General features: G+C 45.3%; 1 protein-coding gene across 4 annotated transcripts; it reads right to left on the minus strand.

Moving 5' to 3' along the window:
* Positions 1 to 473: 473 nt before the first annotated feature.
* On the minus strand, positions 474 to 86,575 carry PSEN2 (presenilin 2). 4 transcript variants are annotated; one of them, XM_077283237.1, is made up of 11 exons: positions 86,394 to 86,575; positions 68,534 to 68,695; positions 50,046 to 50,278; positions 48,254 to 48,395; positions 47,846 to 47,913; positions 43,244 to 43,464; positions 41,749 to 41,847; positions 21,991 to 22,062; positions 20,232 to 20,339; positions 957 to 1,075; positions 474 to 842 (listed from the first exon to the last, which is right to left on the minus strand). In XM_077283237.1, the coding sequence occupies exons 2-11, from the start codon at positions 68,672 to 68,674 to the stop codon at positions 687 to 689; spliced, it is 1,359 nt and encodes a 452-aa protein (XP_077139352.1). In that variant the 5' UTR covers positions 68,675 to 68,695; positions 86,394 to 86,575; the 3' UTR covers positions 474 to 686. The 4 variants fall into 4 exon arrangements, with proteins under 4 accessions (XP_077139352.1, XP_077139354.1, XP_077139353.1 ...); XM_077283239.1 differs by having other exon boundaries at positions 50,046 to 50,275; positions 86,394 to 86,513; XM_077283238.1 differs by having other exon boundaries at positions 50,046 to 50,275; positions 86,390 to 86,512.
* Between the last annotated feature and the right edge of the window lie 41,262 nt (positions 86,576 to 127,837).

A 127,837-nucleotide genomic window follows, 5' to 3' on the forward strand; every position in this document is an offset into this window, starting at 1 on the left:
GGGGTGGAATACTACTTTTAGGCACTGTATATTAGTGGAAAGTGTTAGATACTTAGCTTTCGGAGTGAAATAAATAATATTAGAACCACTGAATATTTATCCAGGAATACTACCACTTGCCAGGAGTGGGTCAGAAAGAATGTACCCTCATTCTCTAAAGAGCTGCTTTATAATGAAGGGTCGGTTTCTTTTTTCATAGCTGGATTAGCTGGCAGGTTTAGTGTTTGGCTACATCTCCCACCAGTCCACACGGGATGTCAATTCAGAATGGAAAACAAAAGTCAATTTGCTGCAAAAGTCCAAACAAATCTGTGGGAAAATCCACATTGTTACTGCAGATTTGCCAGTTTTTAAACTCTCCATTTTAAAATATGCGGCACAAGAAGAGATCCAGTATCACACCAGTGTGATGTGTTCAGAAACATTAAAAAATACACGATTTGTTACTTTGGATTAAATTCATAAACCAAAACTAAAAAAAATAAAAAATAAAAAAAGCACATATATTTCATCATATTTCCTAATTTACTATTTTCATAGTTTGCTGCTTATCACATAAAAATACTTCATTTTCTTCTAAAACTTAATTTAAATTGTTATCAAATGGCGAGTACAACCCTGCCTTAAAATCTACAGCAGGAGGTTAAAGGTTTGCCTAATCCTCAGAAATCCATGGTAGTGCCCCATCAAATGTACATCTGGTGTGAGGCTAGAGTATCCATGAAAGGTCGTAAAATATTATCTGTAGAAAAGTAGAACACCAGGCCAAATGTGATGGAGATAGGGAGAGCTGGTAGGGCTTTTTTGAAAACTGCAAGGAGCAATAGAGTAAGGCATAATCCCTGTAAAAAAAAAAAAAAAAAATATAAGAAGGTCAATTCAAATAAACAGTTTACCGGAAGAAATTTTTGTTTATTGGTTACTTTGAGACTACAGTTTTATGGGGGGTTACTTACAATTAAAATGGCAACAAAACAGGCTAATGTGGTGTTCCAGTCCCCACTCGCTGTTGCTGCTGCTTTTCCTACAAGCACGCTGTAAAATATGAAGTCTCCAAGACCCAGTTTTACTCCTCCTGTGAGCAGAAAGAATGGAAATAATGTAATCAGTAACCATTTTCTAAAAAAACACTTTTAGGCTGTGTGCACACGTAGCAGATTTTTCGCGTTTTTTTCCCCTATAAAACCGTGAAAAAAACGCTCACATTAAGCATCCTATTTAATAGAATGCAATCCGCATTTTTTGTGCACATGCTGCATTTTTTTCCTGAGCTGAATCGCATTCCAGAAAAAAACGCAGCATATTCATTAATTTGCGGAATCGCGGGGATTCCGCACACCTAGGAATGCATTGATCTGCTTACTTCCCACAGGGGGCTATGCCCACCATGCGAGAAGTAAGCAGATCATGTGCGGTTGGTACCCAGGGTGGAGGAGACTCTCCTCCACGGACTGGGCACCATATAATTGGTAAAAAAAAAAAATAATTAAAATAAAAAATCGTGATATACTCGCCTTCGATGGCCCCCGGAGTCCTCCCGCTTCTCAGCGGTGCACGTGGCCGCTTTCGTATATCGGCTGTTTGCGGAAGGTGAGTATAACCATTTTTTTTTATTATTTTTAACATTTTATCTTTTACTATTGATGCGGCATAGGCAGCATCAATAGTAAAAAGTTGGTCACACTTGTCAAACACTATGTTTGACAAGTGTGACCAACCTGTCAATCAGTTTTCCAAGCGATTCTACAGATCGCTTGGAAAACGCTAGCATTCTGCAAGCTAATTATTCTTGCAAAACGCTAGTTTTCTGCAGGAATATGCATGCCAATTTCGCATGCGATATACCCGCGGCAGGAGTTGCAGAATTGCCGCGGAAATTTCCGCGGCAATTCTGCAACGTGTGCACTTAGCCTAAAGCTCCAGGTCTAATTGTTTTACGTTCCATACACTTCTGGCACCGCTTATCTCTTGATGGGAGGTGGTTATTCTTCCCTGTTGATCTAAGTTAAAAAGGAGCTCATCACCGGATTTAGCAGTAGGACAGTAGCGGTGCTAGGCCTTCTCTCCGACTATGGTCCCCAGCCGGATCTTTAAAGTCTATTTTCTCTGAAAACACCAGTGCATTCAAGAAAAGGGTAATTGTGCAGCCAGGCTAGGATTCATGCTGCCCATGGTTTGGGTAGCATGAATATGTTGACATTTTCCCCATCACAAGCATAATATAAAGATTTATTATTTAGGCCATAATTCTGTGTCGATTTTCTTCATAGTAGAGATGTTTAAAAAAGGATGTTTGGTATCAGGGGTCACAGCAAGGAGATCACACAGCTGCCACCAGTTTATGAAGGAGAACACCAATATTTCAGAGAACACCAATCAGCTGCCTCTGATCATCAGCACAAATACGTTGACACCAATTGTTTATTTGCCAAATATACTAGTGTATAAGCCGAGTTTTTGAGCACTTTTTTGTGTACTGAAAATGTCCCCCTTGGCTTAAACACAAGTCAAGTAAGTCATTGTCCCAGTTTATTACAGTGGAGGGGGAGCAGCAGAGCAGCGGGACACAGGAAGCAGGAGCCGGCGCCTGCAGCTAAAGCCTATGCCCAATGCCAAAGAGAAATGAATACTCATTTCTCTTATAGCAGCGTGTGAAGAGTTACATCCACAGCCGCCGGCTCTAACTGGTGCCCGCTCATTAAGGTAATGAATATTCACCACTTCCATAGGCGTGGAAAGAGGTGAATATTCATTACCTTAATGAGCGGGGACAGCTGGAGCTGCTGGAACCCGGAATGAGATGCTGCGAGGGCGCGCAGGGAAGGTAAGTAGAATGTTTTTTTTTCTGCTTTTCTCATGGGGGCCATGCATGCAAGGATGGGAATAAGGAGCCATGCATACAAGGATGGGAATAAGGAGACATGCATACAAGGCTGGTATAGCCGACCTATCAAAAAAGGTACTCAAAATTCGCAACCATTGTAAATGTTTTAAACATATTTAAAGAAAACAGGAAAGAGAAACTCCACACAAACTACAAGCAAAAAGGAGGGAATTGGAATGGTGTCATTACTGGTTCAATAAAAACATTAACCAGTAAGTTTTCCTATCTCCCATAACAGCATCAATGTGAGATTAATAGAGGAACACACCCATAAGGAGGGACCACGGTTCATGATCAGTTCTTTCTTTTTAAAAAATTAGGACCATTCCACAATGTTTATGAGACAGGGGGAAGACTAGAACAGCAAACTAAAAAAAAAAAATAAAATAAAAAGTTCTTTCTTAAAATAAAGTCCCATTGGAAGGTAATATTCAAATTATGTGGAAGAACCTTATCTACGAAATATAAACAGCGCAAAAATGCATCTACATCTATCTAACAATAAAAATACAAATTCTCAACTTGATGAGAGAATTATACATATACAATGTGGCATGTAAAAGTTTGGGCACTCCTGGTCAAAATTACTGTTATTGTGAACAGGTAAGCAAGTTGAAAGTGAAACTATCTCTAAAAAGGCCTAAAGTTAAAGATGAAACATTTACTTTGTATTTTTAGGCCAAAAAATATTTTCATCTTTTACATTTTAAAAAATTACTAAAAGGAAAATGGGACGATGCAAAAATTTGGGCATCCGGCATTGTTAGTAGCTTTTCAAAGTATGATAGCTTGTAAATGCTTTTTGGAGCCAGACAAGAGTCTTTCAATTCTTGTTTCAGGGACTTTCATCCATTCTTCCTTTGAAATTGTTTCTAGTTCTGTGAGATTCCTGGGTCATCTTGCATGCACTGCTATTTTGAGGTCTACCACAGATTTTCAAAGATGTTAAGATCAGGGAACTGTGAGAGCCATTGTAAAATCTTCAGCTTGCTCCTTTTCGGGTCATCTATTGTGGATTTTGATGTGTGTTTAGAACAATTATCCATTTGTAGAAGCCATCCTCTTTTCAACCTCAGCTTTTTTACAGATGGTGTTATGTTTGCATCAAGAATTTGGTGTAAATTTCATTGAATCCATTCTTCCCTCTACCCGTGAAATGTTTCCCATGCCATTGGCTACAATATATAATCTTAAAGCATGATTGATCCACACCCATGCGAAACGGTTGTCAAGATGTTCTTTTCCTGGAATTCTATGCCCTTTTTTTCTCCACATATACCTATGATCATTGTGGCCAAAGAATTCTATTTTAACCTCATAGGTCCACAGGACTTGTTTACAAAACACATCATGTTTGTTTAGATGATATTTTGCATACTTCTGATGCTGAATTTTATGGTGAGGATGCAGGAGAGGTTTTCTTCTGATCACTCTTCCATGAAGGCCTATTTGTGCAGGTGTCTCTGAACAGTAGAACAATGTACCACAACTCCAGAGTCTGCTAAATCTTTCTAAATGTCTTTTGCAGTCAAGCGGGGGTTCCGATTTGCATCTCTAGCAATCCTACAAGCAGCTCTGAAATTTTGTATGGCCTTCCAGACCTTATTTTGACCTCCACTGTTCCTATTAACTGCCATTTCGAACTGACGAAAGAGCAACTAGAAAATGCTTTGCTATTGTCTTACAGCCTTCTCCTGCTTTGTGGACCTTCACCCATTTTCCTTTTCAGGTGAAAGGCAGTTGCTTAGAAGAACCCATGGCTGCTTTTTTTGGCACAAGGTTAGAGGAGGCTGGGTTTTTCATAAAGCTGAGAAATTTGCTTCACCTGGCCTTTCCCAACTATGATGTTGAACAAGCCATAACCCTAACAAGTTAAGTCCGAAACCCTGCTCAAAATTATCGGAGTGCATAAATCTCCAAGGATGCTCAAACTGTTGCAGCCTTTTTGAAATTTTTAACATGTGAAAAAGAGATGACAAATATACACTATTTATATATATACACACACACACATACACACGCACAGTATTTTTTGGATTGTAAGATGCACTACTGCATTCCTCGAGGGCCGCCAACAGGTCATGTTTTCAGGATTTCCTTGTATTGCACAGGTGATAATTTAATCACCTGCACAGAATGATTCCAGCACCTTGTGGAATGCTAAGGAAATCCTGAAAACATGACCTGTTGGCGGCCCTCGAGGAATGCAGTTTGACACCTCTGCTGTAGAGGAGGGGGGGGGGCGGCTCTGTAGTGGTGTCAAGTGGCTGGGGTGTGCTGGCTGCGGGCTGCAGAGACAGCAGGAGGTCCTGTGCTACCGCTCCTTAGCCTCATGTAAAATTCACTTAATGAACGGTGCAGAGCACTATATGGCACAGCTATGGGGCAATAATGAACGGTGCAGAGCACTATATGGCACAGCTTTCTATGGTACAGCTATGGGGCAATAATGAACGGTGCAGAGCACTATATGGCACAGCTATGGGGCAATAATGAACGGTGCAGAGCACTATATGGCACAGCTTTCTATGGTACAGCTATGGGGCAATAATGAACGGTGCAGAGCACTATATGGCACAGCTATGGGGCCATAATGAACGGTATGGATCATCTATTTTTATTTTTGAAATTCACCGGTAGCTGCTGCATTTTCCACCCTAGGCTTATACTCGAGTCAATAAGTTTTCCCAGTTTTTTGTGGCAAAATTAGGGGGGTCGGCTTATACTCGAGTATATACGGTAAGTTAAACTGTTCACAATAACTAATTTTGACCAGGGGTGCCCACACTTTTACATACCACTGTGCATTTACTCTTAATTAGCCATCAGGTAATTAGAGAAAACAACATTTGTTTCTAGCATCGAAAAAAGCAGAAACAAAATCACTAGAACCCAAACCCTTTGGAGTTGCCTTAAGCAATAAAAAAAAAAAAAAAATCCAACCAAACCTGGCTATTGAAAAAAAAAAAAAAAAAACAACGACAAGCAATTTACTACTCTGCCTAAGATACCAGATATAAAGGGAATCTGTCATTAGGATCAACCTTGCTAAGCCGTTTTTATGGGCATGCAGGACAGAGCAAGTTGAATAAAAGATTGATACCTTGGATATCTGCAATTCACATTTTTTTTTATATGTAAATAAGCTGTTAAGATTTTTGAGAAAGCGATCGATCTCCCTCAGAATCTACCACCAGAGCTTATTTTAAATAAAAGGTGACATTACCAGTGTGTATCAAACAATAACTGACACTTCGCTCTGATAAACACACAGAGCTCTGCATTGAGATCAGCGCCAACACAAAACATTAGAACTGAAGTTTGTGTAATTACATTTACTTATGTAGCCGCAATTGTCCACTGCACTACAGCTTCCATCTCACAGGCTGCTAGTGTGGGGGAAGGGCAATACTGCAGAGCTGGAAGCGCTGTGTGAAGACCATTACAAATGTGCTTATTGTGTTTGTAATGAGACAAGGTTTAACACTGTTGTACTGTGTTGGTTGTAATCAGGCAAAGCCCTGCAGCAGAACTGCCAGCACTATGAGTACAGGTGCTGCTGCCAATGCTTGTAATGAGAAAGTTCACTACTGCTGTACTATGCTAGCTTTGCTGTTCTGTGTGAGCTCTGATCTCACGGCAGAGCTGTGTGGGATTAGGAATGTAAAGAGTCAGTTACTTGGTGCACACTGGTAACACCACCTTTCATTTAAAATAAAGTTCTGGAGGCGGATTCTCATGCAGATCTGTCTCCAGCCCAAAGATCTTAACCGGTTATTTATAAGAAGAAAATAAAAAAGTTGATTTCTCTGGAGTAAACTATCAGATTGCAGATATTAAGGTATCATTTATTTAACTTTCTAGAACCTGCTGGTTTCACCATCATACAACTCCAATGAGCTGTTTTACTGAGATTTTATTAGTTTTAAAATCATGCAAATCCTACTAGGAATATTAAATTATGAGCATTAAATGAGATTACTGCTCTGGCCAACATACAACTCCAATTAGTAAATTGAGACTGGACTGGTTTTTACGATTGTACAATTCCAACTAAAAACGTTAAAAGGGACACACAGTCATGTCCCCAAATGCTATTAACCTGCAGATATAGGGTAAAATAGCAGGTTACCAGTGTTCTAAAACTGCCGGAATTCCACGCTGAAAGCATGGTTACCAAGAGGAAATAAACTGCATTCCTCTTGGTAGCCTCCGGCTTTCAGTGAGAAGCTTGCCAGCACAGCTTACGTCACAGCTGAATACATAGCGGGGGGACTCAGTCAGTACATAGTGCAGCTTACAGTCACGGCTCACCGTGTAGTGAGTGGTGACTGAAGCCGCAATGGCCTGCTCTGTGAAAGATGGAGGTTGCTGGGAGAAATAAAATTAATTTCCGCTTAGTAGTCATGCCTTCAGTGCAGTGGGTGGGCATCTTTAGAACACTAATAACCTGCAAAGTAACCCTACATCTACAGGTTAATAGAATTATGGGAATATGACTGGGTCCATTTAACTGAGATCTCACTGGTTTGATGAGACTTTTTATCATTCTAGAACTGTAATCTGTAGAATTAACTGAGATATTACAGGGTTAGCTTTAATACAACACAACCACCAGGAGTACGGTCTATGATTCTTAGTTAAGTAAACGGAGAAAACATGGAGGGTAGCACACAAACTACAAGCAGACCGATGCATAAAAGCCCCGATTAAAGATTCAAGGAGGGACCATGGATGACAGAATCAATAATCCAAAGAAGATCAACATACTAAAATCAACAGAATTTGGTCATTTTAGAGAACTGAAAAAAAAACCAATTCCCACAAACAGCAGTACTAGTACGGCGCACCAATCACACGGCCTCACACTGAGCGACGTGGTGATCAGGTGCGGGTGTCAGCTGTATGCACCAATCGCGGGCATTTAAACCCTCTGATGCCGCTGTCAGTAGTGACAGCAACAGAGGGACATCGCGCAGGGAGGGGGCTCCCTGCACGCTTCTATCAGGACAACGCAATGCGATCTTGTTGTCCTGATGGTCTCCATGGAGACCCCTAGCCCCAAGATGGCCGTGTGGTCCTTCTGAGTCCTGCAAGGCGGGTGGCTTCTCAGTGGCTGCAGAGAGCAGGAATTGAGATGCCTCCTTACCTGCCTGTCAGATGCTGCTTCAATGTTCTGCATTGCTAGAAATGTTCATAGTAGCGGGCACCACAAAATGTTATACACAAAATAAGAATAAATACCTCGTTTAGGGATCAACCTAATTCATACTAGAAGTAAGTCAAAGGCCAAGGAGAAAAAGAGGTATGCATACAAATAGGGATCACCTTAACAAAACAAGTTTTATTGATATATAAATACACAAAGAGACTTAAGTATACCACCATAAACTATAAAAAAATGCAAAAAAAAAAATGGCTGACAAAACCTGACCAAATAAGGTCCTCCCCAAGACATGAACAGGGTTACACCATCAATGACAATGAATATCCAAATGTTACCATGTGAATACAAGCATAGAAGAAACTGGTAATAATTGCAAATAGGTATTTAGAGATCAGAATCACATTGAAAAACACAAAGGGATAGATGGTGTTCTACCAGCCCTACCTAGTAAGCTAAAAAAGTTCCAGCAAGAAAAATATACCAGAAAGCACCATGCAAATAAGCACAGTCAACAGCCAGAGAAAAAAATGCACTGTTTAGAATAACAAAGCCATTACCAAATGGGGTCACAGCCGGCATATGGTCCAAGGCAATTGGAAAAGTGCTGTGTGCAGTTGGGGGAGCAGGTACCCCATGCTTGTTAACACTAGTGTCTTTCTCAGGGCAGATGTTGAACCAATCATGTTGTCCTGATGGGTTCTATGGAGACCCCTGGCCCCAAGATGGCCGCATGGTCCTTCTGGGTCCTGCAGGGAAGGTAGCTTCCCAGTGGCTGCAGAGAGCAGGACCTGAGACGCCTCCTTCCCTGCCTGTCAGATGCTGCTCTGATGTTCTGATCAGCAATCTGGTGTAATACAGTAATGTCTCAAACTGGGACAATGTAAAAAGTAAAAATATAAAATATATTACGGTATATTATATACACACACACGCTACCGTTCAAAGTTTAGGGTCACTTAGAAATGTCCTTATTTTTGAAAGAAAAACTTTTTTTTTCGATTGAAGCCAACATTAAATGATTCAGAAATACACTGTGTTCCAAATTATTATGCAAATAATATTTCCTCATATTTTCTCTAAATTACCTATCTGAATTGCAGTCAATGTTATGTTCCAGTCATCTACTATTCTAGTATAATTGCAATGTTTTGGAACAAACTGCCTATGAAAACAGTATCTTTTTTAAAAAAAATAAACACTCAAAATGCATGTTCCAAATTATTATGCACAGCAGAGTTTTCAACCTTTTTTTTTTTATTTTGAACAAAACAATGGTCAATTGTGAAGTTATAAGCATTATCAGCTTATTACAAAATGAAATCAAACAGTGTTCAAGTGAAAACTTTATTCTAGGTGATGTTACATTTGCACATAGGACCCCTTGTTCGAAAGAAGCTTCTGAACTCTCTCGTCCATTGAATTTGTCAGTTTTTGGATGGTTTCTGCTTCAATTGTTTTGCATGTGGACAGAATACCCTCCCAGAGCTGTTGCTTAGATGTGAACTGCCTCCCGCCATCATAGACACTCCTTTTGATGATGCTCCAGAGGTTCTTAATGGGGTTGAGGTCAGGGGAAGATGGTGGCCACACCATAAGTTTGTCCTCTTTTATGCCCATAGCAGCCAGAGATGCAGATGTGTTTCTTGCATGAGACGGTGCATTATCATGCATGAAAATGATCTTGTTGCGGAAAGCACGGTTCTTCCTCTTGAACCATGGCAGTAAGTGTTGTTTTAGAAACTCCACATAGATTATGGAGTTCATCTTTACCCCTTCAGGGATCATAAAGGGGCCGACAATCTCTCTCCCCATGATTTCAGCCCAAAACATTACTCCACCTCCTCCTTGTTGGTGCCTTAGCCATGTTTTCATGGGGTGTCCATCAACCAGCCATCCTCCACTCCATCCATCTGGACCATCGAGCGTTGCACGGCACTCATCGGTGAACAAAACAGTTTGGAAGTCAGTCTTCATGTATCGTTTGGCCCACTGGAGCGGTTTCTGCTTGTGTGCAGTGGATAGAGGTGGTCGACAGGATGGCTTACGCACCTCTGAAGTACCCTGCATCTTGTTGTTCTGGGGACGTTGGAGGCACCAGCAGCTTCAAAAACTTGTCTGCTGCTATGACAAGGCATTTTTGCAGCTGCTTTTTTAACCTTATGCAATTGCCTGTTGGAAAGAGTCCTCAATTTTTCCTTATCAGCACGCACACGTGTGTGCTGGGAATCAGCTGCATACTTCTTGATTGTGCGATGATCACGATGAAGTGTCTTGGCAATGTTGATTGTAGTCATGCCTTGACCTAAATACTCCACAATTTGTTGCTTCTCAGCAGCCGACACATCCTTTTTCTTTCCCATTTTGGCAAAAAATGTAGGCTGCTTAATAATGTGGAACAGCCTTCTTAAGTAGTCTTGCCTTTATTTGGACACACCTGCCAAACTAATTTGGACAGGTATTTGCAATTGCTTTCAGTGATATAAAGAGCCCTGACACACATCACCATCAATGAGTTTAAATGACAAACAAAAAAATTCTAACCTTATCACTCCTAAACTCTTTGTGCATAATAATTTGGAACATAGTGTACACTCTATACATTGTTAAATGTGGTAAATGACTATTCTAGCTGCAAACATCTGGTTTGTAATGCAATATCTTCATAGGTGTATAGAGGCCCATTTCCAACAGCCATCACTCCAGTGTTCTTGTGGTACTTTGTGTTTGCTAACTGTGTAAGAAGGCTAATGGATGGTTAGAATACCCTTGAAAACTCTTGTGCAAGTATGTTAGCACAGCTGAAAACAGTTTGGCTGATTAGAGAAGTTATAAACCTGACCTTCCTTTGAGCTAGTTGAGAATCTGGAGCATTACATTTGTTGGTTCCATTAAACTCTCAAAATGGCCAGAAAAAAAAGAACTTTCATGTGAAATTCAACAATTCTATTCTTGTTCTTAGAAATGAAGGCTATTCCATGCGAGAAATTGCCAAGAGCTGGGCAGTGGAGCTGCAGAGGTGAGGAGATGCGTTGAGCACGGTGGCTCAGTGGTTAGCACTGCAGCCTTGCAGCGCTGGAGTCCTGGGTTCAAATCCCGCCAAGGACAACATCTGCAAGGAGTTTGTATGTTCTCCCCGTGTTTGCGTGGGTTTCCTCCGGGTACTCCGTTTTCCTCCCACATTCTAAAGACATACTGATAAGGAATTTAGACTGCGAGCCCCATCGGGGACAGCGTTGATAATGCGTGCAAAAACTGTAAAGCACAGCAGAATATGTTGGCGCAATATAGATTATTATTATAATGAGGAGAGGCGAGTATTGTATTTATTTTTGTAAATCAGTGAATATGTGGTGGCTAGAATACTGGAAGACTATGAGGCTGCATTATACTATATGGAGGACTATGGGGTTGTGCACTATAGTGTATGGATGACTATGGGGGGGTGTATTATACTATATGGAGGACTATGGGGGTGTACATTATACTATATGGAGGACTATGGGGGTATGCATTGTACTATATGAAGGACTATGGGGCTGTGCATTGTACTAAATGAGCATAATGCTGCCTATTCATCGAGTGATTGGATTATTTATGCTGGAACAGAAATCATAGTTCTCAGAAACACATCGCCCAGTGGACACTGCAGATATACTGCTGATAACATCATCCTGTATGGGGACAGATTGATCTACTAGTAATCGTTCTGTCCTCACCACTGTTCCTTAGCCGGTGTAAAGAGGCCATGAAAAAAGCGCAGAACGACTTCAATTGTGTTGATCACGCTCGTTTAACGGTCTAAACTCAGTGCATGTAAATACTGCCAAATTGTTTGTGTGATGATGCAATATGTTAGCATTTGGGGCCCCACTTTGTCTAAAACCTGCCGTGTTGCCAAGGTAAGACCCTTTGATGCTTTCAGACACAGGGAACAATAGAAGCCACTGGTACAGATGGTATATACACACTAAAACTGGGTATATGCAAAACCTCCCACAGGCAACAGGAAATTGAGATATTCATACATACTGAGGTAATTAAGAGATATTTCAAGGTTTAATAGCTCTAATAATGATGCTTTAACACAAATGATTGACAGACAAACCCCATTTCATAGAAAAGGGTGGCAATAATCCATTGTGGAATTACATGCACATGGGTTGCCTTATAATACATCTTCGTGAATGTAATAAGCGGAGATCCCTCCTATATAAACACTTACTTATAAAGCGGTAAGATTAAAATTTTGCCAAACCCAGAGTATCAGACAGGAAAAAAATCTCATGGACTTATTATGATGTTCTTGTATAACAATCAGAAGAGTCTTACTGCTGTCTTTGCAAACACTGTTCATCTAACCATGGATGACCTTCAAGTTCCTGGAAGGAAAATTGTATCCATAGAGGGGCCGCTTCAGGTGCCAGTGGCAACGTCATCAAGGCGTGCACCTCTTTAGGCATCTTTACGTATGTCATCAGTTGAACCCCAGCCAGCTTCCACTGAAGCACTTGAACCAGGTAAATTCAACATGTCCCTGCAGTGGGAATTCCTGACCCACAAAGGCTGTAGCATCCAACACTTAACCCTCCCCGAGACAGTGAGCAGCAGAGTGTTCGACCAATAATGATTACCGTATTTTCTGGGGTATAAGACGACTGGGCGTATAAGACGACCCCCAACTTTTCCATATAAAATATGGAATTTGGGATATGCCTGCTGTATAAGACTGGGCGTCATCTTATACGCCCAGTCATCTTATACGGTGTGTGGTTCCCAGGGTCTGAAGGAGCGGAGACTCTCCTTCAGGCCCTGGGATCCATATTCATGTAAAAAATAAAGAATAAAAATAAAAAATATGGATATACTCACCCCTCCGAGAAGCCTGGCTGTCACCGCTGCAAGCGTCTGCCTCCGTTCCTAAGAATTGCAGAGAATAAAGGACCTTCGATGACGTCACGGTCTTGTGATTGGTCCATGACCGCTCATGTGATCGGTCACCTGACCGTGACGTCATCGAAGGTCTTTCACGCTCTGCAATTCTTAGGAAAGGAGGCAGACGCTTGCAGCGGTGACAGCCAGGCTTCTCGGAGGGGTGAGTATATCCATATTTTTTTTTTTTATTCTTTATTTTTTACATGAATATGGATCCTAGGGCCTGAAGGAGAGTTTCCTCTCCTTCAGACCCTGGGAACATCCAGGATCGCTCCCTGCACACGCCGTACCCAGCGTATAAGACGACCCCCGACTTTTGGGACAATTTTTAGGGGTTAAAAAGTCGTCTTATACGCCGGAAAATACGGTACTCGGAAAGTCAGAGCTTCGGTAAATTAGAATGAGTATACCAAAAAAGTTCATTTTTTTCTCATTAATGTACACTCTGCACCCCATCTTGACTGAAAAAAACAGAACTGTTGAAATTTTTGCAAATTAAAGAAAAACCGAAATATCACATCGTCATAAGTATTCAGACTCTTTGCTCAGACACTCATATTTAAGTCACATGCTGTCCACTTCCTTGTGATCCTCCTTGAGATGGTTCTACTTCTTCATTGGAGTCCAGCTGTGTTTAATTAAACTGATCTCGAACTTGATTTGGAAAGGCACACCCCTGTCTATATAAGACCTCACAGCTCACAGTGCATGTCAGACCAAATGAGAATCATGAGGTCAAAGTAACTCGCCAAGGAGCTCAGAGACAGAACTGTGGCAAGTACAGATCTGGCCAAGGTTAGAAAAGAATTTCTGCAGTACTCATGGTTCCCAAAAGCACAGTGGCCTCCATAATCCTTAAAAGGAATTAGTTTGGGACCACCAGAAGCCTTCCTAGACCTGGCCGTCCAGCAAAATTGTGCAATCGTGGGAGAAGAGCCTTGGTGAGAGAGGTAAAGAAGAACCCCAAGATCACTGTGGCGGAGCTCCAGAGATGTAGTAGGAAGATGGGAGAAAGTTCCACAAAGTCAACTATCACTGAAGCCCTCCATCAGTCGGGCCTTTAAGGCAGAGTGGCCTGACAGAAGCCTCTCCTGCATGACATATGAAAACCAGCATTGCCACTGAAGGAAACATGGATGCGGCCAAGAACAGAGATATCCTGGATGAAAACCTCTTCCAGAGTGCTCTGGGCCTCAGACTTGGCAGAAGGTTCACCTTCCAACAAGACAATGACCCCAAGCACACAGCTAAAATAACAAAGGAGTGTCTTCAGAACAACTCTGTGACCATTCTTGACTGGCCAAGCTAGAGACACGACCTAAACCCAACTGTGCATCTCAGGAGAGACATGAAAATGGCTGTCAACCAACGTTCACCACCCAACCCAACAGAACTGGAGAAGATCTGCAAGAAAGAATGGCAGAGGATCCCCAAATCCAGGTGTGAAAAACTTGCTGCATCATTCCCAAGAAGACTCATGGCTGTACTAGCTCAAAAGGGTACTTCTACTCAATACTGAGCAAATGGTTTGAATATTTATGACCATGTGATATTTCAGTTTTTCTTTTTTAATAAATTTGGAAAAAACTCTACATTTGTTTTTTCCAGTCAAGTTGGGGTGCAGAGTGTACATTAATGAGAAAAAAATGAACTTTTTTGAATTTCCCAAATGGCTGCAATGAAACAAAGAGTGAAAAATTTAAAGGGGTCTGAATACTTTCCGTACCCACTGTAACTGAAGGTTAGAGACAGAAAGTATATAGTCTCCTACATATATCGCTGAAAATATGAGGTGGAGTACTCCCATGACATGGAACTGACAAAAAAAAGAGTAAAGAAATTGGAGTAACCTGAAACCATCAAACAAGAATGTATAATAAAAAAACTATTAACACGTCTACAAAAAACATTTTTTGTAATCATCGCAGGTGACTTCTGAATCATTTTGTCCGGATTTCAAAAATGTACCGTATATAGTTTTTCTGCAGCACGTATAGTTTCCATGGAGCAGCATCATTATTATGAAGGTATAGGAAATATACTGACATTAAGAAAACAGTAATCTACATATCAGAAAAAAATGCTTCACCTTACAAACAGTTTTTATTGAACCAAAATAATTTCACAAGCAAAATAGAAACAAAAATATGAGCAGAAATTAAAAGTGCTTGATATTAGACTATGCAAATTGCCTCTTCAGAGAAAAAGGGGACTTAAAGTCTATAGCGCCACCTGTTGGAAGTAGCGATCCTACAAGTCACAATCAACCCTTTAACGAGTCGTGCAATGTGACTTAGGATAAAAGTCAAATCATTATCTCAATTTGCAGACACGGTTTTTCGGGCTGTTGGCCCTCGTCAGTGCGAAGCATGAGAACTGATTTGGCTAGGTGAGAGGCTCTGGACTGGGGTCTAAGGGGCAACGTTTCTCCTTCTGGAGAGTGACATACCAGCTCTGGCTTGTCAAGGTAAGGAGGCTTATTCGCCATACAATGTTCCTCTGGGAAATATAATATGCAAATTGTCTCTTCAGAGAAAAAAAGGACTTAATTAGACTCATTAGACTGTCATTGATACGATTTTTCAGGGTTGTCCCTACATAACATCCAACAGTAATCTGCCATCATCGAGTCATTCCAAACCCCCTGGTAGCGGTGTTCCATTACTTTAATGTCTTGGTGAAACCATTCGCCTTCCTCATCGCTTACATCCCCAAGATTTTGAGGGGAGAAATCTAAATGTGAATGCAAAAAGTGCATTTTCAGAGACATGCGACATCCAAGACACTGGTATGCATTTAGCAGTTCCTCAACACCTTCAACATATTCTGGAGATTTTGTTTTCCTAAGACATTTTCACAGATCCACTTGAAGCTTTTCCAAGATCTCAATTCCTTATCATTTAGAGTTCCTTCAAACACATCTCTCATAAGCTCTCTGATCTGAGGACCAACAAATACCCCTTCCTTCAGTTTTGCTGTGAAATGCTGGAAAATTTCTGTGAAATGTACTGGAACCCTTGTGAATTAGTCTTTGTCATCGCTTTCACAAAGTTTTTAATCAATCCCAACTTAATATGTAGTGGAGGAAGAAAGATTTTTGTAGGAGCAACTAAAAGATTATGATGAACATTGTCTCTACCTGGAGCATAAAGGTTTCTCTGTCCCCAATCACGACGGACATAATGCTCTACTGTATTTCTACTGTCCCATAAACACAAGAAGCAACAATATTTTGTGAAACCTCCTTGTATTCCCATTAGCAGACAAATCACTTTCAAATCTCCACAGATATTCCATTGATGATGCTTATATTGTGTAGCATCCAAAACAACTGACAGATTTTCATAACTTTCCTTTAGATGACATGAGTGAGCAATAGGGATTGATGGTTTCATATTTCCATTGTGAAGCAACACTGTTTTTAAACTTCTCTGGCATGAGTCAATAAACAATTGCCGATCTGCAACAAAATACACTTGATTCAGTTCTTCAAAGAGGCCATTCACATTGTTACAGTACCCTGATGTGCCTAGGCAGTAGAGACCCCACAAGTGACCCCATTTTGGGAACTAGACCCCACCAAGAAGCTTATCTAGATGTGTGGTGAGCACTTTGAACACCCAAGTGCATCAGTGTTTTGTTTGCTGGCTCCACTTCATCTCCTCTTCCTATAACTGTTGGGGTACCTCAGGGATCAGTCCTTAGCCCTCTTCTTTTCTCTCTCTACATGGTCCCAATTGGACAGACCATCAGCAGATTTGGCTTTCAGTTCCATCTTTACGCTGATGACACACAACTATACAAGTCATCCCCTGACCTTACCCCCCGCTGTACTACAGAAATCCAGTGACTGTCCGCAGTCTCCAACATCATGTCCGCTCCCTATCTGAAACTCAACCTCTCCAAAACTGAACTTCTGCTCCCACTATCTACTAACCTCCATAAGTCTGACATTTCCCTCTCCGTGGGTGGCATCAAAATAACACCCCGGCAGCAGGCGCGCTGTCTGGGTGTTATGTTTGACTCCGATCTCTCTTTCACATCCCATATACAATCTCTTGCCCAGTTCTTGCCGCTTACACCTAAAGAACATCTCTAGAATCCACCCTTTTCTCACCATGGAAACAACAAAACCCCTCACTGTCGCCTTGATCCACTCCTACTACTGCAATGCTCTATTAATTGGCCTATATGTTACTCGACTTTCTACTCTCCAGTCCATCCTTAATGCAGCAGCCAGGGTTGTCCATCTAGCTAATCGGTATTCAGACGTGTCCGCTCTTCGCCAGTCGTTACACTGGCTGCCCATTCATTATAGAATCCAATTCAAAGTACTTGTTCTCACCCATAAAGCTCCCCACAGTGTGGCACCCCCTTACATCTCCTCCCTCATTTCTGTCTATCGGGCTAACCGACCACTGCGCTCTGCAAACTACTTTCAACTAACCTCTGTGCTAATCCATACCTCCCACTCCCGACTCCAAGACTTCTCCCGTGCTGCGCCAATCCTCTGGAATGCTCTACCCCAAGATATTAGGATCATTCACAATTTGCATTGTTATAGGCGCTCCCTCAAAACACATTTGTTCAGAGCGGCCTATCAAGTTCCCTAATCAAAGTCATTTTATGTGAAGGTGTGTGTGTAGCCCATTCACTACTTCCATCTATCCCCCACCCCCTCAAGATGGCTTGGCCATCATTGTAAATACACACCTGTACCTTATATCTCCCCCATCTCATTGTAGATTGTAAGCTCTCACGAGCAGGGTTGTCTTATTTTGCTTTAATTATTGTATTGTTAACATTGTTACTTATGACTGTTATGTTTGAAATTGTTCAACTGTAAAGCGCTGCGGAATATGTTGGCGCTATATAAATAAAGATTATTATTACAGTATTATACATTACACCATTGGTTCATCAACTGTGAAAAATTGTGTTAAAGTGTTACTTCTGTTTCGGTAATAACACACTTTGACATCATCATGAAGACGACTTCTGTTTCAACCTAGATGCAAGAAGTTCAGCTTCATCTTTTGACAGTGAAAGGTCTCTGATGAGATCATTTAATTCATGCTGAGTAAATCGTTCTGGCTGCTCGATCAGTTACATTCTCATCTTGACATGAGGTCTCCATGTCTTCACCAGTAGCTTCAGCTCCAGTCTTCCTATTCAACTTCATTTTCATTCAATCCAGACAACGGTGGTACAGGAACTGGCAAGGTACTATCATGTGGAACTGGCCTAATCACAGATTCAAGTTCAGGGTAACTAATCTTATGTTTGTTCTTTGTAGAAAAACCCTTCAGTTTGACAAAACAAAAGTAGCAGTCATCACTATGATTTTTAGGTTCTCTCCAAATCATGAGAACAGCAAATGGCATAGCCACTTTCCTCATATTCAACCAGTCACGAAAACAATTTGAACAAATTGAGCATATCACATGAGGGGCCCAGCTTTTGTGTTGATCACCAAGTGGACGCTTACAGTACATCTGGTAAATCTTTTTAATATCATGAGTGATTGAACGTACTTGGCCTTTTGGTGTAAAAGAATCACACACAGCAGAATCTGTTCGAATGATTGGGGCATTTTTCTCCTTTAAATCAGATCAAATAGTAGAGTAAGTTCAATTCAATGGTGGTGACAAACTAAAAAAAAAAAAAAAACGCGAATAGCTGACTATATGAGTTATTTCCCCAGAGATGACAGAGGCAGCTTGCATTTAGAACTGATTTTACTGGAGGTAATCTGGTAGATAACTATATACAGTTGTGAGGTAAACGGGTGAGCCTATTCCTTACAGATGAATATTTGCAGTCAGGCAGTTTCTCAGTGTGATATTGGCTGCTTTCAGGTTCTCTCTCTGTTGAGACCCTCACTCGGTTACACCTCAGTGGCTGAGCGGTTTTCTTCCCTCTGAGGCAACTTGCCCTCCGACAAAAACAGTGAAAATCCTCTAAAAATGGCGGCTGTCCCCTGCATTGCCTTCTATCTCCTTGTGGCAGGTCTCGGATCCCTGTAGAGGCCTGTCTCCTTTCAGAGTCTCACATACCAGTCCTTGCTGCCATCACCATCCTTTTCTGACTACTCAAATCTTACCGCCTCATAACAGATAACTCCACCCAATAACATGTGACTTTCCGAGAAGCAGTCATTGGTTGACTGCACTGTCAATACTCCTTCCCATAAAACTCACTAAAACCTTTACTGATTTTGTCCCTGTAACTAAATTCACAATTCAGTAAGACAAGCAAAGAAATGGGAATAACATAGGAAAAACCACATACATTGAAAAAGCAGAAATAACGTAAAAACAAAAATAATTCTATCTCAGAAACTTTATGTGATAGAGCAAAACTAAGCATATTTTTGGAATCAGCACATCAAACTCCATAAAACAGACAGATTACCTTTGCTGATGATTTTTTTGTGTTGACCAGTGTAATAGGCTACAAAATTCATCACTAATAAAGATAGATATGCAGGTAAAAGGAGGAGAAAAAAATTGACTGCATTGTAATCCAGAGCAGAGACATGTACGAAACAACATTGGATAGGAACACACTGTGTAAGGCAAGTCCAGTCTATATAGTAATAGATGATGGAATGGCATAGCTCATAAAGTGACTAGTGCTATTAAGTAACTAAAGTCCTGCTTACCCATAGGTGAGGAAGGATTAGATGAGCCCACCACAACTGCCCAACGCACGTTTCGCATACTGCTTTCTCAAGGGAAAGTGCACTGACTGACTCAAACGCTGCAGCATTTCAGAGAAAAACAGTTTTAAAGCCGCTGGGGACTGAGCCGCATTGGAGACCAGTCATATAGGAGGGGCCATGGCGGCTTCTTCCTGCACGCTGGCCTGGATTGACAGGTCTCTGTCTATACAAAGACAGAGACATGTCAATCCAGGGATGCGGGTAGGGAGAAGCCGATGGGGACTCGCCTTTTCGAGAAGTCACCAGCTTGCCATGCTGCCTGTAGATCAGGAAGCATGTATCAGTGTCCGGTTCACTTGAACCATTTTTCCTTATGCCACCTCTTAGTTGGTTTACTCTGACCACTGCCCCATTAGTTCACCAGTAAAACACAGGGAATAAAAATACATCACCTTGCTCATAAATTATGGATTTCTTCACTTTTATAGCCGAGCTTCATAACATTAACAGTCAATGTGTTATATATTTTGTCTTTTTCAAATTAACTTCCGGAATTCTGTAGACTAAACACATTTCACACTTACTTTCCTCGTCTCCATCATCTGATACTACAGTCCTATTAGGTGTCTGAATTTGAGACTCTGGAGTTTCTGAGTCCACTTGTGATATGTGGTTAACATTTTCTGATGCTTCTACATTAAAAAAAAAAACATTTGTAGTCAATGTAATCTCTAGATTCTAGATCCATACAAATGATTAGCAAAAGAGTGCAGATGATTTAGAAACACCCCGAGCAAGACTAACAAATATCGCAGTCATGTTTGAAACCATTCCTATGGTTCTTTAACATTTATATGCATGCAAATTAAAAGTCAATTATCACCTTTTAATGGTAAACAGTCATCAGCAGATGATCTGTTGTTTAACTTATTGTTTTTTTGTTTTTGTTTTTTTTTTTCAGAAAATGATCTTTAAATAAAATTTTGCAACCGTTGGCGTTTTCAGGTCAGTTTTGGCCAGCTCCACCAAAGTGGATGGAGCAGGGACGAGACAAGGCATGGCAAAGTTCACCCTCAAATAGTGAGTACGTATAACACTATAGTGACTGATCGTGGACTGGAATCCTCTTTATAGAAGCATTCCCCAAAATCTTATTTCTTAGTCCCGTTGTATTAGGTACATTACACACTGTGCATGTGTTAAAGGAAATTTCTGGTCTAAACAAACTGCTGAATTATACGAGTGTGACATGTGCACACAGTCACAATTCCCTGTAATTCCTCCTGCAAGTGGTTTACAGTGGGGCACATAAGAGCGACAGCAGGTTCAACGAATGCATATAGGTTTTTTTATACTTTACAACATTGCCAGTTTTTTTTTTTTTAAATGACTACTCGTGAGCGTTGAAGCCAATTACCGACCTAAAAGTGAGACCTTTAAGTGAACCTGACAACTGATACATGATGTGCGATCCACGGGCCGCATGTATCAGGCAGTGGCTGCATGAGCTCAGCCAGGTGAGCTTGACTCTGAAATGCTGCGGCGTTTGGGTGAAAAGCATACTTTAAATGTCACTGGGGACCGTGCCACACAGGAGACTAGTCAGACAAGCGGGTCCCCGGCGGCTTCTCCCTGCTTGCTATACTGGATTGACAGATCTCTACCTGCGTGCATGCATAGAGAGAGGCCTGTCATTCCAATGGAGCAGGTGAAAAGAAGCTGCTGGGGACCCACCTGTCTGACTAGTCTCCAGTGCTGCTCAGTCCCCAGCGATTTTTAACAAATGTTTTCCTCCGAAACACTGCAGCATTTCAGAGTCAGACATACCTGGCTGGGATCATACAGTTATAGCATGATACATGTTGCCTGTGGTATTGAGGCGGCTGTCAGTCAGTGCCTGGGTATGGTTACAGCGGTGACTAAAAGCTGAAGGGAGGAATAAAGTTAATTTCCTGCCAGTAGCATGCTTTCAGTGTGACGCCACACAGCTTTAGAACACTATTAGCTTACAGATTAACCCCATATCTGTAAATTAAGAGCATTTTTTATAATGTCAGGTTCCCTTTAAGGCATATTACAAATCCTACTGATTTAGGAAAAAAAAAAGCAGTTCTTTAGAGCATGCTGAGGGTTTAAAACAAAAAAACAAAACACTCCACTGGCAACAAAACTACAACAAACAAAAACACAACCCACGTGTATAGAGGCAGTTGTGCGTTTCTCTACACCGCAGACATCTGACGGCAGCAATTTACACTTGACGAACACCTTTAAAAAATTTGGCCAAATACACATCTAAGCGATGTGCACGAAACCTAACGGTGACACTTACATGACACTTACCTTCTGGATTTTGATTTGCTCTTCGGTTTGTATTTTCAGAATCTGCCATCCCCACCATCCATACCATGGCAGCTTTAACAAATGAAAACAAGAAGTCAAATACAATTTCTCTTTAAAAGACTGTCCAGGATATAATGCATTAATATTAGAGGGTTACATCCCCCTCCCCCCAAATTTATTTTTTATCTTCTGTCAATATGAAAGTACAGTATAAGCTTTCTCTGACAACCCCATTACACAAATGAATTGAAGGGTACGCCGAACGTGCACACCTTCACCTCCTTAAAGATCCCTGGTGGTCCTAGCAGTCGCATCAGTTGCAATCAGTAGGTCATACCCTACCAAGAAGACAGGGGTGGGGGACTTGTTTTTCTTGGGAATAACTCTTGAACGTGTTAAATTACTAAGATGTTTCTGATCCAAATTCATCTACCAAGTAAAATGATTTAGTACAGTTACATTATGCATAATTTAAGACGGTGGCTGGCTTAGCTTTGGGAATGAGCCAGTCATGTGACGAAACCCAGGCAATGCCGATATCTTGAAAATGGGTCATTTTTGTTAATTTAAGCATATTGGTAAGTTGTATACAGGTGTGTGAACATTTGTTTGCCCCCTTCCTAAATTCTTTTTTGCATGTTTGTCACACTTAAATGTTTGAAATCACCAAACAAATGTAAATATTAGACAAAGATAGCACAAAATGCAGTTTTTAAATGAAGGGATTTATTATTAACTCCTTCATGATGGAGCCCTTTTTCGTTTTTGTGTTTTCATTTTTCGCTCCCCTCCTTCCCAGAGCCATAATTTTTTTATTTTTCTGTCAATATGGCTTGTTTTTTGGGGGACGAGTTCTCCTTTTGAACGACACCATTGGTTTTACCATGTCTTTTACTAGAAAATGATAAAAAAAAAAAATTCCAAGTGTGGTGAGATTGCAAAAAAAGTGCAATCCCACACTTTTTTGTTTGGCTTTTTTGCTAGGTTCACTAAATGCTAAAACTGACCTGTCAATATGATTCTCCAGGTCATTACGAGTTCATAGACACCTAACATGTCTAGGTTATTTTTTAAGTGGTGAAAAAAAATTCCAAACTTTGGTAAAGAAATAAAAAAATTGAGCAATTTTCCAATACCAGTAGCATTTCCATTTTTCGTGATCTTGGGTCGGGTGAGGGCTTATTTTTTGCGTGCCGAGCTGATGTTTTTAATGATATCATTTTGGTGCAGATACGTTCTTTTGATCGCCCGTTCTTACATTTTAATGCAATGTCACACAGACCAAAAAAAGTAATTCTGGCGTTTTGAATTTTTTTCTTGTTACGCCGTTTAACAATCAGGTTAATCCTTTTTTTATTGATAGATTGGGCGATTCTGAACGTGGCAATATGTGTATGTTTGATTTTTTTTTATTGTTTTATTTTGAATGGGGTGAAAGGGGGTGACAAACTTTTATACTTTTTCTATTTTTTTTTTTCATATTTTTTTAAAACTTTTTTTTTTTTTTTTTTTAACTTTTGCCATGCTTCAAATAGCCTCCATGGGAGGCTTGAAGCTGGCACAACTCGATCGGCTCAGCTACATAGGAGCAATCATCAGATCGCTCCTATGCAGCTGAATTACAGGCTTGCTATGAGCGCCGACCACAGGGTGGCGGTCACTGCAATTCGGCATCAACAACTACAGAGATCTCAAGGAGACCTCTGGTTGTCATGCCGACACATCGCTGACCCCCGATCACATGACGGGGGTCAGCGATGCACGCATTTCCGGCCCGATGGCCGGAAGCGCTAGTTAAATGCCACTGTCAGCGTTTGACAGCGGTATTTAACTAGTTAATAGCGGCGGGTGGATCGCTATTGCGGGCACACGTCAGCTGTACAAAACAGCTGACTTGTCGCGACTGATGTGGGCTCAGCACCGGAGCCCACATCAAAGGGGGAGACACGACATGCGCTGTACTAGTACGGCATATGTCGTGAAGGGGTTAAAGGGAATAAAATCCAAACCTATGGGGCCATGGGTGGAACTGTGGTTGCCCACCCCCCTTGAAACATAGATGTTTGTGTTATATTTGTGTAATATTACATTTGTTTGGTGATCTGAAACATTTACGTGTGAGAAACAACTGTATATTTCTATTTAAAAAAAGATCTAAAGACGTTTTGTTGAGCTGGACAGTGCTTTAAAGGGACAATTTTACAGATAAAAGAGTAAAACCTGCTTGCTGGCACAGACTTCATGAAATAAATTATTCTAACTATCTATGAGAGAGGATAAGAGCTGTATTAACTAATGTCTGTGAGCAAAGATTGCCTAACAACTTCCACACATCAAACAAACTGCAAATTTCTATTGAATAAAGCCAAGAATGAATCGAATTTTTCTGAAGTACTGGTTAAAGGCAATCTCACCTTTTATTTAACAAGCTCCGGAAGTAGATTCCTACACGGATCAGTGTCCGGCCCATAGCCTGGAACAGCTCATTTACGTATTAAGAAAATGTGGATTTCTTTGAAATAAGACATGGGATCGCAGCCATCAAGGGATCATGTTATGCAGCTACCCATGACCTGTGTACCCATAGAGACGGCTTAAGGTACCTTCACACGAAACGACATTATAACGATATCGCTAGCAATCCGTGACGTTGCAGCGTCCTCGCTAGCGATATCGTTTCGTTTGACACGCAGCAGCGATCAGGATCCTGCTGTGATGTCGCTGGTCGCTGAATAAAGTCCAGAACTTTATTTGGTCGTCCGATCGCTGTGTATCGTTGTGTTTGAAAGCAAAAGCAACGATACCAGCGATATTTTACACTGGTAACCAGGGTAAACATCGGGTTACTAAGCGCAGGGCCGCGCTTAGTTACCCGATGTTTACCCTGGTTACTAGCGTAAAATGTAAAAAAAACAAACAGCACATACTCACATTGCGTCCCCTGCAGTCTGCTTCCTCCTCTGACTCAGCGCCGCAAAGTGAAAGTGAAAGCAGCACAGCGGTGACGTCACCGCTCTGCTCTCACTGTACGGCGCTCAGTCAGTCAGGAAGTGGACGCAGGGGGACGTGAATGTAAGTATGTGCTGTTTGTTTTTTTTAGATTTTACGCTGGTAACCAGGGTAAACATCGGGTTACTAAGCGCGGCCCTGCGCTTAGTTACCCGATGTTTACCCTGGTTACCAGGGGACCTCGGCATAGTTGATCGCTGGAGAGCGGTCTGTGTGACAGCTCTCCAGCGACCAAACAGCGACGCTGCAGCGATCGACATCGTTGTCGCTATCGCTGCAGCGTCGCTTCGTGTGAAGGTACCTTTAGGAAGGTTTTTATTTTAATGGGAATCTGTCAACAGGCTCAAAGAGGAAAAAGCTGCCTACACTGTTAGGGTACCGTCACATTAAAGGTACCGTCACATTAAGCGACGCTGCAGCGATAGCGACAACGATGCCGATCGCTGCAGCGTCGCTGTTTGATCGCTGGAGAGCTGTCATACAGACCGCTCTCCAGCGACCAACGGTGCCGAGGTCCCTGGGTAACCAGGGTAAACATCGGGTTGCTAAGCGCAGGGCCGCACTTAGTAACCCGATGTTTACCCTGGTTACCAGCGTAAAAGTAAAAAAAACAAACAGTACATACTCACCCAGCGTCCCCCAGCTTCTGCTTCCTGACACTGACTGAGCTCCGGCCCTAACAGCACAGCGGCTTTCACTTTCACTTTCGGGCCGGCGCTCAGTCAGTGTCAGGAAGCAGACGCTGGGGGAGGTATGACGCTGGGTGAGTATGTACTGTTTGTTTTTTTTACTTTTACGCTGGTAACCAGGGTAAACATCGGGTTACTAAGCGCGGCCCTGCGCTTGGTAACCCGATGTTTACCCTGGTTACCAGTGTAAAACATCGCTGGTATCGTTGCTTTTGGTGTCAAACACAACGATACACGGCGATCGGACGACCAAATAAAGTTCTGGACTTTATTCAGCGACCAGCGACATCACAGCAGGATCCTGATCGCTGCTGCGTGTCAAACTAAACGATATCGCTAGCCAGGACGCTGCAACGTCACGGATCGCTAGCGATATCGTTTAGTGTGACGGTACCTTAAGCGACGCTGCAGCGATAGCGACAACGATGTCGATCGCTGCAGCGTCGCTGTTTGATCGCTGGAGAGCTGTCACACAGACCGCTCTCCAGCGACCAACGATGCCGAGGTCCCCAGGTAACCAGGGTAAACATCGGGTTGCTAAGCGCAGGGCCGCGCTTAGTAACCCGATGTTTACCCTGGTTACCAGCGTAAAAGTAAAAAAAACAAACAGTACATACTCACCTGCGCGTCTCCCAGCGTCTGCTTCCTGACACTGACTGAGCTCCGGCCCTAACAGCACAGCGGTGACGTCACCGCTGTGCTTTCACTTTCACTTTAGGGCCGGATCTCAGTCAGAGCAGGAAGCAGAGGCTGGGGGACGCGCAGGTGAGCATGTACTGTTTGTTTTTTTTTACTTTTACGCTGGTAACCAGGGTAAACATCGGGTTACTAAGCGCGGCCCTGCGCTTAGTAACCCGATGTTTACCCTGGTTACCAGTGTAAAACATCGCTGGTATCGTTGCTTTTGGTGTCAAACACAACGATACACGGCGATCGGACGACCAAATAAAGTTCTGGACTTTATTCAGCGACCAGCGACATCACAGCAGGATCCTGATCGCTGCTGCGTGTCAAACTAAACGATATCGCTAGCGAGGACGCTGCAACGTCACGGATCGCTAGCGATATCGTTTAGTGTGACGGTACCTTTAGACTTCTGTAACAATGCATCTACAAATAATATTGCAGCTTTCCATAAGAGTACAATGCTGCACATAAAAGTGTACAATGCTATGGTGGGGATCTTCAGAAGCCACTACCCACAGTTTGAAAGCCTGTTTTGTCAATGGAACTAAACACGGAGTGAAACTGCCCTCTCAAAGGGGTTGTTTGTTCCAAAACGACAAGTCTGCACTCTGGGAACAGCTGAAGAAAGCAGCTTGCAAATATAAGACTAGGGCCAGTGAACTTAATAGCACCACTCCAGCGCTGAAATATTAAAAAAAAAAAAAGCTGGAGTGGTGATTGAATATTTCTTTTTTTTTTGTCGATATAGTGGGAAAATAAGTGTCTGTTTTTCCGTATTTCTTTTTATTATTTTTATACTGTATATCCAAGATGTTTTTCTTCAACTGGGCTAGTAACATCAATTTGGATTGGCAGTGACTTTTTACATACTTTTCAATTTACGGTAGTTATTTCTATTTAATTATATACTTTTAAATTTATTTCACATGCTGTGCCCCTATACCCATAAGGTCATAAAGGGCCTTTGTCGACATTTCAACACTTAGATTTTTTACTTTATCTGATTTTTCCTGTATCTGATACACCTAAATAAAATGGGAATGGTTGGTGATATTAACTTCCTGTTTGTGGCACATTAGTATATAGTTACATAGTTACATAGTTATTAAGGTTGAAGGAAGACTTTAAGTCCATCTAGTTCAACCCATAGCCTAACCTAACATGTTGATCCAGGGGAAGGCAAAAAAACCCCATGTGGTAAGAGTAAGCTCCATCATGGGGAAAAAAATTCCTTCCCGACCCCACATACGGCAATCAGACTAGTTCCCTGGATCAACGCCTTATCAAGGAATCTAGTGTATATCCCCTGTAACATTATACTTTTCCAGAAAGGCATCCAGTCCCCTCTTAAATTGAAGCAATGAATCACTCATTACAACATCATACGGCAGAGAGTTCCATAGTCTCACTGCTCTTACAGTAAAGAATCCGCGTCTGTTATTATGCTTAAACCTTTTTTCCTCCAGACGTAGAGGATGCCCCCTTGTCCCTGTCACCGGTCTATGATTAAAAAGATCATCAGAAAGGTCTTTGTACTGTCCCCTCATATATTTATACATTAAAATAAGATCACCCCTTAGTCTTCGTTTTTCCAAACTAAATAGCCCCAAGTGTAATAACCTATCTTGGTATGGCAGACCCGCCAGTCCTCTAATAACCTTGGTTGCTCTTCTCTGCACCCGCTCCAGTTCAGCTATGTCTTTCTTATACACCGGAGACCAGAACTGTGCACAGTATTCTAAGTGTGGTCGCACTAGTGACTTGTATAGAGGTAAAATTATGTTCTCCTCATGAGCATCTATGCCTCTTTTAATGCATCCCATTATTTTATTTGCCTTTGTAGCAGCTGCCTGACACTGGCCACTGAATATGAGTTTGTCATCCACCCATACACCCAGGTCTTTTTCATTGACGGTTTTGCCCAGAGTTTTAGAATTAAGCACATAGTTATACATCTTATTACTTCTACCAAAGTGCATGACCTTACATTTATCCCCATTAAAGCTCATTTGCCATTTATCAGCCCAAGCTTCTAGTTTACATAAATCAGCCTGTAATATAAAATTGTCCTCCCCTGTATTGATTACCCTGCAGAGTTTAGTGTCATCTGCAAATATTGAAATTCTACTCTGAATGCCCCCTACAAGGTCATTAATAAATATGTTAAAAAGAAGAGGGCCCAATACTGACCCCTGTGGTACCCCACTACTAACCGTGACCCAGTCCGAGTGTGCTCCATTAATAACCACCCTTTGTTTCCTATCCCTGAGCCAACTCTCAACCCACTTGCACATATTTTCCCCTATCCCCATTATTCTCATTTTATGTATCAACCTTTTGTGTGGCACCGTATCAAAAGCTTTTGAAAAGTCCATATACACTGCATCTACTGGGTTCCCTTGGTCCAGACCGGAACTTACCTCTTCATAGAAGCTGATCAAATTAGTCTGACATGATCGGTCCCTAGTAAACCCGTGCTGATATTGGGTCATGAGGTTATTCCTCTTCAGATACTCCAGTATAGTATCCCTTAGAATGCCCTCCAGGATTTTACCCACAGTAGAGGTTAAGCTTACTGGCCTATAATTTCCGAGTTCAGTTTTTGTCCCCTTTTTGAATATTGGCACCACATTTGCTATACGCCAGTCCTGTGGTACAGACCCTGTTATTATGGACTCTTTAAAGATTAAAAATAATGGTCTATCAATGACTGTACTTAGTTCCTGCAGTACTCGGGGGTGTATCCCATCCGGGCCCGGAGATTTGTCAATTTTAGTGATTTTTAGACGCCGCCGTACTTCCTGCTGGGTTAAGCAGGTAACATTAAATTGGGAATTATTATCACTAGTCATATTGGCTGCCATGGGATTTTCTTTTGTAAATACTGATGAAAAAAAGTCATTTAGTATATTGGCTTTTTCCTCATCCTCATCCACCATTTCACCCAGACTATTTTTAAGGGGGCCAACACAATCATTTTTTAGTTTCTTACTATTTATGTAGTTAAAGAATATTTTGGGGTTATTTTTGCTCTCTCTAGCAATGAGTCTCTCTGTCTCAATCTTTGCTGCCTTGATTTGCTTTTTACATAATTTATTTTATTTTCTGTATTTATTTAATGCCTCCTCACTACCTACTTCCTTTAATTCTCTAAATGCTTTCTTTTTGTCCCTTATTGCGCCCCTTACAGCTCTATTTAGCCATATTGGTTTCCTCCTATTTCTAGTATGTTTATTCCCATACGGTATATACTGTGCACAGGTCCTATCCAGGATGCTAATAAATGTCTCCCATTTTCTTTGTGTACTTTTATGTCTCAGGATATTGTCCCAGTTAATTGCACCAAGATCCTCTCTCATCCGTATGGGAGGAGGGAAACTTTTCAAGATGGGTGGTGACAATGGCGGCCATATTGAAGTCAGTCATTTTGGATCCAACTATTTTTTCAATGGGAAGAGGGTCATGTGACATATTAAACTTACTGAGAATTTCACAAGAAAAACAATGGTGTGCTTGGTTTTAACGTAACTTTATTCTTTCATGAGTTATTTACAAGTTTTTGACCAATTATAAAATGTGTTCAAAGTGCTGCCTATTGTGTTGGATTGTCAATGCAACCCTCTTCTCCCACTCTTCACACACTGATAGCAACACCGCACAAGAAATGCTAGCACAGGCTTCCAGTATCTGTTGTTTCACATGATGCACATCTCGTATCTTCACAGCATAGACAATTGCCTTCAGATGACCCCAAAGACAATAGTCTAAGGGGGTCAGTTGGGGAGACCTTGGTGAAAATTCAACTGGCCCACGACAACCAATCCACTTTACTTTCCAAGAAACTGTTCATGTAGAAATGCTCCGACCTGACATCCATAATTTGGTGGTGCACTATCTTGGGTGTCCTGTCATGATCTCAATGGCAAGAGATCATAGCATCAGCATATATAGGAACTAGCTCTTGGAAGATGGGAACTGAGCTGACCATGAACTAAACCTAACGCACAACTAGCAGTGGCCGGGTAGCATACCTACGTTGATTCTAGATGCCCAGCACCAGCCGGAGGACTAAATAAAGCTAGCAGAGGAAAATATTAGTCCTAGCTCACCTCTAGAGAAATACCCCGAAAGGAGACAGAGGCCCCCCACATGTATTGGCGGTGAATCAAGATGAAATAACAAACGTAGTATGAAAATAGGTTTAGCAAATTTGAGGTCCACTTACTACATAGCAGAAGACAGAAAGGACACTTTCATGGTCAGCTGAAAACCCTATCAAAACACCATCCAGAAATTACTTTAAAACTCTGGCATTAACTCATAACACCAGAGTGGCAATTCCTGTTCACAAGAGCTTTCCAGACACAGTAACGAAACTACAGCTGTGAACTGGAACAAAAATGCAAAAACAAACATGGACAAGAGTCCAACTTATCTAGTAGTTGTCTAGGAGCAGGAACAAGCACAGAGAGGCTTCTGATAACATTGTTGACCGGCAAGCAACTAACAGAGCAGCAAGGTTATATAGCGACTCCCACATCTTGATGGGAACAGGTGAACAGAGAAGATGAAGACACCAGTTCAATTCCACCAGTAGCCACCGGGGGAGCCCAGAATCCAAATTCACAACAGTACCCCCCCCTCAAGGAGGGGGCACCGAACCCTCACCAGAACCACCAGGGCGATCAGGATGGGCCCTATAAAAGGCACGAACCAGATCAGAGGCATGAACATCAGATGCATTCACCCAAGAATTATCCTCCTGGCCGTATCCCTTCCACTTGACCAGATACTGGAGTCTCCGTCTGGAAACACGAGAGTCTAAGATTTTCTCCACAACGTACTCCAACTCACCCTCAACCAACACCGGAGCAGGAGGCTCAACGGAAGGCACAACCGGTACCTCATACCTGCGCAATAATGACCGATGAAAAACGTTATGAATAGAAAAGGATGCAGGGAGGTCCAAACGGAAGGAAACAGGGTTAAGAATCTCCAATATCTTATATGGGCCGATGAACCGAGGCTTAAACTTAGGAGAAGAGACCCTCATAGGGACAAAACGAGAAGACAACCACACCAAATCCCCAACACAAAGCCGAGGACCAACACGACGGTGGCGGTTGGCAAAAAGCTGAGTCTTCTCCTGGGACAACCTCAAATTGTCCACCACCTGCCCCCAGATCTGATGCAATCTCTCCACCACAGCATCCACTCCAGGACAATCCGAAGATTCCACCTGACCAGAGGAAAATCGAGGATGAAACCCCGAATTACAGAAAAACGGGGACACCAAAGTGGCAGAGCTGGCCCGATTATTGAGAGCAAACTCCGCCAATGGCAAAAAAGCAACCCAATCATCCTGGTCAGCAGACACAAAACACCTCAGATATGTCTCCAGGGTCTGATTAATCCGCTCGGTCTGGCCATTCGTCTGAGGATGGAAAGCGGACGAAAAAGATAAATCTATGCCCATCCTAGCACAGAATGCCCGCCAAAATCTATTTTGATACAGGAAAGAAATATATCTTGGTACCGTGTTAGCCAGTAGATAGAAAAATATTTAGAATTGAGAGTCCTCAGTGGTTGATACCTTTTAATGGCTAACTGAAAAGATGGTAACAAATTGCAAGCTTTCGAGACTACATACGTCTCTTCATCAGGCAAAGACTAAAACAAATTCTGAAGAATCACATATTTATGCACAACATAGTATAGAGAAAAAAAAAAAAAAAAAAGGGAAAAAAAAACATGGATAAGCTAGGTGACATGAAGCAGAATTACCATGGGTGATAAACAGTTACGTCCATAAATATTGGGCCAATTCTTAGATAAGGATTGTTTTATTGTCCTGTGATTAGGGTCTCGTTCTGTTGTGATGACCCCACATGGTCTGAGGGGCAAGTTCATTAGTTGATGTAAAAAGACATAAATCCGTGTGACACATTCATTCCTGCATTTAGAGTGTCAAAGGTCGTCATCAGTTTATACTCCCAGACTCTTCTGTCTCTCTGAGTTTTGAAGTTACTTTTCAATACAAGTAATTTCATGTCCATAATGCTATGATTTGGGAGACAGAAATGTATTGCCACAGGTAGATCCATTTTTTTTTTTTTTTTTTTTTTCTCTCTATACTATGTTGTGCATAAATATGTGATTCTTCAGAATTTGTTTTAGTCTTTGCCTGATGAAGAGACGTATGTAGTCTCGAAAGCTTGCAATTTGTTACCATCTTTTCAGTTAGCCATTAAAAGGTATCAACCACTGAGGACTCTCAATTCTAAATATTTTTCGCCAAAATCTAGACACGAATTGGGTCCCTCTGTCAGAAACGATATTCTCAGGAATACCATGCAAACGAACAACATTTTGAAAAAACAGAGGAACCAACTCGGAAGAAGAAGGCAACTTGGGCAGAGGAACCAAATGGACCATCTTAGAGAAACGGTCACACACCACCCAGATGACAGACATCTTCTGAGAAACAGGCAGATCTGAAATAAAATCCATCGAGATGTGCGTCCAAGGCCTCTTAGGAATAGGCAAGGGCAACAACAATCCACTAGCCCGAGAACAACAAGGCTTGGCCCGAGCACAAACGTCACAAGACTGCACAAAGCCTCGCACATCTCGTGACAGGGAAGGCCACCAGAAGGACCTTGCCACCAAATCCCTGGTACCAAAAATGCCAGGATGACCTGCCAACGCAGAAGAATGAACCTCAGAGATGACTCTACTGGTCCAATCATCAGGAACAAACAGTTTATCAGGTGGGCAACGATCAGGTCTATCCGCCTGAAACTCCTGCAAGGCCCGCCGCAGGTCTGGAGAAACGGCTGACAATACCACTCCATCCTTAAGGATACCTGTGGGCTCAGAGTTACCAGGCGAGTCAGGCTCAAAACTCCTAGAAAGGGCATCCGCCTTAACATTCTTAGAACCCGGTAGGTATGACACCACAAAATTAAACCGAGAGAAAAATAATGACCAGCGCGCCTGTCTAGGATTCAGGCGCCTGGCGGTCTCAAGATAAATCAAATTTTTGTGGTCAGTCAATACCACCACCTGATGTCTGGCCCCCTCAAGCCAATGGCGCCACTCCTCAAAAGCCCACTTCATGGCCAAAAGCTCCCGATTCCCAACATCATAATTCCGCTCAGCGGGCGAAAATTTACGGGAAAAGAAGGCACAAGGCCTCATCACGGAGCAGTCAGAACTTTTCTGCGACAACACTGCCCCAGCTCCGATCTCAGAAGCGTCGACCTCAACCTGAAAAGGTAGAGCAACATCAGGCTGCCGCAACACAGGGGCAGAGGAAAAACGGCGCTTAAGCTCCCGAAAGGCCTCCACAGCATCAGGGGACCAATCAGCAACATCAGCACCCTTCTTAGTCAAATCGGTCAATGGCTTAGCAATATCCGAAAAACCAGCAATAAATCGACGATAAAAGTTAGCAAAGCCCAAAAATTTCTGAAGACTCTTAAGAGAAGAGGGCTGCGTCCAATCACAAATAGCTTGAACCTTGACAGGATCCATTTCAATGGAAGAGGGGGAAAAAATATATCCCAAAAAGGAAATCCTCTGTACCCCAAAAACACACTTAGAACCCTTCACACACAAAGAATTAGACCGCAAAACCTGAAAAACCCTCCTGACTTGCTGGACATGAGAGTCCCAGTCATCCGAAAAAATCAGAATATCATCCAGATACACAATCATAAATTTATCCAAATAATCGCGAAAAATATCATGCATAAAGGACTGGAAAACTGACGGAGCATTTGAAAGACCAAAAGGCATCACTAAATACTCAAAGTGGCCCTCGGGCGTATTAAATGCGGTTTTCCACTCATCCCCCTGCCTGATTCGCACCAAATTATACGCCCCACGAAGGTCAATCTTAGAGAACCACTTGGCCCCCTTTATGCGAGCAAACAAATCAGTCAGCAACGGCAATGGGTATTGATATTTAACAGTGATTTTATTCAAAAGCCGATAATCAATACATGGTCTCAAAGAGCCGTCTTTTTTTGACACAAAGAAAAAACCGGCTCCTAAGGGAGATGACGATGGACGAATATGTCCCTTTTCCAAGGACTCCTTTATATATTCACGCATAGCAGCATGTTCAGGCACAGACAGATTAAATAAACGACCCTTTGGGTATTTACTACCCGGGATTAAATCTATGGCACAATCGCACTCTCGGTGCGGAGGTAACGAACCAAGCTTGGATTCTTCAAAGACGTCACGATAGTCAGACAGGAACTCAGGAATTTCAGAGGGAATAGATGATGAAATGGAAACCACAGGTACATCCCCATGAGCCCCCTTACATCCCCAGCTCAACACAGACATAGCTTTCCAGTCGAGGACTGGGTTGTGAGATTGCAGCCAAGGCAATCCTAGCACCAAATCATCATGTAGATTATACAGCACCAGAAAGCGAATAATCTCCTGGTGATCCGGATTAATACGCATAGTTACTTGTGTCCAGTATTGTGGTTTATTATTAGCCAATGGGGTGGAGTCAATCCCCTTCAGAGGAATGGGAGTCTCCAAAGGCTCTAAATCATACCCACAGCGTTTGGCAAAGGACCAATCCATAAGACTCAAAGCGGCGCCAGAGTCGACATAGGCGTCCGTGGTAATAGATGACAAAGAGCAAATCAGGGTCACAGATAGAATAAACTTAGACGGTAAGGTGCAAATGGAAACAGATTTACCAAGCTTTTTAGTGCGCTTAGAGCATGCTGATATAACATGAGTAGAATCACCACAATAGAAACACAACCCATTTTTCCGTCTAAAATTCTGCCGCTCGCTTCGGGACAGAATTCTATCACACTGCATACTCTCTGGCGATTTCTCAGTGGACACCGCCAGATGGTGCACTGGTTTGCGCTCCCGCAAACGCCTATCGATCTGAATAGCCATTGTCATGGACTCATTCAGACCCGCAGGCACAGGGAACCCCACCATAACGTCCTTAATGGCATCAGAGAGACCCTCTCTGAAAGTCGCCGCCAGGGCGCACTCATTCCACTGAGTAAGCACAGACCATTTACGGAATCTTTGGCAGTAAATTTCCGCTTCATCTTGCCCCTGAGATAGGGACATCAAAGTTTTTTCTGCCTGAAGCTCCAAATGAGGTTCGTCATAAAGCAACCCCAAGGCCAGAAAAAACGCATCCACATTGAGCAACGCAGGATCCCCTGGTGTCAATGAAAAAGCCCAGTCTTGAGGGTCGCCCCGGAGCAAGGAAATCACAATCCTGACCTGCTGTGCAGGATCTCCGGCAGAGCGAGATTTCAGGGACAAAAATAATTTGCAATTATTTCGAAAATTCTGAAACCCAGATCTATTCCCCGAGAAAAATTCCGGCAAAGGAATTCTCGGCTCAGATACAGGTGCATGACAAACAAAATCTTGCAAATTTTGTACCTTCGTGGCGAGATTATTCAAACCTGCAGTTACACTCTGAAGATCCATTGCAACCAGGTGGACACAGAGCCATTCAAAGGAGAGAAAAAAAAAAAAAAAAAATTTCAGCAGACTACTTATTACTCTCCTTTCTCAGCCAAGGATTTTAACCCTTTAGTGGGCCGGTCAAACTGTCATGATCTCAATGGCAAGAGATCATAGCATCAGCATATATAGGAACTAGCTCTTGGAAGATGGGAACTGAGCTGACCATGAACTAAACCTAACGCACAACTAGCAGTGGCCGGGTAGCATGCCTACGTTGATTCTAGATGCCCAGCACCAGCCGGAGGACTAAATAAAGCTAGCAGAGGAAAATATTAGTCCTAGCTCACCTCTAGAGAAATACCCCGAAAGGAGACAGAGGCCCCCCACATGTATTGGCGGTGAATCAAGATGAAATAACAAACGTAGTATGAAAATAGGTTTAGCAAATTTGAGGTCCACTTACTACATAGCAGAAGACAGAAAGGACACTTTCATGGTCAGCTGAAAACCCTATCAAAACACCATCCAGAAATTACTTTAAAACTCTGGCATTAACTCATAACACCAGAGTGGCAATTCCTGTTCACAAGAGCTTTCCAGACACAGTAACGAAACTACAGCTGTGAACTGGAACAAAAATGCAAAAACAAACATGGACAAGAGTCCAACTTATCTAGTAGTTGTCTAGGAGCAGGAACAAGCACAGAGAGGCTTCTGATAACATTGTTGACCGGCAAGCAACTAACAGAGCAGCAAGGTTATATAGCGACTCCCACATCTTGATGGGAACAGGTGAACAGAGAAGATGAAGACACCAGTTCAATTCCACCAGTAGCCACCGGGGGAGCCCAGAATCCAAATTCACAACAGTGTCCGGTCCGAGCACTCCTACATAGGGTTTCCTGGAAAGTGGATTAGTCGTCATGGGCCAGTTGAATGGCCACCAAAGTCTCCCGATCTGACCCAGTTAGACTTATCTTTGGGGTCATCTGAAGGCAATGGTCTATGTTGTGAAGATACAAGATGTGCAGCATCTGAAACAACAGATCCTGGAAGCCTGTGCTAACATTCCTTCTGTGGTGTTGCTATCAGTGTGTCAAGAGTGGGAGAAAGGGGTTGCATTAACAATCCAAAACAATGGGCAGCACTTAGAACACATTTTATAAGTGGTCATAAACTTGTAAATAACTCATGAAAGAATAGTTACGTTAAAACCAAGCACACCATTGTTTTTCTTGTGAAATTCTCAATAAGTTTGATGTGTCACATGACCCTCTTCCCATTGAAAAAAATAAAGTTAGATCCAAAATGGCCGATTGCAAAATGGCCACCATGGTCACCCCCCATCTTGAAAAGTTTTCCCCCTCCCATATACTAATGTGCCACAAACAGTAAGTTGACATCACCAACCATTCCCATTTTATTTAGGTGTATCCATATAAATGGCCCACCCTGTATTATCCCCAGCTACAGTGGAAATGCAGCTTCCTGGTCACAGAGCCAACAGTCTCCTAGCACCTAAAGGTTCCTGCTCCCTCCGTAGACCCAGCAACATAACCGCTGGGTCAGGAGTAGGAAGCACTGTTAGCGATTGTTCAGCACTGTGTATACAGTGACCACGACAATAGGAGCAGTAATAAACTGTCCCTGCCTGTGCTATGGGGAGTCCGGCTGTGTCTCCCACAGCTGCACGATTGTATACAGTGACTATTTAGATTATTACTACAGAGTAGAACACAGACCACCAGGAGGTTTCAAGTCTATGGGCAGTCTGCAAATGGTTTAGGAAAATAAATTATAAAATATTATTAGAAAAAGGAAAAAAAGTGATAGTCTTATATTTGATGAGTGAAAATTAATGTACAGCAAAAGCCTTACATTGGTAACATTCTATTCGATGTCAAAAGGTTCTTAAGTCCACTTGTCCTATCCCCCTATAGTGTTGAGCAATGATTATCTGACACATCGCTTGACAAAATCTTGTAGGGAAAACAATACAATACAGGAACTCAGGAGAAAACCTTCTAGACATTTGTGCTCTGTTAATAGTAAAAGAAGAACTCCCATTAGGTCGGCATGGCAGAGACAGCTGCCAACTCATGTCTATGCATTAGTAAAACTAAACTGGGCTCTGGTAGTGATCTTGTCGAACTAAAACTTCTGTAGGATGATGCACAGTAAATCCATGGACTTAATGCTTTGAGTCCAGAAGGCCTCAATGAAAAACAGTCACTTATTCAGCATTCATATTCTTTTTTCTTTTTTTTTTACAGGAAATTTCCTATATGATTTTTTTTCTGTCAGAGTAATTGTTTCCTACCTTGTAAGATTATTTCACTTCAGTCTAAGTAAAACCATGCTTCTCTATCGCTTCATTGGGGGACACAGGAAACCATGGGTGTATGCTGCTGCCACTAGGAGGCTGACACTATGCACAAAAATAGTTAGTGCCGGTCAGTGGCGTGTACACTGCAGAGCAGGAGCTAGGTTAATCAGTTTAGCTTATTGTCAGTAGGAGGTGGACACGGATCTTTTACTAGACCCATATCTACCTCAGTGTTCGTCGTTTCTTTTCAGATAGATCTTCTTACTCTGGAGGGATACAGTGTGAATAGTCACAACTGTACTCCCACATACAGAATGAGTACGGCATGTACTGCCACCCCGTATCCTCATATGTCTATCCGGCAGGACCCTAACCCCTAACACAGAAGAATGTTTAGGTGATCAGAACATTGGTCTTGGCCCAGTCTCCTACCCACTCGCCCACCAGAGCCTGTAGGTTTCTGGAGGCATGGATGTCCCATATTCCCAAGAGGCTCGGAAGTCCAATGAAGGTCTGGATGGAGAGGTAAGTCTCCCTTTCTGTCAGGTACCCTGGGGTGTCAGGAGAGAAGATCCGGACAAAGAAGATGAAGAAGAAAAACAGAAGGATGAAGATAATGAAAAGATGGAGGAAGATGACAGAAGATGGATGAGTTTTACTGCCCCCCATCCCCCTATTTTTTTTATCGTTAGACGGTTTGTAGTAGAGGGGTCTTCCTTTTAGGTATAGACCGTTTTTGGTATAGATTGTTTTTCTAATTCATTCTGAGTTACCTGACAGGCAGTCTGGGTCTCGCGCCGCTTTCCCTCGTCTCCGGGGACTCCGTAATAATTTAGGCCCCAGCTTCAGCGCGGCCTAACTCGAGCATTTAGCTCCACCCCTTTCTCTGCATCTTCGGGAGGGCTTTTCTCCTGCCAGTCGATAGCACGCCCTCCCCTACTGTTTCCGGCGGTTAGCTCCACCCATTCATCTCGGACATGTAGGAGTCCTGGGCATCATGGTCTCTCCTCATCTTGTTTGCAGCAATTAGATCCGCCCACTTTCAGCCTCACCAAGCGGGCTTTGGAAGTAACGCCCCCTCTTCTCTCCTTCTGCATGCGCTTTCTCCCTGTGGGCCCCACTCTTCCTCCCTGCAGCCGCCATTTGCCGGAATCAGGCACTGCTAACTGGACCACTTCCCCGACTGTTGACCTTCCGGTTTCCAGATTGTCCACCAATACAGTCCTTCCTCCGGAGGGACGAGTTCTCTCCTTCCGTAGGCCAAACTTAGCCGGCCTCTTGTCACGTGAATTTCGGTACGTTTCCCTTCTTCCACCAGGAGAAGCCACAGGCTCACCACATTAGGAAAAAAGTTTCCTTTAAATCCTCCTACGGGTGTTTCAGTTACACGAAGGGTAGACCCTCAGTACCAGTCCTGGTAGGTTTTACTCCGCTTGACTCATCATGGATCAAAGATTACTGAATGGAGGAGTCCGTATTTGGTTTTTTTCAGGATGGAGGCTCTTCATTCAGTAATTGCCTTCCTGGGAACCGCAGGAGTTTTTTTTGTTTCATGGAAGCCTTTATCCATGTTCTTGTGTCTTCGGGGAATCAAAGATTCCTGCATTTTGCGATGGATGGCTCCATTTTCAATTTGCCCTCTTCCCTTTCGGGCTCTTGACCAATCCCAGAGTCTTTGAAGAGACTGTGCCAGCGGTTTTTGCACATTCTGCGGATCACAGGTTAAGTGCTATTGCCATACCTCGCCGACGTTCTCATCATGGCTCTGCCTGTCATTCTTTATTCTCTTCCTTTTGTCCATCTCGGACTCATCCTCTGTAGCGTTCCTTCATCTGGTTTCCTGGTCAGGGCGATGTGAATCTATCCGGCTAAGGCCGCCCAACACCCTCCTCCTTTTCGAAATATGGACTTGTGCATATAGAGGCCTTCCGGCCTCCAGGTAAATGGTTGCTCACTGGATCCGGACAGCAATGGAAGCTTACCGGGTCAGAGCAAAAATTTTCTGCCTATGCTTCAGAGGATGCCAGCTTACGTAGAAGACCTTGCAGGAGGTAGTGGCGAGTTTTCCAACCTGAATGGAGTTTTCTGCTGTTCCGTCCCCTTGGGTACTGCCTTGGGACGTCCCATGGCTTCCTGTGTCCCCCAATGAAGCGATAGAGAAACCAGGATTTTTTGGCTACTCACCGTAAAATCTGTTTCTCGGAGCCTTCACTGGGGGTCACAACACCCTCCCAAGTTTAACAGCTCTGTTTACTGTATTATATTGTTACAGTTTTGAGTTTGTGTGTTTTTCTCTTACTTGTTGCTTCTCCTACTGCTTTCTCACTGATTAGCCTAGTGTCGGTCGGTGGTGTGTACACTGCAGAGGAGGAGCTAACTTTTTTGTGCATAGTGTCAGCCTCCTAGCGGCAGCAGCATACACCCATAGTTTCCTGTGTCCCCCAATGAAGGCTCAGAGAAACAAGTTTTACAGTGAGTAGCCAAAAAATCCTGTTATTTAATACATCCCTTTTCTTGACCCAATGAGGGTCCTTATAGCATAAGATGTACAAGATATTTCCAACCTAGTAGTGATGAGTGTGTGTGCTCGTTAATAGCGCATCTTCAGTGTGCTCAAATATTATGTTTGAGTTTACGTAGTTGCATGTCTCACTGCTGTTCGACAGCTGTTTGTTAGGCAATATCTGTATGTGTTGTGGCTGTCAAACAGCTGCGAGACATGCAGCCGCAGGGACTCAAACATAATATTCGAGCACGCCAAAAATGCTCCATTAAACGCACGAGTGTGCTCCGATAACACCTTATTTGAGCATGCTCGCTCATGACTAGCTACCAACGGCCATATCTCAGCCTGCACAGCAGCGATTCAGGGCTAATAAAGCTGAGACGAAGCACAAAATATAAATTAAAATGAGATATACATGTCTGTGGCAGTCCTGATTCGCTGCTGTAGCTGCAATCTAGGCTGAGATCGAGTGTTATAATTCACCCTCCCTCACCCCTGAGTTCAGACAGTAAGAAGAAGAGGTGAGGCTGTGCGGGAGCTGACAGGCTGCAGGGACAAGAGAGAGGGTGTGTGATCTCCTCGAGTCCCTGTGCAACACTAGGTTTTACGTAGCACACCTGAGAAGTTAAAAGAAAAAAAAAAAGGGGGGGAGGGGAGAAGGAGGGATAATTATGCAATCTTGGTGAATGTTTTTTAAATAAATGAAAAAACATTTATGCCTTCGAATATGCTGATAAAACACTGATTGTATTTAAAATGGAAAAACACTGTCATGCAAGTGTAATCAGGGGCTCAGCTCCTAAAATATGGTGCTCTCAGAAGAAAAAAAGTTCAGGAAGAAGCCTGTGTGTATATAAAGTGTGAAGTGTCTACTTTCATTTTATTCTGGAATTTAGATTTAATTTGCACATGTCAAAATTTGAGATTATTGCCCTGGCTATCAGTGGCTCAAAGTTATTTATTTTATTTTTTTTAAAAAGCTAGCAGCAAAATGGTTAAAATGCAACTTTATAATCATAGTTGTAGCATGACAACTTGTTTAAGGAGGCCCCAATATGGAATATACTTACAGGAATATATCAGTGCTGGAAATATAGGCTCATTTCTTTCCTGCGCAGTTTCCACCAGCATCCTCAAAGGGCCTTTTGGGCACAATACAGCTAGCAAATCTGTCAGCAAAGGCACAATAGAGTCATGACAGAAATCAGGCAGAAAACGCAAGCTTATCAAGCTGACCTATTTTTGTTTTGTACATCTGTTACCGGTAAGACGTTGGCATCCAGATCTACAAAAAGGGATTGCTTTGTAGTTAAAACTTATTTTGTGGTTGTCAAAATGTAAAATAATAAAAGTACCGGTGACTAATGTTCCAGTTCTTTAATTCTGAACACTGCACTCCTGGCCTGATTTCGCACCCACATAAAGCGCTTCTCCTGGCTCTAGGTCATTGATGTGCCTGAAGGACAAGGTCTGCTCGGCTGAGTAAGGTGAAACCCGGCCCATGTTTACCTGAAGCAAATTCTGCTTAAAAAACAACAACAACGCGGGTACGCTTGCATCAAAGACACACTGTGCTGCTAATGTGAGGAGGTCGTCTTAAATTTTTCAGAACAAAAAAAAAAAAAGTTGTTTTGTTAAGGATAAAATGAGGTGAATGTAACTTCTTTGAAGTGAACGAATCCTGAAAGAAACCTCTAAAAAGTAGGCATTGTCATATCAAAATTGGAAAGGACATTCAAAGAAAAAACAAAAACAAAAACAAGCCTTTAAAAATGCCTTGGGACTAAAAAAAAAAAAAAAAAAATGCTGCAAAAAAGCATTTTCTGAAACAGTTTCTGCTTGTAATTGACGGTATGGTGCAAACATGTGTCAGTCCAGGTGTGGACCATCATTCAGTTGTGAAGTACCTATCCAACCTTACTCTTAATCAATAGCTGCTTATTGGGTGATCATACAAGTACCCAAAATTAACAAGACTTTTAAAGGAGTTCTGGAAAATGAATAGTGTCGAAAGCCATTTTATTCCAAGGTGCAGCTTGTCCTAGTCACGGGTAAGAACAGATTGCAGTCTAAAACACCACTTGAGATGTGTCTCAACTGACAGATGAAGAGTATCGTAAACACACATATCTCTGATCTGCAAGAGCAGGGCTGCAACATGACAAGAAATAAATCTTCATGCTGACTGGGCATAAACAACCTTCAGTCCACTGTGTGCTGTCAGTTAGCAAGAAGATTTACTTCTTCTCATGTAACAGTTCTGCACTGAGCGCTAACTGAGATATGCGTATTTACGATACTCGTCTTGTCAGCTTAGACCCACTTATCAAGCGGTGTTCTTTTTAGGCTGCAACAAGGCTTGACTCACAACTAGGACAGGCTGCAGTTTGAATTAAGTGACAGGGACCAAATATCGTATTCTTGAATGAGCAGGATCAAAATTAAGAAAGTTACTGACAAACCTATATTATTGCCAGTATCTGCCAAAAAATTGTCATCACGTTATCTGGTAATTATACAGACATTATGGCAATAATTTAAAAACAATAGAAATTAGTTACTTACCATAAACAGATATGGCTCCAAGAATAACCCAAGCTGACCACTCTGGCAAATACTTGATGAAAACCAGAGCCATCAGAGCACTGATCATGATGAGATAAGCCTGCTGAAGTTGAAGAGGCCCTTTCCAATGAATACAGATCATTCCCACTGCCCCAAAATTCCAGATGACCATGAACAAGGTTGGATAGTCCATCGCTACATTGTACGTCTTGAAAACCTCACTATAAAAGTAGAAAAGCAGGGTTTTGGTTGACACCATGAAAGTTATTAGTAACATCTCTATTTGTAGCCAACATGCTTTTTTTTTTTTGAAGTTCTATTAATGTACACTTAGAGCAATTAAAGAAACAAAGAGGAAGTACAGTGCAGCTCCAATTACACAAAAAATAGGGGGTTGTGGCTTTGTTGTTGTACTGAGCAGATGTGTTTGTGCAGAGCTTCGAATATTATGCCCAAGAAAGAACCAGAGCATCCGCTGCTATGACTCTGGGATCTCGCGACCGAGCTATGAACCTGAAGACTTTGGGGTTCAGTCTGGACGCCACTAGATCCACATCCGGGGTCCCCCAACGAAGACAGATTTGTTGGAAAACATCCGGATGAAGTTCCCACTCCCCCGAGGCGAGACCCTGGCAGCTGAGTTTACCGAGTGGTTCCTCTCTGCCCATCGAAGAATGCGAGATATCTCGCACATGGCCACCCTGAAGTGGGTACCCCCTTGATGGTTGATGTTTGCCACAGCCATGGCGTTGTCCAATTGAATTCGGATGGGGTGATCCGCTAGGAGATAATGAAACTGCAGTAGCGCTAGCTTCCAAGACATTGATTGAAAGTTTGGATTCCCGAGATGACCAGCGGCCCTGGTGATGAAAAACTGCTCCCCAGTCCAGAAGACTGGCATCAGTAGTCACGACTAGCCATTGAACTGGGAGAAAGGTCTTTCAGATGGTGGACATTGAGTTCTTCCCTCAACCAGGGAGAGTCTGCCTGACCCACAGGGATAGGCGGCACTGGCAGTCAAGGGAGAACGGGTTCTTGTCCCAAACCGCTAGAAGAGCATGCTGTAAGGGACGGAGGTGCATCTGTGCAAAAGGAACCGATTCCATTTCTGCCACCATTTTGCCCTATACCCTCATGACAAAGCGGACAGAATGAGGGGATGACTGAGTGCATGGGCTCCTTGCTGCAGGGCTAGAACTTTGTCTTGAGGGATAATCATCATCAACCCTCAAGAGGTGTCCAGGGTCATGACTAAAAAGGAGATCTGCTGAGCTGGAACAGGGAAGGCTTGGCTATGTTTATCAGCCAACCCAGACGAGAAAGAGTATCGCAAGTGACACGAAGGGACGGACCCTTGACCTGGAGGTCGTCCAGATAGGGTAGTACGACCACGCCCTGAGAGTGCTGGATGGACATGACAGCTGACAGCTGCCATGACCTTTGTTAAGACCCTGGGAGCGGTAGTGAGGCCAAAGGGCAAGGCCGTGAACTGAAAATGCTGTTCGTGAATGGCGAAACACAGGAACTTTTGGTGTGTGTGTGTGTGCGCGCGGGTGTGTCTCTCTGGGGAGGGGGGGGGGGGAAATCGGGATGTGCAGGTAAGCATCTTGAATATGGATGGATGCTAGAAACTCCCCTTTTTCTATCGAGGATGACCGAACACAGAGACTTCCTGCGGAAATGACGGACCTTGTCTAGGATGGGTCTCACTTTTCCGTCCTTTTTTGGGACAACGAATAGGTTGGAGTAGAATTCCTCGAACCTTTCATTTTCCGGAACCGAGACAATTACGCCATTGTGGCACAAAGTCTATGGCTCAGGATAGAGCCTTTGCCCTTGATGCTGGAAGTCGGGAAGGAAAGAAACGAGCCGGGGGACGAGAAGAAAAATTGATTTTGTATCCGGAAGACACCAGGTTTCTGACCCATTTGTCATGAACGGCTGAGAGCCAGACCTTGTGAAACAGAAGTAGGTGACCACCTACTCTGCTGGTATCGACCGGATAACCCCATGAGTCATTGGGCGGAAAATCTGTGGGACCTAGATCCCTTAGATCCAGACTGATTGAGCAGGCCCTTCCATTGCTGATTGGACCTAGAGGATGCCTAAGGCTGGGACATGATCTACTCCTATGTGCCCCCCCCCCCCCCAATCAGGAAATGGAGAGGGAGAGACTCCTACCCAGGTCCTGTGTTAGAAATGTCTCTCGGATGATGCTGCAGGTACCTCCGTTGTGCTGCTGTCGCTGGTGATTTTTTGGATGGTGCAGGGATAAGTTTAAAAACCCTCAATCCACTCTCCCTTTCATAGGGAGATTGACAGGAACCGTCCGCCTCCTTGCTTCATCTGCTAGAAAGTGGTGGAGCAGTGGGGGCTGCACAGAAGCCAAAATGGAAGGTGCCTCTGTGCATCCAAGGGTTTCAATCCTGGTATACAGGGCTGGTTGTCCGGCATTAGGCCTGGCTGCAGAAGAGGGTACATGGAGGCGACACTCCATGTGCTCGTCTATTGATGATGCGGGGAGATCGGTGCCCTTTAAGGGACTAGTCGCCACTAAAACTCAGCCCAGGCATGGCAATCCCACGCCGCAGAAGAGGATATGTGGAGGCGACACTCCACATGCTCGCCTGTTGTTGGCTCGCCTTGAAAGGATCCGTCGCCCCTTCATCCAGGTAAAAAAAATCTTAAGAATTAAAATTAACCCCTTTCTGACTTCGGACGGGATAGTACATTCGAGGACAGATACCCCGCTTTGATGCAGGGCTCCGGCGGTGAGCCCGCATTAAAGCTGGGACATGTCAGCTGTTTTGAACAGCTGACATGTGCCCGCAATAGCGGCGGGTGGAATTGCGATTCACCCGCCGCTATTAACTAGTTAAATGCCGCTGTCAAACACTGAAGGCGGCATTTAACCGGCGCTGGTCACATGATCGGGGGTCAGCGATGCGTCAAGAATAGTAACCATAGAGGTTCTTGAGACCTCTATGGTTACTGATCTCGGATAGCTGTGAGTGCCACCTTGTGGTCGGCGCTCATAGCACACCTGCAATTCTGCTGCATAGCAGCGATCTGATGATCGCTGCTATGTAGCAGAGCCGATGGCATTGTGCCAGCTTCTAGCCTCCCATGGAGGCTATTGAAGCATGGCAAAAGTAAAAAAAAAAAGTTAAAAAAAATGTGAAAAAAATAATTAAAAAAAAATATATAAAAGTTTAAATCACCCCCCTTTCGCCCCATTCAAAATAAATCAATAAAAAAAAAAAAAAAAATCAAACCTACACATATTTGGTATCGCCGCGTTCAGAATCGCCCGATCAATAAAAAAAAAAAAAAAAAAGCATTAACCTAATCGCTACGCCAGAATTACGTTTTTGTGGTCGCCGCGACATTGCATTAAAATGCATCTGCACCGAAATGGTATCACTAAAAACGCCAGCTTGGCACGCAAAAAATAAGCCCTCAACCGACCCCAGATCACGAAAAATGGAGACGCTACGATTATCGGAAAATGGCGCAATTTTTTTTTTAGCAAAGTTGGGAATTTTTTTTTTTAGCACTTAGATAAAAAATAACCTGGTCATGTTAGGTGTCTATGAACTCGTAATGACCTGAATCATAATGGCAGGTCAGTTTTAGCATTTAGTGAACCTATCAAAAAAGCCAAACAAAAAACAAGGGTGGGATTGCACTTTTTTTTGCAATTTCACCGCACTTGGAATTTTCTTCCCGTTTTCTAGTACACGACATGCTAAAACCAATGATGTTGTTCAAAAGTACATCTCGTCCCGCAAAAAATATGCCCTCACATGGCCATATTGACGGAAAAATAAAAAAAAAAGTTATGGCTCTGGGAAGGAGGGGAGCGAAAAACGAACACGGAAAAACGGAAAATCCCAAGGTCATGAAGGGGTTAAAAGTTAAAATAAAAAATAGTTTTTGGTCTGAATAGCAGACCCATGCTCCTACGGACACTAAGCATGAACTGGTTCTCTAGGAGCCAGCAGGAAGGTGTACATTGCAGAGGAGGAGCTAACTTTCTTTGTGTTAACTTAGTGTCAGCCTCCTAGTGGCAAGCAGAATACAACCACGGTCCTGTGTCCCCCAATGAGGGGAAGGAGAAAGAGGATTTGGTGACGTCAAGAACATAAGGAAAAAAAAAAACCTCTGAGTTATGCTATATTCACACATTGCGTTTTTGCAGCTTTTTTTATTGTAAGTGTAAGCTGCTTACAGAAAGCAGATTTTGCTTAAATTTAGCTGTTATTTTTTCCAAGTTTTTGCATTTTGAAAAATGGTGCAAAAATCGACGAAACAGGTGCCATGCTGCATTTTTCAAATATGCAGATCCTATGAAAAAAGTCATTGAAAAAAGATTAGATTTCAGAAATCTCATTGACTTTGCTGGTACTGTGAAATGCAGCAGAAAATTTGCATTAAAAAAAGTTGCAAAAATGCAACTTATGAATATAGCTTAAGACTGACAAAGTGCAATAGAGCACGAAATGCTGTTCACTGCAGCCTTTGCTTTGATGGTCATTGTTGATCAGCCCCATGTAATAGGAAAATAAATACCTGTTATCTGAAATGGCAACAAATACTTACCAGAGATACATGTACGTGAACATGAAAAGCAGCATCAACGATGAGAGAATGAGCCATCCGTGAATAAACTAAAGAAAAAATAAAATAGATTTTGGAATTTAGTATCACTCTTGACAGTACGATGTGCAAGCTTTTGAATATATAACGGATACATATATATACACCGTATATATGGTGTCAATAGGTGAAGCAGGCGCTGGCTGAATAACACAGGTGGCACTTGCCTAGAACAGACTCAGCTCCTGAGCCTGCCCCACAGAACAGCACCATGATGTAATAGTATGTTATGATGCGGGAAGCGGTTATAAAGCTACTTTATTTATTTTTTTGAAGTGAAGGGGAAAACTGTATATAGGTTTTACAGCTATAACTTACTGCATTACAAGAGGTAATAGAGTAACTGCTCACCTTATAGCAGCGATACTTGTATAACAACACCAGAAATATAGTCATCACTAGGATAACACTAATCATAATAATCGTATTCAACACAGAGTTCAGAAGTCTTTGGCCAACAGATGGGGTGTCTTCAGAAAAAGGGGTGTAAATTCTAAAAAGCAAAATAAACCGTGTCACAATAAAGCAGAAGAAATTCATCTCTAACCAGAAGCCTAGGTCACAGAGGTCAGATGTCTTTACTTAGTGCTATAAAAGCATGGGGATGACTGTGGGCCTGATTCACAGCCTCAAGGGAACCTGGGAGTGTGTTCCACCCAACAAACTGCTTACGTTGGCAGGTAGATCTCTGAAATCTGACATTTCAAAGGAAATACAGCTAGAGGATCCAGCTGGGCACCATAGCGGTAGACGAGGCTAATATGGTGTTAGTAGATCTGTCAAGTCAATCACCTGGAGCAGCGCTGAGAAAATCTGGCTGGCAGAAGCGCTGGACTCCGCTTGCCTCCAGCTATGGTCCCTGGCCAGATGATCTAACTATATGCTCCAGTGTTTCAGAGAAATCTTTTCTTCTAGCCATTGAGATTTGCAGGAAACCATTGTTGCAATCTGCTGCCATCATGAGTCTGACAGTAAGGCTGGGTTCACATTACGTTACTGGCGTCCGTTGGACGGACTACGTTACACCGCGGCATAACGCGGTGTAACGCAGTCCGTGAACGCCGCCATTGAGTCCAATGTCGAACGCATCGCTAATGGGCGTGCGCTAGCGATGTGCCGTCATTGAGTGACGGACCCTGGGACGCGGGCTGCAGCGTTTCCGGGTCCGTCACTGCTAGCGCAGATAGAGCATCGGCTAGCTTTATCTGCGCTAGCGCGATGACATATCGGCCCTTGCGTTAATAGCAGCCCGTTAACGCATGTGTGGAACGGGCTACTGTTAACGCAATGTGAACCTGGCCTAATGGTATGTGCATACGATCCGGAAGAGGCAGCGCTTTGGACACCATGCATGTCTGCTGCGTCCAAAGCGCTGGCATCTATTTAACGCAGGCGATTCCACATGTGTTCACTGAACCGTACGGATTCACCGAGTCAATACATTCTATGGGTGACATTTCTCTTGTGGAGACTCGCGTCTTTGCAAACTAAATTGACATGCTGCTGTCTGCAGAGAGGCGTCACATGTCCATCTCTGTGGGTGATCCATGGGTGCCTGTGGACGCATAGTGGCCATGGCACTTCTTAAAATCCCATTCACTATGCTGTAACTTCTGGATGTTGCACGAGTACGCAGCGTCCAATGCGCAGTATTTTCTGATCATCTGTACATTTATATATATATATTTTTTTTTTTTTTATTTTTTTTTAATCTGTTATTCAAAAATGTATTTCTTCATTTTTAAAGCATTGGAGCTGAAGGTAGCAGAAAACACTGGTAACAGTAAGTGTAAGGTAGCTGCATCAGCGGTCTACATATAGAAATGTGGAGCAGGAACACTGAACATGTTTGTAGCATGCCTTAAGGGGTCAGCAAGGACCTCACCGATTTCCAAAGCAACATCTAAAAGCCAGAAGAAACTCAAGAACACTCTGCTCCGTATAAGAGCAGTAATTACCAATAAGGAACAGACGGTTTTACTTCTTCGTTTGTCATTGTGACGTCACAACGTCCGGCACTGTACATATGACAGCAAAGTCGCATTGCCACTAGTTTCCATGATGAAAGGGCCAATATATGTAGCCAATAATGCAAAACAGCAAACTGTAAAATAAAACTTGAAAAAAAAAAAAGCCTACTTACAACTGTCCATTCTTCTCAGTATAGAAGCTGACGGATTTTATTGTCGCCACCACCACAACCATGCAGAGAGTGACCGGCACAAAGAGCATTATCACATGTTTTGCCCCATATTTAAGCGTTAGCTCTTCTTCGTCATTCTCCACCAAAACTTCTCGGACAGAGGCTGCTGCTCCGGATGTCTCCCCATTGGAGGCGTCTCCCGGCACCTCTGTGCTGACGCTGTACTGGCTCTGCTGGAGAAGTGTGGAGATCAGTCAAACAGTAAGCTTGACGAGTACATATGTCTAAAACAGATTGCTTCATTGCAGCCTTAAAGTAGTACTAACAGAAGGGTCCAAAAGTTCTTTAAGTGCATTGTGACCCTTTAAGGGACAAACAATAAAAAAAAATTTTTTTTGCGCTTTTATTTTTCCCTCCCCTTCTTCCAAGAGCCATAACTTATTTTCCAGTTGAAAAAGCCATACGAGACAGTTTACTGGAAAAACTCACGCTTCATGGTGATCTCACTGGCACAGAAACCGGGGTGATGGAAACCCAGGCTGTTCCTATAAGGCCGAGTTCACAAAAAATATTGGATTCATTGTAATTCTTTAGAATAGGAAACTGCATTTGGGCATTTAAATACCTGCTGCGGTATAATATAAAAAAAAATAAAAATAATAATAATACACACATCTATCTATCTATCTATCTAATCGTCTAACTGTTTGCCTGCAAAGGAAATCCCGTGTTGCTGATTTGTCGCAGGCGGCTGGCGCAACCAATCAGCGATATTGGCGCGGAATTTAACCCCCACTCACAGCGCGACGTAGTTCACTCACGTTTACTGAATAAGTTCTGTCAGTCACAGTGCAACGTAGTTCAGACACGGTTAATGAACAGTTTCTGTCAGTCACCATGTGACATAGTTCACTCACATTTACTGAACACGTTCAATACAGTTACAGATATTCATGTAATGGTTTATATATTTTAATGATCTGTTTATTAATTTCGTTCAATTGTATTAAGTTCTATGAGCAATAAAATGTAATGATAGTTCATTGCAATATTCTTAAATCCTCATAAATAAACTACATAGATATTCTAGAATACCCGATGCGTCAGAATCGGGCCACCACCTAATATGATATATAAAATAAAATATATATATATATATATATATATAATATTGTATTAGATGGTGGCCCGATTCTAACGCATCTGGTATTCTAGAATATGTATGTATGTATGCATGCATGCATGCATGTAGCAGCCACATAGTATATAGCACAGGCCACGTAGTATATAGGAACCATGTAGTATATAGCAGACAAATACTACTTGGCCTGTGCTATATACTATGTGGCTGCTATATACATACGTACATAAATATTGTAGAATACCCGCTGCGTTAATACAGGCCACGCAGTATATAACAGTAGCCACGCAGTATATAACACAGCCCACGTACTATATAACACAGGCCACGCAGTATATAGCAGCCACGCAGTATATAACACAGGCGACGTAGTATATAACACTGGCCACGTAATATATAGCACAGCCCACTCAGGATATAGCAGCCACGCAGTATATAGCACAGCCCCCGCAGTATATCACACTGGCCACGTAATATATAACAGCCCACGCAGTACATAGCAGCCACGCAGTATATAGCACAGCCCCCGCAGTATGTAACACTGGCCAAGTAATATAACACAGCCCACGCAGTATATAACATAGCCACGTTAGTATATAGCACAGAGATGTAGTATGTAACAGAGCCCACGCAGTATGTAACACAGCCCACGTAGTATATAGCAATGTGGGCACTATATGCGTGGTTAAAAAAGACTTAAAATAAAAAATAAACATATACTCACCTTCCGAAGGCCCCTTGAAGTCCTGGCCCTGTGTGTGGTGCACGCGGTAGCTTCCGGTACCAGGATTGGTATGAGCGCAAAACCTGTGTTGACGTCGCGGTCACATGACCGTGACGTCATGGAAGGTCCTTCTCGCATAGCATCCTTGGCACCGGAACCTGCCGCTTGCATTGCCGAGGACAGCCATGACGGAAGGTGAGAATAACCTTTTTTTTTATTATTATTCTTATTTGTAACATTAGATCTTTGGTCACACAGGGTTAATAGCTGCGTAACGGGAGTGCGTTATACCGCGCTCCGGTAACGCTGGCATTAACCCTGTGTGAGGGCTGACTGGAGGGGAGTACGGAGTGGGCTCTGACTGCGGGGAGGAAAGAGCGGCCATTTTGCCGCCGGACTGTGCCCATCGCTGATTGGTCATGGCAATGGTCGTGGGCATTTTGCCACGACCACTCGGCGACTTGGATTCCATGACAGACAGAGGCCGCAACCAATGAATATCCGCGACAGACAGAAAGTGACCCATAGACAATTATATAGTAGAATATATAAAATATATATATATATCTATCTATATAATTGTCTAAGGGTTTTTCTGTCTGTCTGTCCTGGAAATCCCGCGTCTCTGATTGGTCAAGGCCGCCAGGCCTCGACCAATCAGCGACGGGCACAGCATGGCGACGATGATGTCATAAAGGTTGCCTCGACCAATCAGCGACGGGCACAGTATCGACGTAGAAATCCCGCGTCTCTGATTGGTCGAGGCCGCCAGGCATATTCTAGAATACCCGATGCGTTAGAATCGGGCCACAATCTAGTATATATATATAATTGTCTAAGGGTTTTTCTGTCTGTCCTGGAAATCCCGCGTCTCTGATTGGTCGAGGCCGCCAGGCCTCGACCAATCAGCGACGGGCACAGTATCGACGTAGATGTCATAATGGTTGCCATGGAGACGATGATGTCATAAAGGTTGCCTCGACCAATCAGCGACGGGCACAGTTTGCCGCGAATTCTGGAATCATCATTGTCCATATACTACGGGGACATGCATATTCTAGAATACCCGATGCGTTAGAATCGGGCCACAATCTAGTGTATATATATATATATATATATATATATATATATATATATATATATATATATATATATATATATATATATATATATATATATATATATATATATATATATTTTATTTATTTTTGTTATTTTTTATTTTTATTTATTTTTTTTTTACACACACACACACACACACACACACACACACACACACCGTATATACTTTTTTTAGGCTGAAGTTGCCCCTCTCGGCTTATACTCGAGTCATTCCCAGGGGTCGGCAGGGGAGGGGGGAGCGGCAGCTGTCTAATAATACTGACCTGCTCCCGGCACGGTCCCTGCACATCCCTGGTTCTCCGGGCGCTGACAGCTTCTTCCTGTATTGAGCGGTCACATGGTACAGCTCATTAAAGTAATGAATATGGACCCCACTCCACTCCCATAGGGGTGGAGCCGCATATTCATTACTGTAATGAACGGTACCATGTGACCGCTCAATACAGGAAGAAGCTGCCGGCGCCCGGAGAACCAGGGACATCCAGGGACCGCGCCGGGAGCAGGCGAGTATGGCGGGGCAGTGGGCGATATTCACCTGTTCCTCGTTCCACCGTCGGCGCCGCTGTGTCTTCTGCGTCCTCTGCAGTGACACTCAGGTCAGAGGGTGCGATGACACGTTAGTGTGCGCCGCCCTCTGCCTGAGCGTCAGTGCGGAGGACGGGGAAGACACAGCGATGCTCGGCGGTGGAACGGAGGACAGGTGTATATAGCAAGTGCCGGGGGCCTGAGCGACGAGGGGCGAGCATTTTTTTTTTTTTTTTTTTTTTTTTTAATCACAGCAATAGCATATGAGGCAAATATCTCTATGGAGCATCTTATGGGGCCATAAACAGCATTTGTGGAGCATTACATGGGGCAAATATCTCCATGGAGCATCTTATGGGGCCATGTGCAGCATTATATGGGGCACATATTTCTATGGAGCATCTTATGGGGCCATAATCAGCATTTGTGCAGCATTGTATGGGGCAAATGTCAGTATGGAGCATCTTATGGGGCCATAATCAGCATTTGTGCAGCATTGTATGGGGCAAATGTCTCTATGGAGCATCTTATGGGGTCATAACATTTGTGCAGCATTATATGGGGCATATTTTAATATGGTGCATCTTATGGGGCCCATGCTGCATTCCCACCGTAGGCTTTCTAGTCATTAAGTTTTCCCAGGTTTTTGTGGCAAAATTAGGGGTCTCGGCTTATGCTCGGGCCGGCTTACACTGGAGTACATACCAATATATCTTGATCTTGCAATTACTAATTTGGGGTGTTTTCCTTCAGGATCTGATTCTTTTTTTTAAATCCTCAAAACAGTCCTAAGTGATGTTCACAAATACCGTATATACTCGAGTATAAGCCGACCCGAGTATAAGCCGACCCCCCTAATTTTGCCACAAAAAACTGGGAAAAACTTATTGACTCGAGTATAAGCCTAGGGTGGAAAATGCAGCAGCTACCGGTGAATTTAAAAATTAAAAATAGATGCTCCATACTGTTCATTATGGCCCCATAGATGCTCCATATAAAGCTGTGCCATATATAATGCTCTGCACCGTTCATTATGGTCCCATAGATGCTCCACATAAAGCTGTGCCATATATAATGCTCTGCACCGTTCATTATGGTCCCATAGATGCTCCACATAAAGCTGTGCCATATATAATGCTCTGCACCGTTCATTATGGTCCCATAGATGCTCCACATAAAGCTGTGCCATATATAATGCTCTGCACCGTTCATTATGGCCCCATAGATGCTCCACATAAAGATGTGCCATATATAATGCTCTGCACCGTTCATTATGGCCCGATAGATGCTCCACATAAAGCTGTGCCACATATAATGCTCTCCACCGTTCATTATGGTCCCATAGATGCTCCACATAAAGCTGTGCCATATATAATGCTCTGCACCGTTCATTATGGCCCCATAGATGCTCCACATAAAGCTGTGCCATATATAATGCTCTGCACAGTTCATTATGGCCCCATAGATGCTCCATAGAAAGCTGTGCCATATACAATGCTCTGCACCTTTGATTATGGCCCCATAGATAGCTGTGCCATATACAATGCTCTGCACCTTTGATTATGGCCCCATAGATAGCTGTGTGTTGTGAATTAGACTTTTTTGGCTTCCTCTTGTGGTCACTAGTGGTATGACTCTGGGATTGTCTTTCCCTAGTTTGGCACCCACCTGGGTCGTTAGTCCAGGGGTGTTGCTATATAAACTTCCTGAATTCTCAGTCTGGTGCCTGGCATCGTTGTAATCAGTTCCTTTCTGTTTGCTCCTGTCTGAGGGTCGTGGTTCTTGCAAAATTAAGCTAAGTCCTGCTTCCTTGTTTTTTGGTTATTTGCATTGCTCTTATTTATTTGTCCAGCTTGTACTAAATGTGATTCCTGATTTTGCTGGAAGCTCTAGGAGGCTGGTATCCTCCCCCCGGGCCGTTAGACGGTTCGGGGGTTCTTGTATATCCAGCGTGGAAATTTTGATAGGGTTTTTGCTGACCGTATAAGTCATCTTACTATATTCTGCTATTAGTCAGTGGGCCTCTCTTTGCTAAATATCTAGTTCATTCTTACGTTTGTCTTTTCTTCTTACCTCACCGTTATTATTTGTTGGGGGCTTGTATCCAACTTTTGGGGTCTTTTCTCTGGAGGCAAGAAAGGTCTATCTTTTCCCTTCTAGGGTTAGTTAGTTCTCCGGCTGGCGCGAGACGTCTAGAACCAACGTAGGCACGTTCCCCGGCTGCTGCTATTTGTGGTCCTAGGATTAGTTATACGGTCAGCCCAGTTACCACTGTCCTATGAGCTGGTTTTTTGTGTTTGCAGACTTGGTAATTATTTCTGAGACCCTCTGCCATTGGGGTCATAACAGCTGTGCCATATACAATGCCCTGCACCTTTGATTATGGCCCCATAGATAGCTGTGCCATATACAATGCTCTGCACCTTTGATTATGGCCCCATAGAAAGCTGTGCCATATATAATGCTCTGCACCTTTGATTATGGCCCCATAGATAGCTGTGCCATATACAATGCTCTGCACCTTTGATTATGGCCCCATAGATAGCTGTGCCATATATAATGCTCTGCACCTTTGACCTTTGATTATGGCCCCATAGATCTTCCACATAAAGCTGTGCCTTATATATAGTGCTCTGCACCGTTGCCCCATAGATACTCCACATAAATCTGTGCCATTGCTGCTGCTGCAATAAAATAAACAAAACACATACTCACCTCTCTTGCTTGCAGCTCCTCAGCGTCCCATCCCGGCGTCTCTCTGCACTGACTGATCAGGCAGAGGGCGGCGCGCACACTATATGCGTCATCGCGCCCTCTGACCTGAACAGTCAGAACAAGAGGACGCGAAGACTGAGCGGCGCCCGGCGGGTGGAACGAGGGAAGGTAAATATGTAATACTTACCTGCTCCCGGCGTCCCGCTCCTTCCCCCGGACAGCTGGTCTTCGGTGCCGCAGCCTCTACCTCTGTCAGCGGTCACCGGCACCGCTGATTAGAGAAATGAAATATGCGGCTCCGCCGCCTATTCATTTCTCTAATGAGCGGTCCCATGTGACCGCTGAACAGGGGAAGAGCTGCGGCACCGAAGACCGTGGGACGGGCAGGGGGAGCGCCAGGAGCCCCGGAAGCAGGTAAGTATGCCTCAGCGCCCTCTCCCCCTCACCCGCCGACCGTGACCGTGACAAATTTGGGCTGAAAATCTCGGCTTATACTCGAGTATATACGGTAGTTTTTTGAAGCAGGTCCACTTAAAAGAAACATGAAAAATTACTTGTTTTATTTGTTGTAAAACCACTTTGCTTTTCAAATGTTCAGTATGGTGAAAATTTCTTACTCTTCGGGTTTTGAAAAACTCCTATTGGGAAAAAGAAACCGCTAGTTTGAATTGGAGTTAGAAATGAAGGGGGTTTCCACTGCTTAAGTACATCAGGGGGGTCTCCAAACGCGACATGGCGCCACCATTGATTCCAGCCAATTTTGCGTTCAAAAAGTCAATTGGTGCTCCCTCCCTTCTGAGCCCTGCCATGCACCCAAACAGTGGTTTACCCCTACATATGGGGCATCGGCATACTTGCACAACAAATTTTGTGGTCCATTTTCTCCTGATACCCTTGTGAAAATGAACAAAAAAAAAATTTTTTTCCTTCCACATTGCTTTAGTTCTCATGAAGCACCTGGAGAGTTAATAAACTTCTTGAGTGTGGTTTTGCGCACCTTGAGTGGCGCAGTTTTTAGAATGGTGTCACTTTTGGGTATTTTCTGTTACATTGACCCCCCCAAAGTCGCTTCAAATGTGAGGTGGTCCCAAAAAAAAGAAAAAGAAAAAAGGGAAGAGGGATTTTTGGTACTCCCCATGAAAACTCTTTCTTGGAGCCTTCATTAGGGGACACAGGTAACAATCGGTGTATGCTGCTGTTGCTAGGAGGCTGACACTAGGCAGTATACACCCACCGACACCAAGTACCTCAGTTAGTGTTAAAGAAATAGGATAAGTAAAAACTCAACATATGTACCAACCCAACAACAAAGGCACGTAGGCCCAAAGCGGTACAAGCAGTTAGGGAGGGTGCGGTGTCCCTCAATGAAGACCAAGAAAGATTTTACGGTGAGTACCAAAAATCCCTCTTTCTTTATCACTTCATTGGGAGACACAGGTAACCATGAGACGTCCCAAAGCAGTCCCAAGGTAGGAAACAAAAACAACGCAAAGAAAACAAACTTAGGTTGGCCGATGTGTAACCACCGCCTGCTGCACCTTTCTTCCTAGGCCTGCATCAGACTAGGCATGGGTATGAACCCTGTAAAACCTTGCGAAAGTGTGCAAAGATGACCAGGTCGCAGCTTTACAAGTCCGAAGCCTGGTGACGAACTGCCCAGGAAGCTCCCACAGCCCAGGTGGAGTGAGCCTTTACCCCCAGAGGAGGCCGTTTCTGAACGCGGTAAGCCTCCGATATTGCCAAACGAATACAATGGGCAATAGTGGATTTGGAAGCTAGGAGCCCCTAACGACGACCTTCAGAGATGACAAAAAAGGAATCAGAGGCAAAAGGAAGCAGTCCTTGAGAGGTAGACTCTGATAGCTCTGACCAGATCCAACTTGTGGAGGAACTTCTCCAGGGGATGAACTGGAGAGGGAAGGACAATTTCTTCATTAATGTGAAATGAAGAAACCACCTTAGGCAAGAAGGAATGAACAGGGTCGGAGAACTACCTTGTCGTGATGGACAATCAGGAATGGAGAACGGCAGGACAGTGCCGCTAAGTCAGAAACTCTCCTGATGCATGTAATGGCAACTAAAAAGGCCACTGTCCATGACAGGAGAGAAGACAGAATGTCTTGAATGGGCTCAAAAAGAGCGTGCTGAAGTGCGCCAAGGACAAGGTTAAGATCCCATGGATCTGAGGACGATAAGGCAGTGCCAGGTGGGCGACTCATTGAAGGAAATTCTTTACCTGGGAATGAGAAGCCAGATCTCGTTGGAAAAGAATTGACAGTGCGGGAACTTGACCCTTTACAGTACTAAGAGATAGACCAGAATCAAGACCAGTTTGTAGAAACCCCAGGATGGACAGAAGGGAAAAAAGACAGAGACCAGATTGTTGTCCTCACTCCACCAAAAAAAGGCCTTCCAGTATCTGTGGTAGATACGCGAGGATGCTGGTTTTCGTGCCCTTATGGTCTGAATGACCTGATGTGAAAAACCAGCCTCCCTCAGGACTGCCATCTCAACGGCCATGCAATTAAACTCAGAGACTGAACTCTGGGGGAAGAGGGGGCCTTGTGAGAGAAGATCTGGAACGTCTGGAAGCCTTCTGGGAGCGTTCATGAGCATGTTCACCAGCTCTGCATATCAGCGGGATTGAGAGACCACTTTCCCTATGCAAAACCCCGACGACTCATAAAGTCGGCTGCCTAATTTTCCACCCCTGGAATGTGTACGGCTGATATGGCAGGCACGTGGCACTCCGCTCATCACAGAATCCTTGCAACCTCTGCCATCATCTGAAATTCTCCCAGTTCCAGATTACCGAACGTAGGGACTCCATCCTGAAATGACGAAAGTGACGGTTCAGCCGCTTGAGATCCAAAATCTGACGGAGCGGTCCGCTTTCTTCTGGACTAAGAAAGATTGGAGTAAAACCCCCGAAAAGTGTTCATTCCAGGGAACAGGTATGATTACTCCTGTGCATAGAAGGGAAGAGACGGCCTGAAGAACCCCTGGAGCCTGAGACTGATGTCTTGGAGGGCGAGACCGAAAGAAACGTCGATTTTTTAAGTACACGTGACTAGCTCTCTGACTCAGGCATCGCTAACAACCAGGCATCCTAGGAGAGAAAAAGCCGGCCTCCCACCCTGGACAGACTCCCGGGTTGGGGTGACCCGTCATGTAGAGGATAACCTGTTGGCACGGGACCCCGAAGGCTTGGAAAAGAGACCCTTTGGTCTGCCAACTCGTCAGAAGGAGCTGCTGCTAGGATACCCTGGCAAAGCATTCTTGCCCAGGCAGACATGGTCTTAGCCACCCAGGTGGAAGTAAAAATGGGACAGAGAGAAGCGTCAGCCACTTCAAAGACTGATTTAGCCAAGGACTCAATCTGCCTATCCGTAGGGTCCTTAAGAGCTACAAAGTCCGGCAGAGACAAGACTGTCTTGGAAGACAGGCGAGAAACTGGCGAATCCACATTAAGGGATTCTGCCCATTTACCAACGAGGTCTGGGCTAAAGAAAACGGTAATTAGTCTTACCGATAATTGCATTTCCAGGAATCCATCCTGACAGCACCATGGAGGACGTCCTTCTTATCCATAGTGGGACAGGAAACCACGAGAGTTTAAAAGGACCCTCCCCTTTCCACCCTTCAGTGATCTTCCAAAGTAACACATCTGGATGGATGCAAACAGAAAATTTATTTCGAACATAACAAGTTTAATACAAATGTTACTTCACATAAGTATATCACATATTTACATTAGGGAGGGAACTATCCGTGCTGTCAGGATGGATTCCTGGAAATACAATTATCGGTAAGACTAATTACCGTTTTCCAGGTCACCACCTGACAGCACCATGGAGAAGTACCAAAGGAAACTTCCTGGTCTTAGGGCGGGACTACCGCTTGAAGCACCTTCCTGCCAAAAGCTAATTGAGAAAAGACTACGTCTAATTTGTAGTGTTTTGAAAAGGTGCTAATATTAGACCAAGATGCCGCTCTGCAAATCTGATCCACCGAGGCCCCCCCTTTCTCTGCCCAAGATGCAGACATAGCCCTAGACGAGTGAGCTTTAAGGCCCTCTGGGGAATTCTTTCCCTGTGCCTGATAGGCTACGCTAATAGCGGATCGAATCCATCTGGCTATGGTGGACTTTGATGCGTTCTTCCCTTTATTAGGACCCCCGTAAAGGATGAAGAGATTACCATCTTGCCTCCAGGCCCTAGTCATGTCCAAGTATTTAAGTACCGTTTCCCTGACATCTAGGTTATGGAAGAAAGACTCCTTCTTGTTTTTAGGAAACTGGCAAAAAGATGGAAGTACAACTTCTTGGTTTATATTTGAAACTGAAGCAACTTTGGGAAGAAACCCTGGGTCAAGCCTTAAAACCAGCCTATCATCGAATATTTGTAGATAAGGGTTCTGGATGGACAGGGCCTGAAGTTCCTCCAATCTTTTGACCGATGTAATGGCTACCAAAAAAACTGTTTTAAGGGAAAGATTAGCAATGTTTATATCTTCCTTTATATCAAAGGGCTCCTTACACAATACATTAAGGACTAGGTTAAGGTCCCAAGGTGGGACAATCTTCCTGATTAGGGGTCTTAACCTCATAATTGCTTTAGAGAACCGAGCGATCCAAGGATCGGCAGCAAGAGAAGTATCATAAAACACGCTGAGGGCTGATATCTGAACCCTTAAAGTACTTGGTTTAAGCCCTCTCTTGAATCCCTGCTGTAAGAAATCAAGAGTCTTAGGTATGTTAGGGCAATCAACATCGATTGTTGTGTCTCCACAAAAGCAGCAGAATTTTTTCCAGATCTTAAGATATATCGTTGAAGTCACTGGTTTCCTACTTGCTTGTAGGATAGAAATTAACCCTTCTGATAAGCCTCTTGCTCTTAGGATCTGCCGCTCAGGATCCACGCGGCTAACTGCAGATTCTCTGGGTTCTGATGAAGGACCGGACCCTGAGAAATAAGTCCCTCAATTTTGGAAGATGGTAAGGATTGTCCACTGCCAGCTTCCTTAAGAGAGGGAACCAGCTTCTTCCGGGCCAGAAGGGAACCACCAAAATCACTCGAGCTCTGTCCTCGCATATTTTTCTGAGGACCCTCGGCACTAAAGCCAGAGGGGGAAGGCATATAGCAGACCCCTGCTCCATGACAGAGAGGGCATCTACCCCTGCCGGGTTCACCTGAGGGTTCAGAGAGTAAAATGCTGTTACTTTTGCATTCCTTCTGGTTGCAAATAGGTCCACCATCGGAGTTCCCCAGCGTCGACACAGGGTATCGAAAATCTTGCTGTTCAGTTCCCACTCTGTGGGTGATAATTTTTCTCTGCTCAGAAAGTCCGCAATCTGGTTTCTTGAGCCTTCTAAGTGAACCGAAAGTACCAATCTTTCTGCCCATGCGAAAATCTGATCTGCCAGATGTTGTAGCTTCGGATGCCTTGGACCTCCCTGATGACGAAGGAAAGCCACCGTCGTTATGTTGTCTGATAGGATTTTAGGTGTTTGTTCTTTAACAAGATCCGGGCTGAACACAAAACCTTCCAAACCGCATGCAGCTCTCTGTGGTTTGAGGAATTGCTGCTGTCTTCCAAATTCCATTGTCCCTGGTAGTATCTTCCGAGTACCTGGCCACCCCAACCCTGCTGACTTGCGTCTGTCGTTACCGTGACTGCTGGAGTCTGGATCCAAGGGACACCCACCTGGAGGTTTTCTGACACAGTCCACCATCGTAGGGATTGTCTGACCCGATGAGATAGGAAAAACTCCTCGTCCAATGAAGACAGTCTTCTGTCCCATGATGTTAGAACCGCTCTTTTTAACTGACGGGAATGGAATTGACTCCAGCTGACACATGGGATACAGGCTGTCATGATGCCTAGGATCTTCATTGCATCTCTTATTGTCACCCGACCTTTTGTAAAGTGACGAACCTTCTTTATCAGGTCGGACCGCCTTCCGTCCGGAAGAAACGATTTTCTGATTTTAGAATCCAGTATTACACCTAAAAACTGTCTTCTTGATCTGGGAGTTACGTGTGATTTTTCCCAGTTCAACACCCATCCTAATTTCTGCAGTGTGGAGATCACCAACTGAGAATCGACCTTGAGTTGTCCCACAGAGTCTGCCACTAACAGGAAATCGTCCAGATAGGGTATTATAGTGATATCTCGTTTCCTGAGATAAGACACGACCTCTATGATGAGTTTTGTGAAAACTCTTGGAGCCGACGCCAATCCGAATGGAAGGCAACGAAACTGATAATGGAAGATTGACCCTTCCTTTTCTATTGCAAATCTCAGGTATCTTTGATGATGTGGAAATATTGGCACGTGATAATATGCACTTTTTAAGTCCAAAGTGCACATTACCACGTCCTTTCCTAATAGTGGAATTGTGGAGCGGATGGACTCCATCTTGAACCTTTTGTACTGTAGCCATCTGTTTAGAGGCTTGAGATTTATAATGGTTCGGGATTCTCCTGAAGGTTTCCTTATAGAAAAGAGACCCGAGTAGTGACCTGTTCCTATTTGGTGAGGAGGGACAGGAGATATCGCCTCCATCCGGAGGAGATCCTGTAAGTCCGACCACATTGGAGAGGCTGAAGAGAGACGGGCGTTGGAGACTAAATATCTTTCTGGGGGAAGGGAGTCGAATTCTATCCTGTGCCCCTGAGATATAACCTGAAGGACGCACGGACTTGTGGTAATTTCCTCCCACTCCCCCAGGTAGTTCAGCAACCGTCCCCCTATCCTGGTGGCGTCATTTCCTCCGGAACTCTGACCTAGGGTTTGAGGGACCTGGATCTCTATTTCGGTTCCTATTTTCTCCCCCTTTCTGGTAGCTCCATCTCCCTTGTTTACCCTTACCCCTATAGTCCGATCTCTGACTGTAATAGGGCCTACGAAAGGGCTGGAATTTTTTCTTTTTTTCCTCTGGAAACCCCTTCTTTTCATCAGAAGCTTTTTCCAGAATATCATCTAATATGGGCCCAAAGACTCTGCCTCCTGAAAAGGGGATGGAACATAATTTGTTCTTTGAATGGACATCCCCTGACCAGCTCTTTAACCATATAGCCCTTCGGGCTGCATTTGATAATGATTGGCCTCTAGCAGTGAACCTGACAGATTCTGCAGTAGCATCTGCAAGAAACCCCGTTGCTAGTTTTAGTAAAGGGATAGCATTTACAATAGACTCCCTAGAGGCTTTGGCTGACAACTGATCCTTTAAATCGTCAACCCATAGATGCATTGCTCTCGCCACAGATGTTGCCGCTATATTTGTGCGGATCACTGCGGCCGAGCTCTCCCAAGCTCTCTTTAGGAGACCATCTGCCTTCCTGTCCATAGGCTCCTTCAATTTCGAGGAGTCTTCAAATGGTATGGCAGTTCTCTTAGACACTTTCGCTAGTGGGATGTCGATTTTCGGTATATCTTCCCAATCTTTGACCTCTTCATGGTCAAAAGGAAGACGTAGTCTAAAGTCTCTCGGAATGGATATCCTCTTCTCTGCCTCTTCCCACTCTTCTAAAATCATTGAGCTGCGGGAAGAGGTAATGAAGAGGTTAATGGCTGCTAACTGTGAGCATTGTCAGAGCCTGGCAGCTCGGACTCACCGAATATGGGCATTAACCGGGAAGACTTTTGATGTTTGTGAACGCAGCCCTCCGAACATCTCATCCTGGATAGACTGAGTGGTTGAAGGCTCTTCAACCTGCATAGTCTGTCTCACCGCACCCAGAAGCTCATCGATATCATTAGAAGAGAACAAGTACTTTTTTCCCTTATGAGGAGGGTCTCTGCACACTTCCTCTTCCTCCATATCAGACTCGAAGGAACTGTCTTCAGATGACAGATCCGACTCCCTCTGCCTTTTCCTGGACCTGGGAGGATCCTGGAAATCAGACTGGATCGACTGGGGAGCAGATAAGTTAGATATCGAAGCCTGCACTTCTTCTCTAACCATGGCTCTCATGCTTGTTAGTAGGGAGGCCTGCTCCTCCCCTACAATACGAGCAGTGCAGGACTCGCAGAGAGGCTTCTGCCATGAGACGGTAAGCTTTGTGGCACATATAGGGCACCTCTTAGTCCTGCCAGTCTTCCTCTCTCTGGATGAGGGACGCCCCTAGAACAAATAAAAAGACCGCTGATGGTACCTTCAATAGGGGCTGTAGGGAGCGCACCACAAAGTGGGAACTCACATGTGCCTGGGTAACCGGGCCCTCCGTGCTGACTGCAGCTACAGGGTTCGAATCCTCCATAACTCTGCCGCTGCCGCTGCTTACTGCGCACTACCTCACACATACCTTTTTATCTGTTGCTTTTTTGTCCCGGAACTCCTAACGCAGGAGCGAAGAGGATGACCGCCCACTGCTCCTGGCCGCAACCCGGAAGTGATGCACGGCAGCGGCGAACCGGAAGTTACTTGCCGCCATGCTCCAGCGTCCCGAGATGCCTGCGTACTCCCTGGCTCCGAAATCGCTTGCGAAGGGTGCGCCCTTGCAGGAGCGATATACAGGTACATTCTGGGCCATCATCCAAGGTCGTGAGCCCCCCCCAGGGGGAAGCGACCCTTTCTACCAGGAGCAGCGCTGCACTGGTGCTGCTGAGGGACCCGATTACTTGGGTGTCAGCTATACAGAGGACACACAGTGGGAAGGAAGAGGCCGAGCCCCTCCGATCCACACTCTCTGCACGGGACAGGCGAATCTCTCGTCATTCCCATCCACAGTGGGACAGGAAAAACACTGAAGGGTGGAAAGGGGAGGGTCCTTTTAAACTCTCGTGGTTTCCTGTCCCACTATGGATAAGAAGGACGTCCTCCATGGTGCTGTCAGGTGGTGACCTGGAAAGTCTAGCTGCTTCCTTCCCGGGAAGCGCTTTTCAGGATGTTCCCAGTGTTTAACCATAAATGCTTCAAATTCCCTGTGATTGGGAAAGGATCATGAAGGACGTTTTATCCATTTGAAGGAAATGGAGTGCTCCTGAGCAGGAGCTTCATCCTCCTTTAGGTTAAGAGTTTGGGTAATTGCCAAGAGAAGGCTATTGAGCATATCCTGCATTTTCGAGACTTGGTCCGTATCAGACTCAGACTGTGAATCCGCATCCGAAGCTGCCTCCGAGGAGGGAGCATGGGGAGACGAGGGCATCCTTGATGATGCAGAGGGGCCCGGGGAACTGGAAAGAGCCCACTTCCTTTGAACCCAATCTGTCCCTGTGAAGGTCGTGGTCAGGTGCGTGCAAATCACCGTGAGAGACATTCGCAGCACTGGTGGCGGCAGACAAATGTGGAAGATGCTACAGGACCTGAACGAGGGACTGTGATACTTTTGTCAGGTCAAAGACTGACTGACATGGCAACAGCCCACTCCCGGGCATTAGGGGGCTCCTGTGGGGCAGACATGGTGGAAGGATTGCAGCACGGGGCAGAAAGTGGAAGGCTGACCTGAGTAGCACTTTCTTCTACAAGGCGTAATGAACCACAGTAGGCTTAGAGGGGCAACAAGAAGCCTCTGCAGGGTTGGGCATAAGTCGAGCCTTGGTAATACTGCTGAGAAGAGCTATATAGGGGGAACAGAGAATGGAGAGAGAGAAGGCAGAGCCTACCCGATGTTAGCAACGGTCAGCAGATAACTGTGAAGTTCGCTGTGTTCCCCAGTGGCAGAATGTGTCCACAGGCTAAATGCAGGTCCGATGCTGAGGGCGCAGAAGATGTGCAGAAAAAAAAGCAGTGTCTCAGAGAGGATTATATCTGTTGAAGCACAAGAACCAATATAGCATCGGCTGAGCTGCGTTACAGCAAGTACAATGCAGAGCGGTGGGCATGACAAACTTCGGCCGGTGAAAAAGTAAGCTTCTGTTTGGATGACACGCCGGGGGGTGTGACCAGCCAGGAACATAAGCCGGCCGGTGGAAACAAAAAGCTCCCTACCGATTGGTTGAATAGCCGAGGGCGTTACCGGCCAGAAGAACGAGATCCATGATAGAGGCAAAAGCGCGCCGAGGACACATGCGTGAAAACGGGAGGCATGGCTAGGTCACAGCAGGAGAACCTCTGACCCAGCGAGACCTGCTATAGGTGGAAAAAGAGTGCGTAATTCAAACGTGAGGTAGAGAGTGGCCGGGAAGTGAGAGGAGGTGCGGGCAGGAATAAAGAAGGGGGGGGGGCCCCAAGGTCTGGAACTGGCCATGGAGAAATGGCCGCGGCTGTGAGGGGAATATTGCATTAAAGCCGCCCTGTCCCATGTCTAAATGGGATGAGAAAACTGCAGTGCGCCACTTTGGGGGGGAAAACAAACATACATACTTGCACGGTGGGTCCACTGTTTCTCTTCACCAAGGAAGATGCCTTGAGGAGCCCTCAGATGGACTAGGGTCCTGGTATGATAGATCCTCCTTCCCGCACCATGCCGCACCGCTGGTGACCACAGTCTTCCTCCCAGCCCTCTCCAAGGAGAGGGGTGGTGAGGGGAAAAGGCTAGGACTGGCCATCGGGAATCACAGTGAAGCAACAGAAAGGGTGACAGGGAATAAGGTCCTGCCTGCGGGTCAGTGAGCAATGTGGGCGACACCACACTGCTCTCTCAGTTGCATAGGTGCAGGAAAACAGGGTGATAAATTATACCCTAAGGAAGAAGAACCTGAAAGACAAAGAAAAGATTAATAAAAACACAAAAGGAAAAGATGTGGATCTGGGATCAGATACAGGTCCGCCTCCCACAGACACTAGGCTTAAAGTGAGGTACTTGGTGCCTGTCGGTGGGTGTATACCGCTGGGGAGGAGCTATTTTCCTTTTTTTGCCTACTGTCAGCCTCCTAGCGACAGCAGCATACACCCATGGTTACCTGGGTCCGGTAATGAAGCGATAAAGAAAAATGGTTTTGTTATTTTTCTGGAAAAAATGAGAAATTGCTGGTCAACTTTTAACCCTTATAATATCCTAACAAAAAAAATTATGTTTCCAAAATTGTGCTGATGTAAAGTAGGCATGTAGGAATTGTTACTAATTAACTATCTTGTGTGACATCACTCTCTGATTTCTTGTGTGACATCACTCTCTGATTTAAGGGCATGAAAATTCAAAGTTTGAAAATTGCAAAAATTTTCGCCTTATTTCCATTTTTTCATAAATAAATGCAAGTCATATCAAAGAAATGTTACCACTAACATGAAGAAGTACAATATGTCACGAGAAAACGAACTCAGAATCACTGGGACCCAATGAAGCGTTCCAGAGTTATAACCTAATAAAGTGACAGAGGTCAGAATTGGAAAAATTGGAAAGATTGGCCCGGTCATTAAACAGCAAATTGGCTCCGTCACTAAAGGATTTAGGGTATGTGCACACGATGCGGAATATGCTGCTGCTCATCACAGGATAATTGGCCTTGTGCCTCCTAGCCCGACCATACCCCAGCACTGACCATCAGCTCTCTGTCACTGCAAAATGTACACAGAAATCTGTGGTATGGTTGAGGTTATACACAGCCCCACAACTGTGCTCTGCTAGATCTACCGCAGAGAAAACTGACTATCAGAATTACTGCTCCCAGTAAACTAAGTGATACACTGCTGGAATCAGGGTCTCTGTCCCCCAACTCATTCAGAAATAAGATTACATAGCAAAAACCTGATGACAGATTCCCTTGAAGTACTTCAGAGTTTCAGAAACCCTGAAGCAGCTAAAAGATGTGACTGAAATAAAACATGTGCACAGAACGGTTGTTTTTGACACTCATGTACATTATGTTCATTTTATGAGGTGCCTGAAAAAGTTGCCATGTGCACATACCCCAAATACACTTATAAACCGATTTCTGTAGGACATCCACTTTGTTGTTCACTGAGGACTTTTTTTTCCCTAAAGTGCCTATGAAAGACACCTTGTGAAAAAAGGAAAGTGCAGATCACTTCATTGAAGAGGATCCTAATGGATTCTGCTCCAAATGTTATATAACCAGGCTGCAAAAAAGCTTGTTGGGGGGGGGGGGGGGACAAAAACAAAGGAGAAAAAAATAAACCAGAGCACCTGAATGCAAAACCTCTTCAGGAAAACAAAAACAACAACAACAAAAAAGCTTTTCCTGAAGCGGTTTCCTCTTGATCAGCCGTTCCTATCACAGATTTTACTTCTGACGCACATGACATGTATGAATTAAGTATTTCAGATTCTGATCAGTGTTCTGTCTGTTCTGTACCTCACAAATACTAACACTATTCACATTTATTTACTACTACATGTAAACATAAGCTCTAACCTTCTTAATAGAAAGGTCTTCAGTAGTTTGTGGTCCATCGTGATAAGAAGGAAGATGTGGGCTTTCAGTGGCGATCAGCGACGTTCTTTCGTTGCACTCCTCCTCTTCCTCACTGTCGGAGCTGTTCATGAACGTAATCATGTTCACAAGTCCCAGTTCTTACTATGGAGGGAATATTATAATATAATAATATACATACATATATGCACACACACACACATATATATATATATATATATTTTACACACACACACATGTATATATATATTATTATTTTTTTTTTACACATTACATTTTTGTTGTGATAACTCATTATAAGATGGCCATGACAAAGTCAAGAATTTACAGTCCTTATTGCAGTAATACCCACATATAAGTATTTTGGTATGAGAGCGCTGATCTGAAAATGTGAAATCCATTCACCGGCACCATACTTGGCCGTCACATAGACTGAATAGGGGACCGAGGACATAACGTCTCTATGTAAACTCATCCTCACCTCAGCCATGTGCTAGGGCATAAAAGACACATGCAGGAAAAGCCATTTAATGCACCACTCCAGTGGGTTTTTTTTGTATTGAGCCTCTGGAGTGGAACTTTAAATCTAATTCCTCTGCCTGATACCTTACAGCGTTTTCATCCATTTTCGCTGCCACTCCCCTTAGTCTCCAGCGAAAAATGACACGCAATCTGTGTTTCTCTAGTCACCTTCCACGACAGCATAGGAGGAGGTCTCCATTCCCTAATGGGGGACAGGAAGCACGAGAGGTTAAAAGCCCCTTCTCCTTCCAAATCGCCAGTGTCTTTCCTGTCCCCCATGGGGCACGGAGAGGTTCTCGTATGCTGCGTGGTTGGCGACTGCAGTGTACCTGGTTTTTCCTGCCGGGCAATAGTGGTCGGGGCTCTGCCTTCCTCCTCTTCATGCTGCTCCCGTCTCCCCCGGACTCGGGACCTTCCTGGCCCACCTGCGCCTCTGCGGAGGTAAAGCGGGCCAGTGATCCCCAGCGGTGGCCTCCATGAGCTCACCGAATCGTCCTCCTCTCCTGAGCGGCGTTCCGGAAGTGACGTCATTGTTGTGCGCGCGTCACTTCCGGTCCTGCGCTCTTTGCTGGAATGCAAGCTGGAGCGCATCAATTTCCTCGTCTGGCCTCCTAGCGCCCTCAGGACCGCCGCCGCCGCACAGAGCACACCTTTCCACATGGAGGCCTGCTCCAGGACCCGGGGAGGAGGGGAACCTGATTCACCTGCGCTGGGGCTGGATTTATTCCTATATAAACCAGCCTGAAGACACCTCCTCCAGGTAAGTCGATCCCTGCCACAATGGATGGCGCTTCCTGTCCTGCATCTGCAGAGCCCAGCGCTGCCACTGCTCCAGTAAGTCCGTTGCGGGGTGGGTCTGAGGCTAGGATTAGTGGGACCCTTCAGATCCTTACACCACTCTCCCTCTCTCTTTTTTTCAGGGAGACAAGTCTGCTCAGAAAATCCCGGCCAAAAAGACCCATAAATGTGCAATCTGCAATGTTAAGCTTCCCTCTCTATGGGAGAAAAAGCAGTGTCAGGGGTGCACACAAAGTTGTCAAAGCCGAGCAGCCTTCCCTCCTTAATGAAATCCGGGCCTAAGTCAAGCATGAAGTACAAACTTCTCTAGCTGCCATCAGTCCTCCTCCTCCTCCACAGCCGCAGGGTCCCTCTCCTTCTAAAAAAAGAAAAATACAATTTGAAGACTCGGCCTTAGAGTCCGATCACTTGTTTTCATCTTCTTCTGAAAAATGGGGTGAATCTTCATCTCCTAAATTTACAGAAGCAAGAAAATATTTTTTCTCCTCTGATTATACTGAAGAGTTGGCTATGGCTGTACGTAACACGATGGGGTTACAGGAGGAATCTGTTCCTCAATCTATACAGGACGAAATGTTCAGAGGATTGAAATCGGAGAGACAAATAGGGTTCCTGGTACATAAAAATGTCTTGGATTTAATTTCTCAGGAGTGGGAGCTCCCGGAGAAACGCCTATCCACCCCCTCTGAAATGAAACACAGGTTTCCATTAGAAGCAGGTTCCCCTTCATGGGACATACCCAAGGTGGACATTCAGGTGGCGAGGGTGGCAAAGAAAACCTCTCTCCCCTTTGAGGACTCCTCACAGTTGAGGAGATCCGCTAGACAGAAAGATGGAAAGCTTATTAAAAAAGTAATGGGAAACATCCACCTCGGGGTTAAAATCTAATATTGCTGCCACCTGTGTTGCCAGAGCCCTGTCTCGTTGGATGGACAAACTGGAGAAGCATATTGCTCAGGGTACCTCCAGAGGGGAGCTATTGGACTCTCTTCCCATTCTCCAAAAAGCCTCAGCTTTCTTAGAGGACGCCTCTATGGAGTCTATTAGAATTGCGGCCAGATCCTTAGTTCAATCTAATTCCACCCATAGGGCCCTCTGGCTTAAAATGTGGAGCAGTGATGTTACCTCCAAAATTAAGCTGTGCTCAATTCCCTTTAAAGGTGATTATCTTTTCGGGCCCGCTCTGGATAAAATTCTGGAAAAGGCCACAGATAGAAAAATGTCCCTTCCAGAACAGAAGCCAGTCAGAAAACATTTTTTTTTGCGCCCCCCAATCTAATACCCCTCAAACAAGAGGTAAAGGGAAAACTGGGCAATGGAGCTATGCTAAGGGAAAAATATCCTCATTCCCCAGCAGCAGCAGCAGCAGCAGCAGCAGCAGCAGGATAAATGATTCCGTCCCGGTGGTGGGGAGGCTCGCAAACTTCATCCATCATTGGCGGGCCATTACCAATTATCAATGGGTTCTCAATGTTATTCAGGAGGGCCTTCTCATAGAATTCATATCTTCCCCCCCTCGGAATCTGAGGATTACCTCTCCGACCTCTCAGAGAACACATACAATGATGATGACAGGCCTTGGGGACCTCCTAAAATCAAATCCAATCTTCCCAGTACCCCCCGAGGAATGGGGTTCGGGCCACTACTCTCGTCTCTTACTGGTAAAAAAAAAACATCACGGGAGGCGCGAGTCATAATAAATCTAAAAGATCTCAATTGTCATATCCTATACCGTCGGTTCAAAATGGAATCGGTGAAATCTTCTATCCTCCTGATAGGTCAAAATTATTTCATGGCAACCATCGACCTAAAGGACGCCTACTTTCATGTGCCGATTCATCCCGGTTCAACCAACAAATGAATCGTTTTCAATTCAATGTGCTCCCTTTCAGCATTTCTTCAGCGCCGAGCGTACGAGAGTATTCTCCAGGAAAATGGCAGAGGCCGTGTCTCACATTCGGAGTCAGGGAGTCTGTATTGTCCCATACCTGTACAATCTGCTGCTCATAGCCCCCTCGGCTCAGATTCTCAATCACGTTTCAAAGACTCTCGACATTCTCAAAACCTTGGGGTGGCTCCCAAATCTGAGGAAGTCCCAGCTACAACCTTCCAAATCAAGGAGGTTTCTGGGGGTTCTGTTAGACTCCGTAAAACAGAAATCGTTCCTCCCGGAAGAAGATCATCGTCGAGCCTTAATAGAGAAAATTATAGATCTCAGAGAGGACAGATCTCCGACTCTACGGAAAAGCATGTCGGTCCTAGATTCTATGATGGCATGTATTCAGTCGGTTTCTTGGGCTCAGGCCCATTCCAGAACCCTTCAAGCCCACGTCCTCGCAAACTGGGACGGAAATCCGGGTTCTCTGAGAAGAAAAAAAAAACAAAAAAAACCAGAGTACACACTCCGGGGCGCGTGAAGGCGTCACTAGCATGGTGGTTGAGCCCCAAGAATATCCGCAGGGGTGTGAGCTGGTCACAATCCCCCTTGTAACAATTACAACCGACGCCAGCAAACGGGGCTGGGGGGCAGTAATTTTGCAAACTCCCTTCCAGGGATGCTGGAGTCAGGCAACAAGCGCCAGATCCTCCAACTTCAGGGAGTTGAAAGCAGTGGAGGAGGCTCTCCTAGCCGCGAGCGGCCTAATATCGGGGAATCATGTCAAGATTTATTCGGACAACACAACAACTGTTGCTCACCTCCGACATCAGGGGAGCTCAAAGTTCAACAGTTTAAAGAACATCTCAAACCGAATATTCTGTTGGGCAGAAAAACACCTTCTCTCTCTCTCACAGCCGTCCACTTGAAGGGGTCCTCCATCCTGCAGGCGGATTTCCTGAGTTGCCGGGACATTCAGCCAGGAGAATGGAGCCTGAACAAGAGAGTCTTCAGGATGTTGGTAGACAGATGGGGTCTACCAGAAGTCGACTTATTCGCCTCAGACCAAAATTCACAGGTCAAAAACCTTTTTTTCCCCCTTAATCCCAGGGACAATTCCAAAGGAGTTGATGCTCTTGTCCAGACATGGAACTTCCGATTGGCCTACGCCTTCCCGCCAATCCCAAGATTGGCGAAAACTCTTCAAAAGATCCGAGGAGAACAGGTGCCAACCATCCTAGTTGCTCTAGTATGGCGAAAAAGAAGCTGGTTCAATCTCATCATAGAACTACAGATAGACAGTCCAGTTCACCTGCCAGTAGATGCTGACCTTCTCCTTCAAGGACCCTTCCAGCACCAGAATCCCCAAAGATTGAACCTAGTGGCCTGGTTACTGAAGCCCAGGTCCTAAGTGCTAGAGGGCTGTCGGATGCTGTAATTTCTACTTTGCAAAAGTCCAGGAAGCCTGTCACTAATGCAATCTATGGTAAACTGTGGAAGACATTCTCGGCTTTCTGTATACCTAATAAACCAGATCCACTGCATCCGAATATATCTCAAATATTGGACTTCCTTCAGAGTGGGTTAGAGTTAGGCCTTAGGCCCAGCACTCTAAAGGTTCAGGTTTCCGCTCTCAGCGCTGTTTGTGACCAGGACCTGGCCAACCACCGTTGGATCAAAAGATTCATGGTATCAGCTCTAAGATATCAACCTAGGAAACAACCCATGATACCCTCATGGGACTTGAATCTAGTCCTCAGGGGGCTCACGCAAGCACCGTTCGAGCCCTTAACTTCCTGTTCTCCTCAACACCTGTCATACAAGGCTGCCTTCCTGGTAGCGATTACCACAGCAAGACGTGTGGGGGAGCTGCAAGCCTTACCAGTTAGAGAACCCTACTTGCTAATTACAGATGACTCTAATTCTCCGGCTTGATCCATGTTTTCTGCCGAAAGTGGTGTCTGATTTTCACCGTTCTCAGAACATTATTCTTCCTTCTGCCAGAACCCGGCAAACCCAAAAGAAGAAGAGTTCCATTCTCTCGATGTTAGACGGACTATTCTACACTATCTTGAACAAACTAGCTCCTTCAGAGTCTATCAAAACCTGTTTGTCCATCTGTCAGGTCAGAATAAATAAAGTGGCAAAAAATAGGCATTAGACCTACCGGTAATTATGTTTCCAGGAGTTCATCCTGACAGCACCCTGGAGGACGTCCTCCTCCCCTTTGCTGGGACAGGAAACACAGGAGAGTTTAAAAGGTCATGTCCCACCCCCAAAACCTCAGTGTTGTAACAAGAACCGCCTCATGGAAATGCAAAAAATACTTTAATGACAAAAAGAACATATTACATCATATGTCAGAAGCACATTACATCATATGTCATAACATCAAAACAGGGAGGGAACAACCAGTGCTGTCAGGATGGACTCCTGGAAACATAATTACTGGTAGGTCTAATGCCTATTTTCCAGGACGTCCCTCCTGACAGCACCCTGGAGAGTACCAAAGCACCTCCTCAGGGTGGGATTACCGCTTGGAGAACTTTTCTCCCAAATGCAGTATGTTGACCAGACAAAACATCAAGTTTATAATGTTTACAAAAGGTATTGGCACTAGCCCATGTTGCTGCCTTACAAATCTGCTCCAGAGAGGCGCCTGCCCTCTCGGCCCAAGAAGTAGCTATCCCTCGTGTAGAGTGTGCATTAAGACCCTCTGGAGGTGGGACCCTTTCGGACTGGTAGGCCTCAGAGATCACGGACGTGATCCAACGAGCGATAGAGGCCTTAGAGGTCTTCTTTCCCTTATTCTTTCCCCCAAACAGAATGAACAAATTTGGGTCTATCCGCCATTAGCTGGTGGCTGCTAGGTAATCTAAGACTGCCTTGTCTGACGTCAAGGGAATGAAGGGCTTTTTCTTTTGCGTTAGCGGGATTATTACAAAATGAAGGTAACACAATTTCCTGATTTCTGTTATTTGCAGATCCTACTTTTGGAATAAATGGGGGATCTAGTTTAAGGATTAAACTGTCCTCTCTAATCTGTAGGTATGGGTCCCTTGTACACAGGGCCTGAATTTCCCCCACCCTTTTGGCCGTGGTGACTGCCACTAAAAATGCTGTTTTACGTGTGAGGATTGATATGTGCATATTATCAGCCGAGGCATATGCGTTTTTACATAGGAATCTGAGGACCAAGTTCAGGTCCCAGGGAGGCGTCAATTGCCTAATGGTGGGGCGCAACCTCTGAGTAGCTCGTATAAATCTGACCACCCACGGGTGAGATGCTAGGGGATAGTCAAGGAAAGAGCCAAGTGCCGAGATCTGCACTTTCAAGGTGCTTGGTTTAAGACCCTTGTTGAACCCAGCCTGCAGGAAATTTAGGATTCTAGGTATGTCAGGAGTGTCTGCTGCAACCTCAGACCTGCCACCCTCCAGACAGAAACGCTTCCAGATCTTTAAATAGATTGCCGATGTGACTGGCTTCCTGCTGGATTTAATAGTGGCTATCACTTGGTCTGAAAAGCCTCTCAACTTCAGGATGTCCCTTTCAGGATCCATACTGAGAGATGGAGTTTCTCTGGATTCGGGTGATAAACTGGACCTTGGTGGATTACATCCTCCCTGAGAGGAAGCTCTATTGGGTTCTCGATCGCCAAGTCCGCTAGCAGAGGGAACCAGCTCCTTCTTGGCCAGTATGGAACAATCAAGATAACCTGAGCTCGATCCTCCTTGATCTTTCGGAAAAAGGCTGGGATCAGTGCAAGAGGTGGAAACGCATATGAGAGGGGTTCCGTCCAGTCCTGGCTCAGCCCGTCTACCCCTTCCGGGAGGTCCAGTGGGTTCAGAGAGAAGAATCTTGAGACCTTCGAGTTTCTTCTGTTTGCAAACAGGTCTATACTGGGAGTTCCCCAACAAAGACATAAATCCCGGAAGATACCCTGGTTGAGTTCCCACTCTGTTGCGAACACCCGCCTTCTGCTCAGGTAGTCTGCTATGACGTTTTGAGAGCACTCCAGGTGGATTGCAGAAATAGACAGGACCAAATTTTCCGCCCAGCGAAATATTCTTCCTGCTAGATCCTGGAGCAGATGGTATCTTGAGCCCCCCTGATGTTTCAGGAAAGAGACCGCTGTCACATTGTCGGATAGTATCCTGACATGACAATTCGCAAGAGTGTATCGATTTCTTCTCAAGGCCTCCCACACCGCATACAGCTCCTTGAAGTTGGAGGAGCTGTGAATGACATCTGCTGGCCACCTTCCTTGTAGGATCTTGCCCTTTAGATGGGCTCCCCAGCCCCATGCACTGGCATCTGTAGTGACTACCACGTAGGGGGAGGTAGACCATAGTACTCCGACTCTTAGGTTCTCTGGCTGTGTCCACCAGAGGAGAGACCTTCGTACTGGATTTGTTAGCTTCAAAATACTGTCCAGTGAATACTGGCGACGATCCCATTTGGAGAGAATTAACCTCTGGAGAGGTCTTGAATGAGACTGTGCCCATCTGACGCATGTATACAGGCCGTCACTAGACCTAGTGTTCTCATAGCCATCCTTATTGAGGCTCTGTTCTCCAGTAGGAGCCTGATCTGGGTCTGGATTGCCTCCAGCTTGTTTTCGGGCAGTAGGGATATCCTGCTTCTGGAGTCTCGACACACTCCCAAGAAGATCTTCCTGTGTTCCAGAGTCAGGTCGGACTTCTGCCAGTTTATGACCCATCCTAAATGTTCCATTACCGATACAGTCCGTCTTCTGTGGGCTGACAGTGTCTCTGGCGATCTTGCTACAAGGAGAAAGTCGTCGAGATATGGAACTATTATGATTCCCTGGTTTCTCAGGAAGGCGACGATCTCCGACACCAACTTTGTGAATATACGAGGTGCTGAGGCAAGCCCGAAGGGAAGGCATTGAAACTGGTAGTGACAGGTCCGGGACGGCAGAGCTACAGCAAACCTCAGAAGCCTCTGAGATGAGGGGTGGACGGGGACCTGATAATAGGCACTCTTCAGGTCGAGAGTGCACATCACAGCGTCCTGGTCTATGAGGTGAATTGCTGATCGTATGGACTCAATACGGAACCTTTTGTACCTGACCCAGGCATTTAAAGGTTTCAGATTTATTATCGTATGGGAGTCACCGGATGGCTTTGGGATGGAGAATAGGAAATAGTGTCCCTGGCCTACTTCTAGTGGCGGGACCGGAATTATGACTTCTGAAGAGAGCATCTCTTGTAAGTCTAACAGCATGGCAGAGCCGCGCGTGACCACCGTAGGTGCGATGAATCTTTCTGGAGGAGGGGAATAAAGCTCAATACTGTATCCCTCCGCCACCGTCCGGAGGACCCACTGATTCTGGGTGATTTGGGCCCAACTCTCCGCAAAGTGGAGGAGCCTTCCCCCGATATTTGTGGCGTCATTGTGTTTTGGACTTAGAGGAGGGGCTGAAAAAGAAACTCTTGTTCTTATTGCCCTGGCTATGGGAACCCCTATAAGATCCTCTATTGGATCTACCCCCTCTGAAATCGTACTGTCTCCTGAAGGGGAATCCTTTCCGAAAGGACTGAGATCTCTTAGGTTTGTCCTCTGGAAAACCCTTCTTTTTATCAGAGGCAGACTCTAGAATAGTATCTAGAGATGGACCAAATACTCTTGACCCTGAAAAGGGGATTGAGCAGAGCTTGGTCTTAGAGGCATTATCACCTGACCAGGATCGTAGCCAAACCGCCCTTCTAGCTGCGTTAGATAGCGAGCCGCTTCTAGCTGAGAATCTAACCGACTCTGCTGTCATATCGGACAGAAAGGCCATGGCGGATTTCATAATAGGAAGGGAGCTCAATATGTCGGACCTCAGGGTTTTATTGGACAGATGCTCTTCCAATTGCCCCATCCATAGGTACATAGATCTGGCCACCGAAGTGGCTGCTATGTTAGACTTAATTAGGGCCGCAGAAGATTCCCAGGCCCTTTATAGAAGTATGTCAGCCTTTCTGTCCATGGGATCACGCAAATTTGATGAGTCCTCGAAGGGTATGGCTGTCTTTTTGGCAACCTTTGCCACCGTAACGTCTATCTTGGGTTTCTCTTCCCATAGCTTGACTTCCTCAGGCTCAAATGGTAAGCGAGCCTTAAGGTCACGAGACAGTACCAGCCGACGTTCAGCCTCCTTCCACTCTTCCAGTATCATAGCTTTAATATGCTCGCTAACAGGAAAGACTGTCTGTCGACGTGACATAAGTCCCCCAAACATCAGGTCCTGTCTGGATTGCGGCTTAGATGTCTCTTCTATCTGCATCGTGCTTCACACTACCTGCACAAGTTCATTCGTCTCCTCCGCCTGGAAGAGGTATTTTCTATGGTAGTCCTGGCTCCCTGAGGGGAGCTCCCCCTCTTCTTCTGAGACTGAGTCCTCTGCGTCGGACCTGTCCTCAGAACTAAACTCCGTCTCTTTCAAGTTTCGCTCCCGTCTGGCTCTCTTGCGGCCAGGGATGGGGCTGGACTGCCCTGAAATACTGGACAAGGAAGCCTGAACCTCTTCACGGATTAGGGACCTCATCTCAGATAAAAGCGAAGATTGTTCGTCCCTCATAACCTTAGATGTGCAAGATGCACACAAGGATTTGCCATGGGATTCCAGGAGCTTCAAGTGGCATATAGGGCACCTGCTGGACTTTGCAGAGACCTTGCCGGGTTTCTTAGCTGGAGCGGGGGAAGGGGGGACAGCGGGGGTTCCCTTATCCTTAAATGACATAAGATAGGGAGTAAATAGGATAGGCCTGCTTGGGGATACAGTGAGGGAAGTCTGCGCTATGCGCACTTACCCCTTCCTCGCCTGGCATGTCTCCTTCCATCCTGCAATATTATTATTATTATTTATTTATATAGCACCATTAATTCCATGGTGCTGTACATGAGAAAGGGGTTACATACAGGGTTATAAACATCGTTTACAGTAAACACGTTTACAGTGACAGACTGGTACAGAGGGGAGAGAGGACCCTGTCCTTGCGGACTTACATTCTATGGGATAGTGGGGAAGAGACAGAAGGTCGGAGGTGCAGCAGCAGTAGGTAGAGTAGTCCCCGTGCTCCGGACACTTGGATAGGAGCGCCTCTGCTGCTCCGGACACTTGGATAGGAGCGCCTCTGCTGCTATGCGTTCCAGCGCTGGAGCGCACGCACTTCCCCGCTTTACGACGCCACCGGAAGTGACGTTACCAGATGCCGTGATACCGGAAGTGACGCGGTTCCCTTGGAGTTTCCGGAAGACGCCGTGCAGGGCGAGACGCCGCTCTGAATGCCGCGACTCCCTGCCACCTGGAACCGCGTCCGCAGCCGAGAGCCTCCCTCTGGGAGGAGCAGCTGCCACCAGGAGCCTCGTCCCACTCCTGGTCTTTGGAGCAGAGGGACTCCCCACCTGGAGAGTTTCTACCCTGAGCCACTTGACAGGGGGAAGGGTATTGGCAAGCCATACGATCCCCCTGAGCTCCGGTAAGCCTGCGCAGCTTCTCTTGTGCGTCCCTCCTTGCAGGGACAGGAAAAACACTGAGGATTTGGGGGTGGGACATGACCTTTTAAACTCTCGTGTGTTTCCTGTCCCAGCAAAGGGGAGGAGGACGTCCTCCAGGGTGCTGTCAGGAGGGACGTCCTGGAAAGTACTATTTCTAGTTGGATCAAAAGGGCCATACATGAAACCTATCTGGCCCAGAACTTGACTCCTCCAATCAAGGTCAAGGCCCACTCTACAAGGTCTACTTCAGTGTCATAGGCAGAAAGAGCAGGCGCTTCCATCGAGCAGATCTGCAGGGCCGCAACATGGTCTTCACCACATACCTTTACCAAGCACTACAGATTGGACTTCTTGTCCAATAGGGATCTAGTCTCTGGCCGGAAAGTTCTCCAGGCTATTGTCCCCCCCTAGTGCAGAATTGGTTGGTACTCCTCCTATGCTGTCGTGGAAGGTGACTAGAGAAAATAGAATTAGACTTACCGGTAATTCGGTTTCTACGAACCTTCCACGACAGCACTAATTCCCTCCCTTACCTTGGATGATATCCTGGGTTCATTAAGGTAGCTAGTGCTATGGTATCCGTTGTAAGTCCCTGGCGATTTGGAGGGAGGAGAGGCTTTTAACCTCTAGTGCTTCCTGTCCCCCATTAGGGAATGGAGACATCCTCCTATGCTGTCGTGGAAGGTTCCTAGAAACCAAATTACCGGTAAGTCTAATTCTATTTTCATGGAGTGGCGCGTAGGTCACTTTTCAATACAAGTCTATGCAAGCCTCGATCTAGCTCACAGACTTGCATTGAGAACTTGTGACGTAGCTTCTGTGCACAGTACGGCCAACACACAGTTCATAAACTGCACAGCGATTAAAACTAAGGCGAATTATAAAATAAATAGGAAAAGTACAATGCAACTGGTACCAGGTATGTGTTATCCATGGTCTATAGCTCCTAAGCAGAGCTGTGTTTCCATGGTTACAGACTAAAAACAAACCATGAGTAGTGTGCTGGTGTGGTCAGACTCTTACACCTGCCATCTACACATATGGTTATAGTCTATATCCATAGATACAGAAGTCTGTGTGGCCCCTGTAGCCACAAATGAAAAGGAGAAGCCAAAGGTCGGAGTCAGACACAACGTATATATTAAAAAAAAAGGTAAAATAAATAGGTCCAATTTTGTCTGCCGAGAATAGCACAAATGTTCTCTGTATGGTGATCCGTATGTCATCTGTGTGCAATGCGAGGATGTGATTTTCTCGCATCTAAGCATCCGTGTGGCATCCGTATCGCGAGATTTTCTCGCCAGCTTGCAAAATGGACATATAATGGATCCCATCCCAGAAAATCATGAATAAATAATGTAGAAGCCTATTTATTGGCTCCACAAGTTCCATCATACAAGCGGAAAAAATTGCACGGTCTCCCGTGCAATTTTCTTTGCCAGAGAGGGAAAGCCGACAGCTGGGGACGATATTTATAGCCAGGGAAGGGGTTAATACCCATGAATCTTCCCAGTATGTGAATATCAGCCCGCAGCTGTATATTTAGCCTTTATTGGCTATTCTAATAGGGGTCCCCCTATAATTAAAGGCTATGCAGACTGCTGCAGGCTGATATTCATAGCCTAGGAAGGGGCCATGGATATTGACCCCCCTGGCTAAAAATACCAGCACCCAGCCGCCCCAGAAAAGGCGCATCTGTAAGAAGAGCCAAATCCGGCACTTAGCCTCTCTCTTCCCATTGCCCTGTAGCGGTGACATATGCGGTAATAAGGGGTTAATGTCACCTCGATATTGTAAGGTGACATTAAGCCTGGTTAATAATGGAGAGGTGTCAATAAGACACCTATCCATTATTAATCCAATAGTATGAATGGGTTAAAAAAATACACACATTAAGAATAAAGTCTTTTAATGAAATAATTAAACACACAGGTTTTCGATCTTTATTACACTCTCAATCCAAGCGAAGCAAAGCCATCGTTCTCCCGTAAAAAATCCCATACCTGTCCACCGTACAGTCAAGTCCTGTGATGCAATCCATCTCAAGGGGTTAAATAGTTAACAACCCGAAGCGGTGCTAGTGCCAATGGCTGGGCTGTAAACCACTGTGTAATGAATGAAAAGCTGCCTGTGCAGCATGACCGGACATGAACTCTTTAGCGTGGGAAAGTTTCAGAACTTTCTCCCACGCTGCCGAGTTCACCTCACGTCAGGTGGGGCTGCTGCGCACCCTCAGTGACTACCACTGACGTCACTGAGCATGCACAGACTCACGGGAGACTCAAAATACTTTATTCTTAATGTGTGTGTATTTTTTTTTTTAACCCATTCATACTATTGGATTAATAATGGATAGGTATCTTATTGAAACCTCTCCATTATTACCCGGGCTTAATGTCACCTTAAATAGCAAGGTGACATTACCCATATGCCACCGCTACAGGGCAATGGGAAGAGAGAGAGGTTAAGTGCGCCTTTTCTGGGGTGACTGGGGGGCAGATGTTTTTAGCCGGGGGGGGGGGGGGGGGGCAATACCAATGGTCCCTTTCTAGGCTATTAATATCTGACCTCAGTCACTGGCTTTCCCTTTCTGTTGAAAAAAAATTGAGCAGGACCCAAGCAATGTTTTTCCATGAATACATTTGTTAATTTAACACACATAGTACTAACACTATTAGTGAGGGACATATATAAACCTAACTGATAGGCAATGGTTTACTGTATGTAAACCATGTGTCATATCCTGTCGTTTTCAGCAATGATTTTGCAGAACCCGACAATTGAATTATCGGCTATTCCGCAATGTAACTCTATGCAATATAAAGAGAGAGATAGACAGAGACAGACATAGAGACAGACATAGAGACAGACATAGAGACAGACATAGAGACAGACATAGAGACAGACATAGAGACAGACATATATATATATATATATATAGGTACACCATGCTAGTAACGGGTTGGACCCCCTTTTGCCTTCAGAACTGCCTCAATTCTTCGTGGCATAGATTCAACAAGGTTCTGGAAGCATTCCTCAGAGATTTTGGTCCATATTGACATGATGGCATCACACAGTTGCCGCAGATTTGTTGGCTGCACATCCCAAAGATGCTCCATACAAGGCAGGATGGATCCATGCTTTCATGTTGTTTACGCCAAATTCTGACCCTACCATCCGAATGTCGCAGCAGAAATCGAGACTCATCAGACCAAGCAACGTTTTTCCAATCTTCTACTGTCCAATTTCGATGAGCTTGTACAAATTGTAGCCTCAGTTTCCTGTTCTTAGCTGAAAGGAGTGGTACCCGGTGTGGTCTTCTGCTGCTGTAGCCCATCTGTCTCAAAGTTCGACGCACTGTGCGTTCAGAGATGCTCTTAGGCCTACCTTGGTTGTAACGGGTGGCGATTTGAGTCACTGTTGCCTTTCTATCAGCTCGAACCAGTCTGCCCATTCTCCTCTGACCTCTGGCATCAACAAGGCATTTCCGCCCACAGAACTGCCGCTCACTGGATTTTTTTTTTTTTTCGGACCATTCTCTGTAAACCCTAGAGATGGTTGTGTGTGAAAATCCCAGTAGATCAGCAGTTTCTGAAATACTCAGACCAGCCCTTCTGGCACCAATAACCATGCCACGTTCAAAGGCACTCAAATCACCTTTCTTCCCCATACTAATGCTCGGTTTGAACTGCAGGAGATTGTCTTGACCATGTCTACATGCCTAAATGCACTGAGTTGCCGCCATGTGATTGGCTGATTAGAAATTAAGTGTTAACAAGAAGTTGGACAGGTGTACCTAATAAAGTGGCCGGTGAGTGTGTATATATATATATATATATACACAATACAGACCAAAAGTTTGGACACCTTCTCATTTAAAGATTTTTCTGTATTTTCATGACTATGAAAATTGTACATTCACACTGAAGGCATCAAAACTATGAATTAACACATGTGGAATTATATACTTGTGTTGTGCAGAAGTCTGGTGGATATACAGCTGATAGTCCTACTGAATAGACTGTTGGAATTTGTATTATGGCAAGAAAAAAGCAGCTAAGAAAAACGAGTGGCCATCATTACTTTAAGAAATGAAGGTCAGTCAGTCCGAAAAATTGGGAAAACTTTGAAAGTGTCCCCAAGTGCAATGGCAAAAACCATGAAGCGCTACAAAGAAACTGGCTCACATGAGGACCACCCCAGGAAGACCAAGAGTCACCTCTGCTTCGGAGGATAAGTTTATCCAAGTCACCAGCCTCAGAAATCGCAGGTTAACAGCAGCTCAGATTAGAGACCAGGTCAATGCCACACAGAGTTCTAGCAGTAGACACATCTCTACAACAACTCTTAAGAGGAGACTTTGTGCAGCTGGCCTTCATGGTAAAATAACTGCTAGGAAACCACTGCTAAGGACAGGCAACAAGCAGAAGAGACTTGTTTGGGCTAAATAACACAAGGAATGGACGTTAGACCAGTGGAAATCTGTGCTTTGGTCTGATGAGTCCAAATTTGAGATCTTTGGTTCCAACCACAGTGTCTTTGTGCGACGCAAAAAAGGTGAACGGATGGACTCTACATGCCTGGTTCCCACTGTGAAGCATGGAGGAGGAGGTGTGATGGTGTGGGGGTGCTTTGCTGGTGACACTGTTGGGGATTTATTCAAAATTGAAGGCATACTGAACCAGCATGGCTACCACAGCATCTTGCAGCGGCATGCTATTTCATCCATTTTGCGTTTAGTTGGACCATCATTTATTTTTCAACACGACAATGATCCCAAACACACCTCCAGGCTGTGTAATTGCTATTTGACCAAGAAGGAGAGTGATGGGGTGCTACGCCAGATGACCTGGCCTCCACAGTCACCAGACCTGAACCCAATCGAGATGGTTTGAGGTAAGCTGGACCGCAGAGTGAAGGCAAAAGGGCCAACAAGTGCTAAGCATCTCTGGGAACTCCTTCAAGATTGTTGGAAGACCATTCCCAGTGACTACCTCTTGAAGCTCATCAAGAAAATGCCAAGAGTGTGCAAAGCAGTCATCAAAGCAAAAGGTGGCTACTTTGAAGAACCTAGAATATGAGACATAATTTCAGTTCACACTTTTTTGTTAAGTATATAATGCCACATGTGTAAATTCATAGTTTTGATGCCTTCAGTGTGAATTTACAATTCATGAAAATACAGAAAAATCTTTAAATGAGAAGGTGTGTTCAAACTTTTGGTCTGTACTAATATATATACCGTATATACTCGAGTATAAGCCGAGATTTTCAGCCCATTTTTTTGGGCTGAAAGTCCCCCTCTCGGCTTATACTCGAGTCATACCCAGGGGTCGGCAGGGGAGTGGGAGCGGGGGCTGTGTAATAATACTCACCTGCTCCTGGCGCGGTCCCTGGTTCTCCCGGCGCCTCAGCTTCTTCCTGTACTGATCTTCCTGTACTGAGTGGTCACATAGTACCGCTCATTACAGTAATGAATATGCGGCCCCACATCCCATAGGGGTGGAGACGCATATTCATTACTGTAATGAGCGGTACCATGTGACCGCTCAATACAGGATGATGCTGCGGCGCCGGGGAACTAGGGGCTGCACTGCGCCAGGAGCAAGTGAATATAATGGGGAAAAGGAGCGCAGCGCTGCGTGATATTCACCTCTTCTCATTCCGGCACCGCTCTGTCTTCAGCGTCTTCCGCAGTGATGCTCAGGTCAGAGGGCGCGATGACGTGGTTAGTGCGCGCCTTCTGCCTGAACGTCAGTGCAGAAGACACTGAAGATGGAGCGGCGGCCGGAAAGGTGAATATTTAAATGTCGGGGGCCTGAGCGACGAGAGGTATGTGATTTTTTTTTTATTGCAGCAACAGCAAATGGGGCAAGTGTCTGTATGGAGCATTATATGGGGCTCCTGATTCAATTTGGATATTCAAAAACACTTAACCTACTGATGTCTCAATTAATTTTACTTTCATTGGTATCTATTTGTACTTTTGAAATTTACCGGTAGCTGCTGCATTGCCCACCCTAGGCTTATACTTAAGTCATTAAGTTTTCCTAGTTTTTTTGTGGCAAATTTAGGGGGGAGGTCGGCTTATACTCGAGTATATACATACACACTATCTGTAGACATTTATTTTATCTATTCTATTCTAACCTGTCAGTGTGATTTTACTGTACACCGCACTGAATTGCCGGCTTTTCTATAGGACACCGGTGCGTATCTCTCACAAGTCACACTGATGGTCCGTGTGGTGTGCGAGTTTTTTTCGCACCTATAGACTTTCATTGGCGAGTCTCGGCCGATATATGGTGCAAATAGCAGCATGCTGTTTTTTCCCTCGCACGCATAATACAGCTGAGAAAACAATGGATGATAGGAGCTGCCCCACAGATTAACATTGGTCCGAGTGCTATGCGATGTTTTATAGCATAGCACTCGTCCGTATTATACGGTAGTGTGACTCCGGCCAAACACAGACCATTGGCAAAGTTGCATAGACCGATGTATAGATCTTGGGCTGCAGGCTTTGGCCACACGTGTAGTGTGAACACACACCAAGGGACAGTTGTGAAGGGGTATTCTCCAGTTTGGAGGTTACCACTTATTCCTGGGATGGCGGACAAGTTCCCGATCGCTGGGACCCCATTGATCCCGGGACCCCACTGATCCCGGGACCCCACTGATCCCGGGACCCCACTGATCCCGGGACCCCACTGATCCCGGGACCCCACTGATCCCGGGACCCCACTGATCCCGGGACCCCACTGATCCCGGGACCCAGGGCTCTGGAGATCCAGGGGTGAATTGCGCAGAGGTAAACACGGGAATGCCATAGACCAGCTGAGATCTCCGCGCTCCCACTAACAATAGTGACAGTGCGTATGACCGACCGCTGATACAGTCACACTTGGTCTTCACATCCGCGATTTACGGTGAAGTTGCCCCTATCCAATGGGCAGAGGATCGCTTCCAAACCTGAGAAAACCCCTTTAGTTCTAAAAACCGGAAACAAATAAAAGAGTAAATGTTATACTAGTAAGCGCATTGCACCCTGACACAGGAAGCCGAGCGAACCACAAATACCGACGTCTGCTGCGCACAACTCACACACTGGGACACAAGACAGAAAGGACTATACCTACAAGAAGTCGCCCGCTTCCGCATTGACTCCTCTTGGCAACCGTACTAATTTTATGCGGCTCAAGCCTCGATTTGATCAGTGTTCTATCACATGATCCTCGCTTAGATCACGAGCATCTTCACTACCACGTGACCTATAAGCAGCCCCGAGCTGTGGGCGGGGTCAAGACGCTGCGCGTGCACCAGGACCTGATGTGACCTCCCAGCAGCTGTTCTGGTGCTCATTTGTGAATGACGTGCCGACGTCACATGCTCCATCCCCACGTGACGTCACATGCTCCATCCCACGTGACGTCACATGCTCCATCCCCACGTGATCACCCGGCTGCTGCCATCGTTAAGGGGAGCGCAACAATGGCCGTAGCGCCATGACAACAGCTCGCGTCCTCATTAACCCGTTCATGACAAGCAGCATTCCATGTTTAGCTTTTCATCTTTCTTCCCCTTTCTAGAGCCCCATCACTTTTATCATTTTCCTGTCCACAGAAAAGGTTAAGAGCTTGTTTTTGATTGCTACTTATTAGATAGTTCAAAGTATTGAGTGAAAAACAAAATGTTGTGGCTTTTCGCTGGTGAAGGAAAGATAGCGCTGTTGCCAGTGGCACTTGAATAGTTAAATATCAGCGCTACAGGAAGAAGTCGGCTGTGTAACACAAACGGCGTATTTCTGGCATAGAGCAGGCTCAGCTCCTGAGTCCGCTCCACAGTCATTTATCAGGAGCGCACTTCACTTTAATGGCTTATAGGCTTATAGTTGTGTAACTTTTTAGTTTTAGGCTGGGTTCACGTTAGCGTTTCTGTGAGGCCCCGTCTCACATAGCGAGATCGCTAGCGAGATCGCTGCTGAGTCACAAGTTTTGTGACGCAACAGCGACCTCCATAGCGATCTCGCTATGTGTGACACGTACCAGCGATCAGGCCCCTGCTGCGAGATCGCTGGTCGTGTCGGAATGGCCTGGACCTTTTTTTGGTCGTTGAGGCCCCGCTGACATTGCTGAATCGGTGTGTGTGACACCGATCCAGCGATGTCTTCACTGGTAACCAGGGTAAACATCGGGTTACTAAGCGCAGGGCCGCGCTTAGTAACCCGATGTTTACCCTGGTTACCAGCGTAAATGTAAAAAAAAACAAACACTACATACTCGCCTTCTGATGTCCGTCAGGTCCCTTGCCGTCTGCTTCCTGCTCTCACTGACTGCCGGCCGTACAGTGAGAAGTGAGAGCACAGCAGTGACGTCACCGCTGCGCTCTGCTCTCAGTGTACGGCGGCTCAGTCAGTCAGAGCAGGAAGCAGACGGCAAGGGACCTGGACACCGAAAGGCGAGTATGTAGTGTTTGTTTTTTTTGGTAACCAGGGTAAACATCGGGTTACTAAGCGCGGCCCTGCGCTTAGTAACCCGATGTTTACCCTGGTTACCCGGGTGCTGCAGGGGGACTTCGGCATCGTTGAAGACAGTTTCAACGATGCCGAACTCGTTCCCCTGATCGTTGGTCGCTGGGGAGAGCTGTCTGTGTGACAGCTCCCCAGCGACCACACAGCGACTTACCAACGATCACGGCCAGGTCATATCGCTGGTCGTGATCGTTGGTAAATCGCTAAGTGAGACGGGGCCTTTAGGCTGGGTTCACGTTAGCGTTTCTGTGCGCAGCGTATCATCCTCATGCGCAGACACATGGTTATGCTGCGTTTTTTACCCGCATCAGCTTACGCATGACACCAAAAAACGCTGCATGTTCATGCAAGCGCTTGATAGGTGTCAAGTTCCCGCCGCTGCACAGGGGGAAATCTCAAACCATGTTTGCTGTGGTCTCCCACTCTCCTCCAGCCGCAGTGGAGACGTCAGTCCCAGCGTCTAGCTCAGGCTGATACTGGACGACTGGTTACTACTGCCTTTAACAGGCTCTGTCCTTGTAGCCAGCACAGGTCAGCAGCGAGCAGGTCTTTCTGGGACCAAGTCCCGCTTTTCCCATACTGAGCATGCCCATGGGACGACCTCCCATTGGAGGTCTGAGGTCACATGCTCAGGTCCTGTAGCAGCTCCTATTGGACCACCAGGAAGGTACTTGTCTGCTACAGCTATAAAAGGTTTGCACGGCCACATGGCCATGCGCTAGTATCAACCTATGTTTTGAGCCTTGCTACTGTGTGGTCATGGTTGCATGAGGTCAGGGTTGGCTGAAATAAGCCCCTAGAATACCAACACCTCTGGTGAGGAGTTTGTGTGTTATGCTGACTGCATGACCATAGTTTTGCTCTGTTTGGTAGCTGTGTTCCTTTGTGAGGTTAACAGGGCACAGCGTTTCCCTATCCTAGCGATTCTGTGAAGTAACAGAGTTTGCTAATACCGCCATATAGCGCCACCAATTGCTAACAGCAGATTCCTCTCCTGCACGGTGGACCCCGGGTTGCGAACGCACCCATTATTACACATATTTATACTCGGTGCATTCCGCCAACCCTAACATAATACTAGCGCCAGGGTCAGGCTATTAAATGGCGGACAATCAGCGTCTACTGCAGAACATCCAGCAGCTGGAGGGTAGGTTGGCGGCTCTTGAGCGCACAACCTCAGCCGTGGATGTCACCGCAGTCGCTGTTCAGGCTGCTAGCATAGCTGCAGCCAGTTTGTCCACTGCCACCCCTGTTCTGACTCTATCTCGCCTCCCACTGCCAGAAAAATTTTCTGGCGATAGCAAATCTTGTAGGGGGTTTCGTGAACCAGTGCGCTATAGATCTTAAGCTCCTGGCTGCACGTTTCCTCACAGAGCGGGCAAAGCTGGGGTTCATTTTGTCTCTCCTGTCGGACAGGGCATTGGAGTGGGCTACGCTGCTGTGGGAGCGTGGCGATCATGTTTTGCAGAGTGCTCCATTGTTCCTGAGTACTCTGAAACAGGTCTTTTTGGGACCCCGAGTCACCCATGATACGGCACTCCAACTGTTGGCATTGACTCAGGGCACGTCCTTGGTCAGCCATTTTGCCGTCCACTTCCGCACCTTAGCATCTGAGCTGGAGTGGTCGGATAAAGCCCTCATCCCTATATTTTGTAGGGGGCTGGCTGACCACGTGAAGGACGCTCTGGCCACTAGGGAGATTCCCGCCACACTGGAGGAGTTAATAGCTGTGTCCACTCGTATTGACCTCCATTTTAATGAGCGGAGGTTAGAGCGAGCCCAGTGTAGGCAGAGGTTTCGGCTGGCTCCCACCTTCGCCAAACCTTTGGAATCACTGGTCTGGGCTCCTGAGTCACATGAGGCCATGGGAGTGTCACGAGCGGGATCTAAGTCCTGGACCACTCGAGCACTCAAGGTCTGTCATGTTTGCCAGCAGTCGGGACATCTTGCCACCAGATGTTCCCAGCAGTCGGGGAAACGTCTAGTGGTAGTAGGTGGAGGTATGCTAGACACGGCGACATTTGCCTCCAAATTGTCCTTTAAGGGGACAATTACAATTGGTTAATCCACTCATTCGGTTAAGCTCTGCGTGGATTCTGGGGTGGAGGGCAATTTTATGTCTTCTTCCTTCGCCCAACGTCATGCAATACCCCTGGTGATGCTTGCTCAACCAGTAACTGTATGAGTGGTGAATGGGTCGACACTGCCCTCACAGATAACACACCAGACCATCCCTTTTACTTTGTCCATGTCGCCATCTCATCAGGAGATTATATCTCTGCTCGTCATTTCTGAAGGAATTGATGAGGTCCTGTTAGGGATACCTTGGCTACCGTACCACTCTCCTCATATTGAGTGGTCCACAGGCAGAATTTTGGGATGGGGTGAATCTTATGGGGGTAGAGGTCAGAGGGAATGTGTTCAGGTTGCTACTACTGAGGTACCCACAGATCTATCCTCACTCTCCAAGCAATATTGGCCCTATGTGGACGTATTCTCCAAAAGGGCTGCGCAGACCCTTCCGCCTCACCGCCCCAATGACTGTCCTATTGACCTCTTGCCTGGTGCTGAGCCTCCCCGGGGTCGAGTCTAACCGTTATCTCTCCCGGAGATGTAGGCAATGTCACAGTACATCCAGGAAAATCTGGCAAGAGGATTCATTAGGAAGTCAGTGTCACCTGCTGGGGCAGGTTTCTTCTGGGGCAGGAGAAGAACGGGGAACTACGTCCATGCATAGATTACAGGGGTCTTAACGCCATCACCGTTAAGAATAAGTATCCTCTGCCCTTGATATCTGAGCTCTTTGATAGGCTTCGGGGAGCAAGGGTATTTACTAAACTAGATCTGCGGGGTGCTTACAACCTGATTCGCATCCGTGAGGGGGACGAATGGAAGACGGCTTTTAACATCAGGGATGGGCACTTTGAACACGTAGTGATGCCCTTTGGGCTCTGTAATGCCCCAGCCGTTTTTCAAGACTTTGTTAATGATATCTTCCAGGATATGCTTTCCACCTCGGTTATAGTCTATCTGGATGATATTCTCATCTACTCTCTGGATATTGACTCTCACCGGAGATATGTTTGCAGAGTCTTCGACCTCTTACGGGCGAATTCCCTCTACGCTAAGTTAGAGAAATGTGTGTTTGACCAGGAGTCCTTACCTTTCCTGGGCTATATTATCTCCGCCCAGGGATTGGCTATGGATCCTGCCAAATTACAAGCTGTGATGGACTGGCAAGAACCCCATTCTCTTAAAGCGGTGCAGTGCTTTATGGGGTTCATTAACTATTACCGCCAGTTCATCCGTCATTTCTCGACTTTGGTAGCTCCCTTGGTAGCCCTCACCAAGAAGGGAGTAAATCCCAAATTGTTGTCTGAGGGGGTCTCCAAAGCCTTCACTTCTATTAAGTCTCATTTTGCTAGCGCTCCCATCCTACATTGCCCCGATGTAGATAAGCCGTTTATAATGGAGGTGGATGCCTCATCCATTGGTGCTGGAGCAGTCCTCTTCAAAAAGGATGCTCAAGGTCGGAAGCATCCTTGCTTCTTCTTTTCCAAGACCTTTACACCAGCGGAGAGGAATTATTCTATCGGGGACAGGGAGTTGCTAGCAATGAAGTTGGCTTTCTCAGAATGGAGACATCTTTTGGAGGGGACTCGCTTTCCCTTCCAAGTATTCACAGACCACAAAAATTTGGTCTACTTTAGCCCAGCGGCTAAATTCTCGCCAGGACAGATGGTCCCTGTTCTTCTCCCGGTTCAACTTCACTCTCCACTTTCTATCTGGGGAGAAGAACATTTGTGCCCATGCTCTCTCTCGCTCCGTTGTATCATCTGAGGAGGAGGAAGAGGAGCCTCGGCTTATTGTCCCTTCTGAGAGCCTGAGAACCGTGGCTCCGGTTTCGCTAGAGTCTATGCCCCCGGGCAAGACTTTTATTCCTTCAAATTTGCATCCGGAGGTTCTCTCTTGGGCTCACTTGTCCAGGGTGGGTGGACATTTTGGGACCAAAAGGACATCTGAGCTGCTGGCGAGGACGTAATAGTGGCCGCATATGGCCCGTGACGTCAGAGATTATGTTCGGGCGTGTGTTTCCTGCGCCAAAAACAAGTCTCCCCGACAACAGCCAACTGGGTTGCTTTACCCCCTACCGGTGGCGGACAGGCCCTGGGAGATGGTCGGGATGGATTTTGTGGTGGGCTTACCCAAGTCTCGTAGCTGCACCATTATCTGGGTTATCACCGACCATTTTTCCAAAATGGTGCACTTGGTGCCTCTTCCACTACTACCTTTTGCGCGGGCTCTGGCAGCGTTGTTTATCAAACATATCTTTCGCCTACGCGGTATGCCGGACAAAATTGTCAGTGACTGGGGTCCCCAGTTTGCGTCTCAGTTCTGGAGAGAGCTTTGTCGTCTACTCAGTATTGAGTTGAATCTCTCTTTAGCATATCATCCCGACAGAAATGGGTTGGTAGAGAGGGCCAACCAGATCCTGGTCACATATCTGCAACATTTTGTTTCTGCCAGGCAGGATGACTGGGCATCCTTGCTACCGTGGGCGGAATTTGCCCTTAACAACGCCGTAGCCGATTCCACTGGTCAGACTCCATTCCTCCTTAATTACAGCCAGCATCCGCGGGTTCCTGTGCCTATGCCTGTGTCTTCCGCCGACTCCAGGGTGGCAGACTGGGCTGTGGAGGCACGGGGCATTTGGGACCTCACTCAGGATGCCATCGGGCTTCCAAGGAGAGAATGAGGTCCTCCGCCGATGCACATCGGCGCACCACTCCGATCTTTGCTCCTGGCGACTTAGTGTTGCTCTCCGCCCGTAACATCAGGCTGCGAGTTGAGTCCACTAAGTTTGCACCTCGCTACTTGGGTCCCTTCAAGGTCCTTGAACAGGTTAACCCTGTGGTCTACCGTCTGGCTCTTCCTCCACGCCTAGGTATCACCGACACATTTGTGTCCCTTTTAAAGCCCGTACACATGTCCCGGTTTTCCGAGTCATCTGCCGGGATATCGGATTCGTCTATGGACGATTACGGGGTGAACGCTATTTAAGGGTGCAAGGTGGTACGTGGACTGGTTATGGTCCAGAGGACAGGTCCTGGGAGCCTGCTGAGCACATTGAAGCTCCACAGCTCATTGCTGCCTTCGAGCGTAGCGAGGTCCAAGGAGGGGAACCCATGTTAGGTGTCGAGTTCCCACCGCTGCACAGGGGGAATCTCAAACCATGTCTGCTGCGGTCTCCCATTCTCCTCCAGCCGCTGTGGAGCCTGCTCAGCGGAGACATCGGTCCCAGCGTCTGGCTCAGGCTGATACTGTCATGTCGGACGCTGTTCAGACCAGGTCGTTCGACAGACAGCGGTAATTCCGCTTTTGACCACTATTTGCTCATTGGCGTCGGCTGGATTTTGTCTAGCTGTTCCGGGGTTAATTTACCTGTTCCTCGGATTGGAAGCTGGGCCATGCCCATTGCCTTTAAATAGTTCTCCTGATCATTGGGCGTCGCCGATTATAGCTTCTGTCTTGTGTGTTGTTATCTCGGTCCGGAGTGGAGAGCTGGTTGTTGGAGATTCGTTGCTGGTGGTGTATTTTCCTTAGTCTTATTTACTCCTTCCTATATTTGTATTTATTTTGCCCTGCACATTTATAGTGTATTCCTGTGTGGCTGCGGCGTGGTGTATATTTTCCTTTATCCTTGTCTGTGCTAACTGTGGGTATTGGTGTATTACCTCTTCACTGGGTGGTGGGCGGTTGGTTTCAGCCTAGGGTTGAAACAGGAGACAGGGCGAGGGTCGAGGCCTGGACATGCACACCATCAGTGTAAACTCCAGGTAGAGGGTCAGTCAGGATTTCCCTAGTCTGAGGGAAATTGCAGGGGCCCGGGATATTAGCTCTCATAGCAGGAGACTGGTCACAAGGAATATTCAGGAGAGCACAGGATCAGGACTGAATACACTGACAGCAGGCGAGAAGTAAAGGTCCAGGTGAGCTAAATAGGCCCAGCCTAGCAGGAGATGAAACAGCTGAGCCCAGCCAAGACCAGCCATATCGCTAAAGGCCACCAGAGGGAGCCCAAGACCAAACTCACACAGTACCACTCATGACCACAGGAGGGAGCCCGCGAACGGAATTCACAACAGTCACCATCAATGCTGCTCCTCTCTCTCAGGGGGAGATTACTGAATTTGTGGCTGAGGTGAAACTCCACATTGGGGTTCTACATTCCGAGCGGGTTACATGTAAGGTGCTCAGGAATCTTCCTGCTCAGGTGGTTTTGGGTTTTCCTTGGTTGTCCATGCACAACCCGGTAATTGACTGGAAAACTCAGGATATAATTCAGTGGAGCAAGTTCTGCCAGGAGAATTGCCTGGCCACATGTGTGGCTGCGGTGACTTCAAGCGTTCCGGAGTCACTTCTGGATTTTGTGGATGTGTTCTCTGAAAAGGGTTGTTCAGAGTTGCCGCCACATCGTCCCTATGACTGTTCTATCAGGTTTAAACCAGGAGCCAAGTTGCCTAAAGCAAGGATGTTTAACATCTCCGGTCTGGAGAGACAAGCGTTAAAAGATTATAATGCTGAAAGCTTGAGCAAAGGGCACATCAGGCTTTCATCCTCGCCGGTGGCAGCAGGGTTCTTCTTCGTGAAGAAGAAAGATGGCAGATTACGCCCGTGTTTGGATTTCAGGGAGTTAAACCAGATTACGGTTCGTGATCCATACCCTATGCCACTGATGCCAGATTTGTTCAACCAGGTGGCGGGTGCTAAGTGGTTTACCAAGCTTGACCTCAGGGGGGCGTACAACCTCATAAGAGTCCGTCAAGGTGATGAGTGGAAGACGGCTTTTAATACCCCTGAGGGTCATTTTGAAAATTTGGTGATGCCTTTTGGGTTGACTAACGCACCTGCAGTGTTCCAACATTTCATCAATGATGTGTTCTCGCATGTTTTGGGGAAATTCGTTATCGTGTACCTAGATGACATCCTCATATATTCTTGCGACCGTGATGCTCATTTAAATCATGTCAGGCAGGTGTTACAGCTTCTCAGAGAGAATAAGCTGTATGCTAAACTTGAGAAATGTGTATTTACTGTTCAAGAGTTGCCTTTCTTGGGTTATATTGTGTCTGCTTCTGGTTTTAAAATGGACGCCGCTAAGGTGCAAGCGGTGCTGCATTGGGAACGTCCTGATAACCTGAAAGCACTTCAGCGGTTCCTTGGGTTTTCTAGCTACTATAGGAAATTTATCAAGGATTTTTCCATCATTGCTAAACCGCTAACTGACATGACTAAAAAGGGTACCAATTTCTCAGCATGGCCTGAGGCTGCTGTGCGCGCATTTGAATTTCTTAAGAACAGTTTTGTTTCAGCCCCCATTCTTGTGCAGCCAGACGTATCAAAACCCTTTGTTGTGGAAGTCGATGTGTCTGAGGTTGGTGTGGGGGCGGTACTATCTCAAGGCTCATCTTTGAGTGGTTTGCGTCCGTGCGCCTATTTCTCCAAGAAACTGTCGTCCTCCGAACGTAACTACGATATCGGCAACAGGGAGTTGTTGGCAATCAAGTTGGCCTTTGAGGAATGGCGACACTTCTTGGAGGGGTCGGTACATCAGGTTACTGTTATTACCGATCATAAGAATCTGCTGTATTTGGAGTCAGCCAAGCGTCTGTCCCCCAGGCACGCTCGCTGGGCATTGTTTTTCACGCGGTTCAGTTTTGTGGTCACTTACAGATCGGGGTCTAAAAACACTAAGGCGGATGCTCTGTCCAGGTGTTTTCCGGGGGGTGAACCTCGGGAAGATCCAGTACCCATCCTTCAAAAGGGTGTTGTGGTTTCGGCTCTCACTACCGAGGTTGAGGCTGAGATTGCCGAGGCTCAGGAGGAGGTACCATCTGAGCTTCCCATCAACAAATCTTTTGTACCGCTTCATCTCCGCTTGAAGGTTTTGGCGGAGCATTATGATGCTGTCCTGGCTGGCCACCCAGGGGTTAGAGGTACCTTGGAGTTGGTGTCACGTCGGTTTTGGTGGCCCAAGATCCGACAGGACGTGGTCTCATACGTGTCAGCTTGTACCACGTGCGCTAGGGCTAAGACGCCCCGCTCCCATCCTGTTGGCACACTACTTCCTCTTGAAGTACCTAGTAAGCCATGGACGGAAATCTCCATGGATTTCATCACTGATTTGCCCTCATCAGCTGGGAACACGGTCATCTTGGTGATTGTTGATCGGTTTTCTAAAATGTCGCACTTTGTGTCTTTGCCTTCGTTGCCTAACGCTAAGACTCTGTCTCAGGTATTTGTGCAGGAGGTGGTCAGACTTCATGGGGTTCCGTCTGACATCGTGTCTGATAGGGGGTCTCAGTTTGTGGCAAAATTTTGGAAAGCATTTTGCTCACGGCTGGGGATCAAGTTGTCTCATTCTTCGGCGTTCCATCCTCAGTCAAATGGTCAGACTGAGCATATGAACCAAAATTTGGAACAGTACTTACGCTGCTTTGTCTCTGATAACCAGGAGGAGTGGTCTACCTTTCTTCCGTTGGCTGAGTTTGCCATCAATAATCACCGCCAGGAGTCGTCTGGGGAGTCTCCTTTTTTTTGTGTTTACGGGCTACATCCTCAATTTTGTACCTTGAGTCAGAGGGGCTCTTCCGGCGTTCCGGAGGAGGATCAGTTAGGAGCACATTTGTCATCAGTCTGGAGGAGAGTTAAACAGGGCCTGTTGAGTGTGGGTGCTAGGTACAAACGTGTGGCTGACAGTAGGCGTGTGCCAGGTCCGGACCTGAGTGTGGATGACTGGGTGTGGTTATCCACAAAAAACCTAAGACTCAAAATACCGTCCCTTAAATTGGGTCCACGGTTTATTGGTCCATTTAGGGTCACCGCCGTCATTAACCCAGTAGCGTACAGATTGGAGCTCCCTACGGTGTATAAGATACACAACGTGTTCCACAGGTCTCTTCTAAAGAAGGTGGTGGGTTCTGTGGACGCGGCGCCTATGCCACCTCCAGTCTTGGTGGATGGTAATTTGGAGTTTGAAGTCTCCAAGGTGGTTGACTCTCGTGTAGTGCGTCGCACTTTACAGTACTTGGTACACTGGCGTGGTTATGGGCCTGAGGAGAGGTCCTGGGTACCAGCCTCGGATATTCATGCGGATCGGCTGGTCAGGTTTTTTCATCGTTGCCATCCAGACAAGCCGGGTCCTATAAGTCGTGAGGGCCCTGGGGTCCCTCGTAGAAGGCGGGGTACTGTCATGTCGGATGCTGTTCGGACCAGGTCGTTCGACAGACAGCGGTAATTCCGCTTTTGACCACTATTTGCTCATTGGCGTCGGCTGGATTTTGTCTAGCTGTTCCGGGGTTAATTTACCTGTTCCTCGGATTGGAAGCTGGGCCATGCCCATTGCCTTTAAATAGTTCTCCTGATCTTTGGGCATCGCCGATTATAGCTTCTGTCTTGTGCATTGTTATCTCGGTCCGGAGTGGAGAGCTGGTTGTTGGAGATTCGTTGCTGGTGGTGTATTTTCCTTAGTCTTATTTACTCCTTCCTATATTTGTATTTATTTTGCCCTGCACATTTATAGTGTATTCCTGTGTGACTGCGGCGTGGTGTATATTTTCCTTTATCCTTGTCTGTGCTAACTGTGGGTATTGGTGTATTACCTCTTCACTGGGTGGTGGGCGGTTGGTTTCAGCCTAGGGTTGAAACAGGAGACAGGGCGAGGGTCGAGGCCTGGACATGCACACCATCAGTGTAAACTCCAGGTAGAGGGTCAGTCAGGATTTCCCTAGTCTGAGGGAAATTGCAGGGGCCCGGGTTATTAGCTCTCGCTCACCTAGTCTCCCCGTGACAGATACTGGACGACTAGTTACTACTGCCCTTCCAGGCTCTTTCATTGTAGCCAGCAATGTTCAGCAGCAAGCAGGTCTTTCTGGGACTAAGTCCCGCTTTTCCCATACTGAGCATGCCCGCGGGTCAACCTCCCATTGGAGGTCTGGGGTCACATGCTAGGTCCTCTAGCAGCTCCTGTTGGACCACCAGGAAGGTTCTTGTCTGCTACAGCTATAAAAGATTCGCATGGCCGCACGGCCATGCGCTAGTATCAACCTATGTTTTGAGCCTTGCTACTGTGTGGTCATGTTTGCATGAGGTCAGGGTTGGCTGAAATATGCCCCTAGAATACCGGCACCTCCGGTGAGGAGTTTTGTGTGTTTGGATTCAGATCTTGGCTGAAATAAGCCCCTAGAATACCGGCACCTCCGTTGAGGAGTTGTTTGTTTGCTATGCTGACTGCATGACCACAGTTTTGCTCTGTGTGGGGGACTTCAACTACCCTGAAATAGACTGGGGAACAGAAACCTGCAGTTCCAGCAAAGGTAATCGGTTTTTGACAACTATGAGAGACAATTACCTTTCACAACTGGTTCAGGACCCATCAAGAAGGGGGGCACTGCTAGACCTAATATTAACAAACAGGTCAGACCGCATATCAAATATAAGGGTTGGGGTTCACTTGGGGAATAGTGATCACAAAATAATAAGTTTTCGTGTATCCTTTAATAAGATGTGTAGTAGAGGGGTGATAAGGACACTAAACTTCAGGAGGGCAAATTTTCAATGGATGAGAGATGATCTTGGTGCACTTAACTGGGACGATATCCTGAGACACAAAAATACACAAAGAAAATGGGAGACGTTTATTAGCATCCTGGATAGGACCTGTGCACAGTATATACCGTATGGGAATAAACATACTAGAAATAGGAGGAAACCAATATGGCTAAATAGAGCTGTAAGGGGCGCAATAAGTGACAAAAAGAAAGCATTTAGAGAATTAACGGAAGTAGATAGTGATGAGGCATTAAATAAATACAGAAAATTAAATAAATTCTGTAAAAAGCAAATCAAGGCAGCAAAAATTGAGACAGAGATACTCATTGCCAGAGAGAGTAAAATAATCCCAAAATATTCTTTAACTACATAAATAGTAAGAAACTAAAAAATGAAAGTGTTGGCCCCCTTAAAAATAGTCTGGGGGAAATGGTGGATGAGGATGAGGAAAAAGCCAATATGCTAAATGACTTTTTTCATCAGTATTTACACAAGAAAATCCCATGGCAGACAATATGATCAGTGATAACAAAAATTCCCCATTAAGTGTCACCTGCTTAACCCAGCAGGAAGTACGGCGGCGTCTAAAAATCACTAAAATTGACAAATCTCCGGGCCCGGATGGGATACACCCCCGAGTACTGCAGGAATTAAGTACAGTCATTGATAGACCATTATTTTTAATCTTTAAAGAGTCCATAATAACGGTCTGTACCACAGGACTGGCGTATAGCAAATGTGGTGCCAATATTCAAAAAGGGGACAAAAACTGAACTCGGAAATTATAGGCAAGTAAGCTTAACCTCTGCTGTGGGTAACATCCTGGAAGGCATTCTAAGGGATGCTATACTGGAGTATCTGAAGAGGAATAACCTCATGACCCAGTATCAGCACAGGTTTACTAGGGACCGTTCCTGTCAGACTAATCTGATCAGCTTCTATGAAGAGGTAAGTTCCGGACTGGACCAAGGGAACCCAGTAGATGTAGTGTATATGGACTTTTCAAAAGCTTTTGATACGGTGCCACACAAAAGGTTGATACATAAAATGAGAATAATGGGGATAGGGGAAAATATGTGTAAGTGGGTTGAGAGCTGGCTCAGGGATAGGAAACAAAGGGTGGTTATTAATGGAGCACACTCGGACTGGGTCGCAGTTAGCAGTGGGGTACCACAGGGGTCAGTATTGGGCCCTCTTCTTTTTAACATTTATTAATGACCTTGTAGGGGGCCCCTCTTCTTTTTAACATTTATTAATGACCTTGTAGGGGGCATTCAGAGTAGAATTTCAATATTTGCAGATGACACTAAACTCTGCAGGGTAATCAATACAGGGGAGGACAATTTTATATTACAGGATGATTTATGTAAACCAGAAGCTTGGGCTGATAAATGGCAAATGACTTTAACCCCTTTCTGACCTCGGACTGGATAGTACTTCCGAGGTCAGAAGCCCCGCTTTGATGCGGGCTCCGGCGGTGAGCCCGCATCAAAGCCGGGACATGTCAGCTGTTTTGAACAGCTGACATGTGCCCGTAATAGGCGTGGGCAGAATTGCGATCTGCCCGCGCCTATTAACTAGTTAAATGCTGCTGTCAAACGCAGACAGCGGCATTTAACTACCGCTGCCCGCCGGGCGGCCGGAAATGATCGCATCGCCGACCCCCGTCACATGATCGGAGGTCGGCGATGCTTCAGAATAGCAACCATAGAGGTCCTTGAGACCTCTATGGTTACTGATCTCCGGCAGCTGTGAGCGCCAACCTGTGGTTGGCGCTCATAGCACACCTGATTTTCTGCTACATAGCAGCGAACAGCAGATCGCTGCTATGTAGCAGAGGCGATCGTGTTGTGCCAGCTTCTAGCCTCCTATGGAGGCTATAGAAGCATGGCAAAAGTTAAAAAAAAAGTGAAAAAAAAGTGAAAAAAATAAAAAAAATATAAAAGTTTAAATCACCCCCCTTTCGCCCCAATCAAAATAAATCAATAAAAAAAAAAAATCACACCTACACATATTTGGTATCGCCGTGTTCAGAATCGCCCGATCTATCAATAAAAAAAGCATTAACCTGATCGCTAAACGGCGTAGCGAGAAAAAAAATTCGAAACCCCAGAATTACGTTTTTTTGGTCGCCGCAACATTGCATTAAGATGCAATAACGGGCGATCAAAAGAACGTATCTGCACCAAAATGCTACTATTAAAAAACGTCAGCTCGGCACGCAAAAATAAGCCCTCAACCGACCCCAGATCATGAAAAATGGAGACGCTACGAGTATCGGAATATGGCGCAATTTTTTTTTTTTTTAAGCAAACTTTGGAATTTTTTTTCACCACTTAGATAAAAAATAACCTAGTCATGTTAGGTGTCTATGAACTCGTAATGACCTGGAGAATCATAATGGCAGGTCAATTTTAGCATTTAGTGAACCTAGCAAAAAAGCCAAACAAAAAACAAGTGTGAGATTGCACTTTTTTTGCAATTTCACTGCACTTGGAATTTTTTTCCCTTTGCTAAAAACAATGCTGTCGTTCAAAAGTACAGCTCGTCAAAAAATAAGCCCTCACATGGCCAAATTGACGGAAAAATAAAAAAGTTATGGCTCTGGGAAGGAGGGGAGTGAAAAACGAACACGGAAAAATGGAAAATCCCAAGGTCATGAAGGGGTTAATGGGGATAAATGTAAGGTCATGCACTTGGGTAGAAGTAATAAGATGTATAACTATGTGCTTAATTTTAAAACTCTGGGCAAAACCGTCAATGAAAGACCTGGGTGTATGGGTGGATGACAAACTCATATTCAGTGGCCAGTGTCAGGCAGCTGCTACAAAGGCAAATAAAATAATGGGATGTATTAAAAGAGGCATAGATGCTCATGAGGAGAACATAATTTTACGTCTATACAAGTCACTAGTTCGACCACACTTAGAATACTGTGCACAGTTCTGGTCTCCGGTGTATAAGAAAGACATACCGTATATACTCGAGTATAAGCCGACCCGAGTATAAGCCGACCCCCCTAATTTTGCCACAAAAAAACTGGTTAAACTTATTGACTCGAGTATAAGCCTAGGGTGGAAAATACAGCAGCTACCGGTGAATTTCAAAAATAAAAATAGATGCTCCATACCGTTCATTATGGCCCCATAGATGCTCCACATAAAGCTGTGCCACATATAATTCTCTGCACCGTTCAGTATGGCCCCATAGATGCTCCACATAAAGCTGTGCCATATATAATGCTCTGCACCGTTCATTATGGTCCCATAGATGCTCCACATAAAGCTGTGCCACATATAATGCTCTGCACCGTTCATTATGGCCCCATAGATGCTCCACATAAAGCTGTGCCATATATAATGCTCTGCACCGTTCATTATGGTCCCATAGATGCTCCACATAAAGCTGTGCCACATATAATGCTCCATACCGTTCATTATGGCCCCATAGATGCTCCACATAAAGCTGTGCCACATATAATTCTCTGCACCGTTCAGTATGGCCCCATAGATGCTCCACATAAAGCTGTGCCATATATAATGCTCTGCACCGTTCATTATGGTCCCATAGATGCTCCACATAAAGCTGTGCCACATATAATGCTCTGCACCGTTCATTATGGCCCCATAGATGCTCCACATAAAGCTGTGCCATATATAATGCTCTGCACCGTTCATTATGGTCCCATAGATGCTCCACATAAAGCTGTGCCACATATAATGCTCTGCACCGTTCATTATGGCCCCATAGATGCTCCACATAAAGCTGTGCCATATACAATGCTCTGCACCGTTCATTATGGCCCCATAGATGCTCCATATAAAGCTGTGCCACATATAATGCTCTGCACCGTTCATTATGGCCCCATAGATGCTCCACATAAAGCTGTGCCACATATAATGCTCTGCACCTTTCATTATGGCCCCATAGATGTGCCATAGAAAGCTGTGCCCCATATACAATGCTCTGCACCGTTCATTGTTGCACCATAGATGTGCCATAGAAAGCTGTGCCCCATATGCAATGCTCTGCACCGTTCATTGTTGCCCCATAGATGTGCCATAGAAAGCTGTGCCCCATCTATAATGCTGCTGCTGCAATAAAAAAAAAAAAATGACATACTCACCTCTCTTGCTTGCAGCTCCTCAGCGTCCCGTCTCGGCGTCTCTCTGCACTGACTGTTCAGGCAGAGGGTGGCGCGCAGATTAGTGCGTCATCGCGCCCTCTGACCTGAACAGTCTGAGCAAGAGGATGGGAAGACTGAGCGGCGCCGGGCGCCACTCCGTCTTCCCGTCCTCTTGCTCAGACTGTTCAGGTCAGAGGGCGCGATGATGCACTAATCTGCGCGCCGCCCGGCGTGTGGAACGAGTATGTAATACTCACCTGCTCCCGGCGTCCCTGGCTCCTTATCCCGGATAGATGGTCTCCGGGTGCCGCAGCCTCTTCCTCTGTCAGCGGTCACCGTTACCGCTGATTAGAGGAAAGAATATGCGGCTCCACCCCTATGGGAGTGGAGTCCATATTCATAACTTTAATGAGCGGTCCCAAGTGACCGCTAAACAGGGGACGAGCTGCGGCACCGAAGACCGTGGGACGGGCAGGGGGAGCGCCAGGAGCGCCGGGACTAGGTGAGTATGCGACAGTCCTCTCTCCCCCTCACCGGCCGACCCCACCGCCGATCATGACTCAAGTATAAGCTGAGAGGGGCTGAAAATCTCGGCTTATACTCTAGTATATACGGTAACTGAACTAGAGCGGGTGCAGAGAAGAGCGACCAAGGTTATTAGAGGACTGGGGGGTCTGCAATTCCAAGATAGGTTATTACACTTGGGGCTGTTTAGTTTGGAAAAACGAAGACTAAGGGGTGATCTTATTTTAATGTATAAATATATGAGGGGACAGTGCAAAGACCTTTCTGATAATCTTTTTAATCATAGACCTGAGACAGGGACAAGGGGGCATCCTCTACGTCTGGAGGAAAGAAGGTTTAACCCCTTCACCCCCAAGGGTGGTTTGCACGTTAATGACCGGGCCAATTTTTACAATTCTGACCACTGTCCCTTTATGAGGTTATAACTCTGGAACGCTTCAACGGATCTTGGCGATTCTGACATTGTTTTCTCGTGACATATTGTACTTCATGATAGTGGTAAAATTTCTTCGATATAACTTGCGTTTATTTGTGAAAAAAACGAATATTTGGCGAAAATTTTGAAAATTTCGCAATTTTCCAACTTTGAATTTTTATGCCCTTAAATCACAGACATATGTCACGCAAAATACTTAATAAGTAACATTTCCCACATGTCTACTTTACATCAGCACAATTTTGGAACCAAAATTTTTTTTTGTGACGGAGTTATAAGGGTTAAAAGTTGACCAGCAATTTCTCATTTTTACAACACCATTTTTTTTTAGGGACCACATCTCATTTGAAGTCATTTTGAGGGGTCTATATGATAGAAAATACCCAAGTGTGACACCATTCTAAAAACTGCACCCCTCAAGGTACTCAAAACCACTTTCAAGAAGTTTATTAACCCTTCAGGTGTTTCACAGGAATTTTTGGAATGTTTAAATAAAAATAAACATTTAACTTTTTTTCACACAAAATTTGTTTCAGCTCCAATTTGTTTTATTTTACCAAGGGTAGCAGGAGAAAATAGACCCCAAAATTTGTTGTACAATTCATCCTGAGTACGCTGATACCCCATATGTGGGTGTAAACCATTGTTGGGGCGCAGGGCAGAGCTCGGAAGGAAAGGAGCGCCATTTGACTTTTCAATGCAAAATTGACTGGAATTGAGATGGGACGCCATGTTGCATTTGGAGAGCCCCTGATGTGCCTAAACATTGAAACCCCCCACAAGTGACACCATTTTGGAAAGTAGACCCCCTAAGGATCTTATCTAGATGTGTGGTGAGCACTTTGACCCAACAAGTGCTTCACAGAAGTTTATAATGCAGAGCCGTAAAAATAAAAAATCATATTTTTTCACAAAAATGATCTTTTTGCCCCCAATTTTTTATTTTCCCAAGGGTAAGAGAAGAAATTGGACCCCAAAAATTGTTGTGCAATTTGTCCTGAGTACGCTGATACCCCATATGTGGGTGTAAACCATTGTTTGGGCGCAGGGCAGAGCTCGGAAGGGAAGGAGCGCCATTTGACTTTTCAATGCAAAATTGACTGGAATTGAGATGGGACGCCATGTTGCGTTTGGAGAGCCCCTGATGTGCCTAAACATTGAAACCCCCCACAAGTGACACCATTTTGGAAAGTAGACCCCTTAAGGAACTTATCTAGATGTGTGTTGAGCACTTTGACCCAACAAGTGCTTCACAGAAGTTTATAATGCAGAGCCGTAAAAATAAAAATCATATTTTTTCACAAAAATGATTTTTAGCCCCCAGTTTTGTATTTTCACAAGGGTATCAGGATAAATTGGACCCCAAAAGTTGTTGATCAATTTGTCCTGAGTACGCTGATACTCCATATGTGGGGGAGAACCACTGTTTGGGCGCATGACAGAGCTCGGAAGGGAAGGAGCGCCATTTGGAATGCAGACTTAAATGGATTGGTCTGCAGGCGTCACGTTGCATTTGCAGAACCCCTGATGTACCCAAACAGTACAAACCCCCCACAAGTGACCCCATATCGGAAACTAGACCCCCCAAGGAACTTATCTAGATGTGTTGTGAGAACTTTGAACCCCCAAGTGTTTCACTACAGTTTATAACGCAGAGCCGTGAAAATAAAAATTCTTTTTTTTTTCACAAAAATGATTTTTTAGCCCCCAGTTTTGTATTTTCACAAGGGTATCAGGATAAATTGGACCCCAAAAGTTGTTGATCAATTTGTCCTGAGTACGCTGATACTCCATATGTGGGGGAGAACCACTGTGTGGGCGCATGACAGAGCTCGGAAGGGAAGGAGCGCCATTTGGAATGCAGACTTAAATGGATTGGTCTGCAGGCGTCACGTTGCATTTGCAGAGCCCCTGATGTACCCAAACAGTACAAACCCCCCACAAGTGACCCCATATCGGAAACTAGACCCCCCAAGGAACTTATCTAGATGTGTTGTGAGAACTTTGAACCTCCAAGTGTTTCACTACAGTTTATAACGAAGAGCCGTGAAAATAAAAATTCTTTTTTTTTTCACAAAAATTATTTTTTAGCCCCCAGTTTTGTATTTTCACAAGGGTATCAGGATAAATTGGGCTCCAAAAGTTGTTGTCCAATTTGTCCTGAGTACGTTGATACCCCATATGTGGGGGGGAACCACTGTTTGGGTGCATGACAGAGCTCGGAAGGGAAGGAGCGTCATTTGGAATGCAGACTTAAATGGATTGGTCTGCAGGCGTCACGTTGCATTTGCAGAGCCCCTGATGTACCCAAACAGTACAAACCCCCCCAAGTGACCCCATATTGGAAACTAGACCCCCAAAAGAACTTATCTAGATGTGTTGTGAGAACTTTGAACCCCCAAGTGTTTCACTACAGTTTACAACGCAGAGCCGTGAAAATAAAAAATCTTTTTTTTCCCACAAAACTTATTTTTTGGCCCCCAGTTTTGTATGTTCCCAAGGGTAGCAGGAGAAATTGGACCCCAAAAGATGATGTCCAATTTGTCCTGAGTACGCTGATACCCAATATGTTGGGGTAAACCCCTGTTTGGGCACACGGGAGAGCTCTGAAGGGAAGGAGCACTGTTTTCCTTTTTCAACGCAGAATTGGCTGGAATTCAGATCGGATGCCATGTCCCGTTTGGAGAGCCCCTGATGTGCCTAAACAGTGGAAACCCCCCAATTATAACTGAAACCCTAATCCAAACACATCCCTAACCCTAATCCCAACGGTAACCCTAACCACTCCTCTAACCCAGACACACCCAACCCTATTCCCAACCGTAAATGTAATCCAAACCCTAACCCTATCTTTAGCCCCAACTCTAACTGTAGCTCCAACCCTAACCCTAGCCCTAACCCTAGCAATAACCCTAGCCCTATCACTAGCCCTAACACTAGCCGTAACACTAGCCCTAACCCTAGCCCTAACCCTAGCCCTAACCCTAGCCCCAACCCTAGCCCTAACCCTAGTCCTAACCCTTGCCCTAACCCTAACCCTAGCCCTAACTCTAGTCCTAACTCTAGCCCTAACCCTAGCCCCAACCCTAGCCCTAACCCTTGCCCTAACCCTAGTCCTAACTCTAGCCCTAACCCTAGCCCCAACCCTAGCCCTAACCCTAACCCTTGCCCTAGCCCTAACCCTAGCCCTAACCCTAGCCCTAACTCTAGTCCTAACTCTAGCCCTAACCCTAACCCTAATGGGAAAATGGAAATAAATACATTTTTTAATTTTTTTATTTTTCCCTAACTAAGGGGGTGATGAAGGGGGGTTTGATTTACTTTTATAGCGGGTTTTTATGATTGGCAGCCATCACACACTGAAAGACGCTTTTCATTGCAAAAAATATTTTTTGCGTTACCACATTTTGAGAGCTGTAATTTTTCCATATTTGAGTCCACAGAGTCATGTGAGATCTTGTTTTTTGCGGGACGCGTTGACGTTTTTATTGGTAACATTTTCGGACACGTGACATTTTTTGATCGCTTTTTATTCCGATTTTTGTGAGGCAGAGTGATCAAAAACCAGCTATTCATGAATTTCTTTTGGGGGAGGCGTTTATACCGTTCCGCGTTTGGTAAAATTGATAAAGCAGTTTTATTCGTCGGGTCAGTACGATTACAGCGATATCTCATTTATATCATTTTTTTATGTTTTGGCGCTTTTATACGATAAAAACTATTTTATAGAAAAAATAATTATTTTGGTATCGCTTTATTCTCAGGACTATAACTTTTTTATTTTTTTGCTGATGATGCTGTATGGCGGCTCGTTTTTTGCGGGACAAGATGACGTTTTCAGCGGTACCATGGTTATTTATATCAGTCTTTTTGATCGCGTGTTATTCCACTTTTTGTTCGGCGGTATGGTAATAAAGCGTTGTTTTTTGCCTCGTTTTTTTTTTTTTCTTCTTACGGTGTTTACTGAAGGGGTTAACTAGTGGGGCAGTTTTATAGGTTGGGTCGTTACGGACGCGGCGATACTAAATATGTGTACTTTTATTGTTTTTTTTATTTTATTTAGCTAAAGAAATGTATTTATGGGAATAATTTTTTTTGTTTTTTCTTTATTTAGGATATTTTTTTTATTTTTTTTTTTACACACATGTGGGGATTTTTTTTTTTACCTTTTTACTTTGTCCCAGGGGGGGACATCACAGATCATTGATCTGGCAGTGTGCACAGCACTCTGCCAGATCTGTGATCTGCTGTGCAGGGCTGCAGATTTACCAAGTGTCTGCTCTGAGCAGGCACTCGGTAAGCCACCTCCCTCCCTGCAGGACCCGGATGCCGCGGCCATCTTGGATCCGGGACCTGCGGCGAGGAGGGAGGTAGGAGACCCTCAGAGCAACGCGATCACATCGCGTTGCTCCGGGGGTCTCAGGGAAGCCCGCAGGGAGCCCCCTCCCTGCGCGATGCTTCCCTATACCGCCGGTACACCGCGATCATGTTTGATCGCGGTGTGCCGGGGGTTAATGTGCCGGGGGCGGTCCGTGACCGCTCCTGGCACATAGTGCCGGATGTCAGCTGCGATAGTCAGCTGACACCCGGCCGCGATCGGCCGCGCTCCCCCCGTGAGCGCGGCCGATCGGCTATGACGTACTATCCCGTCGAGGGTCAGATAGGCCCAGGTCACCTCGACGGGATAGTACGTCTAAGGTCACAGAGGGGTTAAGCATAATAACAGACGCGGATTCTTTACTGTAAGAGCAGTGAGACTATGGAACTCTCTGCCGTATAATGTTGTAATGAGTGATTCATTACTTAAATTTAAGAGGGGACTGGATGCCTTTCTTGAAAATAATAATGTTACAGGGTATATACACTAGATTCCTTGATAGGGCGTTGATCCAGGGAACTAGTCTGACTGCTGTATGTGGAGTTGGGAAGGAATTTTTTTCCCCAATGTGGAGCTTACTCTTTGCCATATGGTTTTTTTTTGCCTTCCTCTGGATCAACATGTTAGGGCATGTTAGGTTAGGCTATGAGTTGAACTAAATGGACTTAAAGTCTTCCTTCAACCTTAATAACTATGTAACTATGATTCTGTGAAGTAACAGAGTTTGCTAATACCGCCATATAGCGCCACCAATTGCTAGCAGCAGGTTCCTCTCCTGCACGGTGGACCCCTGGTTGCGAACGCACCTATTATTACATATATTTATACTCGGTGCGTTCCGCCAACACTAACAGTGTTTGTGTTGTTTATGCGCATGCGTTCGATATTTCCAGGAGAATTACACAAATTCAAGCTTTTCCAGTAGAATTTCCTTGAGACAAGCCACACACAATGTGCGTGTCTCATGGGATTTCTATATATAGACCCTGCACAGATGAAATCCTCTTATTTTGCTGCTGTATTCAGCTGCAAGATGGATCATAGCGTGGAGAGCTTCAATCTTAATCTTGATTTGTCATTGAAATTGGCTTTTGCCTTTGCTGTGGCTTGTAAAGAAGAAAGAAGAGAAAGACGGAGAAGACGTCATCGTCGCTATTGGCAACACCCCATCCTTGAACTCCGAGAGAGCTGTGGAGCGCATACTACTCGTTATACACCAAGCTGTGTGAAAACCCGGAGAAATTTTTTGAATACACGAGGATATCAAAACAGAGCTTCGATGACTTGCTGCTACATGTCCGAGGGTCCATCACCAGGCAGGACACACAACTATGTCGAGCTATTCCTGCTGAGGAACGTCTGTTGGTGACCCTGAGGTACGTAATTTTAAAAAGAAACACATATCATTAATATTATTGTTATAAAAGCGATGTGCTGATTTTTTTTTGGCAGATTCCTGGCTACCGGAGAGACCTTTTCATCTTTACATTTTCAATTCCGGATTGGCTTGTACACCCTTTCTGGGATAGTTGCAGACACCAGCCATGCTTTATGTGACGTTCTGCATGAAGAATTCCTCCCCAAACCCTCAACTGAACTCTGGCTGGAAAATGCTGCAAAATTCCAAATTGTTTGGGGGGCTGTGGACGGCAAACACATTCGGATTATGAAACCTGCTTGAAGTGGATCAGAGTACTTCAATTGCAAAAAACACTTTTCAATTGTTCTCATGGCGATTGCAGATGCTGACTATCGATTTGTCGCCTTGGACGTTGGCTCATTTGGACAAGGAAATGATTCTCAGACTTTCAAAGACTCTGACATGGGCCAACATTTGTATGGGAATAATTTCAATTTTCCAATGCCACAACCTTTTCCGAACATTGAAGGACTGCCAATGCCGTTTGTTGTGGTTGGGGATGAGGCATTTCAAATGTGTGCCAACCTCATAAAACCATACTCGAGTCAGGACTTGAATCACACCAAAAGGATTTACAACTACTGACTGACAAGGGCACGAAGAACTGTGGAGTGTGCCTTTGGTTTGCTGGTATCTAAATGATGCATTTTGGGAACAGCCATCAATCTAAAAACTGAGACAATTGATGAGGTTGTCAAAGCATGTGTTGTTCTGCTCAATTACATCCTGGCGAAAGAGCGACACCATTTTGAACTTGAGGAACCTGTTGCTAGCACATTGCGGGATTACCAAGATCACCCTCTGAGGACTACAGTGGAAGTTGTCCAAATGAGGGATAACTTTGCTGCTTACTTTGTTTCGGATATTGGATGTGTGGCATGGCAAGACAAAATGGTTTAATCTGCTTGTAAGTAAATGTACCTGTAATGTTTGCTGATTTTAATAATAATAATAATAATAATAATAATAATAATAATAATAATAACACCTCCACTGGAACACCCATTACTACTTCACTCAACAATACAATACACATATGTGTTTTCAAATAAAGAGACAAAGAAAACACAGGGATTGTGAAAACAAAAGTCAATTTTTATTAACAAAAATGAAAACAATTGTTTCTTTTCCACAATAAATAATCGGGTTTAGGTTCGGTGTCTGCCCGATGGTGTGATATTATGGACCTAGGGGGTGTCAGGCTGGGATGATTGGTTATGAGTCGGTGAAGGAGTGGTTACAGGGGAAGCGGCAATAAAATGTAGGATTGGTACACAGATGGTGTGGTCTACGATGTCACGGATAGGGCTAAATAATTGGGCAGATAACACATTGGGAGCAGATGGAACATTGGGGGAAGACGACACATTAGGAGTTAAATATAAATTGTAAGGGAGAGACACATTGGAAGGGAGAGGCCCAAGGGAAGGTGGAGACAGATTGGAAAACAGAGACACATTAGGAGGTGAGGGTGGAGGTGGTGGGTACTTTTTTTGGTGAACTTTTTTCCGATCTTTACTTTCGATTGCTGAGCAGAGACCGTATTGGGCGCCTGTATTTTGGTGTTCCCTCTGCGTTTCTTACTTACATGTTGCAGGGGTGCTGCACTTCGCTGTGTGGCGGAAGCTGCATGCTGCAGGGGTGCTGCACTCGGCTGCGTGGTAAAAGCAGCTGCAGGGGTGCTGCACTCGGCTGCGTGGTGGAAGCTGCATGCTGCAGGGGTGCTGCACTCGGATGCATGGTGGAAGCTCCATGCTGCAGGGGTGCTGCACTCTGCTGCGTGGTGGAAGCTGCATGCTGCAGGGATGCTGCACTCCGCAGCGTGGTGTAGCTGGGAACTGGAGGAACTGCCGTAATGTCCAGCGGTGGTGGTGGAGGAAAGTTGACTTGTGCTGTCATCAGTTGTTGGGCTGACGTGTATCCAACTCCTTGAGATGTGTGCAGTGGTGCTGGCGTCTTCTGCCACTGATGCTGTGCTGGCTCTTGTTGCCATGTAGGCAAAGAAAAGTGTGCCTGCTGGTGATATCCTGACTGTGGATGGAAGGTTTGGGACTGCTGCATGGCCTCGCTGTAAGCAGCCTGACAGTCCTTCACTACATACAGCTGGAGTTCAGGCATCAGGTTCTCCGACACGCCCCGCTCTATTGCGGAAAAAAAATGTTGCACCGGTCTCTGAAGGTCGGCTTCCAGGCGGTCAAGGCGTCTGTGGACTTCCTGGAAAAATGTGTTCAACTGAGTGAACCCACTATCCAGTCTTTCTACAACCGCCCTCATCCCATCCTGGAAGATCGAGCTTAAGTGAATAAACTCGGGCATGAGTGACCTCTCCCAGGCCCTCTGCCGCTGCCGAGAATATCCAACAAAACCAGTGGCAGAGGGCTGGAGGAGGGGAAAACCTGATCGACCGGCTTGCCTGTTCCCCAGCCTGTAAAGCCTGCCTGGTTGCTCTATCGCTGGTGGATGATTGGGACTGTTTGTTGGCTGGTCGATGAGGGGCCGCTACAACTGAGGACGATCCAGATTCTGTGTGGAAAATAAATTAAAAACATTAGTAAAAAATAAATTAGTTTATATAGTAAAAACATTACACATGGCCATGCATACAGTTAATAGTAATACAACAGAAAAGATACTCACATTTGCTGAGCAACCGCAGGCCTCAGGAAGACAGCATGTGATGGTATCTGTATTTTGTGACCTTTGGAGCAGCACCACTTTGAACCTGAATCTCCTCTCTCATATCCTTATTGAAGCAATCCTTCATCAAACGGCAACGGACTTTTACTCTCTTCACTGTGAAGGGGGAAGAAAAAAAAATTAAATAAATTGTAAAACAACGCACCTACATTTACAGGTTCACTGACATGTCAGACCACATTGCAATATTTACAAAAAATCCTTTCTGTCATGTGGGGTGGCATGGTCCAAATCAGCCAACAGCAATCTGGCCACTTCTTACCAGCAGAGTCGTCGAATCAATCGTGAGTCGGAATAACACTTCTCGCTCTTGCACAAGAGGAATCAGTTGGTCATTGTCAATCAAGGGTTTTCCTTCCTCACGTTGTGGAACCTATACATCAAAGAAACAAAAAACAAAGCAAAAAAATAAACTATATAGTCATATAGTCTTTCCTGCACAGGAACTTGAGCCCGACAACCTTGGGAACATTCATTTCCACTCGACTGCTCCTGCTCTTCCACAATGGAAGGTTCCTGTAAAGAAAATACATGATTTACCACATGTGTAGTATTGACAGTCAATACATACCAATCAGTATAGCAAATGTGATTACTTCATCAGTGTCATTTTTGCTCTAAAAAGCATTCTGGTCTTCACTGGAGGACATGTTGGAATAGTAATATAAGAGAAAACCGCATGCACTATCCGGATATGGTGCCTTAGTAGGGTCCAAAGCCGTATATAGAGAAAGATAAACTTAGGCACTCAACTTAAATGAGGTTTTTTGTGATTTTATTGTAGTCATCAAAATAAATGTTTCGGCATCAATGCCTGGCCTTCTTCAGTAACAATTTCCATAAGGAAGATATAGAGGCGTCCCTTGGACGTGGTGTGAAATGTACGGCACTAGTGCAGTGTAAACTGCTCAAGGTAATGAAGTCCTGGTAAAAGTCCACAGCAAGATATCAAGAGACCGGTGCCGGTATAGCTCTTGGAATAGCAGGCAGCAGTCAAGTGAAACAATAGATAGCAGAACAGAAAAGAACCAGTAAGAAAAACTGAACTTGTTAAAAGAGACGACAACAATGTAGCCAAAGAAAAAAAGGCAAAATTAAAAACACAATGGACGCCAAGACTTACATTACAGGCAGTAGTCCAACAGCACAGCAGTCAGGCAGCACAGAACCGGGACAGCAGCACAACACCGGGACAGGAGAAATCCGGGACAGGTCTAATCCAGGACAGGAGCACCGCACAGTCTACAAGGAACAGAAAGCGAAACATAAGACACAAAGTACTTTAAGTAGCAGCTGAGATGGCCTGTACCACACCACCCGACAGGAGACATTAGGGCCAGTACCACACCACCGGACAGGAGAAATCAGGACAGGAGAAATGCAGGACAGGAACACTGAACAGTCTACAAGGAACAGAAAGCAAAGCACAAGTACAGAGTACAGACTGCAGTGAGAGAGACAGAGTACAGACAGCAGTGAGAGACAGAGTACAGACTACAGTGAGAGAGACAGAGTACAGACAGCAGTGAGAAACAGAGTACAGACTACAGTGAGAGAGACAGAGTACAGACAGCAGTGAGAAACAGAGTACAGACTACAGTGAGAGAGACAGAGTACAGACAGCAGTGATAGAGACAGAGTACAGACTGCAGTGATAGAGACAGAGTACAGACTGCAGTGATAGAGACAGACAGACATTTTAAAAGCTTCTATACTTACATACAAATTCTTGAGAGTCCTGGACTTCCAGTGTCAACACCCCCTTTTACACAGGTGGGATTTGGGAGGTGCTGAAATCAGTTCCTGGACATGCTCAGTCTTAAAGGGAACCTGTCACCTGAATTTGGCGGGACCGGTTTTGGATCATATGGGCGGGGTTTTCGGGTGTTTGATTCACCCTTTCCTTACCCGCTGGCTGCATGCTGGCCGCAATATTGGATTGAAGTTCATTCTCTGTCCTCCAGAGTACACACCAGTGCAAGGCAATATTGCCTTGCGCAGGCGTGTACTCCGGAGGACAGAGAATGAACTTCAATCTGATATTGCAGCCAGCATGCAGCCAGCGGGTAAGGAAAGGGTGAATCAAACACCCGAAAACCCCGCCCATATGACCCAAAACCGGTCCCGCCAAATTCAGGTGACAGGTTCCCTTTAAGTATGCATGTGCATGGAACGCATCCATTTGTATGTCCTTGTGTACCAATGCATTTCCATAGACAGTAATGCATAGCTCCCAACCGTCCCTCATTGTGCGGGACTGTCCCGGATTTGATGCTTTGCCCCGCAGTCCCGCACGGGACGCTCTGATCCCGCCGACAGCAGGAAAAGCGAATCGACACACCCCCTTGTGTTAAGCCACGCCCCTGTGTTAAGCCAAGTCCTGGGTCACCTCCCGACTGACCAACCCCCCCCGCGCCACCCCCCCGGCCGCCCGCCCGCCTGCCTGCCTCCCTCCCACCCGCACTCCTTGAAGACGATACTCACCTTTCTCCAGCGATGCCTGGTCTCAGCGTACACAGCTCATCCTGAATGAGCGGTCACGTGGCACCACTCATTAAGGCCATGAATATGCGCATTAGCCATGATAAGCCATGCATTCAGGGGGGGGGAATATGAGCCATGCATCCAGGGGGGAATACGAGCCATGCATTCGGGGGGGGGGGCGGAATATGAGCCATGCATACAGGGGAGGAATATGAGCCATTCATTCAGGGGGGGGGATATGAGCCATGCATACAGGGGGGGATATGAGCCATGCATACAGGGGGGGGAATATGAGCCATGCATTCGGGGGGGGGGGAATATGAGCCATGCATTCGGGGGGGGGGAATATGAGCCATGCATACAGGGGGGGGAATATGAGCCATGCATACAGAGGGGGAATATGAGCCATGTGCAGTCATTATACAGTATGGAGCATCATGTGCGGTCATTATACAGTATGGAGCATCATGTGCGGTCATTATACAGTATGGAGCATCATGTGCGGTCATTATACAGTATGGAGCATCATGTGCGGCCATTATACAGTATGGAGCATCATGTGCGGTCATTACACAATATGGAGCATCATGTGCAGTCATTATACAGTATGGAGCATCATGTGCAGTCATTATACAGTATGGAGCACTGTGTGGCCATTATACAGTATTGAGCATCATGTGTGACCATTATACGGTATGGAGCACTGTGTGGCCATATTTTTTTGTTTAATTATTGTATATGAAACAGTGTTAGCATTTAGCAGTGCTAAATGGGTGTGTTTGGGACGTGGATATGGGTGTGACTAATTATGAATGGGTGTGGTCAGAGGCGTGGCCTAAAATTTGCCACGGCGCGCATTGCGCACCGCAAACTTTGTCCCTCTTTCCCATCTTCAAAAGTTGGGAGGTATGGTAATGCGTTGTTTTGATGCACTCATCCACATGCGCATGCATGCGCATATTTGACAGCTCAAAAAATGCAACATGTTGCATTTGGCGGGAACCGCGAAATGACGCACGGGCATGCATCCGCATACAAACTGATGCCAAAGCATCTCCCTGTGTACACAATGTTAAATATAGGTACGCAAGACGCATGCGGATCTTAGGAAAGTAGTACACAAGCCTACGCTGCGCACAGATACGCTAATGTGAACCTGGCCTTATGCAGCTATTGACACTTTAAAAAGAAAGTAGACACAATGTGATGGCTCACCTGATCTGGTCAGTAATTCCTACGTAAGGTCCAAGCCGCACACAGATCCTGGCACAGCAGCTGCAGAAGAAAAAAGGTTATTGATCTAGCGATATAGGCTATGCACCTTCTCTGAATAAAAAATAGCTTTTATTGAGATATTTAAAATAAGTGAAAATACTTGATTCACTAAATATGCTGGTAACACATAGTAAGCACAAATACACAGGTGCAGTATTAACCCCTTCATGACCCAGCCTATTTTGACCTTAATGACCTGGCCATTTTTTGCAATTCTGACCAGTGTCCCTTTATGAGGTAATAACTCAGGAACGCTTCAACGTATTGTAGCGATGCTGAGATTGTTTTTTCATGACATATTGGGCTTCATTTTAGTGGTAAACTTAGGTCGATAATTTTTGCTTTTATTTGTGAAAAAAATGGAAATTTGGTGAAAATTTTTAAAATTTCGCAATTTTCAAATTTTGAATTTTTATTCTGTTAAACCAGAGAGTTATGTGACACAAAATAGTTAATAAATAACATTTCCCACATACCATTTTTTTTAGGGACCACCTCACATTTGAAGTCAGTTTGAGGGGTCTATATGGCTGAAAATACCCAAAAGTGACACCATTCTATAAACTGCACCCCTCAAGGTGCTCAAAACCACATTCAAGAAATGTACTAACCCTTCAGGTGCTTCACAGCAGCAGAAGCAACATGGAAGGAAAAAATGAACATTTAACTTTTTAGTCACAAAAATGATCTTTTAGCAACAATTTTTTTTATTTTACCAAGGGTAAAAGGAGAAACTGGACCCTGAAAGTTGTTGACCAACTTGTCCTGAGTGCGCCGATACCCCATATGTGGGGGGGGGGGACCATTGTTTGGGCGCAAGACAGGGCTCGGAAGGGAAGGAACGCCATTTGACTTTTTGAATGAAAAATTAGCTCCAATCGCTAGCGGACACCATGCCGCGTTTGGAGAGACCCTGTGTGCCTAAACATTGGAGCTCCCCCACAAGTGACCCCATTTTAGAAACTAGACCCCCCATGAAACTTATCTAGATGCATAGTGAGCACTGTAAACCCTCAAGTGCTTCACAAATTGATCCATAAAATGAAAAAGTACTTTTTTTTCACACAAAAAAAATTTTGCCTCAATTTTTTCATTTTCACATGGGCAACAGGATAAATTGGATCCTAAAATTTGTTGGGCAATTTCTCCTGAGTACACCAATACCTCATACAGTATGTGGGGGTAAACCACTGTTTGGGCGCACGGAAGGGAAGGAGCGCCATTTGACTGTTTGAATGAAAAATTAGCTCCGTTAGTGGACACCATGTCGCTTTTGGAGAGCCCCTGTGTGCCTAAACATTGGAGCTCCCCCACAATTGACCCCATTTTTGAAACTAGATCCCCCAAGGAACTTATCTAGATGTGTGGTGAGCACTTTGAACCCCCAAGTGCTTCACAGAAGTTTATAACGCAAAGCCGTGAAAATAAAAAAATCATTTTTCTTTCCTCAAAAATTACTTTTTAGCCCGCAATTATTTATTTTCACAAGGATAACAGGAGAAATTGGACCCCAAAAGTTGTTGTCCAGTATGTCCCTGTCCCCAGGGGGGTGGAGGGGTGGACGGGGGCCGAGGGGAGAGGAGGGCGCGGAGGACAGGACGGAGGGGTAGGAAACACTGATGGTGGCTGAAGATCACCGACGTCAGTCGGTGGCAGGGTCAGATCGGGGTCTCCAGCAGTGGCCAATGATATTGCAGCATTGGCCCCAATGATATTGCAGCATTGGCAATGGCTGTATTGTAATATTTCACCAAGTTTCATAGGTGAAATATTACAAATTGCTCTGGTTGGCTGTTTCACTTTCAACAGCCAATCACAGTGAAGTACCACTCCCCCTGTCCCTGCAGGTCGGGTGAAATTTTAGTTAACCCTTTCACCCGATCTGCAGGAACGCGATCCTGTCATGACGCCACATAGGCATCACAGGTCGGATTGGCACCGACTTTCATGATGCCTACGTGGCATCACGGGTCGGGAAGGGGTTAAAAAAAATGTGTTTCGACTTGAGTCTTAATAATGGTCAATCTCTGACAGCGTCATTTAACATGATCGCACCAAAAGTGCGTTATTAGCTCTGCCTGTCAGTGACCATGTCACATGACCGCGATTCGCCCATGGGTTGGCATGACAACCCAGGGTCTGCAGGAGACCCCTGTGCCTGTCATTGACATATAGCTACGAATGCCGCCCTGTGTCTGGTGCTCATAGTAGATGAGCATTTTAGCTACACATAGCAGGGCTGAAGCACTGCTGTGTATAGCACAGGCGATCGGATGATCACAGCTTCTAGTCTCCCATGGAAACTATTGAGGCCAATAAAAAAAGTTTTTAAAACTATAAGGAATATTTGGAAGCACATCAACAACTGCATCCTCAATCACAACTGCGCCTCTGAGCACAAATCGTGGTGGCTCTTCAGGTCGCATGGGCTCTAAGCCTTGCATAGCCTGGGCATTTTTTGAGATCGCAAAGGATGACCCAACTCATGTTGTCTGTAAGATTTGTCACCAAAATCTCAGTAGAGGCCAAAAAATGAATAGTTTGAGTACTTCATGCATGAACCGTCACATGGATATGAGGCATAAGTTGCAGGGGGAAGCTCACTGAGCTACAATGCGGCCTAGTGGGCCTGGCCAACCACTGTCTGCCCCATCAAGTGCATCCGCGGCCTCTTCATCCTCTGTGACTGTGGGGACAGCAGTCGCACATGGTTTTGGACGCAGACCTTCCACCTCTTTACCCGCAACAGCCAGTGTGATTGGCAGGTCGTCAGGACATTTGCAAGTGGAAACACCTGCTGGTGTTGAGCACTCTCCAACATCGAGACCACCACATTTTGATCAAGGCAACATAACATCTCCGCCTGCACCTTCCTCACAGACCAGCAGTTTGCCGGGGACACCCTACTCAACCCCTTCTAAGCACGGCAGCCAGCTCTCGGTCCCTCAAATGTGGACAAGTAAAAGACCATTTCCTTCTAGCCATGACAAAGCTAAGAGGTTGAATTTCACCATCTGCAAGCTGTTGGCTACAGAAATGCTGCCTTTCCGCCTGGTCGACACAGAGGATTTTCGAAACTTTGTCGCAGTGCCCCAGTACCAGATGCCCAGTCGCCACTACTTCTCAAAGAAAACTGTGCCTGCGCTACACCAGCATGTCACACACAACATCACCGCTTTCTTGAGAAACTCTGTGTGTGACAGGGTGCATTTCACCACAGACACTTGGACGAGTGTTGTGAATTCCGTTCTCGGACTCCCTCCTGTGGTCATGAATGGTACTTTGGTTAGTTCTGCTCTTGGACTCCCTCTGGTGGCTTCGAGCGGAACTGCTGGTCACTGAGGTTGGCTTTATCAGCTGCTCTTGTTTATTGCTATGCTGGCTTCCCTATTTAACTCCACTCAGATCGTTACTTCATGCCAGCTGTCAATGTTTCAGTATTGGTTCAGATCTCTCTTGGACTTCTCTGAGGATCTGTCTACTCCAGCAGAAGCTAAGTCTTTGCTAGTTCATTTGTTGTTACTGCTTCCTGAATATATTTCTTAGTACTGCTAGTTTCTAGTCCAGCTTGCTATCTGATATTCCCTTGCTAGCTGGAAGCTCTGGGGGTGCAGAGTGGCACCTCCACACCGTGAGTCGGTGTGGGGAGTCTTTTTGCTTACTCTGCATGGTTTTTTGTAGTCTTTTCTGCATAGTTCCCTTTTCTATCCTCTGACTATTTAGTGAAATCTGGCCTCCTTTGCTAAAACCTGTTTCATTCCTGTGTTTGTGACTTTCCTCTTAACTCACAGTCAATATATGTGGGGGTCTGCCTTTACCTTTGGGGAATTTCTCTGAGGCAAGGTAAGGCTTCTATTTCTATCTTTAGGTTTAGTTAGCTCTTAGGCTGTGAAGAGGTGTCTAGGGAGAGTTAGGTACGCTCCACGGCTATTTCTAGTGTGTGTGATAGGAGTAGGGTTTGCGGTCAGCAGAGTTCCCACTTCCCCAGAGCTAGTCCCGATTTTGAGTTTACTCATCAGGTCATTCCGGGTGCTCCTAACCACCAGGTCCATAACAGTACAGCTGGCCACAAAGTGTTAATGCATCTCAAAAGAGGGATAAGAGAAGTTCTGAACCCATTTTTTTTTCTTTGCAGTGTGTTTTGTCTCTCTTTTCCCCTTAACCTCTGGGTGGTTCAGGACTCAGGTGTAGATATGGATATTCAAGGTCTGTCCTCTTGTGTGGATCATCTCACTGCTAGGGTACAAAGCATTCAAGATTATGTAGTTCAGAATCCGATGTTAGAGCCTAGAATTCCAATTCCTGATTTGTTTTCTGGGGATAGATCTAAGTTTCTGAATTTCAAAAATAATTGTAAACTGTTTCTTGCTTTGAAACTCCGCTCCTCTGGTGACCCCATTCAGCAAGTAAAAATTATTATTTCTTTGTTGCGTGGCGAACCTCAAGACTGGGCATTCTCCCTTGCGCCAGGAGATCCTGCATTGCTTAATGTAGATGCGTTTTTTCTGGCGCTTGGATTGCTTTATGACGAACCGAATTCAGTGGATCAGGCAGAGAAAACCTTGCTATCTTTGTGTCAGGGTCAGGATGAAGCGGAGATATATTGTCAAAACTTTAGAAAATGGTCTGTGCTTACTCAATGGAATGAGTGTGCCCTGGCAGCAATTTTTAGAAAGGGTCTTTCTGAAGCCCTTAAGGATGTTATGGTGGGATTCCCCACGCCTGCTGGTCTGAATGAATCAATGTCCTTGGCCATCCAAATTGATCGGCGTTTGCGCGAGCGCAAAATTGTGCACCATTTGGCGGTGTCCTCTGAGCAGAGGCCTGAGCTTATGCAATGTGATAGAACTTTGACCAGAACTAAACGGCAAGAACACAGACGTCAGAATGGGCTGTGTTTTTACTGTGGTGACCCCACTCATGCTATCTCTGATTGTCCTAAGCGCACGAAGCGGTTCGCTAGTTCTGTCACCATTGGTACTGTACAGCCTAAATTTCTTTTGTCTGTTACTCTGATTTGCTCTTTGTCATCCTACTCGGTTATGGCATTTGTGGATTCAGGCGCTGCCCTGAATTTGATGCACTTGGGAGTTTGCCAGGCGCTGTGGTTTTTTCTTGGAGCCTTTGCAGTATCCTATTCCATTAAGGGGAATTGATGCCACGCCGTTGGCCAAGAATAAACCTCAGTACTGGACTCACTTGCCCATGTGCATGGCTCCTGCACATCAGGAAGATATTCGCTTTTTGGTGTTGCATAATTTGCATGATGTGGTCGTGTTGGGTTTGCCATGGCTACAGGTTCATAATCCAGTATTGGATTGGAAATCAATGTCTGTGTCTAGTTGGGGTTGTCAAGGGGTACATGGCGATGTTCCGTTGGTGTCAATTTCTGCTTCCACTCCTTCTGAAGTCCCTGAGTTTCTGCCGGATTACCAGGATGTATTTGATGAGCCCAAATCCAGTGTCCTACCCCCTCATAGGGATTGTGATTGTGCTATAAATTTGATTCCTGGTAGTAAGTTTCCTAAGGGCCGACTTTTCAATTTATCTGTGCCAGAGCACGCCGCTATGCGGAGTTATATAAAGGAGTCTTTGGAGAAAGGGCATATTCGCCCGTCTTCATCGCCGTTGGGAGCAGGGTTCTTTTTTGTGGCCAAGAAGGATGGTTCTCTGAGACCCTGTATAGATTACCGCCTTCTCAATAAAATCACGGTCAAATTTCAGTACCCTTTGCCTCTGCTGTCTGATTTGTTTGCTCGGATTAAGGGGGCTAGTTGGTTCACCAAGATAGATCTTCGAGGGGCGTATAACCTTGTGCGTATTAAACAGGGCGATGAATGGAAAACAGCATTTAATACGCCCGAGGGCCATTTTGAGTACCTGGTAATGCCATTCGGGCTTTCAAATGCTCCATCTGTGTTTCAGTCCTTTATGCATGACATCTTCCGAAAGTATCTGGATAGATTCATGATTGTATATTTGGATGATATTTTGGTCTTTTCGGATGATTGGGAGTCTCATGTGAAACAGGACAGAATGGTATTCCAGGTCCTTCGTGCTAATTCCTTGTTTGTGAAGGGGTCTAAATGTCTCTTCGGAGTTCAGAAGGTTTCCTTTTTGGGCTTCATTTTTTCCCCTTCTACTATCGAGATCGATCCTGTTAAAGTTCAGGCCATTTATGATTGGACTCAACCTACATCTGTGAAGAGCCTCCAGAAATTCCTGGGCTTTGCTAATTTTTACCGTCGCTTCATCGCTAATTTTTCTAGTGTGGTTAAACCTTTGACTGATTTGACAAAGAAAGGTGCTGATGTGGTGAATTGGTCCTCTGCGGCCGTTGAGGCTTTTCAGGAGCTGAAACGTCGTTTGTCTTCGGCCCCTGTGTTGCGTCAGCCAGATGTTTCGCTCCCTTTTCAGGTCGAGGTGGATGCTTCTGAGATTGGAGCAGGGGCTGTTTTGTCTCAAAGAAGTTCTGATGGCTCTGTGATGAAGCCATGTGCCTTCTTTTCTAGAAAGTTTTCGCCTGCTGAGCGTAATTATGATGTTGGCAATCGGGAGCTACTAGCTATGAAGTGGGCATTCGAGGAGTGGCGACATTGGCTTGAGGGAGCCAAGCACCACGTGGTGGTCTTGACGGATCACAAAAATTTGACTTATCTCGAGTCTGCCAAGCGGTTGAATCCTAGACAGGCTCGATGGTCGCTGTTTTTCTCCCGTTTCGATTTTGTGGTCTCATACCTTCCAGGTTCTAAGAATGTGAAGGCGGACGCCCTTTCTAGGAGTTTTGTGCCTGATTCTCCGGGAGTCCCTGAGCCGGTTGGTATTCTCAAAGAGGGGGTAATTCTGTCTGCCATCTCCCCTGATTTGCGGCGGGTGCTGCAGGAGTTTCAGGCTGATAGACCTGACCGTTGTCCAGCGGAGAAACTGTTTGTCCCTGATAGATGGACTAGCAGAGTTATTTCTGAGGTTCATTGCTCGGTGTTGGATCGTCATCCTGGGATTTTTGGTACCAGAGATTTGGTGGCTAGGTCCTTTTGGTGGCCTTCCTTGTCACGGGATGTGCGTTCTTTTGTGCAGTCCTGTGGGACTTGTGCTCGGGCTAAGCCCTGCTGTTCTCGTGCCAGTGGGTTGCTTTTGCCCTTGCCAGTCCCGAAAAGGCCTTGGACGCATGTTTCCATGGATTTTATTTCAGATCTTCCTGTCTCTCAAAGGATGTCTGTCATCTGGGTGGTTTGTGATCGCTTTTCTAAGATGGTCCATTTGGTACCTTTGCCTAAATTACCTTCCTCCTCTGATTTGGTGCCATTATTTTTTCAACATGTGGTTCGTTTGCATGGCATTCCGGAGAACATTGTGTCGGACAGAGGTTCCCAGTTTGTCTCTAGGTTTTGGCGGTCCTTTTGTGCTAAGATGGGCATTGATTTGTCTTTTTCTTCGGCTTTCCATCCTCAAACAAATGGCCAAACCGAACGAACCAACCAGACTTTGGAAACCTATCTGAGATGCTTTGTTTCTGCTGATCAGGATGATTGGGTGACCTTCTTGATATTGGCTGAGTTTGCCCTTAATAATCGGGCTAGTTCGGCTACTTTGGTTTCGCCTTTTTTTGCAATTCTGGTTTTCATCCTCGTTTTTCTTGGGGCAGGTTGAGCCTTCTGACTGTCCTGGTGTGGATTCTGTGGTGGACAGGTTGCAGCAAATTTGGACTCACGTAGTGGACAATCTGACGTTGTCCCAGGAGAAGGCTCAACGTTTCGCTAACCGTCGTCGTTGTGTTGGTCCCCGACTTCGTGTTGGGGATTTGGTTTGGTTGTCTTCTCGTTATGTTCCTATGAAGGTTTCTTCTCCTAAGTTTAAGCCTCGATTCATTGGTCCTTATAAGATTTCTGAAATTCTCAACCCTGTGTCATTTTGTTTGGTCCTTCCAGCTTCTTTTGCCATCCATAATGTGTTCCATAGGTCGTTGTTGCGGAGGTACGTGGCGCCTATGGTTCCCTCCGTTGATCCTCCTGCTCCGGTGTTGGTTGAGGGGGAGTTGGAGTATGTGGTGGAAAAAATTTTGGATTCTCGTATTTCGAGACGGAAGCTTCAGTACCTAGTTAAGTGGAAGGGCTATGGTCAGGAGGATAATTCCTGGGTTGTTGCCTCCGATGTCCATGCTGCCGATTTAGTTCGTGCCTTTCATTTGGCTCGTCCTGATCGGCCTGGGGGCCCTGGTGAGGGTTCGGTGACCCTTCCTCAAGGGGGGGGTACTGTTGTGAATTCCGTTCTCGGACTCCCTCCTGTGGTCATGAATGGTACTTTGGTTAGTTCTGCTCTTGGACTCCCTCTGGTGGCTTCGAGCGGAACTGCTGGTCACTGAGGTTGGCTTTATCAGCTGCTCTCGTTTATTGCTATGCTGGCTTCCCTATTTAACTCCACTCAGATCGTTACTTCATGCCAGCTGTCAATGTTTCAGTATTGGTTCAGATCTCTCTTGGACTTCTCTGAGGACCTGTCTACTCCAGCAGAAGCTAAGTCTTTGCTAGTTCATTTGTTGTTACTGCTTCCTGAATATATTTCTTAGTACTGCTAATTTCTAGTCCAGCTTGCTATCTGATATTCCCTTGCTAGCTGGAAGCTCTGGGGGTGCAGAGTGGCACCTCCACACCGTGAGTCGGTGTGGGGAGTCTTTTTGCTTACTCTGCGTGGTTTTTTGTAGTCTTTTGTGCTGACCGCATAGTTCCCTTTTCTATCCTCTGACTATTTAGTGAAATCTGGCCTCCTTTGCTAAAACCTGTTTCATTCCTGTGTTTGTGACTTTCCTCTTAACTCACAGTCAATATATGTGGGGGTCTGCCTTTACCTTTGGGGAATTTCTCTGAGGCAAGGTAAGGCTTCTATTTCTATCTTTAGGTTTAGTTAGCTCTTAGGCTGTGAAGAGGCGTCTAGGGAGAGTTAGGTACGCTCCACGGCTATTTCTAGTGTGTGTGATAGGAGTAGGGTTTTGTTATGGTTCTGGTGGTTAGGAACACATGAACTGACCAGATAAGTAAACCAAAAATAAGGACAAGCTCTGGGAATGTGGGAACTTTACTGACCGCAATCCTGATCCTATCAAACACACACTATAGGCAGCCGTGGAGCGTACCTGACTCGGCCTAGACGCCTCTTCACAGCCTGAGAAACTAGCTACCCCTAGAGAGAAACAAAGCCTCACTTGCCTCTGAGAAATTTTCCCCAAAGTGAGAGCAGCCCCCCACAAATAATAACGGTGAGATAAGAGGAAAACACAAACATAGAAATGAAAACAGGTTTTAGCAAATGAGGCCCGCTAATAACTAAATAGTCAGAAGATAGCAAGGAATCTGTGCGGTCAGTATAAAATACTACAAAAATTATCCACGCAGAGAATTCGAAAAGACCCCCACACCGACTCACGATGTGAGGGGCGCAACTCCGCACCCCAGAGCTTCAAGCTAGCAATCAAATAGCATATAAGCAAGCTGGACTGAACTCATCATATACTGAGAAACATTTTCAAATAGCAATGAGCAAAAATAGACTAGCATGAACTTAGCTTCTCCACGAGGAGACAGGTCACAAGGGAAGTCCCAGAGAGATCTGAACCAGTACTGAATACAATGACAGCAGGCAACAAGTAAAGGTCCAGGTGGAGTTAAATAGGCAGCAAGCCTAGCAGGAAACGAGGCAGCTGGAGTCCAGCTACAGACCAGCCGTAACACTCAAAGCCACCAGAGGGAGCCCATGAACAGAACTCACAAAGTACCACTCATGACCACAGGAGGGAGCCCGAGAACGGAATTCACAACAGTACCCCCCCCTTGAGGAGGGGTCACCGAACCCTCACCAGAGCCCCCAGGCCAATCAGGACGAGCCAAATGAAAGGCACGAACCAAATCGGCAGCATGGACATCAGAGGCAACAACCCAGGAATTATCCTCCTGACCATAGCCCTTCCATTTAACCAAGTACTGAAACTTCCGTCTCGAAATACGAAAATCCAAGATCTTCTCCACCACATACTCCAATTCTCCCTCGACCAACACCGGAGCAGGAGGATCAACAGAAGGAACCACAGGCACCACATACCTCCGCAACAATGACCTATGGAACACATTATGAATGGCAAAAGATGCTGGGAGGTCCAAACGAAATGACACAGGATTGAGGATTTCTGAAATCTTATAAGGACCGATGAAACGAGGTTTAAACTTAGGAGAGGAAACCTTCATAGGAACGTAACGAGATGACAACCACACCAAATCCCCCACACAGCGACGGCGATTAGCAAAGCGCAGAGCCTTCTCCTGTGACAACGACAGCCCCTGCTCCAATCTCAGAAGCATCAACCTCGACCTGAAAGGGAAGAGAGACATCAGGCTGACGCAAGACAGGAGCCGAAGAAAACCGACGTTTCAGCTCCTGAAAGGCCTCAACGGCCGCAGAAGACCAATTCGTCACATCAGCACCCTTTCTAGTCAAATCCGTCAAAGGTTTAACCACACTAGAAAAATTAGTGATGAAGCGACGGTAAAAATTAGCAAAGCCCAAGAACTTCTGAAGACTCTTCACCAATGTAGGTTGAGTCCAGACATAGATGGCCTGGACTTTAACTGGATCCATCTCGATAGTAGAAGGGGAAAAAATAAAGCCCAAAAAGGAAACATTCTGGACTCCAAAGAGACATTTAGAGCCCTTCACAAACAAGGCATTGGCACGCAGGACCTGAAACACCATCCTGACCTGCTTCACATGAAGACTCCCAATCATCAGAAAAGACCAAAATATCATCCAGGTACACAATCATAAATCTATCCAGATACTCTCGGAAGATGTCGTGCATGAAGGACTGAAACACGGAAGGGGCATTAGAAAGCCCAAAAGGCATCACCAAGTACTCAAAATGACCTTCGGGCGTATTAAATGCTGTTTTCCATTCATCGCCCTGCTTTATACGCACCAGATTATAAGCTCCTCGAAGATCTATCTTGGTGAACCAACTAGCCCCCCTAATCCAAGCAAACAGATCGGACAGCAGAGGCAAAGGGTACTGAAATTTGACCGTGATTTTATTTAGAAGGCGATAATCTATACAGGGTCTCAGAGAACCATCCTTCTTGGCCACAAAAAAGAACCCTGCACCCAAAGGTGACGAGGACGGACGAATATGCCCTTTCTCCAAAGACTCCTTTATATAAGTCCGCATAGCGGTATGTTCTGGTACAGATAAATTAAAAAGTCGACCCTTAGGGAACTTACTACCAGGAATCAAATTTATAGCACAATCACAATCCCTATGAGGAGGTAGGGCACTGGATTTGGGCTCATCAAATACATCCTGGTAATCCGACAAAAATTCAGGGACTTCAGAAGGAGTAGAAGAAGCAATTGACACCAAAGGAACATCGCCATGTACCCCTTGACAACCCCAACTTGATATAGACATTGCTTTCCAATCCAGGACTGGATTATGAACCTGCAGCCATGGCAGACCCAACACGACAACATCATGCAAATTATGTAACACCAGAAAGCGAATAACCTCCTGATGTGCAGGAGTCATGCACATAGTCACTTGAGTCCAGTACTGAGGCTTATTCTTGGCCAATGGCGTAGCATCAATTCCCTTTAGTGGAATAGGGAATTGCAATGGCTCCAAGATAAAACCACAGCGCCTGGCAAATGACAAATCCATCAAATTCAGGGCAGCGCCTGAATCCACAAAAGCCATAACAGAGTAGGATGACAGAGAGCAAATCAAAGTAACAGACAAAATGAATTTAGGCTGTACAGTACCAATGGTGACAGACTTAGCGAACCTCTTTGTGCGCTTAGAACAATCAGAGATTACATGAGTGGAGTCACCACAGTAAAAGCACAACCCATTCTGACGTCTGTGATTTTGCCGTTCAATTCTGGTCAGAATCCTGTCACATTGCATAGACTCAGGCTTCTGTTCAGAAAACACCACCAGATGGTGCACAGGTTTGCGCTGCCACAAACGCCGATCAATCTGAATGGCCAAAGACATTGACTCATTCAGACCCGCAGGCGTGGGGAACCCCACCATAACATCCTTAAGGGCTTCAGAAAGACCC

Source organism: Ranitomeya variabilis, chromosome 2 (genome assembly GCF_051348905.1).
Source record: "Ranitomeya variabilis isolate aRanVar5 chromosome 2, aRanVar5.hap1, whole genome shotgun sequence".
NCBI classification, from domain to species: Eukaryota; Metazoa; Chordata; class Amphibia; order Anura; family Dendrobatidae; genus Ranitomeya; species Ranitomeya variabilis.

What these genes read in the sequence shown, in the direction of transcription:
- PSEN2 (XM_077283237.1), bottom strand. Translation starts at nt 68,674, where the DNA reads ATGATTACGTTCATGAACAGCTCCGACAGTGAGGAAGAGGAGGAGTGC. An exon ending in TTCACGTACATGTATCTCTG is followed by an intron (nt 43,465 to 47,845) that starts GTAAGTATTTGT and finishes CTACTTTTATAG; the next exon opens with TGAGGTTTTCAAGACGTACA. An exon ending in TGGAGCCATATCTGTTTATG is followed by an intron (nt 41,848 to 43,243) that starts GTAAGTAACTAA and finishes CTTTGCTGACAG; the next exon opens with ATTTGCTAGCTGTATTGTGC.